General features: G+C 47.9%; 2 protein-coding genes across 2 annotated transcripts; one reads left to right on the top strand and one right to left on the bottom strand.

The window, feature by feature from the left end:
* Window positions 1-1,765: 1,765 nt before the first annotated feature.
* Window positions 1,766-71,340, bottom strand: MRPS27 (mitochondrial ribosomal protein S27). The gene is made up of 10 exons (XM_038765907.1): window positions 71,265-71,340; window positions 58,567-58,637; window positions 55,718-55,776; window positions 14,565-14,679; window positions 12,467-12,545; window positions 9,980-10,095; window positions 8,173-8,275; window positions 6,665-6,807; window positions 4,100-4,273; window positions 1,766-2,752 (listed from the first exon to the last, which is right to left on the bottom strand). Exons 1-10 carry the CDS (start codon window positions 71,266-71,268, stop codon window positions 2,501-2,503), a joined length of 1,116 nt encoding a protein of 371 aa, XP_038621835.1. The 5' UTR covers window positions 71,269-71,340; the 3' UTR covers window positions 1,766-2,500.
* Window positions 71,341-78,596: 7,256 nt separating this feature from the next.
* On the top strand, window positions 78,597-99,950 carry PTCD2 (pentatricopeptide repeat domain 2). The gene is made up of 10 exons (XM_038765806.1): window positions 78,597-78,672; window positions 80,734-80,826; window positions 83,387-83,516; window positions 88,043-88,160; window positions 89,440-89,518; window positions 91,052-91,143; window positions 92,640-92,753; window positions 96,292-96,366; window positions 97,701-97,814; window positions 99,598-99,950. The coding sequence occupies exons 1-10, from the start codon at window positions 78,606-78,608 to the stop codon at window positions 99,820-99,822; spliced, it is 1,107 nt and encodes a 368-aa protein (XP_038621734.1). The 5' UTR covers window positions 78,597-78,605; the 3' UTR covers window positions 99,823-99,950.
* Window positions 99,951-121,896: the final 21,946 nt, after the last annotated feature.

The following is a 121,896-nucleotide window of genomic DNA, read 5'->3' as shown; positions in this document are numbered from 1 at the left end:
AACTGCAACCCAGCCCGCACACTTCGGTCCTCTAACGCCAACCTACTTTCTGTACTTTTGATCTCGTCTATCTGGTCGCTGACTCCCTTTACCCACATCTTTCCTCAGGCCTGGAACTCCCTCCCTCTTCTTATCTGAAAGTCCACCACTCGTCCCACCTTTAAAACCCTCCTAAAATCACATCTCCTCCAGGACCCTATCACAAACTAAGCCCTCATTTCTGCTATCTTCCCTCCACTCTGCGGTCGCCTAAGCACTTGCCTGTGTGTACCCCTTAAGCCCCAGCACTTATGTACATATCCTTACCCTCTATTTCCCGTCCATAGTTTATTTTAGCGTCGGTCTCCCCTGCAGACTGTGGGGTCCTTATAAGCATGGATTGCGTTTAACAACTTTATGGTACTGTACTCTCCCACGTGCTTAGTACAGTACTCTGCACACAGAGTACTCAATAAATTATACTGACTGATTGCAAGAAGGGTGAGGGGATGGGGAAAGAGACGAGAGGGGAGAAAGAAGAGAGGAGAAAGAAAAGTACCTCGTGGCATATTTTTCTGAAGCAGGGTATTTCCATTTCTGCTTGGCAGCATCACCAGCCTAGCTCTGAGGCGGCTACCAACTAGTGTCCAGACTCCCCTGGCTGCTGTCTGACATTTCACTGCCGCCCCCGGGGGCCCAGAAAGGATGCTGGCTGACTCACCTCCCTGCTGGAGAGCAGGCTAGCACCATCAGGGCCCCAAGTTCTCACACCGAAATGTGGCAACACAGTCTGGTCCGCACACAATGGTACCAGAAGAGCAGGCTGGCAGGTGGACCCTGAAGGGGAGAGGTGAAATAGTCATTCATCATCAAACTGCCCTCTTGGGCTTAAGGACTGGGGTGGGGGGGGGGTCGGCCTTGTTCCTCCTGCCCCTTTCCATCTCCCCCTGCCCCACCTCTTCTCCACTCTGGGATCCCGGGGCAGTTCTGGGAAACTCCAGAGCCGGTAGGCAGATGTTGGTGAGGCAGGAGGGGTCCAGACTTCTGAGGACTCACAAGGAAACCTCCCCTCCTCACCACAGTCGAGACCACCTGCCCCCCTCCCCACAGGTTCCCCCCCAGCTGCCCCAGTGTGACTGGGGGATGGGACCCGAGGGTCTCAGACCTCGGAGTGAGGGCTGAGTGAGGGCCGCACACCTACCTGGCTTCTGGTGGTGATGTCGCCTGTCTGCTGGGGGTGGCACCTGGCTCCAACTGGAGCTGGAGGGGGTGCCCATAGACCGGTACCATCCATAGCACGCGGAGGAAGGTGGGCAGGCTTCTCCAGTGCCAAAAGCAGACAGCAGCGTGGGAAGGGAAGGCAAGCAGTGGGCCTGCCCAGGGCCCAGGGCCGACCCCAGGCTGCTCTACACAGGAGCCAGATGCCCTCCCTTGCCAAGCGGCTCAGGGAGGTCTATGCCCATACCTTTCCCCTTCTTGCCTGAGGCCTTAGGGCAAGTCGCTTCACTTCTCTGGGCCTCGGTTACCTCATCTGCACAATGGGAATTAAAACTGTGAGCTGACAGGTACTGTGTCCAACCTGACTGTCTTGTCCAGTGCCTAGGCAGTGCCCGGCACATACAAAGCGCTTAACAAATACCACTGAAAACAAGAAAAAAGTAACCACAGCAGAGAGTGTGTTAGTGCATGTGTGACTGCATTTAAGCTCACCCAAGGCTGCCCCTATCAGACCCCCAGCCTCCAGGCAAACACAACTGGGCTGCAATAAAGACACAGATGGCTGCAGTGAACCCCAAATCTTTATTGTGGGTGACTCCGCACACGCACACCCTCCTCCACCCCTGGCCCACCTACCCGCTTGGGGTGAGACCCGGGAGTTGGGACGGTGGGAACTAGGGGTGGGTCCACGCCCTGGCTGAGGGGACCGTCACAAAGCAATTTTGGGATCTGATACGGTTTCCCCACTACTTGCTTCTCCTAGGAACCCCGAAACATTCCTGGCGCCCGGCTCCACGTTCCCAGAACACGTTATTGACAGATGGGAGGGGAAGGCAGGGGCCGGAGGGGCCGATTCCATCCCCCACAACTCTTTTCTCCCCCTGCTCACCTGGGTGGCCGAGGCAGCGCTGCGGGCCGACCCGGAGCCTCGGAGGGCCAGTGGGCGTCTCCGATTGAGTGCATCCGACCAGACTACCATAAGGAGTCAAAGTCCACCTTCGGGCTTAGAGTCCGAGTGAGCCATTCTCCTGGCTTTACTGTTAATCCTGCAGCCGCAGGCCGGCCTTGCCCTGCTCAACCCCAGCCAGGGCGTCACTCTGGCCCAAACCCCCAGGCTCCAGGAGCCCAAGGGGAGGGGACTGCTCCTAATGCCCCATATCCCACCGGTCACAACTCCCCAAGCAGGCCCCCACCATTCCACAAGCATCCTATAGGAGGTTTGGGAAGGGGCGGAAGGGCACGGGGGTACTGGGAGGGCGCTGCCCGGCCAGGTTCCTCCCAGAGCCTCCGGGGACGGACCCCGCTAAACCGAGGCCTTGGCCGCTTCCCTGGCGGCCCTCCTGGCCTCCTGCTCTCGGCGTGCGATCTCTTTGCTCTCCGCCTCCCTGCGGATGAGGTGCAGCCGCTCCTGCTCCCACTCCTGCAGCTTCTGCTCGTACCGCACCACGTCCTCGGCCTCGCAAGCCGGAAGCTTCTCCTCGACCAGCCTCGCGGTCAGGGCCAGCAGCCCTTCCGGCTCCACCCGGCCCAGCGACTGCAGCTTCTCCAGCGACGCCTGCCCCACGAAAAACGAAAGGAAAGAAGGGGCTGGACCGGTGCTGGGGACCCGGGAAAAGCCCGAGGCCACGGCTAAGCCATGCCAGCAGCCCTCCAGCCTCAAACACCAAGGTGGTGCTGCCCACACACGCCCACCCACTGCTACCCGGGCAAGCCAGCTGCAGGAAAGAGGCCAGCCAGACACCACTATCGGATCCCCCAGCGGCAAAACTGGTGGCGGCCCCGGGCAGACACTTTTCCCTTTTTAACAAGGGAAGAAGAGGAGCCTTGGGCCTCTCCCGCCCCAGCTGGAACTCATTCCAAGGACTACAGTTTCGCCAAACAGTTCCCAAGAGTCCTTGCAGTGACCCTGCTCCCCCTCCCCGAGTAGCAGCCCCTCAGGGCCACTGGTGGCCTGCTGGTAACCCATAAGTTATACATTTAAGAGCTCAGATATGAGTGCTATTTGAGTCTTGGAGGCCTGGAGCTCCACCAACGCAAACTATTCGTTGGTGTGGTCTCCCAGACAGTGTGGGGGTGGGGTGAGGGGAGGTGCCCATTACAGCTCAGAGAGAAGCATACTGGTGAAGCGAGTGGGGCCGGAGAACACGTCCAGGTCTGGAAATGAGCTCGGAGGCCACACTGGGCCTCTAGATCAACCAATCCGGGTCCCCTATCATCTGACTTTTACACCCCTGGGAGGAACTTTCTGAGAGACCAGTGCTCACACTCTCTCGCTGCCCGATTAGGCCGAGGCAGCGGGACAGAGGAGGAACCTGAGGGGGGCTCCGGGTTTTCTTAGGTGCAGCTGCTAACACTGGGGAGGACTCAAGGAGAACCCTGCAAGCCTAAATGCCTTGCAGAGCAGCTTGCACAAGCCTCCCTAACCATCAGAAGAGGGAGGGGGACAGTGGAGAGGGATGAGATGGATAGGCACATTCTGACAAACTCCCCACACCAAGCCCAGCAGGCCACCAAACCAGTCTAGGCCTCGGACTCCTCATCTGTGGGGAAAATACCCTAAGTTTGTTTGCTGGAACTAAAGGCTCATATCAAAGCTGGGTGGAGTTGGAGAAACAACTTCTACCCGCTGCTTCTCCTCTCCGCTCCATAAGCTGCCCCTCCCTTTTCCTAGTGGCTTTTGCCCCAGTGAATAATGAGACTAAAACATTTGCCCCAGGAGAGGGTGGCATCTGCAGAGTACTTAAATACCCAGAGTTTACATTTCATATCCCAGTCAGCCAAAAGGCAACTTGTGTTTTCTGGCTTTGCCTCTGCAAAGGATGTCATTATCTACTGTAAATTGAGCTGGGCTTTACGTTACTGGGTCCGAATCCCCCGAAGGGGAAGAGGGAAGCCCACTCACTTTGTATCGCTCCAGGTATCCGGGCACCTTGACCAGCTCCATTTCCTCGGGGTCCGGTATCTCCGGGAGTCGTCCCAATCCCTGGGCCTCCTCAGACCCTTGGGCAGGATCGGCGGGGGGCTCGGCGGCTTGGGGAGTGGGGGGAGCCTGCAGCACCGCCTCCAGGACATCCAGCTGGGGGATGGAGAGGGCAGAAGTGAACGCCTGTCCCCTGGGCCCCTTGAGGATACCGAGTTTCGGGAGGGACGGAGGACACGGCAGGACAGGGTGATCTGCATGACTGTAAGCTCCTCAAGGGCAGGGGAGAACCCTTTCCGCAGAGCGTCGAGCAGAGTGCTCTGTGCCCACAGCCTCCCTGCTTCGGCTGAGGGCTGTCACTCACCTCTGAGACTGCTCACCCACTGATCAAACAGAGAGGAGAGACCTAGGGTCCCGGGAACTGAGGGAATATTGGAACCAGCCTCTGCAAAATGCATTCAACTCCTCAGTATAATAATAAATAAATAATAATAATGATGGTATTTTTAAAGTGCTTACTATGTGCCAGGCACTGTAAGAATAATAATAATGATGGCATTTATTAAGTGCTTACTATGTGCAAAGTACTGTTCTAAGCACTGGGGAGGTTACAAGGTGATCAGGTTGTCCCACGGGGGGCTCACGGTCTTAATCCCCATTTTTACAGATGAGGTAACTGAGGCACAGAGAAGTTAAGTGACTTGCCCAAAATCACACAGCTGACACGTGGTGGAGCTGGGATTTGAACCCATGACCTCTGACTCCAGAGCCCGGGCTCTTTCCACTGAGGCCTCAGTAACCTCATCTGTAAAATGGGGATTAAGACTGTGAGCCCCACATGGGACAACCTGATCGCCTTGTATCCCCCCAGGGCTTAGAACAGTGCTTTGCACATAGCAAGCGCTTAACAAATACCATCATTATTGTTGTTATTATTATTATCTCGTCCAAACTCAAATTCCCACTGCACATTACAGAAAGCGGTGGCCTCATTAATAGAGCAGCAGCTGATGGCATTTCAAAACCAGTTTGCAAGCTTAAAGCCCCTGCTCTCTGCTCAGAGCTCCCCAATGCCCACTGCGTCTTCACCTGTGGATCAGCAGCTCTCCAGAGCCCCTCAGAAGCCAACAGAGCGCATAAACCTCTAGACTGCAAGCTGGTTATGGGCAGGGAACGTGTCTGTTGTACTCTCCCAAGCCCTCAGTACAGTGCTCTGCACAGAGTAAGTGCTCCATAAATGCCACTGATTGATAAACATCCAAGAGAGAAGAATTAACATAAGAGAAGCAGCATGGCTCAGTGGAAAGAGCATGGGCTTTGGAGTCAGAGGTCAGGGGTTCGAATCCCAGCTCTGCCAACTGTCAGCTGTGTGACTTTGGGCAAGTCACTTCACTTCTCTGGGCCTCAGTTACCTCATCTGGAAAATGGGGATTAAAACTGTGAGGCCCCCGTGGGACAACCTGATCACACTGTAAGCTCCCCAGTGCTTAGAACAGTGCTTTGCACATAGTAAGTGCTTAACAAATACTACTATTATTATTACTATCCAGCGCTCTGAACAGTGCCCAGCGCTTAGAACAATGTTTTGCACATAGTAAGTGCTTAATAAATGCCATCATTATTATCATTATTATCCAGGCTGGCACACAGGGGGCTCGTTGGCCACTTGGAGTCATAAAACACAGGCCCTTGGATCAGAGAGCAAATTCTGGCACCTGAGCAATCTCCCAAACAGCTAGTCTAAGCCCGCTGAGCCACAGTGGCCGAGGAGGTGCGTTCCCCCGCACTTACCGGTAAACACCATCACTCTTTCCGCCCACCTGTAATTTGGTTTTGGGTCTTCCTCTCCCACTAGACTGTGAACTCCCTGAGGACAGGGACTGTGCCCATCTGCTCTACCGAACCCTCCCAAGGGCTGAGTATGGTGCTCTGCACGTTATGGATAGACGGAATGGTGGATAGACAGATGGACAGACGAATGCACTGTGTGCACCTCCAAACCTCTTACGGCAAAGGGCTCAGGGCCCCTGGGGATGTTGGAGTCTTCTCTGGCTCCCAGAAGACTGAGCCTGATCTTTCCCCTCATACTTGCCGGTCAAGAGGGAGGGGAAGTCTAGCTGGGCCGCCTCAGCCATGGCTATGCGGTCACCCAGGGGACCCTGCTGGGTCAGGAGTGGCTTGGGCTCCACGGGCGGGGTGGGTGGGTGGGGAGATGCTAAGAGGACGCTTCCATGAAGAAGCGATCCGACCGCCCCGTCTCCTCAGCCCTCTGCACTTCCAGGAGACCCGCTCGGATCTCCTCGCCGGCAGCAGTGCCCGACTAGGCTGAAAGCGGTTCTGGAAGCTCGTCCCAAGCCGCTGGCGCCAACTTGATCTGTGCTGGGCTTTCTGCCAGCGATAAACCCCAAACAGAGCACTAGTCCGGGCGGTGGTGGAGGGGGAGGGAGCGCAGCCCTTCTGACACGGAGATAAACAATGGAAACGGGAAAACTCTGCCGCCGTGGCCTCTTCCCTGACCGGCCAACGGGACAGCAGGCCTGAACCTACCGCTTCTTTGCAGAGCTTCACGTCCCCAGGGTGGGCGGCTACCTCCTCCATCACCTGCAGTGCCCGGGCCAGGTATCCCGGGATCCAGATCAGCGGCATGTCCTGGTACACGGCCCGTAGCCCCTGCTGCAGTTCCACCTTCCCTGGGCGGGGGAAAAACACGAAGACCGTGATCCCTTGGGGACATACCCATTTGTAATTTATTTTCACATTTGTCTCCTCCTCTAGAGCGTAAGCCCCTTGTGGCAGGGATCGTTTATAAGAGCTGATCGAGTGACTTAAAGCTGATGGTAAAGAGCTTCTCTTGGGCAGGGAATGTATCTACTGACTCCTCAAGGCACCACCGTAAGTCTAATAAATACAGAATCATCAAATTAGCTCCAGTCCTGCTCCCACCTGGGGCCCACGATCTGGGCAGAACAGGAATCTTTGCCCCACTTCAGCCCACTGCTGGGTAGGGACCGTCTCTATGTGTTGCCAACTTGTACTTCCCAAGTGCTTAGAACAGTGCTCTGCACACAGTAAGCGCTCAATAAATACGATTGATTGATTTACAGATGAGGAAATTGAGGCCCAGAGAGATTAAGCCATTTGCCCAAGATCTCTCAGTAGGCCAAGGCAGTGTGGCAGAGAAGGCAGAGTAACAGCATGGCTCAGTGGAAAGAGCACGGGCTTTGGAGTCAGGGTTTCAAATCCAGGCTCTGCCAATTGTCAGCTGTGTAACTTTGGGCAAGTCACTTAACTTCTCTTTGCCTCAGTTACCTCATCTGCAAAATGAGGATTAAGACTGTGAGTGCCGTGGGACAACCTAATCTTCCTGTAACCTCCCCAGCACTTAGAACAGTGCTTTGCACATAGTAAGCGCTTAATAAATGCCATCATCATCATTATTATTGCTATTATTATTATTGTAGAGAACGGGCCTGGGAGCCAGAAGGAGCTGGGTTCTAATCCCAGCTCTGCCACTTGTCTGCTGCGTGACCTTGGGCAAGTCACTTCACTTCTCTGCGCCTCAATTACCTCATCTGGAAATTGGGGATTAAGACTGTGAGCCCCAGGTGGGACAAGGACTACGTCCAAACTGCTAAGCTTGCAGCTACCACAGTGCTTAGTACAGTGCTTGGCACACAGTAAGCACGTAATAGTAAGTACGTAACAAATACCAATATTAGCTGGGACTAGCTCCTGGGTCTTCCAACTCCCAGTCCCGTGCTTTTTCCCAGCCACGTTGCCTCTACAGGGCAAATGCGGGGGAAATGTTCTTCTTGCTGTCTGCTAGGCCGACAGCAAGCCATGGGAGTGACTGGAGAGCTGGAGAAAAACGTGAGGAGCCACCTGGCTCACCTCCTTTTGATGCCGGGGCATGGGCTGGGCCCTGGAGTGTCTCTCCTGAAGGGGAACCAGGTAAGGATGGGTCCTCTGTAGCATGGGTAGTATGTAGCATGTATGTAGTCTGTAATACGTAGTCTGTAGCATGATCCAGTAGCATGGGTCAGAGGGCCACTTACCCAGCAGGGCGTAGCCGTACAGCCGGGAACTCCAGCCCACCGTGTTCTCCTGCTTCAGGCCAGGGAGCAGCAGGGAGGCACCAAAGTTTCTCTCCTCTTCCCACTGCAAGAGTTAGCACCAGATGAGCGTGTCAGATACTTGTGGCCAGGGAATGTGCCCCGTTTCTGTGGTTCTTTCCCAAATGCGTCGGTAGAATGTACTGCATCCGAGTGGGCACGCAATCAGAGGTGCCAAGGTTTCATTTCGAGTACAAGGATGCTGGCGGACAGAAATTTTAGTAGGGCGGGATGCAGAAGGGGACGAGAAGGCTTCAGAGAGCTAACCGAAAGCCACTACTTTGGCCCTTTCCAGCCCTGGACGGAGACCCTCTGACCTTGTCATTCCCATTTTACAGATGAAGTAATGCGGCACCAAGTGAAGTGACTTGTCCAAGGTCACCCGGCAGACAGGTGGAGGAGCCGGAATCAGAACCCAGGTCCTTCTGACTTCATGCTATGCAGTGTACTACGTAGATACAAGATAATCAGATTGGACCCAGTCCCTGTCCCATATAGAAATCAGTCCAAGCTTGCTCTGAACTGCCTCCCCTGCGCCCATGAGACAGGGCGGAACAGAGGGCCGGTGATGGGTTGTTGCAGACCCCGGTTTCAGCCCGCAGTAGAGAGAGGACGGGGCCGGTGGTGGGAAGCTTAAAGGGAAACTCTCTATCTTCTCGAGGAACAGCTTTGGGGTCAGGACGGTACTTTCTCAGGGTGTGCCCAATAAAGGAAACAAGTCAGACCCACCCTGGGAGAAGGCTTCAGATCCCCCACACTGGACATGAATGTGAAATGGCGATGGGGCTCAGTCTCCATGAACACTCGACTGCTCAGCCTTGACAGAGGAGCCTGCTCAAAATCTGAAACCAATTCGATGGGCATGAGAGCGGGGAAAATGAAGGGCAAACGGGGAGAGTGACTAATACACTGGCCACTGCTGCATGCGGTGCTCTTCTCTTCCTTTGCCAAAAGATCCTGCACGACACTAACTTCTGGCCCTGCACAACCAGGGGGAGGTATGATCTGGCGGGGAGGGGACGGGAGATAAGGGTGGAGGAAAAGACTGCTGAGCACCTGGAGATCCCAGGGGCATCGGCTGAATCTGGAATCGGTCTCACGGTTGCCCGGGGAACGCCTCTTTCCCGGCCTTTCTCGGCTGTGCTTCTCTGAGAGATCCACTCATGGCCAAGTGCGTTTCTCGGCCTTCGGGACCCCGAGCACAAGATGCCACTGCCCACCCATTCAAGCGGCTCGGGACCCGGGACCACCCCGACACGCATTGATCTGCTGGGCCCCCGAGCAGTGATCCCAGCACAAGATCCAAGAGCTGGAAGCCAAGCCCCAGGCGCGAGTGGCCCAGCGGGCCAAGGGCCAGCACATCTGGCTCTTGGCAGGTGAAGCCCAAGAACGCAGCCAGCACCTCACCACGGCCGAGGGAGGGCCGACACCATCTCCCGGATAGGCCCCTTCTTCCAGGGTCTGCCAACTGCTCCCCGCTCCCCGGCCCCTCAGCCCATTTTCCGAGCAAAAGAGGCGCAAACTCAGCGTGCCACGGGGTCACGCACGGTCAGACGCCCGTGAAGCAGCTCTGTCCCTGCCCGTCTCTGGTCTGCCGAGCTGCAGGGGTCCCCGTTCTCTGCCAGCTCCCCGGCCATGGAGAGAGATGCCAGGACACCTAAGCACCCCGGAGGATGCGTCTACCACTCTGTTCTACTGCACTCCCCCAAGCTCAGTAAGCGCTCAATAAACACCACTGACTGACTCTTACCTTAAGCTCCGACCGCTTCGCCAGGCACTTGTACAGGATGTAGAGGGACAGAAGCTGGGTGGACACCACATCGAATTCTTCCTGCTGCATGACTTCAGTAACCACGGCCAAAGCACCTGGGAAGAGAGCGCCGTTGATAGAAATTAGCTGCAGTGTGGCCTGGTTGGGAGAACAGAGGACTCTGATTCGAGTCCCGGATTGGCCAACGCCTGCTGGGTGACCTCGGGAGGGTCATTTAACTTTTCTGGCTCTCGGTGTCTTTCTCTGTTAAAAAAGGGCTCTCCCACCCTCTTAAGACTGGGAGCAGGGACTGGGATTGGGTCTGCAGTCTTTGGATCCAGCAAGTCAGTCAGTCAATCGTATTTATGGGGTACTTATTGTGTGTAGGGCACTGTACTAAGCGCCTGGGAGAGTACAAAATATATGAATATAACAGACACATTCCCTGCCCACAGCGAGTTTACAGTCTAGAGGGTGTTCAATAAAGGCCACTGTATAGGCTGAGGCAGTTTTTAATCTACAACTTCCATGAAAAGCACTTCAGTTCACATGAATTAGCAGCTTTTATTGCTTCCTGGATTTAGCTATCTGTAATGCCCCCCTGCTGCGGCACTCGGGGCTCAGAACGTGCAATATGCAGGCAGGAGGTTCCAGGAAAGTGTTTTGGGTGGCAGCATGAAGCTGATCTTCCTGGGGCTGGACTCTGGTAACAAAGGAGCTTGGGCCTGGGAGTTGGAGGATGTGGATTCGAATCCTGGCTCCGCCACTTGTCTTGCTGTGTGACCTTGGGCCACGTCTGTGCTTCAGTCACCTCATCTGTAAAATGGGGATTGAGACTGCGAGCTCCATGTGGGACATGGACAGTGTCCAACCCTGATTATCTTATATTTACTCCCGCACTTAGTACAGTACCTGGCTTATAGTAAGTGCTTAATAAATACCATTAAAAATAATGAACTCCTCCAATTAAGAGCAGGATTGGGGGAGGCACTGTAGCTCTTTCTACAGGGTCTGCACTGTCTAAAAAGATGATTCTGGATGGAAAACACCAAGGCCAAATTCTGCTGCAAAGGCCCCTCTTGCCGGGGTGAGGAAGGAGGGAGAGGGAAAGGCAGGAGAGAAGCACAGGGATGGGCAGAAAATTGATGGGGGTGAAGCGGAGGGTGGCAATGATGGCTTCTAGACTAGGCAGAAGCGCTCCTATGCCTTATAATCATCTCCATCATCATCATCATCATAATTATGGTATTTGTTAAGCCCTTACTATGTGCCAGTCACTGTACTAAGCGCCTGGGTGGATATAAGCAAATCAGTTTGGACACAGTCCCTGTCCCATGTGGGGCACACCATCTCAATCCCCACTTTAAGGATGAGGTAACTGAGGCACAGAGAAGTGAAATGAAGTGCCCAAGGTCACACAGCAGACAAGTGACAGAGTAGGATTAGAACCCACGATCTTCTGAATCTCAGGCCCGAGCTCTATCCACGAGGCCATGCTCCCAGCAGGCTCCCATCCCAATCCGCCAGGATCCAAAACATGTTAAAAGGGACGCAGGAATATCGTGAGGAGAGGGCTCGGAAGCACAATCTATTCTTCTTCTGGCTCGCTCCTAGCTCATTCTCCCATGGCAAACTCCTGACACAACTGCATCCCACGTTCCTGGCCCCCATGACCCCATAACTAACCTCAGAGCCGACCGAGAGGCTAGTCTTTACCTTTGCTCTTTCCCAGTGGGGTACAGGTTAAGCCATCAATTTGATTATTTTTTCTGCTTAATCATGTGAAAACTTCTGTGATTTCCAGAATGGAGTACTTGCGGCCTGATGCAATTTTGTAAAGGGCAGCATTTAAAGGAATCATATTAATGGTAACTTTAACCACTCAAAATGTGCCCAGGATTTCTAAACAGCCAGCTGCTGATCTTGGTGGGAGGGGCGGGTAGGGTACTTGTAGCTTATTTAAGAAATGCCAAGTACATGAATGAAGAAGGCTTGAAAGTGTCCTTCAGAGTACTGATTGAAGATAAAATCTTTCTGCACGATCCAGGACTGCGGGAACCCAAACCGACCACCTCTATAGGGCTGAAAAGAACGCTGCAGAACGTACTAGTGGAAAATCCAGCTTAGCCTAGTGGAAAGAGCACAACCCTGGGTGTCAGAAGGACCAAGTTTCTAATCCTGGTTCTGTCACGCACCTGCAGTGTGATCTTGGCCAAGTCATTTAACTTCTCTGTACCTCAGTTCCCTCATCTGTAAAACGGGGATTAAGACTGTGAGCCCCATGTGGGACATGGATTGTGTCCAACCTGATTAGCCTGTATCTACCCCAGGGCTTAGTACAGTGCCGGGCACATAGTAAGCACTTAACAAATACCATTAAAAAAAAAATCCCAGAAGGAGCAATGGACTTCTTTGGGGCTAGAATTTCAAGCTGCACCAGGTGCCTTGGGACTTACGTGGTAGAGTCCTGGAGTTGGAGTTTCTTACCTTCATAGTTTTCCTTCTTCACAAAAGAATCCATGAGCAAATTAAATGTAAAGTTATCTGGGAAAATTCCATATTGAACCTATTGAGAGAAGGAAAGAACATGAAAAGAACTGAGAAACATCCAATGGAGCCCGATCATTTTGCCCAATTTTAGTCAGTCACGCTGCCAGTGCCAATCGTGCTCCTCGGTGGATGTCTTTCTCGATGTCTGTAACAGGGCCTAAGGTACCAGCTGGACGCCTATTATGGGCAGAATGCCATACTCTGGCCCTTGGGGGTTATGCCACGCTCCCCATCCACTAGTTTGGTGGACAGCCTCTGGAAGTCTGGAGCTAATTAAAAAAAAAATTCACATGCAAACAATGCAGCCAGGTTTAGCAAGGCAGACGCCCAGCCTGGCCACCCCACGGAGATTTTGAACCAAAGCCGACTTGCTCAGCGGGCTCTCCTGCCATTATAGACCCACTCAAAAGGCTGTGCATCAATAGGGGTCGGTGAGGGAGTGTACGACCATCAGTGTACACAGGTCAGTAAGGGGAAATAATAATAATAGTAATAATGATGGCATGTATTAAGTGCTTACTACGTGCAAAACACTGCTCTAAGCGCTGGGGAGGTTACAAAGAGATCAGGTTGTCCCATGGGGGCTCACAGTCTTAATCCCCATTTTACAGATGAGGGAACTGAGGCATAGAGAAGTGACACAGTCACACAGCTAATTGGCAGAGCTGGGGTTCGAATACCCATGACCCCTACTCCAAAGCCTGTGCTTTTTCCACTGAGCCACGCTGCTTTAATAATAATAATGTTGGTATTTGTTAAGCACTTACTATGTGCCAAGCATTGTTCTAAGCACTGGGGGGATACAAGGTTGTCCCATGTGGGGCTCACAGTCTTCATCCCCATTTGACAGATGAGGGAACTGAGGCTCAGAGAAGTGAAGGGACTTGGCCAGAGTCACACAGCTGACAAGTGGCGGAGCCGGGATTCAAACCCATGACCTATGACTCCCAAGCCCGGTCTCTTGCCACTGAGCCACGCTGCTTCTTGGACCTCAGCAGTGCCCTTCTGCTGGCAGATCCAAGATCTGAGCTGCTTGTGCCCGTAGCATTCATTCATTCATTCAATCATATTTACTGAGCGCTTACTGTGTGCAGAGCACTGTACTAAGCGCTTGGGAAGTACAAGTTGGAAACATGGTCTTCCACTTTCTCTGGGAGCACAGGACAGAAGGGGAGCAGAGATCGGGGGCAGGGGGGAAGCGGGGAAGGGTGGATGAGGACTAGAAGGTGGTAAGTTTCAATGAACAGGCCAGGACACCATCACCCCGAATCCCGGCCGAAATTCCCTGGTGTCGTCAGAGAGCTGGGATACGGGAAGCCGCTAAGGGGACCCTCACGTTGGGAGGGCACCTGAGCCACTGATTGCCCTCAGTGAAGAGTACCAATGCTAGGATCTTATGCCAGCTTATATTATAAATTATGTATTTGCATTTATCAATCAATCAGTGGCATCACAGAGCACTTACTATATGCAGAGCATTGTTTTAAGTGCTCGGGAGAGTACGAATACAACAGAACTAGCATGTCTCCCCACCCAGACTGTAAGCTGATCACGGGCAGGGACTGTGTCTACTGTACTGTACTCTCCCAAGTGCTCAATAAAGTGCTCAATAAATACCAGTGATTCATAACTTTGAATCTACTTGAGTGCTTAATAATAATAATAATAATAATGACGGCATTTATTAAGCGCTTACTATGTGCAAAGCACTGTTCTAAGCACTGGGGAGGTTACAAAGTGATCAGGTTGTCCCACGTTGGGCTCACAGTCTTTATCGCCATTTTCCAGATGAGGTAACTGAGGCACAGAGAAGTTAAGTGACTTGCCCAAAGTCACACAGCTGATATTTGGTGGAGCCGGGACCTCTGACTCCCAAGCCCGGGCTCTTCCCACTGATCCACGCTGCTTCTCTACAGTCAGCAGTCAACAGTCTGCAGTCAATGGCCACAGTTAATCAATTAATGATGAACTGAGGAGGGCCTGTCAGTGGGACCCGCGTGGATCGGGTCCTCGTGGGTCGGGCGGGTGGACTGACCTTGTTGACGAGGGTGTACAGGGCTTTGTCCTGGGCGTCGTACTTGAGGCACTGCCGAATCCAGCTGTGAATCGTCCAGTCCCTGAGGTACCAGGAGTTGGGGCTGTGCCGAAACCTAGAGTTCCAGAAGAGAGCAGAGTGGGCCGGTGGCCTTCACCCCCACCGCCCGAGCCCCCACTCAAACTGAGTCTCGGATGGGCTCCGCGCTCAAACCTCACAACTCGATGGGGTTGACGGGCGGCGCCCCTCTCCCCTTTTCCTCCCCCCCAGCAAACCCGCTGAGTGAGGCCCTCAGGGGCCTTGGGAAGAAAACTAGAAAAGGGAGGGCGAAAATAGCCGATGGTTCATTCGGTGAGTCCTTGATCCCCGTGGCAACATCTGGCTTTACTCAAGATCTGCAGACCAGAATTTCAGAAAATACTTTCCTAATATCGGAGCCCCCTGGCTCTGAGATGACGAGAGCACTCCCCCGCTAAGTCTGGGGCAAAGTAGGCGAAGTGAAAGGAGGATAAAGGATAGGCCCAGAGGTCCTGGGGGAAGGTGACTCTGGCCAGCGGGAGGGGTGAGGGGGTGGGGGGGACTCTGGCAGGGCAGCGGAGCCAAGATGACGGCTCCTCACTGAGAACAGGAACTTGGGAGGGAATGTGAGCTCGCTTATTTGGGGAGGGGCCAACTCTCTGTAGCATCAGCCTTATTCTACCAACACCTCTAATTTGCTTTTAGGGTTTGCTATGTGCCACAGTGAGCAGCTGGAGGAGGGGAGGAAGAGACCCTGTTGCTGGGCCCTTCCCTTGAAGGCCACCTGGCTTTGGCCAGCCTTTGGCAGTGGCCGGAAAATGAAGAAACAAACACAAATCTGGCCAGTTTGGTCCCAAGCCAAAGAACTCCAAATGCAGTTTCTGGTCAGAAAGAGCTGTCAGGGCCCTCTTTGGGCTAACAGGGTTTACTATGTGCCACGTGAAGGGCTGAGGAAGGTGATAAAAGATCATTTCATGCCATCCCTGACCTTCCAATATAAGAGTGAGGGACGCTGAGGAAGTTAGCCCCATTTTACAGTTGAGGAAACATTGGCCCAGAGAGGCTAAGCCACTTGCCCAGCGTCACACAGCGGGCTGGTGGCAGAACTGGGACCAGAACGGTGTCTCCTGACTGCCAGTCCCATTCTCTGTCCACCACATCAAGCCGTCACTTTGTTTCTCTATCCGCCACCACGGCTCTGAGGCCCAGCGGGTCGGGGGGATGGTACTGTTGCCCTTTTAAGACAACCCGGCACTTGGAATTGAGTTGGGCACTGAGGTGAGACTGTGGGAGCTCGGAGGGAAGCCAGCCGATCTGTGGTAATAAAATCACGTTGCGGCAAATCAATCAAAAATGAGCCAAAATCAGAATATCCGTTAGAGGTGAAAGAGCAAGCAAAGCTCCTAAAGTGTGTGAGGTGCTGCAATAAAGCCACGCCTCTGGCAAACACCTTGAGGCCCACTGGCCCGGGACGCTGCTGAGGGAAACTGAGGCTGAGGCCACAGGTCTCAGCCGTGGGGCTGCTCGAGCCGGACCTTAACCCCGCTCGCCCCTGCCTTCCTCAACACTGGACAGTTTCTGATCAGGACCGAAAGGATCAAAAATGGAGGCCTGCTAACCTATTAGCTTTCTGTAGCCTCTCCGCTCACAGTGAGCAGCTGGGGCGGACCTGTGGCCCAGGCCCTTTGGCCACTAGCCACCTGGCTTGGGCCAGTCCCTGGCGGCGGCCGGAAAAGGGAGAAGGAAACACAAATCTGGCCGGTTTGGTCCCAAGCCAAAGGACTCCGAATGCAGTTTCTGGTCAGAGAGAGCTGTCAGGACCGTCTCTGGGCTTATGGATAGGGGCTCTGGGGGGCCCCTGAAGCCTCGGGGGAAGGAGACAAGAAGGAATTTCGGGGACTTCCCATTTGGGAAAGTGCTAAGGAAACCCAGCAGGGATGATGGGATTTTTCTGAGAGAAAAGGGGAAAATGGCTTTTCTGAGTGGCCAGGGGAAAAAAAAAAACAAATGCACCCCTCCCAACAAAATCAGAAGGGTGTGGGCTCCCTCCATGATGGTGGGTGGAAGGGGAGTGTCCCTGTCTGTCCATAGTCTGAGGACCTTCGGGGTCTTTGGCCACACCACCCTTAGCTGATATCTGGCCGGCTAAATGGGGCAGCATTGCCTGGATACTGGCTTTGTGTACTCTCATTTGTGTAGCTTTGCATACTTTAGCCCTGATGTGATTTCATCACCCAGGGCACAAGTTAAAAATCTAGCACGCAGGCCAGCACAATTTCTAAAACTGGATCTACTCTTCTCTCCCTCGAAACCCTGAAAATCTCACAGCCGCCTGGAGTACTTTAGTACATATTTACATACTCTACTATTTCAGCATTTACTCAGCCATCCATTTCCATACTCTACTATTTCAGCATTTATTCACCCATCCATTTCCATACTCTACTACTTAAACGTTTATTTACCCTCCATTTCCATACTCTAAGCATTTATTCACCCATCTTCCATTTAAATACTCTCTTTAAGCAATTATTCACCTAGCCATCTTTCTGATTGTTTCTTATTATCTGTAAATAGATCAGTGCCTTAGATCAGCTTTATTCATTCATTCATTCATTTGTATTTATTGAGCACTTACTGTGTGCAGAGCACTTTACTAAGCGCTTGGGAAGTACAATTCAGCAACAAGTAGAGACAATCCCTGCCCACAACGGGCTCACAGTCTAGAAGGGGGAGAGAGACAACAAAACCAAACATGTGGCCAGGGGTCAAGTCAACTTTAAAGCACTCGATCAGCTCCCCCTCTCCCACCTTACCTCGTTGATTTCCAACTACAATCCAATCCAGACATTCCTTCCATCTAATGCCAACCTACTCTCTGCAGGTTGGCATCTTGACTACCCAAGTCGTCCCTCTAGCTTGGGACTCCCTCCCACTTCGTATCGGCCAGACCGCCACTCTCCCCACCTTCAAATCCCTATTAAAATCCCATCTCCTCCAAGAGGCCTTCCCTGACTAAACCCTCATTTCCCCCACTGCCAGCTCTGCACTGATGCACTCATTCCCTTCCCCAACCACTCAGCACACATCTTAAATACTTCATTCCTTAGGCACCAACTTCCTTTTTTCCTTAGGCTCCCTATCTGAAATTTATTTTAGTGCCCGACTCCCCACCCAATTGACTAAGCTCCTCGAGTTCAAGAATCATGTCTAGTATTGTACTCTCCCAAGCGCAAAGTAGGCGCTCAACAGGTCCAGTGGACTGAGTTACCTCTGCAAAGCCCAAAGGACAGAGAACGCAGCGTTTCTGGAGCTCCTTGCAAGGACACACTGAGGGTGCTTTGGGCTTCACCCCACTTCTACACGAGGAGAGAATGAGACATTTCTAAAGTGATGATGATGATGTATTTATTAAGTGCCTACAATGTGCTAGGCACTGTACTAAGCACAGGGGTGGATAAAAACAAATCGGGTTGGACCTAGTCCCTGACTGGCGTGAGGCTCACAGCCTCAACCCCCACTTTACAGATGAGGTAACTGAGGTCCAGGAAGTCAGCTGTGTGACTTTGGGCAAGTCACTTAACTTCTCCGTGCCTCAGTTCCCTCATCTGTAAAATGGGGATGAAAACTGTGAGCCCCCACCGTGGGACAACCTCATCACCTTGTAACCTCCCCAGTGCTTAGAACAGTGCTTGGCACATATTAATAAATACTGATGGCTAAAAATTCATCAATTGATAAAAATTGATGGCTTAATAAATGCCAATCAATCAATCGTATTTATTGAGCGCTTACTGTGTGCAGAGCACTGTACTAAGCGCTTGGGAAGTACAAGTTGGCAACATATAGAGACGGTCCCTACCCAACAGTGGGCTCACAGTCTTATTATTACTATGTGCCAAGCACTGTTCTAAGCACTGGAGTGCCTTGCCCAACATCATTCATTCATTCATTCATTGTCGTATTTATTGAGCACTTGTCTGCAGAGCACTGTACTAAGCTCTTGGGAAGTACAAGTTGGCAACATATAGAGATGGTCCCAACCCAACAGTGGGCTCACAGTCCTATTATTACTAAACATTGATGGCTAAAAATTTATCAATTGATAAAAATTGATGGCTTAATAAATGCCATCAATCAATCATATTTATTGAGCGCTTACTGTGTGCAGAGCACTGTACTAAGCGCTTGGGAAGTACAAGTTGGCAACATATAGAGATGGTCCCTACCCAATAGTGGGCTCACAGTCTAGAAGGGGGATACACACCAGATAAGAGGTGGAGTCAGGATTAGAACCCATGACCTTCTGACTCCAGGCCCGTGCTCTAGCCACTAGGCCATGGAAACCTCCTGCCACTTTCTCCTCCCCTCCTTGGACCCGGGCCCTTCTTCCGAACCCACTACAGCTCCGAGAGCGCTGGGGGCAACTTGGAGAGCGCAGGAGACACGGGAAGCCGACTCGGCGGGCTGACGCTGAAACTGGGCGGCAGACTCGCCCTTTGTTCTTCCTGCTCGGGCCACCGGCCCGACGGACTGCCGGGCCAGCTGGCGAAGCGGCAGCGGCCCACCCGCCTCACCCACTCGCCACCGGCTGTTCCCTCCACCGGGCAGGCAGAAGCCCTGGCGTCGGAAGAGACGGCAGACTGCCCCGGGGAGTCGGGGCCAAAGGAATTACGGGCGCTGGGTGCGAGAGACCAGAGCGAATCACGAGAGGCTTTGGGAACCTGTGGAGCAGAGAGAATGAACAACCTGGCCACCCGCGGGGCATTTTTGGAGGCTGGGGGGCCTGGGAGGAGACGCAACAGCAAGTGGCATGTACAACAGAGCCCTTCTCCGTGCCTCAGTTGAGAAGCAACGTGGCTCAGTGGAAAGAGCCCGGGCTTTGGAGTCAGAGGTCAGGGGTTCAAATCCCGGCTCTGCCAATTGTCAGCTGTGTGCCTTTGGGCAAGTTGTTGGGGCAGTGAGCCCACTGTTGGGTAGGGACCGCCTCTATATGCTGCCAACCTGTACTTCCCAAGCGCTTAGTACAGTGCTCTGCACACAGTAAGCGCTCAATAAATACGACTGAATGAATGAATGAAGTGCCTCAGTTCCCTCATCTGTAACATGGGGATTAAGACTGTGAGGCCCACGTGGGACAACCTGATCACCTTGTATCCCCCCAGCGCTTAGAACAGTGCTTGGCCCATAGTAAGCGCTTAACAGATACCATTATTATTATTATTCTGTTTTATGGCGAAGCTGCTGAGGGAGAGATTTCAACTTCGGTGTGCGTGTCGTACTGAGAATCTCTTGCCCATTTGTACAATCTCCTGACGCAGTTCCACCCTGGGGGTGAGCATCTCTCGGGCACCGGTGATCAAGGAGGAGGAAGGTCAGGCCTACCACCGGCAAGGCGTGCACCTGAGAAGCAGCAGGGCGTAGCAGATAGAGCCCGACTTGTCTGCCGTGTGACCTTGGACAAGTCACTTCACTTCTCTGTGCCCCATCTGTAAAATGGGGATTAGGACAGTGAGTCCCACGTGGGACACGGACTGTGTTCAACCTGATTAGCTTGTACCTATCCCAGTGCTTAGAACAGAGCCTGGCACCTGGTAAACGCTTAACAAGTACCATTTTTTTTTTTTTTTTAAAAAGCCATTCCAGGGTCCTTCTCCTGTGGGAAACAAAATCCTGGCCTGGTTGACCACTGGTCAATGCTTAGCACAGCGCTCTGCACCCAATAAATGCCGCTGATTGGTCATTCCGACCGAGGCCCGGCCCTGCCGGCGGGTCTGAGAGTGGTTCTCCGAAATGAGAGCGGAAACTGCGGGGAAGTGTGCCAGGCGTCGGCTATTGGATTAGCTACAATTTGATTCCTCAATCGGATTAGGCCCCTCCCTATCCTATCCCAAGAGCAGGCTCCGCACTGGAGGGAGGCTTGCCGGAAGCATCAATCCTGAGAGCCCAAATTAAATGAGATTTGGATGAAGCAGTGCCTTAATTGCTACCGGCTTTGGGGGCAGCTGTTTAAAAGGGGTCAGGCGGCAGCACCAGCATTTAATGGGCAAACCACCGCGCTTCAAAGGCTCTTGGATGAAGAGTCCAATCCCTTTCCCGAGGAGATTCACGTTTCTGTCATCCAAGGAGATGGCGAAGACGCCCTTAGATAAATAAAAGGCTCCACGGTCATCCGCCATAACCCCAGCAAGGGCGCAGAGACCAGCGGGAGAGCTGCGCTTCTGGACGCAAGCCATTTCAAGTACTTTCGTATCCATGACTCCCACAAGTACAGTTCGGTGGCCTCTGTAATATTCCCCTCCTTCCGAGAAGAATTGAGCCCGTTGTTGGGTAGGGACCGTCTCTATATGTTGCCAACTTGTACTTCCCAAGCGCTTAGTACAGTGTCCTGCACACAGTAGGCACTCAATAAATACGACTGATTGAAGGAATGAATGAAAAGAGCCGCCTTCAGAAGCAGAAATCTGCTTCTCCCCTTTTTTCCGAGATATGGGGAAATTCAGAAAGGAAGCTCGGGAGAGCCAAGGTACAGATCAGAGGAAGAAAATCAAGGCCCTGGGAGGAGATGCTTAAGGAACCAGGGTCCCTGCATTTGATCTAGACTTCTAGACTGTGAGCCCACTGTTGGGTAGGGACCGTCTCTATATGTTGCCAACTTGTACTTCCCAAGCGCTTAGTACAGTGCTCTGCACACAGTAAGCGCTCAATAAATACAATTGATTGATTGATTAATTTAGAGAAAAAGAGGGGTGGATCATGTAGCACCTTCCTCAAATACCTTGCGCTGCACTCTGTTGGCAGGGAATGCCTGTTTATCCTTCTATTTATTCTCCCGAGCACTCAGTACAGTGCTCTGCACACAGCAGGAGCTCAATATATATGACTGACTGATGAAGAACCTTAGTATAACAGCCGTGGCATTTCTTAAACTTTAACTCTGTGACAAGTACTGTACTATACGCTAGAGAAGATGCAAGATAATCAGGCCCCGAATGGGGCTCACAACCTAAGTACAAGGGAGAACAGGTATTGAACACCCGTTCTATAGATGAGAAAACTGAGGCACAGGGAAGTTACATTACTGGCCCAAGGTGAACCAACAGGCAAACGGAGAAGCCGGAATTAGAACGCGGGCCTCTTCTAGACTGTGAGCCCACTGTTGGGTAGGGACTGTCTTTATATTTTGCCAACTTGTACTTCCCAAGCACTAAATACAGTGCTCTGCACACAGTAAGCGCTCAATAAATACGATTGAAGGAAGGAAGGAAGGGCCTCGGACTCCCAAGTTCGGGCTCTTTGAGAAGCAGCATGGCTAGTGTGTAGAGCACAGGCCTGGGAGTAGGAAGGACCTGGGTTCTAATCCTGACCCGCCACTTGTTTGCTGTGTGACTATGGGCAAGTCACTCAGCTTCTCTGTGCCTCAGTTACTTAGTCTGCAAAATAGGAATTAAGACTGTAAGCCCCATGTGGGGCAGGGACTGGGTCCAACCTGATTGTTTATATCCACCCCAGCACTTAGTACAGTGCCTGGCACATAGTAAGTGCTTAACAGATACCATCACTATTATTATCATTGTTACTATTATTATTAGGGGAAGCAGCGTGGCTCAGTGGAAAGAGCGAGGGCTTGGGAGTCAGAGGTCATGGGTTCGAATTCCGGCTCTGCCACTTGTCAGCTGTGTGACCTTGGGCAAGCCGCTTAACTTCTCCGTGCCTCAGTTACCTCATCTGTAAAATGGGGATTAAGACTGTGAGCCCCAAGTGGGACAACCTGATCACCTTGTAGCCCCCCCAGCGCTTAGAACGGTGCTTTGCACATAGTAAGTGCTTAACAAATACTACCATTATTATTAATAGTAGTTCCACCAGGCCCCATGGCACAGACATGGGTAAATTACAGGAAGGAGGAAGCAACAAAGTGTAAAACCCTGGATATGAGAGTGAGGGGAGGGAGGACATGCCCAAGTGCTTCAGTGAAGCGGACGAGCTCAGGTGGCAAATGGGGGAGTGCAGAAATCAATCGATCGATCCATTGAGTTTAGTGAGGGCTTCCTGTGTGCAAAGCACTACATTAAGCGCTTGGGAAGAGTACGATGCAACAGAGTTGGTAGACATGGTCCCCGCCCACAAGGAGCTCACCGTCTCGGGGGCGGGGGGATGAGAAATTAATTAAGAAATGCTATTAATTAATTAAGAAATGCTAAAGGAGGAGGGGTTTCAAGCATTAAAGTATATGTTGCCAGTTTGTACTTCCCAAGCGCTTAGTACAGTGCTCTGCACATAGTAAGCGCTCAATAAATACGATTGATGATGATGATGATTAAAGGAAAAGGCCTTAGACGAGAGGGAGGTTCCCAAATCGAACTTGGCGGAGGTGAGGTTTAGCAAACTCTGGGAGAGGAGGCCACAGGAAGGGGGGAATGTCAATCTGACTGAAATGCAAAGTTCCCTGACAGTTCTGAATAATTCTGGCCCGTCAATGCCAGGCATCATCCCGATCCGACCTCCACCAGCAGCAGTGGCAGCAAGTTCCCTTTCTGATCCAGCTGAAAACACAAGCCCCGGCTGCCCCCCTGCTCTCCCTCGCCCCACAGTCCAATGCCCTTCTCTCCGTTCTCAGATGGGCCCATGATTTGCACGACAGAGGAATCATACAAAGGGCGGGGCACCCTGCCACCGGGAGGGATAAATAAATGTGTGGCATCACTACTGCAGGCAGGTTTCCCTGCTTCATTCCGGCCTCTACCCTCGGGTGTTTTTATAACCACCTAATCAGAAGCAGCATGGCTCGGTGGCTTTGAAGTCAGAGGTCATGGGTTCAAATCCCCGCTCTGCCAGTTGGCAGCTGGGTGACTTTGGGCAAGTCACTTCGCTTCTCTGGGCCTCAGTTACCACATCTGTAATCAATCAATCATATTTATTGAGCGCTTACTGTGTGCACAGCACTGTACTAAGCGCTTGGGAAGTACAAGTTGGCAACATATAGAGACGGTCCCTACCCAACAGTGGGCTCACAGTCTAGATGGGGGAGATAGAGAACAAAACAAAACATATTAACAGAATAAAATAAATAGAATAGATATGTACAAGTAAAATAAATAGAGTAATAAATACGTACAAACATATATACATATATACAGGTGCTGGGGGGAAGGGAAGGAGGTAAGGCAGGGGGGGATGGAGAGGGGGGCACGGGGGAGAGGAAGGAGGGGGCTCAGACCGTGAGCCCCCCGTGGGACAACCTGATCACCTCGTAACCTCCCCAGCGCTTAGAACAGTGCTTTGCACATAGTAGGTGCTTAATAAATGCTATCATTATTATTCAGCTGCCTAATCAATTTTTTATTCTGATTATACTGGTAAAAATTTTAAGTTCTTTGTGGGCAGGGAACGAGTTGAATGCATCTGTTGTTGCTAACATGACCCTGGAGCTCACATGCTGGTTTCCACATTAGCCTCCTCCCAGACGTCCCTGACTTCAGCCTCTCCCCTCTCCAGTCCATACTTCGCCCTGCTGCCTGGACCACTGTTCTGTCCACAGCTCCACACTCCTCAAAGACTTCCAGTGGTCACCCATTCCTCTCAGCATCAAGCAGAAACTCCTGACCATCGGCTCTAAGGCCCTCCATCAGCTCTCTCCTCAGTACTTACTCTCACTCCTCTCTCACTATGCCTCGACTCACACGCTTCCCTCAACTCAAACCAGCCTCTTCACGGTGCCTCGCTCTCATCTCTCTCCCCACTGACCTCCTGCTCACGTCTTCCATCCTGCCTGGAGTCCCCTCCCCGTCCACGATCGGCAGACTACTGCTCTCCTCACCTTCAAGGACCTTCTGAAATCACATCTCTTCCAGGAGGCCTTCCCTGACTAATCTCTCATCTCCCTATCCAATCCCTCCACCCTTTCAGCATTTCCAGGTCACCTAAGCACTTGGGAACCCCCAACCCCAAACCTAGCCCTTACGTGCATCACTTTATACTTTTACTTCCCCCTAACTGCAATTTATTTTTGTGCATCTCCTCTGACAGACTGATTATAAGATCCCTGAGGGGAGGGATCACATCTACCAATTCTAATGTACCGTGTGACCATGGGCAAGTCACCTAACTACTCTGTGCCTCAGTTCCTTCATCTGCAAAACGGGGATTCAATACTCGTTCTTGCTCCAACTTAAGACTCTGAGCCCCATGTGGGACACAATTATGCTATATATCTACCCCACCAATCAATCAATCGTATTTATTGAGCACTTACTGTGTGCAGAGCACTGTACTAAGCGCTTGGGAAGTACAAGTTGGCAACATATAGAGACAGTCCCTACCCAACAGTGGGCTTACAGTCTAAAAGGGGGAGACAGAGAACAAAACCAAACATACTAACAAAATAAAATGAATAGATATGTACAAGTAAAATAAATAAATAAATAAATAGAATAATACTTATCAAAGTATCTTCCAGAGAGCTGACCAATCATTCATTCATTTAACCAATGGTATTCATTGAGTGCTTACTATCTACAGAGCACTGTACTAAGCACTTGGGAGAGTCCAATAGACAAAAGAGTTAGAAGGCATATTCCCTGCCCACACAAGCTTACAATCTAGAGGGAGCAATGCAGGTATGCCTTGATCCTGAGGGTAGGCCAATTTCAAAACAGTACAAAGATGCTTTCATACTTAACGAGCTTACAGTCTAGGGATTTAACCCTCGGAGGTCAACAGAGGTTTGGGAAGCAGAGAACTGAAGAAAGAATTCGTTATTCTAAAAAAAACAATCACCAACATTACTGCAAAACAAAAAAAAATTTATCCCAGGAGGATGTTATCTGTAGGGACATGGGCTGTCAATAATGGCATCTGCTACTTAATACATAGTAAGCGCTCAACGAATAGCGCAATTATTATTTTTATCTCGGAGTGGGTGGGGGCCTTGGGGCCAATCACTCCTAATTTTCATATTTATGAAGAATAGGGCCATTCCCTTCACCCCTTCAGGCCATTTCTCCACTAATCCTCCCCCTGCTCTGCCTTTCTTCCCTTGTCCCCACTTCCCTCTGAAATCATTTAAAACAATGTTTTCTCTTGTCTGTCACATACAAACACGCAGAGGCAGGTGCCCGGGGGGCCCTCACCCGGCCCACCCTCCATCTTTCTGTCCACAGCCGAAGTCAGGGGTCAGAAGACAGCCGGAGGTTGCTTTGTGATGGGCAGGGGAGAGGAGACAAGGCAGCTGCAGTGCTCTGGGCCTGGGGGAAGGACTGCTTCTTCTCATGGGCTAAAACAAAGGCAGCCTGGCTTGCCCAGCTTAGAGGGGCGGGAGGGTTTCCACAACAGCCGAGTCCCAGAAACCTAGGGGGGCAGAACCGATGCCCGCCTTTGAAATTATTATTATTTTATTTTACTTGTACATATTTACTATTCTATTTATTTTGTTAATGATGTGTATCTAGCTTTATTTTTATTTATTCTGACGACTTGACACCTGTCCACATTATTTATTCTGACAATTTGACATCTGTCCACATGTTTTGTTGTCTGTCTCCCCCTTCTAGACTGTGAGCCCGTTGTTGGGTAGGGACCACCTCTATATGTTGCCAACTTGGGCTTCCCAAGCGCTTAGTACAGTGCTCTGCACACAGTAAGCGCTCAATAAATATGATTGAATGAATGAATGAACAATAAAAACAGTGGTTTTTACTAAACCAGCGCTATGCAAAATAATCAAGCTGGACATACTCCCTGTACCACACAGGGCTTATAGTCTGTAAAGGAGGGTGAACTGATGAATAATAGATTGAATCCCTTTTTTAATCTCCTCCTCCCCAAAGCACCTGTACATATGTTTGTACAGATTTATTACTCTATTTTACTTGTACATATTTACTATTCTATGTATTTTGTTAATGATGTGCGTTTAGCTTTCATTCTATTTGCTCTGACGACTTGACACCTGTCCACATGCTTTGTTTTGTTGTCTGTCTCCCCCTTGTAGACTGTGAGCCCATTGTTGGGTAGGGACCGTCTCTGTATGTTGCCAACTTGTACTTCCCAAGCGCTTAGTACAGTGCTATGCACACAGTAAGTGCTCAATAAATACTACTGAATGAATGAATGATTGATACTGACTCCCCATTTTACAGAGGAGGCACAGAGAAGTTACGTGACTAGCCCAAGGTTACACAGCAGGCAAGTTGCACAGTCATCATCAATCGCATTTATTGAGCGCTTACTATGTGCAGAGCACTGTACTAAGCGCTTGGGAAGTACAAATTGGCAACATATAGAGACAGTCCCTACCCAACGGTGGGCTCACAGTCTAAAAGTCGAGATGAGGAGTTTGATCCTCGGACTGCTGGGTCTCTTTCCACTAGGCCGCTCTTCTTTCGTTCCCAGCGAGAATCGAAGCAAAATTTCCCGGCCAATCTGTCTCTGAGCAAAGGTCATTTAATGCCTGAGGCCGGGGGTAGGTGGGCGATGTTAACCAGTCTCCCCCATCCACCCTCTAATTATAATCTGAGCTACAAAAAGACCCAAACGATACATCAACTGCAAAACACCCCAGGCATTCGTCTCTGCCGCAAGATGTTCTGGCCTCCCCAACCCGGTTGGGAACTAACCCGGAGACAGACCTGTCACCTAGGAACTAAGCAGCAGAAAATTATTTCCTCCTTACAGGTCCGGGGAGAATGGGGAGAGGCTCCCAAGCCAATCCAGAGCGGAGGAACGAGGAGAGGCTACAAAAGGGGTAGGGGGCCGGTCTGTTGAAAGTAGGTTCAAGCCCCCGTGACTCCTCCCCACACGGTTATTCAGGGTCAGGCAAGTAGACAGAAAGCAGGGCCTCGATAGCAGAGTGGCGGGAGAGAGAAGCCAGAGGCCCTGTAATAATAATAATAATAATAATAATAATAATAATAATAATGGCATTTATTAAGCGCTTACTATGTGCAAAGCACTGTTCTAAGCGCTGGGGAGGTTACAAGGTGATCAGGTTGTCCCATGGGGGGCTCACAGTTTTAATCCCCATTTTACAGATGAGGTAACAGAGGCACGGAGAAGTTAAGTGACTTGCCCAAAGTCACACAACTGACAAGTGGGGGAGTCGGCATTTGAACCCATGACCTCTGACTCCAAAGCCCGGGCTCTTTCCACTGAGCCACGCTGTACTCTCTAGTATGTGGACAAAGGCATCTTCTAGACTGTGAGCCCACTGTTGGGTAGGAACCGCCTCTATATGTTGCCAACTTGGACTTCCCAAGTGCTTAGTACAGTGCTCTGCACACAGTAAGCGCTCAGTAAATACGACTGAATGAATGAATCTTCTAGTAAGCCCTTGAGCTTCATCAGTCAGTCAGCCCTAGGCACTCACTGAGCACTGTGACCAGGGCACTGGGGGCGACAAGAGCGATGCCAAAGAGAATCGTCGGCTGCCGCTCAACTTCTAAGTACACGGCGGGCTCGGCCAAGTCCAGGAAGCGGGGGTCCTCCTTCAATCAATCAATCAATCGTATTTATTGAGCGCTTACTGTGTGCAGAGCACTGTACTAAGCGCTTGGGAAGACCAAGTTGGCAACATATAGAGACGGTCCCTACCCAACAGTGGGCTCACAGTCTAGAGGGGGGAGACAGAGAACAAAACAAAACATATTAACAAAATAAAATAAATAGAATAGATATATACAAGTAAAATAAAGAGTAATAAATCCGTACAAACATACATACAGGTGCTGTGGGGAAGGGAAGGAGGTAAGGCGGGGGGTGAGGGGGAGAGGAAGGAGGGGGGTTCCTCCTTAATAATTGTGGTATTTGTTAAGCGCTTATTATGTACTAAGCACTGTTCTGAGCGCTGGGGGAGATACAAGATAATCAGCCCGAAGGACTCACTCCAGGGAGCGACAAGATGAGAGGAGATCAATCAATCAATCAATCAATCGTATTTATTGAGCGCTTACTATGTGTACAGCACTGTACTAAGCGCTAGGGAAGTACAAATTGGCAACACATAGAGACAGTCCCTACCCAACAGTGGGCTCACAGTCTAAAAGGGGGAGACAGAGAACAAAACCAAACATACCAACAAAATAAAATAAATAGGATAGAAATGTGCAAGTAAAATAAATAAATAAATAAATAGAGTAATAAATATGTACAACCATATATACATATATACAGGTGCTGTGGGGAAGGGAAGGAGGTAAGATAGGGGGATGGAGAGGGGGACGAGGAAGGAAGGGGCTCAGTGTGGGAAGGCCTCCTGGAGGAGGTGAGCTCTCAGCAGGGCCTTGAAGGGAGGAAGAGAGGAGATATGTCTGCTGTCCTCCTCCTGGGAGGGGCCCGCACAATCTGCTCTGTCTGACTGGTCCCGGGGATCTCGACTGAGCCACAGGCCCCCAATCTGGCCAGATCTGGCCAGTGTAGAGGCCGGCCCAGAGTAGGGGTGGGACCGCTTAGCAGCAAAATAACGGTCCACTCAGCTGTGGAGGAGCGAGTCCCTTAAATCCTGCCATCCTGCGTGTCCTCGAGAAGCAGCGAGGCTCAGCCTGCTTCTCGAGGAGCAGCGCGGCTCAGTGGAAAGAGCCCGGGCTTGGGAGTCAGAGCTCGTGGGTTCTAATCCCGGCTCCACCACTTGTCTGCTGGGGGACCTTGGGCAGGTCACTTCCCTTCTCTGAGCCTCAGTTCCCTCATCGGTCAAATGGGGATGAAGACTGTGAGCCCCAAGTGGGACAACCTGATCACCTTGTGTCTCCCCCAGAGCTTAGAACGGTGCTTGGCACACAGTAAGCGCTTAACAAATACCATCATTATTATTCTCGTGCCGTGTCTCAGCTAGGATGCGCTCAGGGAACGCCTGTCCGTCAGTCCCCCCCACCCCCCCGCCGCTTCCAGACTGTGAGCCCACTGTTGGGTAGGGTCCGTCTCTATACGTTGCCAACTTGTACTTCCCAAGCGTTTAGTACAGTGCTCTGCACACAGTGAGCGCTCAATAAACACGATTGATTGATTGATTTGGCCAGGTGTGCCGTGTCACTCTTCTAGATTGGGGCGCGAACCCCAGGTATGGACCCCGGGCCACTATGCCAACCCCCAGGTCTGGGCGAACGGGGACTCTGTGCCCCACTGTGCCGGTGGGAGGCTGGGCACTGCCGAAGGGCACCCTGGCAGTATCGCAGCCTCCGGGCCTCCTCCCTTCTCTGGGGCAGATGACGAAGCTCAGAGCAAAGTGGCAGTTCTTCCAGTCTGTCTGATGCTGCCTCTAAGTGGTGAAATTCATTCGCTCCCAGCCCCGACTAGCACTAGCAAACTTATCCTTTTTCCAGTGACAAATTTATCTTGCCCATATTTACTATTCTATTTATTTTGTTAATGATGTGCATCTAGCTTTACTTCTATTTATTCTGATGACTTGACATCTGTCCACATGTTTTGTTTTGTTGTCTGTCTCCTCCCTCTAGACTGTGAGCCTGTTGTTGGGTAGGGAGGGACCGTCTCTATATGTTGCCAACTTGGACTTCCCAAGCGCTTAGTACAGTGGTCTGCACACTGTAAGCGCTCAGTAAATACGACTGAATGAATGAATTCGCTCCCAGCCCCAACTAGCACTAGCAAACTTATCCTTTTTCCAGTGACAAATTTATCTTGCCCATATTTACTATTCCATTTATTTTGTTAATGATGTGCATCTAGCTTTACTTCTATTTATTCTGATGACTTGTCACCTGTCCACGTTTTGTTTCGCTGTCTGTTTCCCCCCCTCTAGACTGTGAGCCCGTTGTTGGGTAGGGACCATCTCTATATGTTGCCAACTTCCCAAGTGCTTAGTACAGTGCTCTGCACACAGTAAGCACTCAATTAATACGATTGAATGAATGAATGAATTCACTCCCAGCCCCAACTAGTACTAGCAAACTTACCCTTTTTCCAGTGACAAATTTATCTTGTACATGTTTACTATTCTATTTATTTTGTTAATGATATGCATCTAGCTTTACTTCTATTTATTCTGATAACTTGACACCTGTCTACATGTTTCATTTTGTTGTCTGTCTCCCCCATCTAGACTGTGAGCCCGCTGCTGGGTAAGGACCGTCTCTATATGTCGCCAACTTAAACTTCCCAAGTGCTTAGTACAGTGCTCTGCACACAGTAAGCGCTCAGTAAATATGAGTGAATGAATGAATGAATCCTTTCCCACATGACATTCAAAGGGATTACAGGCCCTCAGAAATGACCGTGCAAGAGTTAACAGAAATACGGTTGGGGGTAAAGAGAAGAAGAGAGGTAAAGAAGCAGGGTGAAGAGAGGGAACGGGGTGGAGGGGTGGAGATAAGGGGAGAAGAGGATTAATTCATTCAATCGTTGATGAGACTGAGGATGAGAGAAGAGGAGGAAAATGGCATGGAAGCGCGGGTGGGAGGAGGGAACGTGGAGAGAGTGGGGGAAAAGAGGGGGAGAGGGTGGAAAAGGGGGAAGAAGGTGGGGGAATGAGGGGAGGGTGGTGAAAAGAGGGGAGGGAGGGTAAGAGAGAAAGGAAGACTATATACAAAAATAGAGGGCTGCTGGTTTAGTTGGCAACGAATCAGGCTGGCTGCAACTCCAACTGCTACATAAAGGTCTCGAGGCTGGCCGTGGAGCAAGGAATGAACCATCTGAAAAAAAATCTTCATTATCTAGGAAACTGAAGGAGAAAAATCTTCAGGGGCCAGGAAAGGCCTGCCTCACTGTGAGTTCAGGCAATTTTCCAAAACCGCTTGGGTTTTCTAAATACACATCATTTGAGGCGGGGGTAAGGGGAGGCCCCTCTTTGGCACAGACACAATTTTTCCTTTGCTCTCCACTCCTGCTCTCTTATAAAGAAAAGCCTGGATGAAGAATGGAACGATCAGACAGATTCCAGACACTCCCAGCTGTAGAAACTTGAACGCTGAGGGGAAAACGACAGCTAAAAAGTCTCTGTCTGACGTTCGGTGCGGCAGAATGTGGAAGGAATTTTCTTCAGGCTAAAATGACCTGAGCCACTGACTGGACATCGGCTAGCATCGGGGGTGGAGGGGGCTGAGAAGGAAGTCCGAACAGATGAAGACCCTCGGGCTCACCTCTCCTCCGGTCCCTCCACATTTACAAGTGTCCATGGTGAGCTGCCGACCAGGCCCTCAAAGGAGGTATTCAGTCAGTCTGTCATATTTCCTGAGCGCTTACTGTGTGCAGAGCACTGAACTAAGCACTTGGGAGAGAACAATATGACAATGTAACAGATACATTCACTGCCCACAACGAGCTTACGGTCTAGAGGGATGAGCTTAGAGGCTAGAGAGGGAAGCTACACCATGGCAGCAGGCAGTGTGGACGAACAAAGAGAACCCAGGCCTGGGAATCAGGAGACTGAGTTTTCATCTTAGCCCGTGTGATCTGGGGTAAGTCCCTCAACTCTCTGAGCCACAGTGCCGAAGAATCAGAATGGGTTTTGACTCCCATGGCATCAGGGTCATGCCGGAAGCCGGCTGCCTCTCCTGGAGCTAGATGGCCGGGGTAAGGCTGAGCTATAAAAGAAAGAGAGCTGCAGTTCAAGGAGAGGCATGATGTTGCCATGGCAACGGGATGCAGGCCAGGGCTCAGAGAGTGAAAATATGTACGCTAAAGACGACGAGGAAGAAAAAGAAGAAAAAACCCCCCACAAATCACACGGAGCTGGTTAAAAGACCAGAGATACTGACTTGCCATCGGGGGAGGAGGGGAGGTGCTCAGTAGGCGGAGTCATGCTCATCAGCAAGGGTCCTGCTTTGTAAACGTGAATAACGTCAAGTCAAATGGAGCTGTGCCTTCTGCTCTCAGGGATTCACAGCCCCTCCAGCATAATGCAAGAAAGAAAAAGGGGAGACGGGAGCAGGATGATGACCTATGGAGCCAAAGGGGGTTAAGCAAAGCCAGCTGGGGGTTTCTGAAGGGAGCCCCTGGAGGAATAATGCTGGTTGGATCCAGGTCTCTCCTGTGGATTCCTGGGAAGAGTGGGCGGGAAGGGGACAGGAGAGGCCTTGTCCTTCCCCGGAGAAAATCCAGTCCCCGGGGCTCACCTTTCCTCTTCATGTGGCCCTCTTCCCCGCAGCTCAATCTCACCTTCGGCCCACGCAGCTTTTTCCTTCCAAAGTGATCACCTGCTCTATCCCTGCAGACGTTTATACGGGCGGTACCAGGGGAACCCGACGAACACTTCAAATTTGTTATAAGAAATAAGTTCACTGAGGCTCAAAACACACTCAATTCTGCCAGAAGGTGGGCCTCCACCGTGTGCTTTGGATCTAGCGTGTGAGTTGGATGGTCTTCCAGCGCCTGTCTAGATCCAACAGGGCCGCTGCTGCAATGCAGGCAGTAGCGGCTTCTGTGCCTGAGCCCAACCCCTGCATTCCAAGAGAACTGGGCACGTTCCATTTACAGGACACGGTGACCGCTTCCACTTAAACTTAGTCCACATCAAACTTGCTCCAGTCCTTCCTCTGCCTGTCTGCTGCTTCCCGTGCTTAATTAAAACACTCATTTCGACACCTTATTTCCATCCTGCTTCTTGCTGATTTTACTCTTGTGAGCTCCCAAGCACTTGGTATGGTGTTCTGCACAGCTAATGCTCAGTAAATACCACCGACTGATCCCTGGTCACCCATAACTCACTGTCTGCAATTAGCCGCCGGGGCACCCCGGGATCCCGTAGCCGACGACATTCGCTTTTCACCGCTCTCCATTCCCATGTTTTCCAAAGAGCCTCAGGGGCCAAACTCTGGCACTTTTGTCCGCTGGAACTCAGAACACTCTAACTGGATGAGTGGGGCTGGCGGAAAGATCCTGGCCACTGGGAAAGCCAGGTTCTAGTTCCAGTTCCGCCTGCTGGGGTTTTGTCATCATTGGGGAAGGTTTTTGCTCCAAGCGCTTAGTACAGTGCACTGCACACAGTAAGTGCTCAATAAATACGATTGAATGAACGAATGATATTTAGTGAGCATTCCCTGTGTGCAGAGCACTGCACTAAATGCTGAGAGAGTACAATATAGTAGAGTTGGTAGACCCGATCCCTGCCCACAACGAGCTCCCAGTCTAGAGGGGGAGAGACGGACAAGAATATAATTAATCGATAAGTAAGTAAGTAATGTGGGATAAAAATGAAATTCCCAGAGGGCATACAGATGCAAGTGCTGGCTATGCCCAGCTCAAAGACCTCAACTTCTGGCACGTGGGTCTGTTTCGAAGAGGAAACATGTAAATGAAATCTTTGAGAATTATTAAATGGTTCCCTTTTTACTTATTTAAGATCGAGACTGGGCTTTGGTACGAATGGCTAATAATAATCCGAGCCCTGTTCAGAAGGGCTAGGGAAAATGAAGAGACTGATGGGGTGAGCCGTTGCTATGGTGACTCCTAGATCAGAGTCTCTGGTGCTTTCCACACTCTCCATGCAACCATAACAAGGTCTAATTTATAACCAACACTTTCCCTGATTATATTTCCTCCGGCTAGCCTGTCACGGAAAATATACTTTTTTTCTTTTCACAGAACTGTGCCATGCATGCCCGTGAGTGATTTCCAGAGAGCTTGGGTTTTTAGCTTGAAATCACAGGAAACCTCCCCCCTCCTGATCGGACAAAGGTCGACCCAAGACACAGCCTGCACCTCAGCATTACCCACAGGAATTGGCAGTACGCTCCATGATGTCAGAAAAAAAAAACTATTATCCAACGTAATTTCTCCCCGGTCTGGACTAAAAGCAAGTTCCGCTCTACAAGGTCGCAGGAGCTCTGGTGATCCCTCTAGACTGGAAGCCGATAGTCGGTAGGAAATGCGTCAATTTATTGTTATATCGCTCTCTCCCAAGCACTTACTACAGTGCTCTGCACACAGTAAACGCTCAATAAATACAACTGACTACCTGACTCTGGGGATGGATAAACTGTTTAAAAGATAGCCAACGTATTGCCAGCTAGATATACTTTGTAGAGAGTAAATACAATCACAGAGGATAGGAAAATTAGAGTCAAACCATTCTGAATTCATGAAGTGACAGAAAAATCACTTCTAAAATGTCACCTATCAATTAAACAATTAGAGCAATACCAACATCTGCCTTAGTTCAGTCAAACAATGTCAGCTGCCCTCTGCCTTTACTTACCTGCATCATTAATTTTTTACACTGAACTTTACCTGGATACCTGTCGCCTTTGCTCCTTACACTAATTACTCCTATGATTTTCTGCTCATTAGCCTTCCCTTTGTTGTTAAGACTTGATAATGAACCATTATAACGATTTCTACAGCTCACTGAATGTTCAATCATCCCTGTGAGAAATGGTGGCGTGGCTTTCATTATCACCATTTTACAGATGATGAAACTGAGTCATAGGGCCATAACCCTGACTCCACCCTCAGCCCCTTAACACTTCTATCCTTATACTCCGTTGCTTTGCCTATGCACAGCTCATTTCAGTGTCTGTCTCTCCCCCTAGATTAGAAGCTCCTTGAGGGCAGGAGTCATTCATTCATTCATTATTCATTCAGTCGAATTTATTGAGTGCTTTCTATGTGCAGAGCACTATAGTAAGCACTTGGGAGTGTACAATGTATGAGAAGCAGTGTGGCTCGCTGGAAAGAGCAAAGGCTTTGGAGTCAGAAGTCAGGGGTTCAAATCCCACCTCCGCCAACTGTCAGCTGTGTGACTTTGGGCATGTCACTTCACTTTTCTGTGCCTCAGTTACCTCATCTGTAAAATGGGGATTAAGACTGTGAGCCCCCCGTGGGACAACCTGACCATCTAGTAACCTCCCCAGCGCTTAGAACAGTGCTTTGCACATAGTAAGTGCTTTATAAATGCTATCATTATTATTATTACAATATAACATTAAACAGGCACATTCATGTCTACCAACTCTATGGTACTGTGCTCTCCCAAGTGCTTAGTACAGTGCTTTATACACAGGAAGTGCTTAAAAGATACTACTGACTGACGGATTGATTTTTCTCAACCACATTTCTCAGGCCCCTTCCACCCTTATGGCCACTGCCTCAGTTCAAGCTCTCAATGCCCTCTCATCTTCACTACTCCATCAGCCTCCTCACTGGTAACTCCAACCTCTCCTTTCTTTCATCTATACCGCCCTGCAGGTAGAATCACCTTCCTAAAACATTATTCAACTCACACCCCTCCTCAAAAACCTCCACTGTTTAGTACAGTGCCTTGTACCCTAAAAGTTCATTATAAATACTATTACTACTGCTGCCCTGGAAATTCAGTCAACAGATGTACCACAGAATCCCCAAACCCTCCTCTTTACCAATTCCCTACCCCTTTCCCTCCACGTCTTTTACAAAAGCTCAGAACAGCAAAACTGTATGATTCGGGTTTATCCCTTTGGCCCCTTTTCCTCACACTGGTAGAGGAGCAAATAAGCTTCAAAAAGAACAAGAAAGGAAATAGGAGAGAGAAGGAAGACAGCTAGGGGTGGGATGTTCCACAAACTAATTAGGACTTTGCCGCCCACTTCCCAAAGTCCTGACTGTGGGCCCCATGACCGTCCGCTGGCTCTCTCTTTGCTTAAACAGTCTCTCCACCCACTACCCCATAAGTCACATTAGTACAGTGCTCTGCAAAGAGTAAGCGCTCAATAAATACCACTAACTGGTTCTACGCTGCTCCCAAGAGAACTATTTCACTGTCCCTTGCTCTCACCTCTCCCTCCTCCAGCCCCAGGCTCCCACCTTCTCCCAAATCAAATCTGCCCGTCTGCGTTTCTTTCCAGCTTCAAAGACCTTCTGAAATTCCACCCCCTCCTTGAGACCTTCTCTGACAAATTTTCTTCTTTCCAGGCCCCATCCTCCCAACTGCACCCACAACCACCACTGGTGTTCACTCACGCATCCATTTATGTACTCTGCCATATATTATAAAACCTATTTATTCACTTATCCATTTTTCCATTCTCTTATAACCAACTGAATGTCTCTTTTTCCACCTCTCTGTATATAATTTTGTGGAATGTATGAACTCTTTTACCTCTACAGTACTCTCCCGAGAGCTTAGTACAGCGCACACAGTGCTGAGCGCTCCACAGTAGAGGCTTAATAAATTTCACCAATCGATTAATGAGCCCAAAGTTACCCAGGTGTCAGAACTATTCAGAACCTCATATGTCCTTTCCATCTTTCAACTCAAAGTGCACTGCTACATCAAAAGCATACAAGGGCAGCACTGAATTCAGAGAAAGCCATCTTGGAATTTTTTAAACCAACTATGTAGTTTGGGGGGCGAAAAACCCAACCACACAGAGCAAGACTGAGGGGTTTTTTTGGGTAAAGGAAGTGAGGAGGGAGGAAGAAATGATCAACTCTGAACAATTGAGGCCTGGAAGATTTCTCTGCTATACAGCATTTGTTATATGGCAGGAATTAAAATGTATGCTAAAACACTCACTGCATTTGCTCTTCAGTTCCCACTAAGATATCTAACCAATCAATGGTATTTTTACTTCTCTGTGCCTCAGTTCCCTCATCTGTAAAATGGGCATTAAGACTGTGAGCCCTATGTGGGACAGGGACTGTGTCCGACCCAATTATCCTATATCTACCCCAGCGCTTAGAACAGTGCCTGGCACATAGTAATGATGATGGTATTTGTTAAGTGCTTACTATGTGCCAAGCATGAAACACTTAATACTATTATTATTAAGTGAAGCAGCACTATTATTATTCGAGAAGCAGCGTGGCTCAGAGGAAAAGAGCACGGGCTTGGGAGTCAGAGGTCATGGGTTCTAATCCCACCTCCGCCACTTGTCAGCTGTGTGACTTTGGGCGAGTCACTTCACTTCTCTGTGCCTCAGTTCCCTCATCTGTAAAATGGGGATTAAGACTGTGAGCCCCATGTGGGACAACCTGATTGCCTTGTACCTACCCCAGCGTTTAGAACAGTGCTTGGCACATAGTAAGCGCTTAATAAATGTCATTATTATTATTATTGTTATTATTATTATTATTATTAAGAAAATTAATTACATAAGTGTTGTGAGGCTGGGAGAAGGGTGAATATCAAAAAGCTTAAGTGAAAAGTACTAACCAACGTAGAAGCGGGTCAGGGACCAGTGTTTAGTTCAGTGCCTTGTTCCTTATAAGTGCTTTTTAAAAACTATTACTACTACTGTACTGGAAATTAAGTTAATCAACACATTTGGCATTCCAAAACATTCTCCCCAGCCCTACCCATGTCTGAAAACACACAGCTTCCCCACCAGCCGTAGTACAGCACCAGGTTGCGCAGAACGCATTAGGCCGCTTGCACTCACCGGCCAACCCTGAGTCCAAGCAGCTCTCACGGATCCAGATAAAGCAATACTGCAAAGAGGAGACTGGACTTTACCCGCTTCCACTTAGGTTGGGGCTGAGACTCGCCACCACATTAGCCAAGCCTACAAATGACCCGGCAGGACTTGGGGTTCTTGGGCCACTGTCTGACCTGAAACCCTGACTCAGCGGAGCCACAGGTAGCCACAAGAGCCCCTTCTCTGAGCCAAGCTCTGTCTAATTCAGGGCTCTTCTGGGCACATCTGTTTCTGAATCCCCAGAGGCCTTCCCAAACTGAGCCCCCTTTTCCCTCTCCTCCCCACCCCCCCGCCCTACCTCCTTCCCCTCCCCACAGCACCTGTATGTATGTTTGTACAGATTTATTACTCTATTTATTTGACTAGTACATATTTACTATTCTAATTATTTTGTTAATGATGTGCACTTAGCTTTAATTCTATTTGTTCTGACAACTTGACACCTGTCCACGTTTTGTTTTGTTGTCTGCCTCCCCCTTCTAGACTGTGAGCCCCTTGTTGGGTAGGGACTGTCTCTACATGTTGCCGACTTGTACTTCCCAAGCACTTAGTCCAGTGCTCTGCACACAGTAAGCGCTCAATAAATACGACTGAATGAATGAATCCTTCTTCCGACTTTCCCTACAACGTGGCTACTCGGCCGAGAACTCCAAAATCTACCTCTCCAGCCCTGATCTCTCCCCTCCTCTGCAGTCTCGCATTTCCTCCGGCCTTCGGGACATCTCTACTTGGATGTCCAGCTGACACTTTAAACTTGACATGCCCAAAAGGGAACTCTTTGGTTTCCCACACAAACCCAACTTTCCCATTACTGGAGACAACGTGGCCATTCTCCCTGTCCCCCAAGCCCCATAACGTTGGCACGACAACTCATCCTCTAGAGAGTAAACTCACTGTGGACAGGCAATGTGTCTGTTATATTGTACTTAGGCAGTGCTCTGCACACAGTAAGCGCTCAATAAATACTATCGATTGATTGATTTACCTCTTTCACTCAATCCATGTATTGCCAGTCACCAAATCAAGTCAGTTCTACGATCGCAATACCTCTAGGATCCGCCCCTTCCTCTCCAGTAGCTGCCACACTAGTCCAACTAGTTGTGTACTTCGCCTCAATTACTGCATAATAATATCTGTGATATTTGTTAAGTGATTACTGTGTGCCGGCACTGTACTGTGTGATGGAGTAGACACAAGATAATCAGGCCCACTCTAACTGTATTCTCCCAAGCGCAAAGTACAGCACTCCACACACGAGCACTCAAAAAAACCCAGTGACTGATTGATGTTTGCTGCAAAGACACAACCACCAGGAACCACACATACTGATTTCCAATTTTGGCTGTTCATACTGAGACGCACAAACCCTGCTATTTAAGCACTAACTCATGTACATATCCGCTTCTCCTCCTTCCTCCTAACTGTAAATTATTTCAACGTCTGTCTCTCCGGCTAGCTTACAAGCTCCTTGAGGGCAGGGATTGTATTTATTGCACTCTCACAAGAACTAGGACGGTGATTCTGCCCCCAGTAGGCATTCAATAAATACCAATTATTGATCTATGGATTGGCAGTCTTCCAAGCTCCAGGCAAACAGAAGGGAAAACAGGACGGAAGATGTTACTGGGCTCTTGAGATTTTTTAAACCGGGAAATAACCTTATATTAATGAGCGGCACTGTGGTCTAGTGGATACGGCACAGAGCTGGGGGTTAAAAGGACCTGGGTTCTAATCCTGACTCTGCCACGTGTCTGCTGCGTGACCTTGGGCAAGTCACTTGACTTCTTTGTGCCTGTTACCTCATCTGGAAAATGGGGATTAAGACTATCTACCCCAGCTCTTGGAACAATGCCTGGTACATAGTAAACACTTAACAAATACCATTAAAAAAAAGTATGTATGTGTGTATATATGCGTATATATATATACATGTGCGTATATGTGTGTGTATAGATATATATACACACACATAAATATATATATAATATATATTAACCCCGCCCCCATCAAAACAAAAGCCCTAACGTTCAGAAGGAGCAGATAATGAACAAAGAGAGGGATAAGGTGAAGCTTCCACAGAAGGAAATTAAGCAGCAGGCAGCAAACCTATCTCACGTGGCTTGGGAGACGCTGTCACAAATTTGCAGAGCGCTGCAGATAATTATGGAGCTCCTGTCATAAGTGAAATCCTGGGCTGCGTTTCCAGGGTAACAAAGTACAAAATTCCACATCGCATTCAGCAGCAATTAGCCCGATCGTTCCCATCTAAGTGGCACTTTCCACAGGTCTCCGGAAGCTGCTTCGGAAGCCTGGCTGCCGGGCTGAGGGCCGGCCGGCTCTTTCACGGCTCGGTTCGGATCGCCGAACGTGCTGAGGAACCGAAGTGGAAGAGCTCTGAAACCTGACCCGGCCCCATTGCTTCCTCTAGTCTGAAGTTACAAATTTGAGCTGCTTCCACGCTGGCAAAATTACACTTGGAACGGACTAGATTCAATAGGAATAGGAAGACTCAATAAAACCATTTTCCTTTCTAGACCTGACGATAAACATGTTGTCCTCTGAAGTAATCCCTCATGGTCAGTGGTGGTGAAACAGGTGCCCACTCACTCATGCGGGGAAGGGAGCGGTGGTCGTCATGGTTGTCGGACCTGGACCTACAGCCATGCTCAACCCAGCATTCTGATGAGACCTGACAGTTTCCAATCTGAAATGAAAAGACCCAAAATGGTGGTTTCCTGGCCCATTAGCTCTCTGAAGTCTGTCCCCGCTCCCAGGCCCCAAACCAACACCCACCCACCTCAGTGTATTCACACACAAGGGGAACATTCAGCATCGGCTGGCTCATCTTTAAATTCATCTCATACAAACAGACGTGCGCGTAAACACACACACATACAAATCCACAAAACAATTATGTGCAGTTCTTCCAAAGCTAAAATAAAACAGGCGGCTGTACTACTGCGATAACATACCTGATAAGAGTATAAAATAATACATTTCTCTTGGCCTAACTCAAGATAGTCAATAAAACCATCAAGTTCTTTTAAATCAACACTGTTAGAAGACGAGAGGGGGCCAAAGAAAGTGAGGGGCAAAATAAAATTATCCCCTTCCAGCCCTGGTTCGAATAGAAAGGCAGGCTGATAGGTTTTTCTTGCACAAAGGAGGGGCTTAATAGATGCCTTTTGATTATTACATTCCGACCTGCGTGGATGCCATACTATTATTCCTATTTTTTCGGCTTTAAGGCACCCCATCAGCTTTCTCCCTCCTACCAGCATGCTGATTTCCTACTACACAGCAACCCTCACGTTTGCTCCTCCAACGTCAACCTTCTCACTGTACCTCGATCTCATCTTTCGCCCCCTCACCCCTGTCTTCCATCTGGCTTAAAACCCCCTCTTCCTTCATATTTGACAGTGCACCACTCTCCCCACCTTCAAAGCCCTCCTAAAATCCCATCTCCTCCAAAAGGCCTTCCCCAACTAAGCCCTCATTTCCCCTACTCCTTCTTCCCTTCTGCCTCGCCTCTGAAATCGGATTTGTACTCTTCCTTCATCCCACAGCATGTTACATACATAGCTGTAATATAATGTGTCTCCCCCTCTAGACTGTAAGCTCCACGTGGGCAGGGAACATGTCTACCAACTCTTATATCGTACTCCCAAATGCTTAGTACGGTGCTCTGCAAACAGTAAGAACTCAAGAAATACTACTGATTGATTGAGGTGCATGGTCACAGAGCAGAAAAGTGGCAGAGTTGGGAACAGAATCCGGATCCTCTGATTCCCAGGCCCGTGCTCCTTCCACTAGGCCATGCTGCTTCCCAAGTGTTTTGTACAGTGCTCTGCACACAGTAAGCACTCAATAAATACGATTGAATGAATGAATGAATGAATGAAAAAATGCCACTGATCGATCGATAAGACTAAGAGGAAGGTCTGGCCCACTGACCAATCAAGCTGGCCAGGTCGGCTAGGGTCAGGCTCCTTGCTTGCCAGTCCAATTCTCCCAAGAGGTCTCAGGCTCTGTGGCCCAGCTCTCCCATCGGAGGATAGGGCATGCTAATCAAGCCATAAAATCCAGGGAGGGTTTAGGCTCACTTCCTCCCTACAAAAGGGCAGCTTGTTGCCTGATAAAATACAGCTCGAGACGTTGGCCTTCAGTCTCAGCCTCTGGAAGAGAAGAGGCGGTCACTTTTCGGAGGCTGATTAGTCTAGGGGAATATTCTAGTGGAAAGAGTATGGAGCTGGCAGTCAGGAGACCCGGGTTCTAATCCCAGTTCTGCCACTGGCCTGCTGTTTGACCTTGGGCAAGGCACTTAACCTCCCTGCTTCCTCAGCTGTAAAATGGAGATATGACACCCACTCTCCCTAGACTGCAAGCCCACTGAGGGATAAGGACTGTATCCAATCTGATTATTTTGCATTACGTCTCCCCCAAGGTCTTCCCTAAGCCCTCACTTTCTCTTCTCCCACTCCCTTCTGTGTCACCCTGATTTTCTCCCTTTATTCACCCCCCTCTCAACCCCATAGCACTCATGTACAGATCTATAATTTACTTATATTAACTTCTGTCTCCCCCTCTGAGACTGCGCCTACTGACTCTGTAATAGTGTCCTCTCCCATGCGGTTAGTACAGTGTGCTACACATAGTAAGCACTTGATATATACGACTGTCTTTCTGCATTTACTCGTGTTTAGCACAGTGCTTAGTAAACAGCAGGATTTTACTACCAAGACTGTAAACTCCTTATGGGCAGGGAATCTGTCTACCACCTCTGTTGTATCATACTCTCCCAAGGCTTAGTATAGCATTCTGCACATAAGTAAACTCTCAGTGCACACCACTGACTGAATCTGAGTCAACATTTACTGGGGAACTTTCCAATCTCCTTCATGTTGGTCCCGGAAGAGGTGATGTTATTCTTCTCTTTGCACCGCAAGTGTTTTTGTGTAGGAAGTGAAGTGTTTTGCCACCACTGGAAAGGTGATATGAACACACCAGAAATATCAGGCTGTGCTATGCAGCGCTGATACCATCTCTTCTCCGCACTCACAGACGGGGCTTCTTCCCCCTTCCCCACTTTAAGTTCATCATCTCGGATGTTTCAGAAGCTGGCACGCAGTGCTGCAGGGATACTGAGTGGTTTGCACATCACGGCTAGTCTTAGATTTTTTAAATCCTAACTCAGTGGTGGTTCCCCTGAACCTCTCAGGCTGCATAACGGGGAAGCAGCGTGGCTCAGTGGAAAGAGCATGGGCTTTGGAGTCAGAGGTCAGGGGTTCAAATCCCGGCTCCGCCACTGGTCACCTGTGTGACTTTGGGCAAGTCACTTAACTTCTCTGGGCCTCAGTTACCTCATCTGTAAAATGGGGATTAAGACGTGGGACAACCTGATCACCTTGTAACCTCCCCGCGCTTAGAACAGTGCTTTGCACATAGTAAGCACTTACTAAATGCCATCATTATTATTATTACTATTATTTGGGATGTTTCCTCTCCCTCGATCCGCAGAGGTCAGAGTTCAAGGGCCCGGCAGCTGAACTTAATTCTTGTAGCAGAGGAGAAGGGCCCTGGGGGAAGAGTGCAGGGGACTGTCACACAATGACAATCAAAAATAACCAAACCTAAAAAAAAAATCAACCAACAACAACAATGACGACAAAAAACCCCAAACAAAAACAAAAAACCTTTCAAGCCCTGCCCTACTAAAATAACTCATAATATTAAGGGATATATGAAGGAAGGAGGGTAAAAACGGGGCCTTCCCTCCATCAACCACATAAATACCTATTCCATGTTCTTCTTCCCAGCTGCTCCCAGGAGCTGGGCTAAGGGGCAGCACGCTGGTTGACGACGACTATGAGCCCAGCCTTAATTTTCTTTGGGGATTCTGGTTTTAAACTCATACGTGGCCTAGCCCAGAGAAAAGATGAGGTTCCTATTCAAGACATTGAGCGGAAAATGAAAAAGTTCCCATTTTTTTAAGGGTACTCATTCTTTCTTTCAATCGCATTTATGAGCACTTATTGTGTGCAAAGCACCGTACTAAGCGCTTGGGAGAGTACAATATAACAATAAACAGACCCATTCCCTCCCCACGATGAGCTCACAAGATTAAATGCTTACTAAGTGCCAGGCACTGTACTAAGTGCTGGGGTAGATAAAAGTTAATCAGGTTGGACACAGTCCCTGTCCCACCTGGGGTTCACAGTCTTAATCCCCATTTTAGAGATGAGGTAACTGAGGCACAGAGAAGTGAAGTGACTGGCCCAAGGTTATGCAGCAGACAAGTGGCAGAGTTGGGATTACCCATTCAAATCTGTTCATGCGATTAAAAGATGTCAATTTTATATTAGCTACAAGAGAAGAAGAATACTAGAGTAGCAGCGTTGCTCAGTGGAAAGAGCACGGGCTTTGGAGTCAGAGGTCATGGGTTCAAATCCCCGCTCTGCCAATTGTCGGACTATGGGCAAGTCACTTAACTTCTCTGTGCCTCAGTTACCTCATCTGTAAAATGTCTTAATTTTACAGTCTCACAGTCTTAATCCTGTGAGCCCCCTTTGGGACAACCTGATCACCTTGTAACCTCCCCAGCGCTTAGAACAGTGTTTCGCACATAGTAAGTGCTTAATAAATGCCATCATTGTTATTAATATTACAAGCAAAAAGGTAAAGCCTAAGTGGATTGAAAAATAAGCATCGAAGCCCATTTAGTTGGAAAAGATTGGCTGAACCACCCCATTAATAAATGCCATCATTATTATTAATATTACAAGCAAAAAAGGTAACGCCTAAGTGGATTGAAAAATAAGCATCGAAGCCCATTTAGTTGGAAAAGATTGGCTGAACCACCCCATCTGCTATGAGGCTGGGGATGACAATAATAATAATAATAGTAAAGCACTGTTCTAAGCACTGGGGTGGACAGACACAATACCTGTCCTACATGAGGCTCTGGGTCTAAAATAGCTGAAGGTGACAAGTTGCAGAAGGGTGGATCAATAAATCAATTCATCAATCATATTTACTGAGTTCTTACTATGTGCAGAGCACTATACTAAGCACTTGGGAGAGTACACTTTTCCTTTTGAGAAAATAATATTTTCAGTCCAACACTGGAACTAGGTGGGGGATGGTATTTTTTCTGTTTTAAATAAAAGTTTGTAGTCTTGTTTATAACCTTTACTCTGTCTTGATTTACAGAGGTTTTTTTGTTGTTTTTTTGCAAGCTTGAAAAACACTTGTCTGTATTAAATTTCCATATTTAGTTCCAGCCAAAAGATGAGTATTTGGAAGGATGAACTAATTGCTATAAATTCAAAATTACCTGTTCCAACAGGATCATACATAACGAAGGGGTCAAAAAATTAAACGATCATAAAGCTGATTATAGCATGTCGGTCCTCATTTTAGACTGTGAGCCCACTGTTGGGTAGGGACTGTATATGTTGCCATCTTGTACTTCCCAAGCGCTTAGTACAGTGCTCTGCACACAGTAAGCGCTCAATCAATATGATTGATTGATTACACTATAACAGAGTTGGCAGACACGTTCCCTGCCCATAACGAGCTTAAGGATGTGGACTTTCCAAGGTGGATGCTTTGTGCTGCCTTCCCTTAGCGTTCAATGTCAAGACTGCAGATTTCCTCCCAAGATTTAAGTTTACGCTGGCTGCTTCTCAGTTGAATTGGGAATTCTTTCTCCTTTCCTCAGATTCTACGCAAGTTCGATTAACCCTGTGTCAATCAAAGCTAGACTCTCATAGTTACTTGGGGAATAAACTGGTTTATTGTGATTAACTAAGTAACTACTGAGGCTGCTTCAAGAATGTTTTATTTCCTGCCTTGCTGGAGGGAAAAGATGCGAGTCAAGTGGGACTGATTACGAGACTTTCCAACGTGCTATGAGTTAGGTCCCCTGGGAGAAAAGTCAGGGCTCCTGGATTCTAATCACGGCTGTGACTTGGGCCTAGTTGATGAGTCGTTGGGCAAGGGCCCGACCTCCCCAAGATGCCAATTTCCAAAACCACACAATCATTAGAGAAACCGTATGGCTTAGTGGAAACAGCACAGGCCTGGGGGTCGGAGGACTTTTTGTTGTTGTTGCTTTGTTTTTTTAAAATGGTATTTGTTAAGCACTTACTATGCGCCAGGCGCTGTTCTAAGCACTGGGGTACATACAAGATAATCAGGTTGGATGCAGTCCCTGCCCCACATAGGGCTCTCGGCCTTAGTCCCCATTTTACAGATGAGGTAACTGAGGCCCAGAGAGTTAACTGACTTGCCCGCTGTCACACAACAGACATAAGGGAGAGCCAGGGTCAAAACCCAGGTCCTTTGAGTCCCATGCCCATGCTCTTTCCACTAGACCATGCTGGCCCTGGGTTCTAATCCTACCTCTGGCACTTGCCTCCTGAAGCACCTTGGGCAAATGAATCCCAATGTCTCAGTTACCTCATCTGCAAAATGAGGATTCAACACCTATTCTCCCTCCTACTTAGGACTTTGAGCTTGATTGATTGATTCATTCATTCATTCAATCGTATTTACTGAGCACTTACTGTGTGCAGAGCACTGTACTAAGCGCTTGGGAAGTACAAGTCGGCAACATATAGACGGTCCCTAACCAACAACGGGCTCACAGTCTAGAAGGGGGAGACAGACAACAAAACAAAACATGTGGACAGGTGTCAAGTCGTCAGAACAAACAGAATTAAAGTTAAATGCACATCATTAACAAAACAGAGTAGTAGATATGCACAAGTAAAATAAATAGAATAATAAATCTGTACAAACATATATACAGGTGCTGTGGGGAGGGGAAGGAGGTAGGGCGGGGGGGATGGGGAGGAGGAGAGGAAAAAGGGGGCTCAGTCTGATGTGGGCCAGGGGCTATGTACCATCTGATTATATTGTATTTACTCCAGTGCTTAGTACAGTGCTTGGCACACAGTAAGAACTTACCAAATACCATAATTATCATTATTATTATTATTAGATTGGCAGCGACCCACAAGAGGTCATCTGGTCCATCCCTCTGCCTTTACCCGGGTCTACTCTCAGGTCATCCTGGAAAGATAACAATAATTAATAACTACAGTACTTGTTGTGCATTTAACTATGTACCAGGTACTGTACCAAGCGCTGGGGTGGATACAAGCAGATCGGGTTGGACACAGTTCCTGTCCCACCTGGGGGTCATAGTCTCAATCCCCATTTTCCAGATGAGGTAACTGAGGCCCAGAGAAGTAAAATGACTTGCCCGAGTGGCAGAGCCCGGATCAGAACCCAGGCCCGTGCTCTATCCCCTATGCCAGGCTGCTGCTCCATAGCACTCCTTTCTTCACAATCTCCCAGGAACCCAACCCATCCAGCTATTAAATTCTTTCTAATATCCTGCCTCAATTTCTCCCGCTTGCCACTTATGCAAACGACACATCCTCCTTGGCTTGTCCTCCACGGTAGCAGGAACAGCTGCTCAATGCCACCCCCGCACTATCCCTTCCTATATCTGATAAATGGGATTCAATTCCTCTTCAGCCATCTGTCTTCCTAGCTAAATTAGCCAGTTACATTAGTGTTGCCTCAAATTTCAGCCTTCCTTTGGACCCGCTGGAGGTCCCTCTGAAGTTGCCCGTCCAGAACTGGAGACGGCCGGAAAGATGAAGGGAAGTAGGGCACCTCACCCTTATCTGCCTTCCTGTAGGTGGAAGGAAGAGGAGGGTTGTGGAATAATCTGAATATGTATATAAAATGCCACGGAACTCATTCATCATCATCATCATCAATCAATCGTATTTACTGAGCAATTACCGTGTGCAGAGCACTGTACTAAGCGCTTGGGAAGTACAAATTGGCAGCATATAGAGACAGTCCCTACCCAACAGTGGGCTCACAGTCTAAAAGGGGGAGACAGAGAACAAAACCAAACATACTAACAAAATAAAATAAATAGAATAGATATGTACAAGTAAAATAAATAGAGTAATAAATATGTACATAACTCATTAAGTCATTAAGAGAAGCAGCGTGGCTCAGTGGAAAGAGCATGGGCTTTGGAGTCAGAGGTCCTGGGTTCAAACCCCGGCTCCGCCAATTGTCAGCTGGGTGACTCTGGGCAAGACACTTAACTTCTCTGTGCCTCAGTTACCTCATCTGGAAAATGGGGATTACGACTGTGAGCCCCCCGTGGGACAACCTGATCACCCTGTAACCTCCCCAGCGCTTAAAACAGTGTTTTGCACATATTAAGCGCTTTAATAAATGCCATCATTGTTATTATTACTATCTGAGCTCCCACGAGAAGATGAGTCTCTAAACATGAGTTATTTGTGACATCTTTGAAAACAGCTCTACCAAATCACCTCTTTAGCCAGGGTCCCCGCTGAATGGGATTGGGTCAGGCCAGGCAGCGGAGGCAACTGTTTAGACTGTAAATCCTTAGAGAGCAGAGACTGTGACTCTTGCTTGTGGGATTCTCTTTTTTTCACGGTACTTGTTAAGCACTTAAAACTACATGGCACGTGTCCTCCAAGAAGCCTTCCCTGACTAAGCCCCCCTCTCCTCTTTTCCCATTCCCTTCTGCATCTCCCTGACTTGTTCCCTTCATCCTCCCTCCCATCCCCACAGCGCATATGTATATACCTCTTATTTATTTACTTGCTCACATTGATGTCTGTCTCCCCCTCTAGACTGTGAGCTCGTTGTGGGCAGGGAACGTGTCCGTTTGTTGTCTGTTGTGCTAAGCGCTTAGTACAGTGCCTTGCACACAATAAGCACTCCATAAATACAACTCAGTGAAAGAATGAATGCATCAAACACTGTTCTAAGCGCTGGCTAGGTACAAGTTAATTCGGTGGGGGACAATCCCTGTCCCTCATGGGGCTCACAGTTTGAGTAGGAGGGAGAACAGGTATTTAGTCCCCATTTTACATTTCAGAAAACTGAGGCGCAGACAAGCTAAGTGACCTGCCCAAGGTCGCACAAGCAATCGGCAGAGCCGGGATGAGAACCCAGGTCCTCTGACTCTCAAGCCCGTGCTCTTTCCACTGGGCCACGCTACTTCTTTTCCAAGAATTTAGTACAAAGCTCTGCACTCAGTAGGCTCTCAATACCTACCACTGAGGGTGATGGTGGGAGGGGAAATAAGGGAATGTCATACGGGGAGCTGAGGGAAACGCCATCAAACCTTGGTTTTTCTGACCAAGGGCTCTCCGGTCCCTCCTCCTAACCTTCCCGGCTGATGCTTCTCAGTCCCCAACACTGGCTCTTCCTCTGTCTCCACAATTCCTAACTGTGAGGGTCCCTCAAGGCTCTGTTCTGGATTTTCTTCTACACTGCATGCTGCCTGCGGGCTGGGATGGTGTCTTCCAACTCTCCCGTACTGTACTCTCCAAAACACCTAGAACAGCGTTCGGCATGGTAAGCACTCAATCAATACCACTGAATGATTCTTTGGGGAGCTCACCCACTTTCGCAGCTTCAACTACCACCTCTCACCACCCAAATCTGTCTCACCTACCCTAACCTAACTCCTTCTTTGCAATCTTACATTTCCACCTGCCTCCGAAACATCTCCACAAGGATGTCCCACCAGGATCTCAAGATCAATATGTCCAAAACTCAACTCCTCATTTCCCCCCCAAAATCCTTTCCTGCTCCTAAGTTCCCCATCACAGATGACTTTCCCCATCACATTTTCCACCTCGACTCCAAGCCCATTACTGAGATATTACCCTGCTTCACTCCTCTCTCTTTCGACCCCTATCCTCAGTCGGTCACCAGATTCTACTGGTTCTTTCTCCACATTTCCAGGACCTACTCTTCCTCTCCATCCACGCGGCCACCACTCTGATCAAAACACTTCTCATACCCCTGCTGTCTACCGCATCGGCCTGCTGGTTGACCTCCCGGTCTCCAGTCGTTTCCCTCCATTTCCTGGGTTATTTACCTAACACCTCATTCCGCACGGGTTTTCCACTCTTCAAAAAACATCCAATGGTTGGTTGCCCATCCATCTCTACATCACGCAGAAGCTCCTGACCACTGGCTTTAAAGAACTCGATCGGCGCTTACCCACTCTCTCCTTCCACCGCACCCCCAATCTGCACACTCGTTCTTGATCAAGCTAACCTTGTTCTTGCCTCTCCCGCCAAATATCTTGCTCCCTCCCCTGCCTTTGACAACCAGCAGAACACTGCTCATCCCCAGTGGCCCTTCTGAAATCACATATCCTCTATTTTATTCCTCATCTCCCCGCTCTGCTTTCTCCCCAACTGCCATTTCCATGTCCCCTAAGCACCTGGGTTCCCCCTCCCCACCCATGCCCCATAGCACTTATGAACACTTTATTCTCTACCACATGCTCCTCCCTATAATTTATTTTAGTGTTCATCTCTCCAAGTATTTTACAAACTCCTTCCTTTGGTACCCTCCAAACTGCCTAGGCCACGGCTCTGCACACAGTAGGCACTCAATGAATATGACTGATTGATCACAGAGAAGAACAGACACCCTAAGAGATTCAGGGTCCGGAGGGAGCAATACCCAAAGGCCCGTTAAACATCCCCATAAACCAGTAGCAGCGAAGGTTACCATTTCCTTTTATGGCCCTGAAACGTAAACTGTCCGTGCACTTGCTGAAGAGAACCGCTTCTAAGTGTAATGATCCTGCAACGAAAGTGTAATAATGCCGCAACCATCTCACAAACACACACACCCCCCTTCCCCTGGGCCTGTGGTCCGGCCTGGCCCTCCCTTCCTCTTCTTCCAACACGCTGCAGAGGGGCTGGTAGTTGGGTTATCGAGCTATTCTTCTCAGGAATTTGGTGCCTTTTGTCAGGCAGCCCTGCCAGACAAAGGTACAGGTCTGCCCATTTTACAGATGAGGTAACCGAGGCCCAGAGAAGTGACCTGCCCAAGGTCACACAGCAGAAAAGTAGCAGAGCCGGGATTAGAACCCAGGTTCTTCTGACTCCTAGGCCTGTGTTCTAGCCATTAAACCATCTTGCTTCTCACATAGAGCCACATCTTCACTTTCATTCAACTTACAGGTGAAAAATGTGATAATACAAGATGAGCTATCAATTCAGATTACTGACACTTTGCCTCCAAATGGAGCAACTTCAATTTCATGCATCTCTACACGGCCACGGTCCTGAAATGACTGAAGACTGTGCATGAGAATTATGAGGACATCATGCGTAAACGACTTCCGTCGCTTTGCAATCGCGGCCCACGGATGCAGGAATCAGGCAGTAACACCGGGCTTGTCATCCACAGGGAAACGCGGGAAAGGATGGCTTTTGCAGGGGCTTGAATCGATGCCTTCGATTGGGCAAGGATTTATCTCCTGGAATTGAGAAACGAGAACCTGCTGGTGAAGAGGGGCTTTGGGTTTGCTTGTATCAGGAGACCAGCTGGGTGGCAAAAGTTCGGGACACGGAGTCCAGGAGCCCTGGATCCTAGTCCCAGTCCTGCACTTAACCTCCAAGGAGGTAGAGATCATCGGCCATTACTCTTTGGCTGGGGTGTTGTCGAGCTAAACGAGCTCTCAGGAGGCTCGGGGCTCTATAAATCTGAATTATTGGTATTGCAGGATGTGGGCTTTTACTGTTCCTTCAGTTTCTCAAGGGCCTTGTGGACAAAGCATGGGTCTGGGAGTAAGAGGACCTGGGTTTTAATCCTGGCTCTGCCCCTTGTCTGCTGTGTGACCTTGGGTAAGTCACTTCACTGGGCCTCAGGTACCTCACCTGTAAAATGGGGACTAAGACTGTGAGCCCCCGTTAGGACAGGGACTGTGTACAAGCCAATTACCTTATCTCTACCCCAGGAGTTAGAACAGTGCCTGACACAGCGCTTTTTAACAAATACCACTACTATTATTACTGTTATTGTTAGAGGCTAGTATCTCTCGGGTGAAGGGATTCTGTAGGGACTTGGCCCACTAAAAGGACTTCCACCCTGCCACGGGCTGATGCCAAATGTGGAGCGGTACCACCAAATCCAGCGCTTCCTCCTCCTTTGCAGCTTCGTTCCGCTCATCCGCTGCTGTTTGCCAAGGCCGCCCCAGACGTTCGGCAGAGGGGGTGTATTTTGTGGTTGAGGCAAGAAAGGGCCAGGGGAGGTCAACTTGACTGCAGCAAAATGTCCCCATCCAATCTACAGGGACCAGGGGCCTTAAGAGGAGTAGACCCCTCCCACCCCCCCAAGCTCTAGAATAGAGAGCTGAATTTCCAGTTTCCAAGCAGGGTGGGTGGACAGCGGGGCAAGTTCAATGTGTCCTCTTGGTCCCCAGCCCAGCCCTGGCGCTGAGTTGGAATCCCCTCAGAGGGTGGGAGGGCAGTAAGGGAAGGGAGCCTGCCTTAAAGGGGGCAAATACATGGTCACGGCATTGCAAAGCCCACGGAGACAGCCTGGGGTCTAGAAATAGCCCCCGGCTTGGGGAGGAAAAGTGGAGACAGGGGAGGCTAGGCAAGCTCGGCCTCGGGGGGAGGGAGGGCACTTTGCAAAATCTTACCCTCCACCTGGCAGGTGCGTACAGCCATGCTGGTGGCTACGATTTAAAACTGCTGCTAGTTGCTCCCTGCTGCTACTACTAACAAAGTGGTGAAGACAGAATTGGATCCTAAAACACATCTCACTGCTGCCATTATTAAAAGTGCCTCGGTTTATTATGGGTTTCTTTTTTTTTATCATTTTTTAGTCTACTTTGAGAATGAGCACTCTATTTCTCTGAAATACCCACCTAGGGCGCCAATCCTGGCTCTCCACTTCCCGACTGTGTGACCTTGGACAAGTCACTTAATTTTTCTGTGTCTCAGTTTCCTCATTTCTAAAATGGGAATTGAATACCTGTTCTCCTGATTATCTTATGCCTACCCACACACTTTGTACAATGCTTGGCACATAGTGGCACTTAAGTACCACAATTATTGTTATTTTATTATTATTATTATTACTAAACCCACCCACATTAATATCAAACCTGGGCTAATCTGATCCAGAGTAATTTGCCCCAGGCCAAACTCTGCAGTTGCCCATAGCACTTATCTATTTATGCTCATCCTTATCACTTGTCTCAGTTTTGATTGTTGTCTGTCTCTCCCTTCTAGGCTGCGAGCCCGCTGTTGGGTAGGGACCGTCTCTATATGTTGCCACCTTGTACTTCCCAAGCGCTTAGTACAGTGCTCTGCACACAATAAGCGCTCAATAAATACGATTGAATAAATGAATGAATGACTGAACATTCTATTTATTCCACCCCAGTCCACTGCTTCCACTATTTTCATAACTGTCTCCCCCATTAGTATGTAAGTTCCTCAAAGGCAGGGAATGTCTCTCTTGCTTCCTTTGTAATTCCCAACAGTGCACTGTGCCCAGTGGGTGTTCAATAAATACCATTATTACTACTACTACTAGTGCTTTGCATACTTCTCCAAATGTTCATAAAAGAAGAAAACTGATATTTCCTGGAGTTAGAACACCAAAGGGTAAAATGTGAGTGCATAATACCAGTGGCTTCAATTAGAACTGAATTTATGATGGAGTTCTAGGAGTTGGAAAGGATTTTAGACTGTGAGCCCACTGTTGTGTAGGGACTGTCTCTATACGTTGCCAATTTGTACTTCCCAAGCGCTTAGTACAGTGCTCTGCACACAGTAAGTGCTCAATAAATACGATTGATGATGATTTTAAATTATGCAACAGAAAGGGTTGTGGGGGGCTCTCAGGGAAGAGTGTGAGGGCAACAGGCCATCGGCTCTGAGTTTAGAACCAGGGCTGCCCTTGTTCTGGTTGGGGAGGCCGTTCTCGCTTATGGAAAAACCAACAAACCAGAAAATGCTGCTCCTGAGAAACAAGGACAGAAGATCCACTGGCAGGTGTCAGGGGCTTCCAGAAGCTCCACGCTGGAGAACGCCAAGCTCGGACTTGTCAGACTACAGATTTAAAGGCTTGGAAAACGGGGCGGGCTGTCCATCAGCTCTGTCCCTCTTAGGAAGCGGCAGCTCTCTAGACCCACTACTCTTCTGAGCGACTGAATGCCGCTCTCCACTACTCTGCCTCGCCCACCCTCTTCATCAAGCCTGGAACTCCCTCCCAGACCAAATCCACCAGACTGCAGTTTGTCCTGTTTTATAAAATCCCACCTCCTTCCAGAAGCCTTCCCTGCCTCCCACCCGCTTAAATTCCAACAGCCGCCCTTGGCACTTGCCCAATTATTCCCATTCTCCGTACGTTATATTCATATTTAATTGCCCATTCAATGATCTATCCTGATATTTCATTCTGCCATATTGGTTCTGTCTGTCGGATGATTGTTCTTCCTAACTGATCCCACTATTTGTAACTACTATGTCTACTTTCCCCTGTAGACCGAATAATTTTTCAAAAAAAAAAAAGTCCAGTCCATGTCCCTTCAACTCCTCCAGAACCTCCAGTGATTGCCTATCTAACTCTGTGTCGAACAAAAACCACTTACCATCAGCTTTAAGGCAATCAGCTCTCTCCATTCTAACATACCTTGATTTTCTACTACAACCCAAACCACATAGTTTGCTCCTCTAATGCCCACCTATTCAGTGTTCCTCAATCTCGCCTATTTCACTTCCAACCCCTTGCCCCTATGGCCTGAAACTTCATAACTGACAGACCACCACTCTCCCCACCTTCAAAGCCTTACTAAAATCACATCTCCTCCATTCATTCATTCAGTCGCATTTATTGAGTGCTGTGTGCAAGGCACTGTACTAAGCACTTGGGAAGTACAAGTTGGCAACATATAGAGACGGTCCCTACCCAACAGTAGGCTTACAGTCTAGAAGGTCTTCCCTGACTAAGCCCTCATTTTCCCTACTCTCTCTCCCTTCTGCACTGCCTCTGCACGTAGATCTGTACTCCTTAATCAAATGATATTCACCTTACCCTCAGCCCCACCGCACTTATGTGCACATCTGTAATTTATTTATACATATTAATAATGTCTACCTCCCCCTCTAGACTGTAAGCTCGTTTTGGGCATGGAATGGTAACAATGATGGTATTTGTTAAGTGCTTACTAAGTGCCAAGCACTGTTCTAAGCTGTGTCTGTTATACTGTACTCTCCCAAGTGCTTAGTAGCACGCAATAAGCACTCAACAAATATGACTAATTCCGTGGTATTGTTCCCTACGAATCGCTTAATACAGCACTCTGCACACAGCTGGAGCTCAATAAATGCCACCGATTAGACCTTAAACTCTGTGGGCAGGGAATATGTCTATTGTTTCTACTGCACTTTCCCAACTGCTCAGTAATGTGCTTTGCATTCAGTAGGGGATCAATAAATGCCATTACTGTTACTATTACTACCACCACCACCGCTGTTGCTGCTACTACTATAATAAACTAAACTTCTATCACAGCAGAACTGGTTCTTGGGTGAAAAGTGTTCCTTCGAAATGGCAAAATGAAAACAAGGGGCTGCGAGGGTGCTGAATACCTTGGTCATGGATGAAATCATCTTCTTCTGGGTAGGGAGAGGCTTGCTGTTGTTCGTATCCCAAGCTTATGCCCCGGGATTTTGGAATGGCTGGGGATTCCATCTTTACAATTCCCTGCTCGAGGGGACGGAGCAGTTGCGTCCTTTGCTGAGCCACCCCCTGCCACCCTCTTCTGTCCCCAATAAAACGCTCATTAAGTAAACTGGCTGGCGAGGGCTTGCGGCAAAAATACCAGTGGCTTTCGAAGTGCCAAGCCAAGTGCTCAGACGGTTGTGAGGGTCAAAGCAAGAGAAAAGGAAATCTTACTTGTAAAGGTAATACTCGGCATGGTCTATCTCTTCTCGGGAGGAAATATTGTCCACAACCTGGTTAAGAAAAGGCAAACCCTTTATTAAGACAAATCCCGTGGCAGGACAGATTTTGCACTGTAAAGAGAGAAGGAGCGTGGCCTGGTGCACAAAGCCCGGGCCAGGGAATAAGAAAGATCTGGATTCTAATCCTGGCTCTGCCACTTGTCTGCCGTGTGACTTTGGGAAAGTCGCTTCACTTCTCTGTGCCTCAGCTACCTCGTCTGTGAAATACGAATGAAGACTGTGAGTCTCATGTGGGACAGGGACTATGTCTAACCTGATTCCCTTGTATCTATCCCAGTGCTTAGTACAGTGCCTGGCAAAGAGCAAGCACTTAAATACCCCATATTTATACATATGTATATATGTATTTTTTAAGGAGCTTCGGGTAAAACAGAGGGAAACTATGACTACAAGGTTTGTGGCCCAGTGGAAAGAGCCCGGGCTTTGGAGTCAGAGGTCATGGGTTCAAATCCCAGCTCTGCCAACTGTCGGCTGTGTGACTTTGGGCAAGTCACTTAACTTCTCTGTGCCTGAGTTACCTCATCTGTAAAAATGGGGATTAAGACTGTGAGCCCCACCGTGGGACCACCTGATCACCTTGTAACCTCCCCAGAGCTTAGAACAGTGCTTTGCACAAAGTAAGCGCTTAATAAATGCCATTATTATTAGTAGTAGTAGTACAGACTTTTGAAGGAAACCCCCAACTGCCTAATTCCATTTGAATAACATGGTTGTGTAGAAAACTTTTCCCACAGACTTCCATGTGCAAGTGTATTATATAAAGGTCCGGCCACTCCACCGGTTGGTTTTTGAAGCAGCCTGGCTCAGTGGAAAGAGCTTGGCTTGGGAGTCAGAGGTCATGGGTTCGAATCCCGGCTCCGCCACTTGTCAGCTGTGTGACCTTGGGCAAGCCACTTCTCTGTGCCTCAGTTACATCATCTGTAAAATGGGGATTAAGACTGTGAGCCCTACGTGGGACAACCTGATCACCCTGTATCCCCCCCAGAGCTTAGAATAGTGCTCTGCACATAGTAAGTGCTTAACCAATACCATCATTATTATTATTAATAAGCGCTTACTATGTGCCAGGCACTGTTATAAGGGCAGGGGTAGATAAAAACAGTGCGGCGCTGGGCCATGCCTCACCCCTTGTACCTAGGCATATACAGTGCTCTGCACACAGTAAGCGCTCAATAAATACGATTGAATGAATGAATATATTCACCTGTCTCCATGTTTTGTTTTGCTGTCTGTCTCCCCCTTCTAGACTGTGAGCCTGTTGTTGGGGAGGGACCGTCTCCACATGTTGCTGACTTGGACTTCCCAAGCGCTTAGTACAGTGCTCTGCATGCAGTAAGCACTCAATAAATACTATTGAATGAACGAATGAATATTCCCTTTCCTCAACACCTACATAAGAATACAGAGGCAGTAGCCTAACTGGATTTCTTTAGCTGGTCCACCCGTCTCCCATAAGCCCAAATGAGACATGTGATGGCCACCTCGGCCCACAGTAAGCACTCAATAAAAACTACTGTTTGATGGCCCCACGAGCGTTTAGTCCATTGCTCTGCACACAGCATCTACAGAAGTGGTGTGGCCCGGTGAATACAGCACGGGCCCAGAAGCCCAAAGGATCAGGGTTCTAATCCCAGCTCTTCCACTTGTCTGCTGTGTGACCCTGGGTACGACACTTTGCTTCTCTGTGCCTCTGTTACCTCATCTGTCAAATGGGGATTAAGAATGTGAGCCCCACGTGGGACATGGGCTGTGTCCAACCTGATTAGCTTGTATCTACTGTAGTGCTTAGTACAGTGCTTGTCATACAGTAAGCACTTAAATACCGTTAACAAGAAAAAAAAAGACCGATGGCCCTAGAAAGATGCCAGTCAACTGGTGACCAGAGGGCTCAGGAAGGGGATGTAGCAATGCCGGCCACTTCTGTACCAAACCTAAAACCACTTTAAAAATTCTTGTTTCCCTTGCCTGTCATTTTTACCCTTAAAATGGGCTTTTAATGGGCATCTGGCACTCCCATTTGGCTCTAGAGGAACACGGCCCCAGCCCCGGCAGGGCATCTCAGCACGAGTGGCTCGGGAGATTTCACTCACGGATGAACTATTGTTCATACCCAGAACTATTTGTTCTGACGACTGGACACCTGTCCATATGTTTTGTTGTCTGCTCCCCCTTCTAGACAGTGAGCCCGTTGCTGGGTAGGGACCATCTCTATATGTTGCCAGCTTGTACTTCCTAAGCGCTTAGAACAGTGCTCTGAACACAGTAAGCGCTCAATAAATACGACTGAATGAATGAATGATGAACCGAGCCTGGGAGAACTTAACTGAACACTGACTGCCTGAAAGAATCCCCGAGTCCCGTTTCTGTCCCAAAAAGTTGGACTCTCCAGCTTGTGGTCAAACTATGTGCCAGCGTGCCCAGACGTGGGATCAGTTCCTAAGTGCCTTAATAGTAATAATTGTGGTATTTGTTAAGCGCTTACTCTGTGCCAGGCACTGTACTGAGTGCTGGGGGCTGATACAAGATAATCGGGTTGGACACGGCCCTGTCCCACACGGGGCTCACAGCCTCAATTCCCACTTTACAGATGACTTAACTGATGCCCAGAGAAGCGAAGTGACCTCCCCAAGGTTGCGCAGCAAGCCAGCGGCGAGGCCAGGATTAGAACTCAGGTCCTTCTGGCTCCCAGGCGCTTTCCATTAGGCAACACTGCTTCCCTTTTGCACCAGGTGTGTGTGTGTTTGTGTGTGTCGGGGGGGGAGAGAACATGACACTCCTTACCCTGGATATGGTCAGAGAACTGACGGGCAGCTTCTTTTCGTACGTCCTTTCCATCAAGGCAATCAGCTCTGCTGTAAAAAACAATCATCATCATCATCATCATCAATCATATTTATTGAGCGCTTACTGTGTGCAGAGCACTGTACTAAGCGCTTGGGAAGTACAAATTGGCAACATATAGAGCCAGTCCCTACCCAACAGTGGGCTCACAGTCTAAACCAATACAACCAAGTACCCATGATTAATTCAAAGTTACCTTGCTTAGAAAATATATGCAGCACAGCAAGAGGTATTAAAAAAAACAGATATTTTGCACGCTACCCTACAAAAACAGTTCTTGGCTCTCAATCAAAACAGCCCATATTACCCCCATGGTATTTTTATTCTAGGAAAAGAGAAGGAAGGAACACTAGCAAGGAGAGTTTTTCAAAAGATTTTCTTCCCATGTTATTAAAAAAGTCCTGCAATTGGAGAGTCATCTGAATAAAATACCTGGGAGATGTCCTGATGGCTTTCGGCCAGAGCAGGAGGCGAAGATCCGCACCCCCTCCCCCTCTCCCCAGGTCTGCTCCTTTCAAAGTAACATCAGCAGGAGAAACTGGCACCTCTGTGACTATCACCTTTCACCCCAGGATCTGAAAGTGCCTCCCAAGCATCAAATCGCTAATCCTCTCGACCTCCCCGGGGGAGTTGGCTGGTGGCAAATTACACTGGCTTTAGGAGGCAACAACCCAATTCATCTAGCCATTTTTTTCCTACTTCCCCAAATTTACAGCCGCTTCTCCGCGATGACTCCCAGCCTCACTACCCCAAAAGCTAAAGTGGAAAATAAGAAATTCAGCTTTTGAGGGCCATTGGAGGATGGGATTGAAGGCTCTGGGCAGTACCAAAGCTCTCTCCTCAAGTCTTAAGTGTGACACTGTACTGACGGTGTCAAATTCTTTTCACATCAGAGATTCTTGCTTAGTGAGGAGAGTGGGCAATGTCACCCAGCTTTACTAAAGTCATGTACATGAAAGAGATACCCAGGGAACTTAAAAAAAAAACAAAAAACGCTGCCCAAATTGAAATGGTAACTATGCCCTATGACGTGCAATTCTTTTCAAAAGGTCTGAATTAGATAAACGTGATGGTTCTTGGCTGAGTGACTTTCATAACTAAGGTGGCCACTCTGGGCCCTCCAGGATATTGAGCCACGTGTGTCACAGCAGAAAAACACTTGACGTGATGGTGCTTTAGGTTCCATTTTGAGGTGAAACACAGAGTTTGTCTGGACCCAGAGCAAGCCTCGGCAGGACGGGGGGCTACCAAGTTTATCTAACTCAGACCTTAAGAAAAGAACTGCATATGTCATAGGGCATAGTTACCATTTCAATTTGGGCAGCGTTCCTTCCAACTTGCTCCAGAACCACGCACTGCGGTCAGCACTAACACGAGCGCCATATGTGAGTTAAGGAACTCGGGGTCAGGAGGGAGGCAGAGGAGGTCTGAATGCCAAGCTATCCTCCTTGACTTCCCTGCCTCCTATCTCTCCCCACTCCACCCATACTTCACTCTGCTGCCCAGATCGTTTTTCTACAAAAACCATCAGCCCATGTTTCTCCACTCAAGAAACTCCAGTGATTGCCCAGCCACCTCCGCATCAAACAGAAACTCTTTTCCATCGGCTTTAAAGCAGTCAATCACCTTGCCCCCTCCTACCTCACCTTGCTACTCTCCTACAACCCAGCCTACATACTTCTCTCCTCTAAGGCTAACCTCAATCTTGTCTATATCACTGCCGACCTCCCTTTGGCCTGAAACACCCTCCCTCCTCGTATCCAAGGGACAATTACTCTCTTCCCCCTTCACCGCCTTAATGAAGGCATATCTCCTCCAAGAGGCCTTCCCTAAGCACTCTTTTCCTTTTCTCCCATTCCTGCGTCACTCAGCCTTGTTCCCGTTATTCATCCCCACTCCCAGCCCCACAGTACTTATGTACATATCTGTAATTTTATTTATATTAATGTCTGTCTCCCCCTCTAGACTGTAAGCTAGACCCTGTCCTCTCCTGAACTTTCCCGTCACCGCAGACGGCACAACCGTCCTTCCGGTCTCACAAGCCCGTAAACTTGGTGTCATCCTTGACTCCGCTCCCTCATTCAACTCACACATCCAATCCGTCACCAAATCCTGCTGGTCTCACCTTCACAACATCGCCAAGAACCGCCCTTTCCTCTCCATCCAAACCGCTACCACATTAGTACAATCAGTCATCCTATCCCGACTGGATTACTGCAACAGCCTCTTTCTGATCTCCCAACCTCCTGCCTCTCTTCACTTCAGTCCATACTTCTCTCCGCTGCCCCGGATTATCTTCCTACAGAAACATTCAGGGCATGTCACCCCTCTCCTCAAAAATCTCCAGTGGTTGCTTAGCAACCACTCCGTATCAAAGAAAAACTTCTCACTATTGGCTTTAAAGCTCTCCATCACCTTGCCCCTTCTTACCTCACCTCCCTTCTCCCCTTCTACATCCCAGCCCACACATTCCGCTCCTCTGGTGCTAACCTTCTCACTGTACCTCGATCTCTCCTGTCTCGCTGCTGACCCCTGGTCCACGTCCAACCTTTGGCCTGGAATGCCCACCCTCCTCAAATCCGCCAAAAAAATCACTCTTTCCCACTTCAGAGCCCTACTGAAGGCACAACTCCTCCAAGAGGCCTCCCCAGACTAAGCCCCCTCTTCCTCAGTTCCCCCTCCCTTCACCTAGACTCGCTCCCACTGCTCTTTCCGCCCCATAGCACTTAGGTATATATGTATATATCTATAATTCTATGTATTTATATTGATGCCTGTTCACTTGTTTTGACAATTATCTCTCCACCTCTAGACTGTAAGTCCACTGTGGGCAGGGATTGTCTTTCTTTTTGCTGTACTGTACTTTCCAAGCACTTAGTAATAATGATAATAATGATGGTATTTGTTAAGGGCTTACTATGTGCAAAGCACTGTTCTAAGCAATGGGGAGACTACAAGGTGATCAGGTTGTCCCACGGGGGGCTCACACAATTTTAATCCCCATTTTACAGATGAGGTCACTGAGGCCCAGAGAAGTTAGGTGACTTGCCCAGAGTCAACCGCCAGCTGGCAGTTGGCGGAGCCAGGATTTGAACCCATGACCTCTGATTTCAAAGCCCGTGCTCTTTCCACTGAGCCACGCTGCTTAGTGCTCAGTAAATACAGTTGACGGATTGAACGCAAAAATTCCACACATTAAGCCCCTTGGGCTGGATTTGTCCCAAATGGTAACGGAGCAGTTGGAAACCAGACCGACGGTCACCCTACTGGAAGCTTCCACCTGCAAAGCCACCGCCAACAACGGTGGAACAAGGCTGCCCTTTAGCGCGGCACCAATGGTCACACGAGCTTGAGGCAAGCCAGAGAAAGGTTTGCTTCTCAATCGAATGGCAGTACGGAGCCATTCATTCATTCATTCAATCGTAGTTATTGAGCGCTTACTGTGGGCAGAGCACTGTACTAAGCGCTTGGGAAGTACAAGTTGGCAACATCTAGAGACGGTTTAGAGAGGCCTTCTGCGAGCATCGCCCTCCTACTCTGCCCTTCCGGGAGGCCAGTGGCCACTGTGGCACCGACAGCTGTGGCCCGTCTGGACGGGAAAAGTGGGTTAGTTGCTACTCACTGGATTCCTCGGATTCGTGACCCCCCAACCTCGAAAGATCAGAAACGCAAGGACCAAAGAGGAAAATGTAATGTTTTCAATAAAAGCATTTTAAATGTATCTGCCTATAACCACCTTTGACACTTAAAGCCAACTCTACATCAATCAATGGGACTTACTGAGCGCTTACTGTGTGCAGAACACTGTACTAAGTGCCTGAGAGGGTATAATACGACAGAGTTGGTAGACTCGCTCCCTGGCTACAACAAGCTCAGAGGAAATTTCTATGGATAAATTTAAAGTATCATGAGAGAACCTGATACTTTAAATTTATCCATAACGCCTCCGTAATAATAATGATGGCATTTATTAAGCCCTTACTATGTGCAAAGCACTGTTCTAAGCGCTGGGTACTAGATACTGGGTACCTCTAGGCCAGCTCGGTGCTGCTAAGAGAAACCTTTCAGCGTATTTACTATCCTGAAAGCACTAAATACTGTCCCCCCCCCGAAAAAGCTGATGAAATCCAGCAATTAGACAGAATCTTACTCCCTAATTTAAAGATTTGGCTTCTCACCAGCCTACCCAACACTTGCACTGAAAAACAATCCCGATTTAGAGGAATCTTAATTAGAAATAGTGATTTTTCTTTCAGGCGTCGCACTCCGTTTACGGAGAACATTGTGTGGGAGGAGAGATTTCTTGCGGATTCTAGCAGAATACGGACAGGGGCAATGAAGACAGGGTACAGACGGGGGAGGAGGGGGCTTCTGGAGCACACGGGAGTTTGATGAACTCCCAAGATTCCCAGAAAATGAATTCCTGTCATTCATTTAAGCTAAAACAGAAGTCTTAATGTTCTGGACTTCCTGAAACTATATACAGTCCTCTACACTGTAATCTCACTGCCGGCAGGGAACGTGTCTACCAACTCCGTTGTACTGTACTCACCCAAGTACTTAGTGCAGTGTTCTGCACACAGTAAGTGCTCAATAAATACCACTAATTGAGTCAGAGGGACCTGGGTTCTAATCCCAGCTCTGCCAACTGCTTGCTGTGTGACCTTGGGCAAGTCGCTTCACTTCTCTGCGCCTCAGTTTCCTCAACTGTAAAATGTGGATTCACTGTCTGTTCGCCCTCTTACTCAGACTGTGAACTCCATGCGGGGCAGGGACTGTGTCTGGCCTAATTAACTTGTACCCACCCCAGCGCTTACAACAGTGTTTGGCACATAGTAAAAGCACTGAACAAATACCACTAATAAAGAAAAAATACTTTGACGGGAATGAAGAAGCAATAATTCTATTTATTCTGACGATTTTGACACCTGTCTACATGTTTTGTTTTGTTGTCTGTCTCCCCCTTCTAGACTGTGAGCCCGTTGTTGGGTAAGGACCATCTATATATGTTACCAACTTGTACTTCCCAAGTGCTTAGTACAGTGCTCTGCACCCAGGAAGCGCTCAATAAATACGATTGAATGAATGAATGAATGTACTGTACGTGCTTCCTGGCACATCTATCCGTCTGTCAAAAATATTAACTGACCATCGTTAGAGTGCACAGCAAGGGTGCCTCCAAACGCAGGCACAGATTCTGCCCTCAAGAACTTTACAACAGATGAAATCAGGGCCACACACTCATGAGAGATTACAATCTAGGCTTGCGGCTGACGGAAATACAAAATCTCGCAAAACTTTTCAGTTTTCTTCTTTTCCAAATAAAAAACTGGCCAGGATCCGTTTCCCGATCCCAAAGCTTTTCAGTTTTCTTCTTTTCCGAATAAAAACTGGCCAGGATCTGTTTCCCAAAACACTGGCAGACAAAGCAACACGGGCCCAGAGAGAGAGGGAGGGAGCAACTAATACGTAAAGCCAAACTGGAAACACCGGGCTTTGTTTAAGAAGCTTTAAAACCAACACACACACACAAACCCCATGAAGAAAAATTAGGGAGCAGGCGTGTTTCTGGTGAGTAGCGAGCCCCACCCAGGCCCAGGCACCAGAACTACCAGCCTCCGGAACGGTCGGCAGATGGGAGTTGCGAAGCCTTGAGGAGGAACAGATGTCCCGGAGATGCAAATAGCGAACTGACAGAAGTTGGGCAGGCTCCATCCAGCCGCCGCTCCTCAACAGCCCGACTCGAGAAATGAACCCATCCTGGCGGAGAGACTTCACACTAGACGTGGGGCTCAGCTCCCGGCCGACGGCAAGTGTGGCCACGGAGCCAGTGGGCTCCGCTTCACGACCAAATGGAGGAATTGGGACGGGACACCTGTTCCCCGAGACGGGTGGACTCCCCCCAGGGCTACCTGTACCTATCTATTCTATTTATTAGTATGTTTGGTTTTGTTCTCTGTCTCCCCCTTTTAGACTGTGAGCCCACTATTGGGTAGGGACTGTCTCCATATGTTGCCAACTTGGGCTTCCCAAGTGCTTAGAACAGTGCTCTGCACACAGTAAGCGCTCAATAAATACGACTGATTGATCAATTGTTGGTCAGGGTGGCGTGGAGGGGATGGGGAGACGGGGAAGGGCAGGGGACACTGTGGGATGGCGAGGGGTGAGTCCAAACACATTTCCTTCAGGGTGTTGGCATTCTGCGGGAAGGGCACGTTGTGGGAAAGGCAGAGGAGGTAAAGGGGAGGTGGTTTCAGAGGGACGAGAGTAAGTGGGAATGAATGGCTTCCGAGGAAAAGGGGAAAATCTTCTACGAGATGGAAGCTGTTGTCCCCTCCAATAGGACTCCCCCTCTAAGAAGCAGTGTGGCCTACTGGCTGGTGCACAGACCTGAGGGTCAGAAGGACCTGTGTTCTAATCCCAACCCCACCACTTGTCTGCTGTGTGACTTTGGGCAAGTCACTTCATTTCTCTGTGCCTCAGGTTTTTTTTATGGTATTTATTAAGCGCTTACTATATGCAAAGCACTGCTCTAAGCGCTGGGGGATACAAGGTGATGAGGTTGCCCCATGTGGGGCTCACAGTCTTAATCCCCATTTTACAGATGAGGTAACTGAGGCGCAGAGAAGTTAAGTGACTTGCCCAAGGTCACACAGCTGAGAAGTGGCAGAGCCGGCATTTGAACCCATGACCTCTGACTCCCAAGCCTGGGCTCTTTTCACTGAGCCACACTGCTTCTCAGTTCCCTCTAAAATGGGGATTTATACCGTGATACCCATGGGAACAGGGACTGTGTCCAACCCGGTTTGCTTGTATCCACTCCAACGGTTAGTACAGTGCCTGGCGTATAGTAAGCACTTATTCATTCATTCATTCAATCGTGTTTATTGAGCGCTTAATGTATGCAAAACACTGTATTAAGCACTTGGGAGAGTACTCTGTTGTTATTATTATTATGGGCCCTTCAGCATTCACAAACCACTATTCGGGACGTTCTTCAAGCCCTTACGTTCAATGTTCTGCATACAGTAGGAGCTCAATAAACACAACTGATAGGATTCCTATCCTAGATTCCTACCTCTGGCCCGGAATGCCCACCCTCCTCAAATCCATCAAAAGATCACAATTTCCCCCTTCAAAGCCCTACTGAAGGCTCACCTCCTCCAAGAGGCCTTCCCCTCCCATCCGCATCACCTCAACTCACTCCCTTTCCTCTCCCCCCACCCCACAGGCTTATGTATTTATGTATATACGTATAATTCTATTTATTTATATTGATGCCTGTATACTTGTTTCGATAAGCATGTATCTATAATTTTATCTATTTATCTTGAGGCCAGTTTATTTGCCCTTGACTTGTCAGCTGTGTGACTTTGGGCAAGTCACTTCACTTCTCTGTGCCTCAGTTACCTCATCTGAAAATGGGGATTAAGACTGTGAGCCCCACGTGGGACAACCTGATTACCTTGTATCTCCCCCAGCGCTTAGAACAGTGCTTGGCACATAGTAAGTGCCTAACAAATACCAAAACTACTATTAAAATTATTATAGGAACAGAAGACGGGACTCTTAAGTTTTTCTGGCTGAGGGGCTGCGATTTAAATGTGGCCTGCTGGCCAACACCCCGGTGGCTTGTGATGGCCTTCTTGACAACAGAAGGCATCACTCAATTCCTACTGGATTGATTCCCTTCCCTGATGGCGCTGTGCATCGCCCCAGGGGCATCTGTCAGATGGGGCCTGGCCCGGTGGGGCGCGGGGCGGTTAATTCATTCATTCATTCCTTCAATCGTATTTATTGAGCACTTACTGTGTGCACAGCACTGGACTGAGCGCTTGGGAAGTCCAAGTCGGTAACATATAGAGACGGTCCCTACCCAACAACGGGCTCACAGTCTAGAAGGGGGAGACAGACAACACAACAAAACGTGTAGACAGGTGTCAAAATCGTCAGAACAAATAGAATTAAAGCTATATGCACATCATTAACAAAATAAATAGTAAATATGTACAAGCAAAATAGTCATAAATGTGTACAAATAGATATACAGGTGCTGTGGGGAGGGGAAGAAGGTAGGACGGGGGGGGATGGGGTAGGGACCGTCTCTATATGTTGCCGACTTGTACTTCCCAAGCGCTTAGTACAGTGCTCTGCACACAGTAAGCGCTCAATAAATACGATTGAATGAATGGGGAGGAGGAGAGGAAAAAGGGGGCTCAGTCTAGGAAGGCCTCCTGGAGGAGGTGAGGTCTCAGTAGGGCTTTGAGGGGAGGAAGAGATGTGTGGAGGGAGGGCATTCCAGGCCAGGGGAAGGACGTGGGCCGGGGGTCGACGGCGGGACAGGCGAGAACGAGTCTTGGTGAGGAGATTAGAGGCAGAGGAGTGGAGGGGGTGGGCTGGGCTGGAGAAGGACAGAAGGGAGGTGAGGTAGGAGGGGGCGAGGGGATGGACAGCCTTGAAGCCGAGGTGTGAGGTTAATCCGGCCCACTGGCCAGACTGTGAGGGCAAGGCGCGGCAGCCCAAATCAGAACACAGACAGAGCACCTCAGCGGCAAGGCAGGCGGACTGAAAAAACAGATTCCACCCCCACACGCGACAAGCCACCCTGCCCTCTTCCCCCACTCCACTGAGGATGGGGTGAGCGACTGCCTCACCGCTCACCCTCTCCTCGCCACCCAATCGGCGGCGCCTCATCCGGTGCCTCCCGGCTGTCTGGGTGGCAGCACCCAATCGCAGCGTGCCACACGCCGGGCGCATCCCTCCCCTGCAGCCAGGCATCCTCACAAAAGACCTGCGCCAAAAGCGTCCGGCCCGCACCACGGTGGCTACTGCGTGGACCGTACTGCCATCTGCTGTTCCAATAAGCCGGCCGGAATCTGGCCTTCCGGAATTTTCCAAAACCCCGTGGGCTAACCCAAGACCTTGGGATGGACGGGTGCTCCAGAGGGCTTGACCGCCTGCTAAGAGCTGTGTCTACTTTTGATGACTCCAGCGATCCAGCGAAGGGAAGTCACGCCCGTCAAAACTGGAAAACTACGCAGGGCCCAAGGAAACGGTCACTGGGGAAAAACCCCGAACACGCTGCGTTTTGCGCTTTTTTTCTGCTTTCTAGGGAGGATATCCCAGGAGGGGGAAGAAAAAAGGGGGCTCTTTCTTTCATATAAAAGAACTTAATAATGAAATGTAGAGGATTTTGAAGGGAGACGTAGGGCAGTGTTGTCAGGCTGGAGAGTCAGGGGTCAACAGACTACTTGAGGCTAATTGCCAACCCCTCCTCCCCCCCGCCCTCCAGTGTGCAGAAATTTGATAAGATTTACAAAATTCACTTAGCTCCCACTGACCTGTTCCAATTTCCTCCCCCTCTTTCCTCTCCCGCGGCTAATAGCGCCGACTTCTGCTAAACAGAATAGCTTCGAGACTCCTCTCCCGGCTCCCAACGCTCATGTACTCATTATCACAAGAATCAAACAAAAGGGGAAACTAGAAAGGAGAAATAGGACCAACTCAATTTCCTTTTACTTCACTGCCTGATTTTCATTAGGCCTGCTGTCTGGTTCCTCTTAAGAGGCAGAAACCGGGGGGCCACTGCTTATTTTCACGGCCGGGGTTTGCGGCTTTGGCAAGTCTTGCTGCATCAGGTTATATTCCCACCAGAATGAGGACAAAAATCCCTACAGAATGGTGGTAAGTTCCCTCCCGCACTGATACGTGGAAAGGAAGAATAGGACGGTTGCACGATGCCTTTTCCGAACCTGCGGTTGTCAGAGAAAGAGAAAAGCGGTGGGATCTCCCCGTTGAGCTGAGCTCACAAGAGATGCCAGGCTAACTCGCAGTCTCTAACTTGTAGATCCGTCCACTCAATCAATCAATCGTATTTATTGAGCGCTTACTGTGTCAGAGCACTGTACTAAGCGCTTGGGAAGTACAAGTTTCCTAAGATTGGAATCATCACATAAATGAATGTTAATGCCTCAGTGATTTGTCATGTTATTAATAAAAGATTTGATTCTTCAGGAATTTGATCTCCTGCTGGGCAAGAGAACATTACAAGGCCCTGCTGAGAGCTCACCTCCTCCAGGAGGCCTTCCCAGACTGAGCCCCTTCCTTCCTCTCCCCCTTGTCCCCCTTTCCATTCCCCCCATCTTACCTCCTTCCCTTCCCCACAGCACATGTATATATGTATATGTTTGTACATATTTATTACTCTATTTATTTATTTGTACATATCTATCCTATTTATTTTATTTTGTTAGTATGTTTGGTTTTGTTCTCTGTCTCCCCCTTTTAGACTGTGAGCCCACTGTTGGGTAGGGACTGTCTCTATATGTTGCCAATTTGTACTTCCCAAGCGCTTAGTACAGTGCTCTGCACATAGTAAGCGCTCAATAAATACGATTGATGATGATGATGAAGTTGGCAACACATAGAGACAGTCCCTACCCAACAGTGGGCTCACAGTCTAAAAGGGGGAGACAGAGAACAAAACCAAACATACTCCAAAAGGGGCTGGTCTCCACGGTTATCTGAGCCGGACTCCCAACCTTGCCGGCACTCTCACAAGTCCTGAGATTCCAATCGTGGTCAAAAAGACCCAAAATAATACTAATAATACTAATAATAATAATGATGGCATTTATTAAGCGCTTACTATGTGCAAAGCACTGTTCTAAGCACTGAGAAGGTTACAAGGTGATCAGGTTGTCCCTTGGGGGGCTCACAGTCAATCCCCATTTTACAGATGAGGTCACTGAGGCCCAGAGAAGCAAAGTGACTTGCCCAAAGTCACACAGCTGACAACTGGAAGAGCCGGAATTTGAACCCATGACCTCTGACTCCAAAGCCCGGGCTCTTTCCACTGGGCCCCACTGTTGGGTAGGGACTGTCTCTATATGTTGCCAGCTTGTACTTCCCAAGCGCTTAGTACAGGGCTCTGCACACAGTAAGCGCTCAATAAATACGATTGATTGATTGGGCATCTTTCCCAGGGCTTAGATCAGTGCTTGGCACATAGTATGCACTTAAATACCATCATTATTATTATTATTCCCTCCCCCGAGCCTCTCCCCAGGTTAAACAGCGGAACAAAGGCTGACTGGCCCAAAACTCTCAACTCCCGGCTCTGACAACCAACTACCACCCTTGTGGAATTAACACAGAAAGTGCGAGGACTGACTTTATTGGTTTTGGCTGGGAGTAGAGAACACTCAATAGATACGGTCCTGACCCTCAAAGAGCTTAAACTTTCATTAACACAACATGCTAAATGTCGCAAGAAGGATGGGGGAGAGAGAGGAGGAGTCATCTATGCCATCAGAAGCCATCAGAAGCAGTGTGGCTAAATGGAAAGAGCAAGGGCTTTGGAGTCAGAGGCCATGGATTCAAATCCCGGCTCCGCCAATTGTCAGCTGTGTGACTTCTCTGTGCCTCAGTTACCTCATCTGTAAAATGGCGATTAAGGCTGTGAGCCCCCCGTGGGACAACCTGATCACCTTGTAACCTCCCCAGTGCTTAGAACAGTGCTTTGCACATAGTAAGCGTTTAATAAATGCCATTATTATTATTATTATTATGCCAGGATGAATATACACAGAGGTATATCAAACAGTCCAGTCAGATTGAAGTGGATCTATTCTTTCCTCTCAAGCTTAGTACACAGAAGAAATACATTTCAATCAACCAATGGTATCAGTTCCTTCCCCTCCCCATCCCCCCCCCGCCTTACCTCCTTCCCCTCCCCACAGCACCTGTACATATGCATATATGTTTGTACGTATTTATCACTCTATTTATATATTTTATTTGTACAATTTATCCTATTTATTTTATTTTCTTAATATGTTTTGTTCTCTTGTCTGTCTCCCCCTTCTAGACTATGAGCCCACTGTTGGGTAGGGACCGTCTCCATATGTTGCCAACTTGTACTTCCCAAGCGCTCAGTACAGTGCTCTGCACACAGTAAGCGCTCAATAAATACGATTGAATGAATGAATGAATCAGTTGAGCACTTACTGTGGGCAGAACACTGTACTAAGCACTTGAGAAAATACATAAAACAGACTCGGTAACCCTGTAGGACCTGTAGTCGCGGCAGCGGCACAGTAAGTGCTAAATAAATACTGTTCCTAAAGAAATACTATTACTATTATTCCAGCGCTGGGGTAAAGAAATTGAAAATCCTGGAGACAAGGGTTTTCTGCAAGAGCTGGCTCAGCACTAGCTCAATAAATGCTCAGCAGAGGAGGTCACCGAGACACAGTGCGCAACAATTCAATTAATGGCAAATACCAGGTTACAGAGGATGATGCCTCCCAAGAGCTGAAAATATATTTCCTTTAGTAGATGGATGGCAAGGTAGAAAAAGGTCATAAAGGCCACAAAAGACAAAAAGGGGAAAAACAGCATGGGAAAGAAAGCAATTATGAAATAAAATGAGAATCAGGGGAAATACAGAGAAATCAAAAGCACGGCTAAACACGGCTACGTTGGCTAGCAACAAGGATGATTTGAATGCGAAATACTCGTTTATTTGGCTCATGATTTAACCACTGCCACACACGAAAAGTTCACTTGGAGCTATTTTACTGTGCAATCAGCAACAGCTCATCATCAGTCCAGGAAAAAGAAGGATCTTTACCTACCCATATCACAATGCTCCTTTTCTCTAGCCTCCCATTTCTGGCTGTCCACATAAGCTGCAGAGAGTAGGCATCTTTTACCTGAAGAAGAAACAGATTCCAAGTGAGCCCGACTGGTTTACACAAGCGGGGCTGATTGGAAAAGTTTTATTTCACCAACGGTTTTATTTCCACCGATAAAATTAAATGGTACCAAGAACTCTTTTGGTGGATGTTGGGAAACCGTACCATAACCATTCATTTTGTCTACATATGATTTATTACAAGATGGATGGAACAAAAGATGAAATTTCTCCTCTAATAACTCCTGGTCAGAAAGTGATTCATTGGGGCTTCTTCTAAGTGGGCCCAAACATTTATCCTGGGGAAAAAAAACTGAATTACAATAATAATAATAATGGCATTTGTTAAGCTCTTGGAGCATAGGCCTGGAAAGCAGGAGACTTATGTTCTAACTTAGGTTCTGCCACTTGCCTGCTGAGTGACCTTGGGCAAGTCACTTAACTTCTCCATGCCTTAGTTTCCTCATCTGTAAAATGGGGGGGAATGTACTTCCTCCTTAGACACTGGGCCTCATAGGAAACAAGGACTAGGATTGATCTGATTGGATGCTATCTAGTCTAGCACTTAGCACAGTGCTTGCCATAGGGTAAGCACTAAAACATCACAATAATAATAATAATTAATATTATTAACCAGGCAGTCCCTTATGCAACAGGAACTATGTCCACTCGGATACCGTTTTATTTGCTAAAAGGTTTAGAGCAGTGCTTAGCACATAATAAGTTCTTCACAAATACCATCTGGGTTATTAGTTAGCCCACACAGCACTTCCCATAGATGTAAATGAGACATAGGGAGGTTCACAGATTAACCCAAAGCCACGAAGCAACCTAATGACAAAGCTAGAAGTAGTAGCAGCAGCATTTATTGAATGCCCACTTAATGTGGTGCACTGTACTAAGCACTTGGGAAGTACATGTTCCCTGCTCACAAGGAGCTTGCACACTAATGGGGGAGACCAAGACATTAACAATAATGTCAATATCATTAATATTATAATTAATTATATAATTAATTAATAATACATAATAATATATAATATTATTATTAATATTATTACTATGTCGTCAATAATAAATTATATATGTATGTATATGTAGTATATATAAAATATAATATATAATGCATATATTATATATAATTTATATATAGCACTACACATTTACATGTAAATATACAATATAAATATATTTTTATATAACTATATATAGCAGTATATACATTTCTAGGAAATTAATCAGGGAAACCTTGTTGGAAGAGGCAGGATTTGGGGAAGGACTTGAATGTGGGAGGACCTTGGGAGTCAAAGGTCACGGATTCTAATCTCAGCTCCGCCACTTGTCAGCTGTGTCACTTCTCTGGGCCTCAGTTGCCTCCTCTGTAAAATGGGGGTTAAGACTGTGAGCCCCCCATGGGACCGTTTGAAGACCTTGTATCTCCCCTCCGAGCTCCGAACAGTGCTCGGCACATAATAAGCACTTAACAAAACCCATCATCATTATTATGATTATTAAGCAGAGAAGCAGCATGGCTTAGTGGGAAGAGCCCAGGTTTGGGAGTCAAAGGTCATGGGTTCTAATCCCTGCTCTGCCACTTGTCAGCTGTGTGACTTTGGGCAAGCACTTCACTTCTTATTCGTAAAATGGGGGTAAAAAAAAATGGCATTTATTAAGAACTTACTATGTGCAAAGCACTGTTCTAAGTGCTGGGGAGGTTACAAGGTCATCAGGTTGTCCCACGGGGGGGCTCACGGTCTTAATCCTCATTGTACAGATGAGGTAACTGAGGCCCAGAGAAGTGAAGCGACTTGCCCAAAGTCACACAGCTGACAATTGGCGGAGCCGGGATTTGAACCCACGACCTCTGACTCCAAAGCCCACGCTCTTTCCATTGAGCCACGCGGTTAAGACTGTGAGCCCCACGTGTGACAGCCTGAAGACCCTGTATCTCCCCCAGCGCTTAGAACAGTGTTCAGCACATAGTAAGGACTTAACAAATGCCCTTGTTATTATTAAAATGGGGATGAAGACTGTGAGCCCCACGTGGGACAACCTGATCACCTTGTATTCCCTCCCCAGTGCTTAGAACAGTGCTTGGCACAGAGTAAGCGCTTAACAAATGCCATTATTATTATTAATAATCCCCATTTTAATAATGATGGCATTTGTTAATTGCTTACTGTGTCAAGCACTGTTCTAAGCGCTGGGGGTGGGGGGAATACAAGGTGATCAGGTTGTCCCCCGTGGGGCTCACAGTCTTCATCCCCATTTTACAGGTGAGGGAACTGAGGCCCGGAGAAGTAAAGTGACTTGCCCAAGGTCACACAGCTGACAATTGGCAGAGCTGGGATTAGAACCCATGTCCTGTGACTCCCAAACCCGGGCTCTTTCCACTGAGCCATGCTGCTTCCCTTGTAACAACCTGATTACCTTGTATCTCCCCCAGCGCTTAGCACAGTGCTCGGCACATAGTAAGCACTTAACAAATACCATTATTACCATTATTATTTGCCCGGGCGGGGAGAGTCACCCTGAGACAATCTGATAACCTTGTATCTCCCCCGCAGTGCTTAGAACAGTGCTCGGCACATAGCAAGCGCTTAACAAATACCATTATTATTATTATTATCATTATTATTTGCCCCAGTGGGGAGAGCCACCCTGGGACAATCTGATTACCTTGTATCATCCCCTCAGCTCCTAGAACGGTGCTTGGCACATAGTAAGCGCTTAACAAATACCAACATTATCATCATGAATTATTATTATTATTAATAATAAAATGGGGATTAAGACTGTGCGCCCCACGTGGGACCACCTGATTAATGGATCTCTCCCAGCGCTTAGAACAGTGCTCAGCACCTAGTAAGCGCTTAACAAACACCAACATTATTATCATGAAGTATTATTATTAATAAAATGGGAATGAAGCAGCATGGCTCAGTGGAAAGAGCACGGGCTGTGGAGTCAGAGGTCATGGGTTCAAATCCCAGCTCCACCAACTGTCAGCTGTGTTACTCTGGGCAAGTCACTTAACTTCTCTGTGCCTCAGTTACCTCATCTGTAAAATGGAGACTAAGACTGTGAGCCCCCCGTGGGACAACCTGATCACCTTGTAACCTTCCCAGCGCTTAGAACAGTGCTTTGCACATAGTAAGTGCTTAATAAATGCCATTATTATTATTATTAATAATAATAATAATAATTAATGGATCTCCCCCAGTGCTTAGAACAGTGCTTGGCACCTAGTAAGCGCTTAACAAATACCGACGTTATCATGAATTATTATTATTAATAAAGTGGGGATGAAGCCTGTGCGCCCCACGTGGGACCACCTGGTTACGTTGGATCTCGCCCAGCGCTTAGAACAGTGCTCGGCACACAGTAAGCACTTAATACCAACATTATTATCATGAATTATTATTATTAATAAAATGGGGGTGAAGACTGTGTGCCCCACGTGGGACCACCTGGTTACCTTGGATCTCCACCAGTGCTTAACAAATACCAACACTATTATCATGAATTATTATTATTATTATTAATAAAATGGGGATGAAGACTGTGTGCCCCCCCCCCAGCGCTTAGAACTGTGCTCAGCACGTAGTAAGAGCTTAACAAATACCAACATTACTATCATGAATTATTATTAATAAAATGGGGATGAAGACTGTGCGCCCGACGTGGGGCCACCTGATTAATGGATCTCCCCCAGCACTTAGAACAGTTCTCGGCACCTAGTAAGCGCTTAATACCAACATTATTATCATGAATTATTATAATTAATAAAATGGGGATGAAGACTGTGCGCCCCACGTGGGACCACCTGGTTACCTTGGATCTCCCCCAGCACTTAACAAATATCAACATTATTATCATGAATTATTATTGATAAAATGCGGATGAAGACTTTGCGCCCCATGTGGGACCACCTGGTTACCTTGGATCTCCCCCAGCGCTTAGAACAGTGCTCGGCACATAGTAAGCGCTTAATACCAACATTATTATCATGAATTATTATTATTATTAATAAAATGGGGATGAAGCCTGTGTGCCCCACGTGGGCCCACCTGGTTACCTTGGATCTCCCCCAGCGTTTAACAAATACCAACGTTATTATCATCAATCATTATTAATAAAATGGGGATGAAGACTGTGCGCCCCAAGTGGGACCACCTGGTTCCCTTGGATCTCCCCCAGCGCTTAGGACAGTGCTCGGCACATAGTAAGCTCTTAACAAATACCAACATTATTATCATGAATTATTATTATTAATAAAATGGGGATGAAGACTGCGTGCCCCACGTGGGACCACCTGGTTCCCTTGGATCTCCCCCAGAGCTTAGGACAGTCCTCAGCACCTAGTAAGTGCTTAACAAATACCAACATTATCATGTACAAGTTGGCAACACATAGAGACAGTCGCTAACCAACAGTAGACTCCTGTATATATGTTTGTACGTATTTATTACTCTATTTATGTATTTATTTATTTTACTTGTGCATATCTATTCTATTTATTTTATTTTGTTAGTATGTTTGGTTTTGTTCTCTGTCTCCCCCTTTTAGACTGTGAGCCCACCACTGGGTAGGGACTGTCTTTATATGTTGCCAACTTGGACTTCCCAAGCGCTTAGTACAGTGCTCTGCACACAGTAAGCACTCAATAAATACGATTGATGATGATGATGATGAAGAATTATTATTATTATTTAAATGGGGATGAAGACTGTGCACCCCACGTGGGACCACCTGATTAAGGGATCTCCCCCAGCGCTTAGAACAGTGCTCGGCACCTAGTAAGCGCTTAATACCAACAGTATTATTATGAATTATTATTACTAATAAAATGGGGATTAAGACTGTGTGCCCCACGGACCACCTAATTACTTTGTATCCGCCCCCCCCCCCCCCGCCCCCAGTGCTTAGAACGGTGCTCGGCACATAGTAAGAGCTTAACAAATACCAACATTACTATCATAAATTATTATTAATAAAATGGGGGTGAAGACTGTGGGCCCCACGTGGGGCCACCTGATTAATGGATCTCCCCCAGCACTTAGAACAGTGCTCGGCACCTAGTAAGCGCTTAACAAATACCAACATTATCATGAATTATTATTATTAACAAAATGGGGATGAAGACTGTGCGCCCCACGTGGGGCCACCTGATTGCCTTGGATCTCCCCCAGCGCTTAGAACAGTGCTCGGCACATAGTAAGCGCTTAACAAATACCAACATTACTATCATGAATCATTATTATTATTATTAAAACGGGGATGAAGACTGTGCGCCCCACGTGGGACCACCGGGTTACCTTGGATCTCCCCCAGCGCTCAGAACAGTGCTCGGCACATAGTAGGCGCTTAATACCAACATTATTATCATGAATTATTATTATTAATAAAATGGGGATAAAGACTGTGCGCCCCACGTGGGACCACCTGATTAATGGATCTCCCCCAGCGCTTAGAACAGTGCTCGGCACATAGTAAGCGCTTAACAAATAACCACCGGGTTACCTTGGATCTCCCCCAGCGCTCAGAACAGTGCTCGGCACATAGTAAGCGCTTAATACCAACATTATTATCACGAATTATTATAATTCATAAAATGGGGATGAAGGCTGTGCGCCCCACGTGGCACCACCTTTCATTCATTCACTCTTTCAATCGTATTTATTGAGCGCTTACTGTGTGCAGAGCACTGTACTAAGCGCTTGGGAAGTACAAGTTGGCAACATATGGAAACGGTCCCTACCCAACAGTGGGCTCACACTCTAGAAAAGGGAGACAGAGAACAAAACAAAACATATTAACAAAATAAAATAAATAGAATAAAGATGCACAAGTAAAATAAGTGAGCCCACTGTTGGGTAGGGCCCGTCTCTATATGTTGCCAACTTGGACTTCCCAAGCGCTTAGTACAGTGCTCTGCACACAGTAAGCGCTCAATAAATACGACTGAATGAACGAAACAGAGTAGTGCTCAGGGCTTTGCACATAGTAAGCGCTTAACAAATACCATCATTATTATTATTCTAGACTGTGAGCCCACTGTTGGGTAGGGACCGTCTCTATGTGTTGCCAACTTGGACTTCCCAAGGGCTTAGTACAGTGCTCTGCACACAGTAAGTGCTCAATAAATACGATTGATTGATTGATTAGGGACCGTCTCTATGTGTTGCCAACTTGGACTTCCCAAGCGCTTAGTACAGTGCTCTGCACACAGTAAGCACACAATAAATACGATTGCTTGATTGATTAGGGACCGTCTCTATGTGTTGCCAACTTGGACTTCCCAAGCGCTTAGTCCAGTGCTCAGCACACAGTAAGCGCTCCATAAATACGACTGATTGATTCCCAAGCGCTTAGTACAGTGCTCTGCACACAGTAAGCGCTCAATAAATATGATTGATTAGGGACCGTCTCTATGTGTTGCCAACTTGGACTTCCCAAGCGCTTAGTCCAGTGCTCTGCACACAGTAAGCTCTCAATAAATCCGATTGATTCCCAAGCGCTTAGTACAGTGCTCTGCACACAGTAAGCGCTCAATACGACTGATTGATTGATTAGGGATCGTCTCTATGTGTTGCCAACTTGGACTTCCCAAGCGCTTAATACAGTGCTCTGCACACAGTAAGCGCTCAATAAATACGATTGATTCCCAAGCGCTTAGTACAGTGCTCTGCACACAGTAAGCGCTCAATAAATATGAATGAGTTATTATTATACACTGATTCCCTTGGATCTCTCCCAGCGCTTAGAGCAGTGCTTTGCACATAGCCAGCGCGCTTTGCACATAGTAAGGGCTTAATAAATGCCATCATTATTATTAGTGGTATTAATATTATTAATTATTAGTACTCTTATTGTTCGCCCCTTCAGGGAGAGCCACGCACCTGGGCCTCCAAGGCTGGGCCTAGTCAGGCGCCTTCCCAGCCTGGCCAAGGCCAGGGCCGCCATGATGGAATGTACCAAGTCGGCGGGGCCGGAGGGGGGGGAAAAGGGGGTGGTGGAAGGGGCGTGGCCATTGCGGTCACGTGGGAATCCCCCTCTCCGGCGGCGTGCGTTGGTAGGGGCCGGCATGGCCGCTTTGGCGGGACGGAGGGCGAGGCGGCCCCTGGTGGAATGTACCAAGTCGGCGGGGCCGGAGGGGGGAAAGGGGGAGGTGGAAGGGGCGTGGCCATTGCGGGCACGTGGAAATCCCCCTTTTCGGCGGCGCGCGTTGGTAGGGGCCGGCATGGCGGCGGGTTTGGCGGGACGGAGCGCGAGGCGGACGATGCTGCGCCTGTGGGGAGGCGCGAGGCCGTCGCCATGGCAGCGCCTCGGCCTAGCCCCCTGGGAAGGTACCACAGCCCTCGCTCAGCCCTATTTATTAATAAAAATAATCAGAACTCGCTCATCCCTACTCATTATTATTAATAATAACAATAATGCCATTTATCTATTTATTTTATTTTGTTAGTATGTTTGGTTTTGTTCTCTGTCTCCCCCTTCTAGACTGGGAGCCCACGGTTGGGTAGGGACTGTCTCTAGATGTTGCCAATTTGTCCTTCCCAAGCGCCTAGTACAGTGCTCTGCACACAGTAAGCGCTCAATAAATACGATTGATGATGATGATTTATTAACATTACAATGGTAGTGTATTGTAATAATAATAATGGTATTTGTTAAGCGCTTACTACGTGCCAAGCGCTGGGGTAGTTACAATCAATCAATCGTATTTATTGAGCGCTTACTGTGTGCAGAGCACTGTACTAAGCGCTTGGGAAGTCCAAGCTGGCAACATATAGAGACTGTCCCTACCCAACAGTGGGCTCACAGTCTAGAAGGGGGAGACAGAGAACAAAACCAAACATACTAACAAAATAAAATAAATAGAATAGATATGTACAAGTAAAATAAATAAATAGGGTAATAAATATGTACAAACATATATACATATATACAGGTGCTGTGGGGAAGGGAAGGAGGTAAGATGCGGGGGATAGAGGGGGGATGAGGGGGAGAGGAAGGAAGGTAATCAGGTTGTCCCATGTGGGGTTCACAGTCTTAATCCCCATTTTACAGATGAGGTAGCCGAGGCACAGAATCAGTGCTTGCCCAAGGTCACACAGCAGACGAGTGGCAGTTAGGATTAGAACCCACATCCTCTGGCTCCCAAGCCTGTGCCCGTGCCACTAAGCCATGCTGCTTCTCTATTGTACTTCCCGAGCGCTTAGTACAGTGCTCTGCACACAGTAAGCGCTCAATAAATACGATTGAATGAATGAATGAAGTATTGTACTTCCCAAGTGCTTAGTACAGTGCTCTGCACACAGTAAGTGCTCAATAAATACGATTGAATGAATCGTACGTTTGTACATATTTATTACTCTATTTTACTTGTACATATCTATTCTATTTATGTTGTTTTGTTAGTATGTTTGGTTTTGTTCTCTGTCTCCCCCTTTTAGACTGTGAGCCCACTGTTAGGTAGGGACTGTCTCTATATGGTGCCAACTTGGACTTCCCAAGTGCTTAGTACAGTGCTCTGCACACAGTAAGCGCTCAATAAATACGATTGATTGATTAATCCCCATTTTACAGATGAGGTAGCTGAGGCACAGAATCAGTGCTTGCCCAAGGTCACACAGCAGACGAGTGGCAGTCAGGATTAGAACCCACATCCTCTGGCTCCCAAGCCTGTGCCCTGCCACTAAGCCATGCTGCTTCTCTATTGTACTTCCCAAGCGCTTAGTACAGTGCTCTGCACCCAGTAAGCGCTCAATAAATACGATTGAATGAATCGTACATTTGTACATACTTATTACTCTATTTATTTTACTTGTACATATCTATTCTATTTATTTTATTTTGTTAGTATGTTTGGTTTTGTTCTCTGTCTCCCCCTTTTAGACTGTGAGCCCACTGTTGGGTAGGGACTGTCTCTGTATGTTGCCAACTTGGACTTCCCAAGCGCTTAGTACAGTGCTCTGCACACAGTAAGCGCTCAATAAATACGATTGAATAAATGAATGAAGTATTGTACTTCCCAAGTGCTTAGTACAGTGCTCTGCACACAGTAAGCGCTCAATAAATACGATTGAATGAAGTATTGTACTTTCCAAGTGCTCAGTACAGTGTTTTGCACACAGTGAGCGCTCAATAAGTACGATTGAATGAAGGAATTATCTTGTCTCCTGGCACATAGTAAAGGTTTAATAAATACCACTATGATCATTAATCCTACTTCTTCCACCTGGACTGATGCCAGGTGGTTCACAGCGGCAGTCATGCTTAGATAGGGATGAAACAGTCTGATTAGAAAGTAGTTTTCAAGCCTGTTCAGCTGTCCTCTGCAACATGGATGCTAAGTAAGAGCATTGGCATTACAGAATATTTAATTTTCTCTCTGGTACTTTTAGCTAAGCGTTATCTACTGACAGATGATGTTATGAAACTGCAAGAATTTCAGCAGAAGAAGGTGGCTACTTCTTATCGATTTCACGGCAATAAAGGTAATGAGTGGATTTTGCTCATCCCAACCACAGCGCTTGGTGTATTGTGTCCTCAAGCCAGTCAGGCGATATTAATCAGTGGGCGGCATTTCTTATTCACATTTTGCACCCCTTTGACCATCCCACCCCACTGATTCATTTTTACTCCTGGTTGGATGTGGCTTAGCTGTGTGATTTTGTAAGATGTGCTGGGAGTCTGGACTCTCCAAGCGCTTAGTACAGTGCTCTGCACACAGTAAGCGCTCAATAAATACGATTGATGATGATGACTCCTAGATTCTAGCCTCAGATCTGCCACTGTCCTGTTGGGTGAGCTTGGTTAAATCCCTTAACCTCTGTATCCCAGTTTCCTGATTTTTACATTGAGGATAATCATGTCTGTCTCTTCATTCCTCCACGGGAGATAGTATGGAGCAAATTAACTCACTGTTGTGCAATGCTTTGGAAAAATCAAAGAGCCCTGCAAAATTAAGATTTTAAAAAAATCATTGGTATTATTATTATTGTTGTTGTTATTATTATTATTATTATTATTATTATTATTATTATTATTATTACCTGTAGGGGCATTGCTGATAATCATGGAAAACAGACCAATCTTTCCCCAGAACTGCTGTATCACAACAAGTAGTTCTCAAGGATCCAAACAGGAATTTTGGCACAGCTACCAACAAAATAATTGATTAATTGGTGCTTTTCATGGAAAATTTCTTTTTTCATATTTTGTAGCAATGTATTACTGGCCAAGAGGTCTTGAACATCTAAATATGGGTCCTTAATAGCCTAATGTTAATCATCCCCCCCCATCTTACCTCCTTCCCTTCCCCACAGCACCTGTATATACGTATATATGTTTGTACATATTTATTCCTCTATTTATTTATTTATTTATTTATTTATTTTACTTGTACTTATCTATTCTATTTATTTTATTTTGTTAGTATGTTTGGTTTTGTTCTCTGTCTCCCCCTTTTAGACTGTGAGCCCACTGTTGGGTAGGGACTGTCTCTGTATGTTGCCAACTTGGACTTCCCAAGCGCTTAGTACAGTGCTCTGCACACAGTAAGCGCTCAATAAATACGATTGATTGATTGATTAATGTTAAAAGATGTGGCCACAAAAATATGACTGGTTGTAAATAGCAGGCCCAGAAAAATCTTCTTTACAGGCCATTGCTCCAGAACCAACAGCTCACACACAGCCCCACTCAGATACTGAAACTATCTTCCAAAGGGTAATATCAGAAAGGAGAGATTTATTAATTTTCCTGTGTCTTTAAATTTTTCCTGTGTGCATTCACATCTCTGTTAGAGGAGCTGTTTCTTTTGAGTAATTTTGTATAGGGCACTTAATAGTATTTTTGTAAATAATGGGATCCATTTAGCGTTTATCATGGGATAAGCGCTGGTATTGATACAAGATAATCAGGTGGGATAATAATAATGATGATGATGGCATTTATTAAGTGCTTACTATGCACAATGCACTGTTCTAAGCGCTAGGGAGGTTGCAAGGTGATCAGGTTGTCCCACGGGGGGTTCACAGTCTTAATCCCTATTTTATAGATGAGGTAACTGAGGCCCAGAGAAGTTAAGTGACTTGCCCAAAGTCACACAGCTGACAAGTGGCGGAGTCGGGATTTGAACCCCATGACCTTTGACGCCACAGCCCATGCTCTTTCCACTGAGCCGCCCTATCCTGCACAAGACTCACAGTCGAACTGGGAGGGAAAACAGGTATTTCATTCCATTTGGCAGATGAAGGAGCTGAGGCACAGAGAGGTTCAGGGCCTTACCCAAAGACACACAGCAGGCCAGTGGTAGTGGAAGAACTGGAATTAGTACCGGGGTCTTGCCACTGAGCACCCCTTGGTGGTAATTGGTGGTGGTAGTTCTAAAAATCACAGTGCCTTCATTCATTCAGTCATTCAATCGTATTTATTGAGCGCTTACTGCGTGCAGAGCACTGTACTAAGCTCTTGGGATGTACAAGTCGGCAACATATAGAGACGGTCCCTACCCAATAACAGGACGTGGTGCTGTTTGGCTTAGTGGAAAGAGCCCGGGCTTGGGAGTCGGAGGTCATGGGTTCTAGTCCCGGCTCCGCCACTTGTCAGCTGTGTGACTTTGGGCAAGTCGCTTCTCTGGGCCTCAGTTACCTCAATTGTCAAATGGGGACTAAGACTGTGAGTCCCACGTTGGACAACCTGATTACCTTGTATCTACCCCAGCGCTTAGAACAGTGCTTGGCACATAGCGCTTAACAAATACCATCATCATCATCATTGAGGAGGTGGCAGGCGGCATCAAAAGTGCCATTTCTCATTTCATCAGCGTGCACTTCTCAAGTGCCTACCGGGTCCAAGATGCTGGGTGAGGGACTGACCTGCCGGGTGACCTCTTTACCATTCCTCAGTTTCCTCATCTGTAAAATGGAGGGAGTAATTCTGCCCCACCTCTTCTGACAGAACTGTCATGGAATGGATGAGATCAAAGACCTGAAATGTGCTTTGGAAAATAACTGCTCTTTAAATCCCAGGCGTCGTTGTTATTCCTTTCAGAAACTTACTTTAGGAACATAGAAGAAAAACTAACTAAGAAAGGGCTCATCCTGAAGGATGAGTTGAAAGTTCTGCTCCATTTATGTGAGAGTCAAGCAGACGTGGACCTGGCCCGAAATGTCATATATAGGTAAGAGCCAAATCCTCCCCCTCTGGCCCCGCTCTCTCTGGCCTTTTTTCTTCAGAGGAAGAAGAAGAGCCGAAGTGGAGGAGGTGATGGGAAGGGTCCTGGCAGTTGGTTTGGAGATGTGGCCTAGACCCAGATCATGGCCAAGAATGTTTCTGATGGAACCCAGGCCATTTTTCCTCAGAGTCAGAAGACAAGCCAAAGTGGAGGAGGTGATGGGAAGGATCCTGGCAGTTGGTTTGGAGATGAGGCCTAGACCCATGTTATGGCCAAGAATGTTTCTGGTGGAACCCAAGCCACCGCATGGTGTGAGCTCCCCTGCCCCACGGTGGGAAGTCAGACAGGAAATGGGCTCATCTACAGCAGCACCTTCAACCCTCCCCGGGAACCTTCTGCTGTGGACCTACTTCCCTTCACCCTGAATTTCTGGGCTGCTGCCTTATAAGAATAGTTTGTACCGGTCATTTCCTGGTGGGCACAGCCCCGTCCATCCTCAGTCAGTGTGTCAGGAGCAACTCACCCCTGATCTAAAGCATCTCACTTTTCTGGGGTAAAATTTGGGCTTGGGGGCGCTGGCTCGTTTGGAGAATCTGGTCCCTCCTTGGTCTGAATCTTCTGATGCCACTGGAGGATGTTGGGAATGACGAACGGCTTTTGGAAATAGCAATATTATAGTGTCCTGGAAGAGGCTGCTTTTCCTGTGCCAGAATAGGGATGGCTGGAGCAACTTCAGGGTCCCCACCATCCCTGCAATCTAGGGGTGCTAGCTGGGAACGAGCATGCCTCTCTTCTCCAGATCCATGTGCTCCTTGGGACCTGGGGGCTTCCGGAGGTAGAAGGGAAACAGAACTCTCTCCTCCCTCGCTTGTCCTTACTCTCCCCTTTCTTCTTCTCCTCCCTTCCACATTGCTCTCCTTTCTCCCCTCTTCATCTTCTCCCACCCTCTTCCCCTTCCTCCCTCATCCCCTTCAGCCTCTCCTCTCCTTGACACAGGATGACTTTGTGTAGGAAGTTGCATATTCCCCTTCCTGAGGATGGAGAACCTCCTCTCCCCCTACACCCTCAGCTCTGGACATACTTCACCTTAAATGTCTGGACTGCTACTATATAAGAATAGTTAGTACCATTCATTCATTCATTCAATCGTATTTATTGAGTGCATACTGTGTGCAGAGCACTGTACTAAGTGCTTGGAAAGTACAGTTCAGTTACAGATACAGACAGTCCCTACCAGGCTTTTCCTGGTGGGCACAGCCCTCTCCATTCTCAATCATTCATTCAGTCATATTTACTGTTCATTCATTCATTCGATTTTATTGAGCATTTCCTGTGTGCAAAGCACTGTACTAAGTGCTTGAGAGAGTACACTATAACAATAAACAGACACATTTCCTGCCCACAGCACTAACCGTGTGCCAAGCACTGTACAAGAATGCTTAGGAGAGTGCAGTTCAATAGAGTTGGTGACACAATCCCTATCCACAAGGAACTAAAAGTCTACAGGGAAAGACACTAAAATAAATTACAGAAAGGAGAAATAGTAGGCTCTCACCTACCCCTGTGCTCTGAGGGTTTCCCAGATGCTTCTCTTCAAAGCCTGTCCCTGGGGCCCTCACTGCCATATACCAAGCAGCAGAGTAGCAATCTCCAGCTTTACTTTTGGTCTCCCGTAATTAAAGCCAACACTCGATCTGCCAGAGTAGGACACAGAGGCTCTTAGAGACGACAGTCTCCTTCCCGTCCCCAACCCCAGTACTGTTCCCATAACATCCACCCAGGCCGACCACAGACAGAGTGGAGGTAAATTTATGGGAAGGAGATTGCAAAGATTCATTCTTTCCCCCTGTTGGGCTCTCAGGTCTGGGAAACAAATACCACCGGCAGCTTTTAGACAAGAATAATGACATTGAGGATGATAGAAAAAGAGCTCTGATCCCAAATGGGCACTCAAGGGTCATGGGTGGCCCAGGCCCCATCCGTCAGTCAATCAGCAGAATTTACTGAGTGCTTATGAGTATGTGCGCAGTACTGTACTAAGCATCTGGGAGGCTATAGTACAACCAAGTTGGTAGGCGTAGTCCCTGCCCACAAGATGCTTACAGATTCTACGGAAAAATCCATCTCAATTGCCGAGTTTCCGCTTCTGCTCCTGCCTTGTGTTTGACCACAACTAAAAGAGGTAAAAGCTTGCGGATTTGAGTTTTCCCCTCTGTCACCCAGGTCTGCACGTTCTAGGGGGAGGACGGGGTATACGGAAAACTAGCCAAATGGGAGGCAGCAGCAGCAAGAGAAGAGTAAGAAGCAGGGTGGTGGTGGTGTGGAGGAAAAAGCTTGGGGTTGGCAGTCAGGTGACCCGTTTTCCTAGTCCCAGCTCTGCCCCACCGGCCTGTTATGTAATAATAATGATAATACTGATGGTGTTTATTAAGAGCTTACTATGTGTGTCAAGCGCTTTTCTAAGCGCGTGGGTAGATACAAGCAAATCAGGTGGACACAATCCCTGTCCCACATGGGGCTCCCGGTCTTAATCCCCATTTTACAGATGAGGTATTGAGGCCCAGAGAAGTGAAGTGCCTTGCCCAAGGTCACACAGCAGAGAAGTTGCAGAGCCGGGATGAGAACCCAGGTCCTTCTGACTCCCAGGCCTGTGGTTTATCCATTCATTCATTCAGTCGTATTTTTTGAGCATTTACTGTGTGCAGAGCACTGTACTAAGCGCTTGGGAAGTTCAAGTCGGCGTCATATAGAGACGGTCCCTACCCAACAATGGGCTCAAAGCCACATGACCTGGGGCAAGTCTCTTCACCTCTGGGTTTCCCAGTCTGTAGAGTGGAGATAAGATACCTGTTCTCTGGCCCTGTGTGGGTCAGGAAATGTGGCTGATCTGATTATCTTGTATCTTCCCTGGTGCTGGGCACCTAGTAAGCACATAATACAATTTCAAAAGAGGCAAAAACCTAGTTGGTACACAGTTTGGTTCATCATCATCATTAACTATGTGCTACAACTGTACTTAGTACTTCTAGACTGTGAGCCTGTTGTTGGGTAGGGACCATCTCTATGTGTTGCCGACTTGTACTTCCCATACACTTAGTACAGTGCTCTGCACACAGTAAACGCTCAATAAATACGATTGAATGAATGAATGAATGGAAAGTACAGTATAACAGAGTTGGCAGGCACATTCCCTGCTCATAATGAGTTAACAATCTAGGGGAGTTCGTCAGCGCCTGGGAAAGGGAATTGGGGCTGGCTGTTCCCTGGCTTTTACATCCTGGGCCTCCGTTCAGCCTGGCCGCGGAGGCCTGGCAGGGTTGGGAAGCGACAGAGACACGCTGACAGCACTGCGCTATGCTTTGATCAATCAAATCGTATTTATTGAGCTCTCACTATGTGCAGAGCACTGTACTAAGCCCTTGGGAGAGAACAATACAACAGAATTAGCAGAAACGTTCCCTGCCCATAACCAGCTTACAGTCTAGAGGGGGAGACAGACATTAATATGAATAAATAGGTAAAATATAATTTAATGATATGTACGTAAGTGCTTTGGGGTTGAGGGTGGGGCAAATATCAGATGTCCAAAGGTTACAGATCTAAGTGCATAGATGATACAGAAGGGAGAGCAAGTTGGGGAAAAGAGGGCTTAATCAACCTAGGCCCCTTGGAGAAGGTATGAACTTAAAAAAGTTTTGAAGATGAAGAGAGTGGTGGTCTGGCATATATGTGGGGGGGAGGGAGTACCAGGTTAGGGGGAGGATGTGGGAAGGGGGTTGGTGGTGAGATAATAATAATGATAATGATGGCATTTATTAAGCGCTTACTGTGTGCAAAGCACTGTTCTAAGTGCTGATGAGATCAGGGCACGGCAAGTAAGCTGTTGCCAGGGGAGCGGAGAGTGCGGACTGGGATGGAGTACATTAGTCAGGTGAGGTTTCTGTTTGTTGTGGAGGTGGATGGGCGGTCGTTGGAGGTTCTTGAGTGAGGACACACAAACTTAACGTTTTTGTTGCCAAATGATTCATTCAGCAGAGTGAAGAATGGATTGGAGTAGGGACGGACAGGAGGCGAGGAGGTCAGCGAGGAGGTAGATTTAGTAGTCAAGGTGGGATAGGATAGGTGCTTGGATTCATTCATTCATTCATTCAGTTGTATTTATTGAGCGCTTACTGTGTGCAGCGCACTGGACTAAGCGCTTGGGAAGTTCAAGTTGGCAACATATAGAGACGGTCCCTACCCAACAACAGGCTCACAGTCTAGAAGGGGGAGACAGACAACAAAACAAAACATGTTTTGATCAGCGGGGTAGAATTCCAGGTTGAGAGGGAAGCGTGGATTTTAGCGATGTTGTGAAGGTGGAGCCAACAGGATTTGGTGCCAGATTGAATATTGACTGCCAGGGCTCAAACTGGTGAGAGTGCGCAAGGGCTGCCTGCAACAGGGTGGGCAGGGGGCCCCCCCGGAGAGCCTGAGCACCCCCAAATGACCCCCCCTTCGATCTCGACATGACCTGATCTTTTCCGTGCCAGGTACCACGCGGAGAACAAAAATGTGGCTTTCGGCGAGTTCAGGTTCGGGCCCCTGTTCATGAGGCTGTGTTACGAGCTGGATTTGGAGGAACCTGCAGTGCAGCTCATCAAAGACCAGGTCTCCGGTTGGCCCTTGGCCGCGGAAGGTGGGGTGGAGGGAGGCGGGGTGGGCTGTTTCACCCTCTGGGGCCCCTATGGCTGCAGCATCACTGGCCCGAGGAGGCAGCTTGCATGGGCTGGGAGGGCAGCGCTGCTCCGCCAGGGCTCCTTCTTGGGGTTTGGCCCCTCTCAGGCAATCAGTCTTATTTATTGAGCACTTACTGTGCACGGAGCACTGTGCTAAGTGCTTTAAAGAGTACAGTGTAACAACAGACACATTCCCTGCCCACATCGAGCTTACAGTCTAGAGGGAGAGACGAGCGGTAATAGAAATAAATTACAGATATGGATGTAAGGGCTGGGGGGCTGGGAGTGGGATGAATAAAGGGAGTGAGGGCAGTGCAGAAGGGAGAGGGAGAAGAGGAAAGGAGGGCTTAGTCCTCCTCCTTCCCTGGGGACAGGCAAATGAGCCAGAAGGAAAGTTCCCAAGTTCAGAATTCAGCAGGGCGCCTCTCGGCCTTCTTTCTGCATCGTGTTCTGCTAGACAATTTGTCCAGGCCATCGGTGGTATATGTGGAGAGCTTACTGAGTGCAGAACACTGTCCTAAGCATCTGGGTGGGCTCAACAGAAGTAAGACCCTGCCTTCAGAGCTTACAGTCTAATGGGGGACGGAAATGATCCACAAACGGAGGGAGAAGGAGGAAGACCGAGGATAAAGGGTAGTGCTTCTATTTTACCAAAGTGTTCTTACCTCAATTATCTCATTTCATTTTCACAACATTCCTGGGGAATGAAGAGGCAGGGGCAGACATGGGGAAGGAAGAGGCAAGTGCTACAATACCCATTTCACAGAAAAGGAAAACTGATTGGCAGAGAGGTTAAGTGACTTGCCCAAGGACATACGTCAGGCTAATGGTAGAGCCGGGACTTGAACCCAGGTCACCTGAACTTGGAGCTGTGCCTGGCACATAGTAAGCATTTAAAAAATACCTTAAAAAAAAGATAGGTGAGATTGGAGCACTGTGAGCAAGCTAGTGCCAGAGGAGTAAACTGTGTTGGCTGGGCTGTAGTAGGAAATCAGTGAGGTAAGGAAGGTGGGGGCAGGCTGATTGAGCACTTTAAAACCAACGTTTGATGCAGAGTTGGATGGGCAACCACGAGAGGTTCGTGAGGAGCGGAGAGGAATGGACTGAACTGTTGAGAGGCGTCGCCCACAGTCTGAGAAGTGGCAGTGTGTGTAAAAATCACCCTGGCTGGTCCAGCTTTTAAAACCAGCCCTGCTCTTTATCTCCTCTAGCACCTGCGGGGGTTCTTTTCCGACTGCACGTCATTCAACATTCTGATGGACATGTTATTTACCAAGGGCAATTACCAGAGTAAGTACGACGGTTTGTCAGAAGTGAAATTGCGTTTGGAGTGTGGGGTGGGGCCCCGAGGGGACAGGGATTTTCGGGAGGCATATATTAATGGCTGCCTCCCCCTCAGACTGTAGGCTCGTTGTGAGTAGGGAACCTTCCAAGCACTTTGCATGCAGGAAGCACTCAATAAATACAATTGAAGGAATGAATGAGTGGGAGGAGGGTGAGGGGTGGGAGGGGCGGGCATCAAAGAGCTACCGGGTCAGAAAGTCACCGCCATCTGGGTTCTGTTCAACCCTGACTGGAAATAGACCGGTCCTGCCAGCAGCCTGGGACGGGACGGGCTGGGGGGGTCCGGGCGGGACCACCTCGGGTTCGGGGAGCATCGGTCCCTTGGAGCGCGGCCTCTGGGCCATTCGTGTTTCCCACAGTCAGTGGCACGCCTTTGCCCCACAGCCGAGAGAGAAATGATCCAAGAGTGGCGGCAATCGATCGATCAGCGGTATTTGTTGAGTACTTCCTATGTGCAGAACACTGTACTGCACACTTAGGAGAGTACAATATAACGTACACAGTCCCCATGCCTGCATGCTGTCTGTTCCCTAGTCATCCTGAGCCCATTTATCATCATAATAATAATTACATTTATTAAGCGCTTATCATGTGCTGAGTGCCAAGGTAGACAAGGTTGTCAGATAGAACATAGTCCCTGATCCAAGGTTATCATCTAGAGCTTAGTCCATGACCTGCTCAAAGCCCATTTTATAGATGCAGAAGAAACTGAAGCCCAGAGAGGTCTTGCCCAAGGTCACACAGCAGACCGGTGGCAGAGCTAGGGCTAGAGTCTACGTCCGTGACTCTCAGTCTCGCTCCTAGACCTTGTTTCCTCCACTAGGCTGAAATGGGCCGTGGAGGGGGCTGGGTTAGGTCTGTGTTTGTGGCATAATCAGACTGCATAATTTAGACTGTGAGCCCACTGTTGGGTAGGGACTGTCTCTATATGTTGCCAACTTGTACTTCCCAAGCACTTAGTACAGTGCTCTGCACACAGTAAGCGCTCAATAAATACGATTGATGATGATGATCATTTCATTTAAAATACGTTCACCACCCAATCAGCACGCATTGTGCTGCAGCGTAAGCTCGGTGGGGACGGGGAACTTGTCCACCAACTCTGTTGTACTGTATTTTCCTGAGTGTTCTGCACACAGTAAGCCCTCGATAAATACCCCGATGATGCGTGTATTTTTCTTTAGTTGGTGCCAACCCTTTTAGAGCGGTGGAAACAAACAGTAGCTCAAAAAGGCGGGAGTACAGCCTGGTGGTCAGAGCCTGGGATGGAAAGGCAGGAGACCTGGGTTCTAAGCTGTGTGACCTTGGGCAAGGTTCTTAACCTCCCTGGACCTCAGCTGCTTCATCTGAAAAATGGGTATAAAATTCAAGCTCTCCTTCCCTCCTAGTGCAAACCCCGTGGAGGATGGGAACTTTGTCCAATCCAGTTATAATTGTCTGATGGTAATACCCCCGCTGTCCGACTCTATCTTCTGACAGGTGCTTTGGAGGTGTTGATAGAAATGAGAAACCAAGATGTAAAATTCAGTAAAGATACCTACGTCCTTGCCTTTGCAATATGCTTCAAACTGGTAAGAGCAGCGCCCTGAATTCAATCGGCAGGGTATTGTAGAAATAATAAAAATAATAATAATGCATTTGTTCGGCGCCCACTGTGTGCCTGGCACTGTACTAAGCACCGGGGTGGATACAAGCAAATCGGGTTGGATACAGTCCCTTGTCCCACATGGGGCTCGGAGTCTCAATCCTCATTTTACAGATGAGGTAACTGAGGCCCAGAGAAATGAAGTGACTTGCCCAAGATCACACAGCAGACAAGTGGCAGAGCTGGGATTAGAACCCATGACCCTCAGACTTGTACTGAGGCTTTTTACATGTAAAGCTCAATGTGCTTTTAGGTGATTTTTCCATCTGGTTCAGTGTAGAGTAATAGTACTAGAAATAGTAGTAGTAGTTATAGAAAAGCAGTGTGGCCTAGTGGAAAGAGGATGGGGCTAGTAGAGGACCTGGGTTCTAATTCTGGCTGTGCCACTTTTCTGCTGTGTGACCTTGGGCAAGTCCCTTGACGCCTCTGCAAAATGGGGGTTGAGTGTCTGTTCTCCCTCCTACTTAGACTGTGAGTCCATATGGGGCAGGGACTACATTAGCCCTGATTACCTTGTGTATTCCCTAGTGTTTAGAACAGCGCTTGATACATAGTAAGCATTTAACAAATACCACAATTATTAATTATTATGTCACTTAACTTCTCGGAGCCTCAGTTACCTCATCTGTAAAATGGGGATGAAGACTGTGAGCCCCCCGTGGGACAACCTGATCACCTTGTAACCTCCCTAGCGCTTAGAACAGTGCTTTGCACATAGTAAGCACTTAATAAATGCCATCATTATTATTAGTAGTAGTAGTAATAATGGCGTGTGTTGAACCACCACTGGGTGCAGTGCACTGTACTAAGCTCTTGGCAAAATTCAGAAGAAGCCTAAGATATATGTTCCTTGCCCCCAAAGAGCTTACACTCCAGAAGGAGGGAGAGACCTAAAGACACCTACAGGTAGTGGAATCGGAAAACGGAGACAAGATCTGATGGTGGGAATAAATGAATACATTGGTGTAAGAGGTAATAATAATACTAAAGATGATATTTGTTACACGTTTTCGCCATGCCAGGCACTGTACCAAGCACTGAGGTGGATACAAGCAAATCAAGGTGAACACAGTCCCTGTCCCACATGGGGCTCACAGTCCCAATCCCCATTTTACAGATGAGGGAACTGAGGCCCAGAGAAGTGAAGTGGCATGCCCAGGGTCACACAGCAGACAAGCAGCAGAGCATGACCTTATGACTCCAAGGCCTGTGCTCGCTCCACTGCACTGTGCCACTGGAACTCGGGTGTGGGGCCGTGATGCAGTAACAGACTGGCATGCTCAGTTATTGTTGCTGAGAATTGTGTAGGAGCCAGGGCCGTAAGGGAGGTGCTGCCGGCGGGAACCGCTAGCCTGGATTCGGGGCCCACTGCACGGGCTTTGAATCGCCGAGGTCTTTGAGCGGGCTGCCCTCTCCCCACAGAACAGCGCGGAGTCTTTCAGAGTCTGCACCACCTTGCTGGAAGAGGCTGTGCTCAGGGGAGCAACACTGACTAAGAGGGCATACTGTTTTGCCGCAGCTCTTGCCTTGAAGCAGGTAGGGATCTGGGGGGAGGCAGGGAGTGGGTTTGGGAGAAGGCCACGTGGACGGTAAGTCGGAGTCAGGCGACACGGGGGGCTAGTTGTTTTTGTTTGATTCCTCTGCTTTGTAATAATAATAATAACAATGATGATGGCATTTATTAAGCGCTTACTATGTGCAAAGCACTGTTCTAAGCGCTGGGGAGGTTACAAGGTGATCAGGTGGTCCCATGGGGGGCTCACAGTTTTAATCCCCATTTTACAGCTGAGGGAACTGAGGCCCAGAGAAGTGAAGTGACTTGCCCAAAGTCACACAGCTGACAGTTGGCGGAGCCGGGATTTGAACCCCTGACCTCTGACTCCAAAGCCCGGGCTCTTTCCACTGAGCCACGCTGCTTCTAAAATCCCAGCACCTTTTGAAACTGTGACTGGTGCAGTCTGTGCTCGCGGTGCCAAGGGAAGCCATGGGCCTTCTCAGGTCCTCAGCCTAATGGGCAGTGAGAGCCGGAAAGGCTCGCACGGCGTTGACCCCATCGAGGAAGGCGGAGACAACAAAGCTCAAAGCGGAGGTTGCCCCTCGAGGAATCACCAGGGCAGTTCTGGTGGCCACATCTTAAGCAGGGTGTCACCAAGCTGGAAGAAGCAGCAGGATGGGCAGCCTATGAACAGGGGTGCGGGTGGGACAAAATAACTACCGTCAGCGGGGGCTGAGGAGATCGGTCCTCCCTCGGGAGAAACGGCCAAGCCAAATCCCAGCCACGGCCCCATGGGAATCAGTCCAGCAGCACACTCAGCTCAGCTCTCCCCCTCATCCCCCTCTCCATCCCCCCCCCTTACCTCCTTCCCTTCCCCACAGCACCTGTATATATGTACATATGTTTGTACTCGCCTGTCCCGCCATCGACCCCCGGCCCACGTCATCCCCCGGGCCTGGAATGCCCTCCCTCTGCCCATCCGCCAAGCTAGCTCTCTTCCTCCCTTCAAGGCCCTGCTGAGAGCTCACCTCCTCCAGGAGGCCTTCCCAGACTGAGCCCCTTCTTTCCTCTCCCCCTCGTCCCCCTCTCCATCCCCCCGTCTTACCTCCTTCCCTTCCCCACAGCACCTGTATATATGTATATATGGTTGTACATATTTATTACTCTATTTATTTATTTATTTATTTATTTATTTTGCTTGTACATTTCTATCCTACTTATTTTATTTTGTTGGTATGTTTGGTTCTGTTCTCTGTCTCCCCCCTTTTAGACTGTGAGCCCACTGTTGGGTAGGGACTGTCTCTATGTGATGCCAATTTGTACTTCCCAAGCGCTTAGTACAGTGCTCTGCACATAGTAAGCGCTCAATAAATACGATTGATTGATTGATTGATTGATTTATTACTCTGTTTTACTTGTACATCTCTATTCTATTCATTTTATTTTGTTAATATATTTGGTTTTGTTCTCTGTCTCCCCCTTCTAGACTGTGAGCCCACTGTTGGGTAGGGACCGTCTCTACATGTTGCCAACTTGTACTTCCCAAGCGCTTAATACAGTGCTCTGCACACAGTAAGCACTCAATAAATACGATTGATTGATTGAATGATTGGGACCCCCAAGTGAGTTTTTTCTGCTAGCACATTTCTGGGGCCTTCCCGGGAAACTCCCCTCTTCCAGTTGAGACCAGATAGAGCCAGCTCAGAGCCAGTGATGCCCTACCTCTCCCCTGCTTGTGGGCCCGAATCCCTCTGCGCTTTCCCCGTCATGTACTTTGGCAGGGAGGTTGTGCTGTCTGTGGCAGTGGAATGATCATCATCCTCAGTGGTATTTATTGAGCAATTAATGAGTGCAGAACACTATACTAAAGGCTTGGGAGAATATGATAGAGTTGGTGGGCATGCTTCCTGCCCTCCAAGAGTTCAATTAATCAATGATATTTGAGTGCTTACGGTGTGCAGACACTGTACTAAGCACTTGGGAGCATATAACACTTGTGAGAGTATAATAGAGTTGGTAGACACACTCCCTGTCCTCCGAGAGTTCAGTCAATCAATCAGTGATATTTATTGAGCATTTACAGTAGGCAGAGCATTGTACTAAGCACTTGGGGCTGTATACTAGAATTGGTAGACACATTTCCTGCCTTCCAAGAGTTCAGTCAATCGGTGATATTTATTGAGCACTTACTGAGTATAGAGCACCGTATTGAGTGCTTGGGAGAGTATAATAGAGTTGGTAGACAGGCTCTCTGCCCTCCAAGAGTTCGCAATCCATAGAGGTGGACCAACAGATAAAAGTATTAGAGTGGCCATTTGTCTGATTTTTCTATCAGTCAGTCCAGTTTCCAGACAGTCTGGCCCTTGTCCATTACCGATGTGGAAGTGGACGCCTTTTCGCCCCTTTTTAAACATTTTTCCAGGGCCCAGTCTCCAGCTCCCGAGGCTCCTGCTGCCGAGTTTCACGGCTCAGAAGTGGCTCCTTGGTTCCAAGGGCCCTGGAAGGAGAACACAGTGGCTCTGGATCCCTCACAGTCACGCTCTAGGTTTGGACCAACTTGACGTACTTGTGCAAAATGGCAAGTGTGAAATCATCCCGTGTCACTGCATGCCCAGAGTTAAACGTGTGACGCCGCATGTGTCTCGATGTCCAATGTTCTCGAGGACAATCAAGAGGCCGGGCCTCTCCCCCTCCAGTCATTCTTTTTTTTTTTCAATTTTTTTAAGTTTTTTTAAGTTTTTTACTTAAAAAAAGTACTGGAGCACTTAAGTACATCAGTACTTAAAAGTACTTAAAAAAATGACTGGAGGAGGAGGGGCCTGGCAATTTTTTTTTCAATTTTTTTTCAATTTTTTAATTGTTTTTCCAATTTTTTACTTAAAAAAAGTACTGGAGCACTTAAGTACTTCAGTACTTAAAAGTACTTAAAAAAATGACTGGAGGAGGAGGGGCCTGGCAATTTTTTTTTCAATTTTTTTCAGGTTTTTTTTTGCAATTGTTTCCAATTTTTCAATTTTTTTCTATTTTTTTTTCAATTTTTTACTTCAAGAAAAGTACTGGAGTACTTAAGTACTTGGAGGCCTTCCCAGACTGAGCCCCCTCCTTCCTCTCTCCCTCCTCCCCCTCCCCATCCCTCCCGCCTTACCTCCTTCCCCTCCCCACAGCACCTGTATATATGTATAAATGTTTGTATGTATTTATTACTCTATTATTTTATTTGTACATATTTATTCTATTTATTTTATTTTGTTAATATGTTTTGTTTTCTGTCTCCCCCTTCTAGACTGTGAGCCCGCTGTCGGGTAGGGACCTTCTCTCTGTGTTGCCAACTTGTACTTCCCAAGCGCGTAGTACAGTGCTCTGCACACAGTAAGTGCTCAATAAATACAATTGAAAGTGGAAAAAAAAAGCCCCCCCCAGGACCCATTTGGGCTTGGTAAGAAAATCTACAGAATGTTTTGCCACAAGAGATTGAGCCCTTTAGAGTTAGAATTAACAAATCTGGTTACAGCACTTTCATGGAGTACAGGTTTTCACATGGATGACAATGGTGTGATTTTCTTTTTTCCTCTATCCCAGAACCACGTGGCAAAGGCCAGATCCATTTATTCTCGGATCTTGAACCCAGGAAGCAGAGCCTGCAGAAATCTGAATGTGAGTCGCTTCTTTTGACGTGAACTAAACACGATTAAACCAATGCAACATAACGGAGACGCCGGGTAAAGTGTAAAAACACCCAGTCATTCCATTGGTGGCATTTATTGAACACCCACTAGGTGTGGAGGAAAGTACTAAGTGTGTGGGAGAGGACCCCAGAAGTAAAAGGCAACAGGTCCTGCCCTCAGAGGGCTTCCCCGGGGAATGGATTGCTTCCTCACGCTATCTGGACTGGACCCGATCAGGTCTCTAAGCCTCAGTTTCCTCCTCTGTAAAATGGGAATAATGTGGGGAAAGATGCCCTCTGCTGGCTGCACAAGGCTATTGCAAAAATGAATTCATTCAATCGGATTTATTGAGCGCTTACTGCGTGCACAGTGCTGTACTAAGCGCTTAATAATAATGGCATTTATTAAGCGCTTACTATGTGCAGAGCACTGTTCTAAGCACTGGGAAGGTTACAAGGTGATCAGGTCCCCTGGAGGGCTCACGGGCTTAATCCCCATTTTACAGATGAGAGAACTGAGGCCCAGGGAATAATAATAATAATAATAATGCTGGTATTTGTTAGGCGCTTACTATGTGCAAGGCACTGTTCTAAGCGCTGGGGAGGTTACAAGGTGATCAGGTTGTCCCACGGGAGGCTCACAGTTTTAATCCCCATTTTCCAGATGAGGTAACTGAGGCACAGAGGAGTGGAGTGACTTGCCCAAAGTCACACAGCTGACAGTTGGGGGAGCCGGGATTTGAACCGATGACCTCTGACTCCAAAGCCCGGGCTCTTTCCACTGAGCCACACTAATTCACAGTTGTTTTGCGTTCCATATTAATAATACCAATAATAATAATAATAATTGTGGTGTTTGTTAAGCGCTTACTGTGTGCCAAGCACTGTCTAAGTACTGGGGTAGATACACGATAATCAGGTTGGACACAGTCCCTGTCCCACATAGGGCACACAGTCCTAATCCCCGTTTTACGGATGAGGTGACTGAAGCACAGAGAAGTGAAGTGACTTTCATTCATTCATTCATTCATTCGATCGTATTTATTGAGCGCTTACTGTGTGCAGAGCACTGGACTGCCCAAGGTCACACAGCAGATTCGATCGTATTTATTGAGCGCTTACTGTGTGCTGAGCACTGTACTGCCCGAGGTCGTACAGCAGACAAGTAACGGAGCCAAGATCAGAGCCCAGGTCCTTCTGAGCCCCAGGCCCGGGCTCTAACCACTAGGCCACACTGCTTCTTGTTCCCAGACTCCTCTTTTGTAAGATTCCTGGGGTCGGCTCAGGGGCCCCCCTAACAGACCTGGGCCGGTTTTCTCGTCAGATCCTCATCCTCGCGCAGTCCGATTTGCTGGAAAGTCTTCTGCAGGCCCTAGAGGCAGCTCTGGAGCTGAACCCCTCGAGCCTGGTGAAGACCCCCGAGTTCTCGGAGGAAGTGGTGAGTACCTAGTTACTGCAGAAGCTGTGGGAAGTGGAAAGCCTCCGGGGAGATGCTCAGTCTGTTTGCTTCCCTCCCTCCATCAAACCATCCATCCAGGGCGTTTGCTGAGCGCCTGCCGGGTGTAAAACACTTATCTTGAGCATCTGAGAGAAAGCAGATAATAATAATAATGGTATTTGTTGAGCGCTTACTATGTGCCAAGCCCTGGTCTTAGTAATTGTGGTATTTAAGCCCCTACCATGTGCCAGGCGCTGTTCTAATTGCGGGATTAGATATAAAATAATCAGGTTGGACACAGTGCCCCTCCCACAGAGGCCTCACAAGCTTAATCCCCATTTTACAGATGAGGTAACTGAGGTCCAGAGAAGTTAAGTGACTCGCCCGTGGTCACACAGCAGACATCCGGTGCAGCCACGATTAGAACCCAGGTCCTTCTGATTCCCAGGCCAGTGCGCTATCCATTAAGCCACAGTGTTTTCCTAGGGAGAGTACAATAGGCTAGACATGATCCCTGCCCTCAGGGAGCTTACAACCTAGCAGAGGGAGACTCCCTAGAAGAAATTACTGAGAAAAGTGTGCATTCCTGATCAAATACTCCGCCAACTGTGATGTCACTTCCTTCATCCTGCTGATGGGGAAAACACCATGGTGATCTTAGAACAAAGATCAGGGTGGAACCAGATCAGCCCAGCCCTGGCTGGGGAGCAATCAATCAATCAGTGGTATTTACTGAATGCTTCTTCAATGTGCAAAGCACTGTACTAAACGCTTGGGAGAGTATAATAACACAGTCAGAGAAGCAGACGGTATAATGGACAGAGCACGGGCCTGGGAATCGCAAGTTCATCGATTCTGATCCCATTTCCGCCACTTGTCGGCTGTGTGACCTTGGGGAAGTCACTTTACTTCTCTGTGCCTCAGTTACCTCATCTGTAAGTAGGGACCGTCTCTATATGTTGCCAACTTGTACTTCCCAAGCGCTTAGTACAGTGCTCAGCACACAGTAAGCGCTCAATGAATACGATTGAATGAATGAATGACTCTGTGAAATGGGGATTGAGACTGCAAGCCCAACGTGGCACAGGGACTGTGTCCAACCCGATTTACTTGCATTTAGTACAGTGCCTGGCACATGAGCCCACTGTTGGGTAGGGACCGTCTCTATATGTTGCCAACTTGTACTTCCCAAGCGCTTAGTACAGTGCTCTGCACACAGTAAGCGCTCAATAAATACGATTGAATGAATGAATGAAAGTGCTTAACAAATGCCATCATTATTGCTATTATTATTAGTAGTAGTATGCACGTTCCCTGCCTACAGTAAGCTTACAGTCTGAGGGGAGGGGATCCCTGGCATCGCAAGCAGGACAGTTAGCATGTGCTGCCGCGGCCTGGGCGGTGCAGCAAGCTAAAAAGCTGGTCCTCCTCTGTGTGAACCAGCAACACGACCTAGAAAGCAGATTTCAGGAAACAAAACGAATGCCCCTTGGGCTTAATTAAGAAGCGATTGGGTTACAGGGGCTGAATGGGACTCTGCTATCGTAATGACTCTCTTAATCTAATAAGTGCCCCATAATTGGCTTCCAACCCTCGTTCTCTGGCATTGCTCCTCGGGTACCATATGTCGTTCTGAATCCTCCCTTGCCAATCCCGTCTCCAGCTGCCCCCCGTCCGCCTCTTCCCCCCGGCTTCCGGGCGGGCGGGATGACAGGATGAGAGGAAACCAAGTGAGATGAGAGCTCGCAGGGAAGTTCCAACCTGATTTTTCTCTCCTTTCCAGCTGGCAACCGTGAGGGAAAAAGTGGCTACCCAACCAGCCCTGCGAGCCAGGTTTGAGGAGATTTACGATAAGCTGCGGACATCGGGCCAGGTGACCCCAAAGCCTCTGGAGGCCTTGCTCTGCCACGTTCCTCAGGCCAGGAAGCCCCACGTGCTTTCCTTAAACATGAGGCTCAAAAGCCGCCGGACTCTCCAGCCTCTCAGCTCGACTCTGTTGGCCGAGTAAATCTGGGCTCGGATGACGCCCTGACCCGAAGGGAACCCAGAACTGCAGCTGGAACCGCCGCCGGTGGCTTGCCTGCCCTGCGCTCTAGTGGAAACGAGACTCACAATAAAAGAATTATTTTATAATTCTTTTATATTATTATTATTTATATTATTTTATATTTTTATATAATCCCTGCGGGACTGCAGCTGGTCTTGACCAGTGTACCCAGAACCCTTAGGGCCAGGTTTTGCCCATTGCAAGGTTTAATATCACCGTCTGGGAAGTCCTGGGCCTGGGCTGCTTGTTCATCTCGGCAGTAACATGGCAAAAAACGGACTTGGCTGTGAGCTGCAAGTCTGTGCGATCACAAGAGCTGTTCTTTAAGGCAGTCATTGCATCCCAGGTAATAGCGGGAAGATCCTTGGGAAGGCGTCGGAGAGAGGGACTGGTTTATAAACAGTGAGAAGGTGCCAGGCAGTGTAGTATCAGGGCAGGCATTGACGGGCTTGCGGGGTGACACTGGGAAAGCTACCTCATCTCTTTGGCTTTACAGCAGCTGCCCCTGTAAGATGGCACCGATGGGGCTCGGTACGCAGCGGAAGCTGAAAAACGGCTCGCGAGCCGAGAGTACGAGATCGGCATCGAGTCTTCAGGGTCCAGCCAGGATGTGGGCTTTTTTTCTGTTGAGAGCACTGGGGAATTGGGCAAAGTGGTCTGGTCACTCTACCCTGTTTGGATACAACGGGAGGTGGGGTCGGATGAAACTGTTGGGCATATGTGTGGCACGGGGGGACGGTGAGGGCTTCTGGGGGGGAGTTTTCCTGATTGCCAACTTTGACGAGAACCCAGCCCCTGCGTTTTAGGAGACCCGGGGGTGCTGCATCAATAAAATCTGAGGCAAGTAGAATTCTCAGTGAACTCACAAAAAAGCGATAGAATAAAAGCATTTCTCAGAGTTGGTTTCAGTGGAGCAATGCAGGGGGCATCCTAGCTTTTAGATTGTCGCATATGCTTTGTGTGGCACTGAGTCTTGGCTTCTCCCTTTGGAGTACCCACAGCTCACCCATAAGGCAGGTTCCCACTCTGTGCTCTGGCTAGATCACTGTGACCCTTCTAGACTGTGAGCCCACTGTTGGGTAGGGACAGTCTATATGTTGCCAACTTGTACTTCCCAAGCGCTTAATACAGTGCTCTGCACACAGTAAGCCCTCAATAAATGTGATGGAATGAGTGAATGTGATGGAATTAAGTACTGTTCTCCTGAAGCCTCATTTTATGGGCAGTATCGAGTGCTGGGAGACGTACAGACCTGAGCTCATAGGCGACACAGAAGGGTGGGCAAATACTGTGGGGAAATGAGGCATCTTGGAGGAAATACGATTTCAGTGGGGCTTTGAGGATGGAGAGAGTGGTGGTCTTTTGGATTTGAAGGTGGGGGGAAGAAGCTCCAGACCAGAGAGAGGATGTGGGCCAGAAGTTGGCGGTGAGACAGACAAGATTTGGGTACAGTGAGTCGGTTGGTTTTAGAATATTGGAATATTACAGAATAGTAGAATAATAGAATATTCTATTTATTTTATTTTGTTAATTTGTTTTGTTCTCTGTCTCCCCCTTCTAGACTGTGAGCCCACTGTTGGGTGGGGACCGTCTCTATATGTTGCCGACTTGTACTTCCCAAGTGCTTAGTCCAGTGCTCTGCACACAGTAAGCGCTCAATAAATATGATTGAATGAGTGAATCAATGAAAGAAGTGCAGGCTGGGTTATAGGAGTTTAGCGAGGCCAGGGAGAGCTGACTGAGTGACTTAAAAGCCAACGGTAAGGAGTTTCTGTTTGATGTGTCTGTTCCTTGTTTGGGAAGTGGCATGGTCTGGTGGAAAGAGCACTGGCCTGAGAGTCCGAAGATCTCTCAGAAGATCTCGCCTGTCCCGCCGTAGACCTCCGGCCCATGTCATCCCCCGGGCCTGGAATGCCCTCCCTCTGCCCATCCGCCAAACTAGCTCTCTTCCTCCCTTCAAGGCCCTACTGAGAGCTCACCTCCTCCAGTAGGCCTTCCCAGACTGAGCCCCATCCTTCCTCTCCCCCTCGTCCCTCTCTCCATCCCCCCCGCCTTACCTCCTTCCCTTCCCCACAGCACCTGTATATATGTATATATGTTTGTACATATTTATAACTCTATTTTACTTGTACATATCTATTCTATTTATTTTATTTTGTTAGTATGTTTGGTTTTGTTCTCTGTCTCCCCCTTCTAGACTGTGAGCCCACTGTTGGGTAGGGACCGTCTCTATAGGTTGCCAGCTTGTACTTCCCAAGCGCTTAGTATAGTGCTCTGCACACAGTAAGCACTCAATAAATACGATTGATTGATTGATTGATTGATTGATCTCTGTTCTGATCCCAGCTCTGCCACTTGACTGCCATGTGATCCCGAGCAAGTCACTTCACTTCTTTGTGCTTCAGTTTCCCCATCTGTAAAATGGGGATTCAAAACCCGTTCTACCTCCTCCTCAGACTAGGCTCCAGATGGGACAGGGACTGTGCTTGTCACAGGGTAAGCTTTTAACAAATCCTGTAATTATTATTATTTGGAGGTAGATAATAATAATAATAATGATGGCATTTATTAAGGACTTACTATGTGCAAAGCACTGTTCTAAGCGCTGCGGAGGTTACAAGGTGATCAGGTTGTCCCTTGGGGGGGCTCACAGTCTTAATCCCCATTTTCCAGATGAGGTAACTGAGGGCCAGAGAAGTGAAGTGACTTGCCCAAAGTCACACAGCTGACAAGTGGCGGAGCCGGGATTTGAACCCCTAACCTCTGACTCCAGAGCCCGGGCTTTTCCCACTGAGCCACGCTGGTAGATGGGCAACCATTGGAGGTATCTGAGGTGTGCAGAGATGAGGACTGAGTGGTAAGCGCTTAGTACAGTGCTCTGCACACAGTAAGCGCTCAATAAATACAACTGAAAGAATGGTATTGTAGAAAAATGATCTGGGCAGCAGAGTCAAGTATGAGAAATAGGGTACGGGGAGGTCAACAAGGAGGCTGATGCAGTGGTCGTGATGGGATGCGATAAGTATTTGATTCAGTGTGATAGCAGTTTGGATGGAGAGGAAAGGATGGATTCTAGGGATATTATGAAGGTGAAACAGGATTTGGTGACAGATTGAATGTGTGGGTCGAATGAGAGGTGATCCAAGGACAGTGCCAAGGTTACGGGCTCTTAAGACAGAGGGCAGTTGTGTTGTTTACAGTGATGGGAAAGTCTGCAACGAGATAGGGTTTGGGTGGGAAGATGTGTTCTGTTTTGGCCATATTCATACATGCCCTCTTTGATAAGGAGAGCCTGTTGGTTTTTCTAAGTGGGGTTTTTTAATACTGTGGAACGAGAATGAGCTCCCACCAGCGGAAATCAGTTTGAACGATTCCAGTTTGGCTATCTTAGGTTCGTTGTTCATTTAGGATGTATCTGCAATGTAGTAAGGGTGAGAATTACTTTTTGTGGCTGGCAACTGAAAGCCAAAGCGGAACCAAAAAAATATTAGTAGCAGCTCAGTGTAAAAACCATTTTCAATCCCTTCCCAAATTAGGAGGAACCAACACACGCGTGTGCACGCGTGCGCACACAGAGAGAAACACACACCACACATTTGGACAAGACAAGCAGGAGAAAATGGCCTGCAGATTCACCATCCAGTGGTGTTTATTGAGCACTGACCTAGGGCAGAGCACTGTGCTAAGCTTGGGAGCGAACAACAGAAGTAAGAGACGATCCCCAGGGGAGGGGGTTTCCCATCGAGTCAATCCACAGTGGGCTCCCCTGGTTTTCAGCACAGATGCCAGGAACAGGAGTTTCGACCCGGCTGAAGCCTGCGTCAGGAACGACTCGACAGCATAAGACAAGAAGCCCTCCCGGGTTGAGGCTGAGTGTCCGGCCCATCCGGGGGCCGTCCTGCCTCGTGGCTTAAAGCTTCGTAAAAATGACCAGAAGGCTCATCTTTACACATGGGATTCCCAAGCCTGCAACTGCCGTGGATGGGGATTTTGCCGGGAGCAGCGCTTGGGGGATTTCCGCCACACCGTAGCATCGCCGCCGGGCCCTGCCCAGGAGTGAAATTGGGCAGAAGCCCCAATATGAACCATAGCTAATAATCTAGAATGGCAGGCCCACTACTGGAATATGCTCGCCTCCTCTCAAGCGCTTAGTATAGTGGTTTGTCTGTGGCCAACTTCGTTATGTTGTACTTTACCAAGCGCTCAGTTCACAATAAATGTCTCCCCCTTTTAGACTGTGAGCCCACTGTTGGGTAGGGACTGTCTCTATATGTTGCCAACTTGGACTTCCCAAGCGCTTAGTACAGTGCTCTGCACACAGTAAGTGCTCAATAAATGCGATTGATGATGATGAATAAGCACTCAATGATTGATCGATGGATGGTAGATGCTCAATAATTGATTGATTGCCATGCTCTTGGAAATACATATTCTCCCCCTTACCCCAGAAATTCACTCCAGAATCTTCCCCCAACCCAAGTGTCACTTAGAGGGAGGAACCTCCTCTGGAACACCAGGCTGCATGTTCCAAGATCAATTTCTCCCATAACTACGTCTTTGAATTGAAAATATCTAAGAGCAAGTTTGGGGCAGCTCAGCCGACACAAGCCCCTGGTCCTCCTGATGTGAATTTAGCAAGACTCATTCATTCATTCAATCGTATTTATTGAGCGCTTACTGTGTGCAGAGCACTGTACTAAGCACTTGGGAAGTACAATACTTCATTCATTCAATCATATTTATTGAGCGCTTACTGTGTGCAGAGCACTGTACTAAGCGCTTGGGAAGTACAATAGAGAAGCAGCATGGCTTAGTGGCACGGGCACAGGCTTGGGAGCCAGAGGATGTGGGTTCTAATCCTGACTGCCACTCGTCTGCTGTGTGACCTTGGGCAAGCCCTGATTCTGTGACTCAGCTACCTCATCTGTAAAATGGGGATTAAGACTGTGAACCCCACATGGGACAACCTGATTACCTTGTAATTACCCCAGCGCTTAGAACAGCGCTTGGCACGTAGTAAGCGCTTAACAAATACCATTATTATTATTACATTACACTAGCATTGTAATGTTGATAAATGGTTAATAAATGGCATTATTGTTATTAATAATAATAATAAGTAGGGATAAGCGAGTTCTGATTATTTTTATTAATAAATAGGGCTGAGCGAGGACTGTGGGGCTGTGGTACCTTCCCAAGGGGCGAGGCCGAGGCGCAGCCATGGCGCCGGCCTCGCGCCTCCCCAAGATCCCAGCCTGGGTGTCCCTGAGCTAATCAGGAGCGGGTCAAACTCCCTGTTGACAGAATATATCTGGCCTTTCTATCGTAGTTCCCAGGTGCTTGGTACAACACAGTATACTGCGCAGTCCTCCGTGAATCCAATTACTACTACTAACCTGCATTATCCCATCCCATTCTCCTTCTAAATGGGTTTTACCCCTGCTCTAAAGCAGTTCACTCTGAACCACAAAGAGCCTGCTGCTCTTACTGTATTTATAATTGTGAATAATTATTGTATCTGTTAAGCGCTTGCTATGTGCCAGGCTTTGCACTAAGCGCTGGGGGAGATACAAGATAATTGGGTTGGACACAGTCCCCTAATCCCGCATAAGGCTCAGTCTTAACCCCCATTTTACAGATAACAGGACAGAAGTGAAGTGACTTTCCCAGGGTCACTCAGCAGACAGGCAGTGGAGCTGGGATTAGAATCCAGGTCCTTGCCCTCATCCTTTATGCTGTTCACGTGCTTTACGGTTTCCTCAGTCTTTGTGTCAGTCGGCCACCACTCCCCATTATTCAAGTAGATCCCGAGTAAGGGCCAAAGGACTACTGCATCAGCCTTCTCTCTGATCTCCCATCCTTGTGTCTCTCCCCACTTCAATCCATACTTCATGCTGCTGCCCGGATTATCTTTGTCCAGAAACGCTCTGGGCATGTTACTCCCCTCCTCAAAAATCTCCAGTGGCTGCCAATCAACCTGCGCATCAGGCAGAAACTCCTCAGCCTGGGCTTCAAGGCTGTCCATCCCCTCGCCCCCTCCTACCTCACCTCCCTTCTGTCCTTCTCCAGCCCAGCCCGCCCCCTCCGCTCCTCAGCCGCTAATCTCCTCACCGTACCTCGTTCTCGCCTGTCCCGCCATCGACCCCCAGCCCACGTCATCCCCCGGGCCTGGAATGCCCTCCCTCTGCCCATCCGCCAAGCTAGCTCTCTTCCTCCCTTCAAGGCCCTACTGAGAGCTCACCTCCTCCAGGAGGCCTTCCCAGACTGAGCCCCTTCCTTCCTCTCCCCCTCGTCCCCCTCTCCATCCCTCCATCTTACCTCCTTCCCTTCCCCATAGCACCTGTATATATGTATATATGTTTGTACATATTTATTACTCTATTTTACTTGTACATATCTATTCTATTGATTTTATTTTGTTAGTATGTTTGGTTTTGTCTCCCCCTTTTAGACTGTGAGCCCACTGTTGGGTAGGGACTGTCTCTATATGTTGCCAATTTGTACTTCTCAAGCGCTTAGTACAGTGCTCTGCACACAGTAAGCGCTCAATAAATACGATTGATGATGATGATGATGTCTAATTGTCCTGTGAGGCTTTTCTTCCCAGCACCCGGTAGAGTGCTTTGCACACAGTAAGCCCAACTTGTACTTCCCAAGCGCTTAGGACAGTGCTCTGCACACAGTAAGCACTCAATAAATATGATTGATTGATTGATTAAATGCTCACCATTGCTACAGCTCATCTGCTGCAGCCCCAGCTGCAAACAATTCCATGCTAACGCTGAGAATTTCAGCCAGGAAAACCCAGGAAGCTCTGAGTCTTCCAGAACCCAGAAGCTCCCTCCTTACTGAGCAGTGGGTAGCAGAGAAGACTCCACTTCGAATCTGGTTCCGGACGGCATCTCCCAGGTCCCTCCGTCCACGTGCCGCCCCTCTCGGGACGCAGTCACGCAGGTCTGTTTCCATGGAGATGGTTGTCCCGCTTAGAGAAGCAGCATGGCTCAGTGAAAAGAGCCTGGGCTTTGGAGTCAGAGGTCATGGGTTCGAGTCCCGGCTCTGCCACGTGTCTGCTGTGTGACCTTGGGTAAGTCACTTAACTTCTCGGAGCCTCAGTTACCTCATCTGTAAAATGGGGATGATGACTGTAAGCCCCAGGTGGGACAACCTGATCACCTTGTATCCCCCACCCCAGTGCTTAGAACAGTGCTTTGCACATAGTAAGCGCTTAACAAATGCCATCATTATTATTATTATTATTATTATTAACCTGGCGGGACCAGTTCTGGGGGTAGAAAGGACCCTCCCAGGAAGGGATGGGACAGAATATGGGCAGGGAATGTGTCAGTACGATATTGTTGTATCGTACTCTCCCAAGCACTTAGTAATAATAATAATAATGGCATTTATTAAGCGCTTACTATGTGCAAAGCACTGTTCTAAGTGCTGGGAGGGATACAAGGTGATCAGGTTGTCCCACATGGGGCTCACAGCCTTAATCCCCATTTTACAGATGGGGTAACTGAGGCTCAGAGAAGTTAAGTGACTTGCCCAAGGTCACACAGCAGACATGTGGCAGAGGCGGGATTCGAACCCATGACCTCTGACTCCAAAGCCCGTGCTCTTTCCACTGGGCCACACTGCTTCTGTGCTCTGCACATGGTAAGCGCTCAATAAATACAATTGAATGACAAAAGCTGGGCAGCCAGGCCCAGCCCCTTGTGGGGGGCTGGCATTAATAATAACAATGGCATTTATTAAGCACTTACTATGTGCAAAGCACTGTTCTAAGTGCTTGGGGGGGAGGGTACAAGGTGATCAGGTTGTCCCACGGGGGGCTCACAGTCTTAATCCCCGTTTTCCAGATGAGGGAACTGAGGCCCAGAGAAGTGAAGCGGCTTGCCCGAAGTCATACAGCTGACAAGTGGCGGAGCCGGGATTTGAACCCATGACCTCTGACTCGAAAGCCCGGGCTCTTTCCACTGAGGCGCCCTGCCTCCATCCTCACCCAAAGGGAGGCAGAGAGGACAGCAGAGGGCAGCCTGTGACAAGACCTCAGGGAACGTACTGCATGGAGCAAAAATCCTCGTCTTTCTCATTTGGAACCAAATTCCCACAGCTTTTCCGCACCCAAATGGAACTGAGGAAAAAAGGCATTTCCCCAAGGGGACGGACTCACCCATCCACAGGTCCTTTGCTAAGCCCAGAACTTCTCAGTTCTAGGCTCAGTGGAAAAAGCCCGGGCTTTGGAGTCAGAGGTCATGGGTTCGAATCCCAGCTCTGCCACTTTCAATCGTATTGAGCGCTTACTGTGTGTAGAGCACTGTACTAAGCACCGGGGAGGTGACAAGGCGATCAGGTTGTCCCACAGGGGGCTCACAGTTTTTATCCCCATTTTACAGAGGAGGTAACTGAGGCACAGAGAAGTGAAGTGACTTGCCCAAAGTCACACAGCTGACAGTTGGCGGAGCCTGGATTTGAACCCATGACCTCTGACTCCAAAGCCCATGCTCTTTCCACTGAGCCACGCCGCTTCTTGTCAGCTGTGTGACTTTGGGCCAGTCACTTCACTTCTCAGGGCCTCAGTTCCCTCATCTATAAAATGGGGATTAAGATTGTGAGCCCCAAGTGGGACAACCTGATCACCTGTATCCTCCCCAGTGCTTAGAACAGTGCTTTGCACGTAGTAAGTGCTTAACAAATACCAAAATTATTATTATTATTATTACCTTTCTAAAGTGCTTTTCATATTACGTAGCTCACTCGAGAAGCAGTATGGTATAGTGGGAAGAGCGGAGGCCTTCCCAGACTGAGCCCCCTCCTTCCTCTCCCCCTCCTCCTCCTCCCCATCCCCCCCGCCTTACCTCCTTCCCCTCCCCACAGCACCTGTATAGATGTATATATGTTTGTATGTATTTATTTATTACTCATTTATTTTATTTTTACATATTTATTCTATTTATTTTATTTTGTGAATATGTTTTGTTTTGTTGTCTGTCTCCCCCTTCTAGACTGTGAGCCCGCTGTTGGGTAGGGACCGTCTCTATATCTTGCCAACTTGGACTTCCCAAGTGCTTAGTACAGTGCTCTGCACACAGTAAGCATCTGCATAGAGATGGTAGTTGAAACAATGGGGGGTGAATGAGTTCTCTAAGGGTGTGGATGTAGATGGAGAATAATAATAATAATGGTATTTGTTAAGTGCTTACTATGTGCCAGGCACTGTTCTAAGGACTGAGGTGGATAAAAGCAAATCGGATTGGACACAATCCTTCTCCTATATGGGGCTCACAGTCTTAATCCCCATTTTACAGATGAGGTCACTGAGGCACAGAGTAGTTAAGTGACTTGCCCAAGGTCACACATCAGACAAGTGACAGAGCTGGGATTAGAACTCATGACCTTCTGACTCCCAAGCCCGTGCTCTATCCACTTTGTACAGATTTACTACTTCTATTTATTTTTCTTGTACATATTTACTATTCTATCTATTTTGTTAATGATGTGCATATAGCTTTAATTCTTTTTGTTCTGACGATTTTGACACCTGTCTACATGTTTTGTTCTGTTGTCTGTCTCCCCCTTCTAGACTGTGAACCTGCTTTTGGGTAGGGACCATCTCTATATGTTGCCAACTTGTACTGCCCAAGCGCTTAGTACAGTGCTCTGCACACAGTAAGCACTCAATAAATACCATTGAAAGAAAAGAAAGTAAGCGCTCAATAAATACGATTGATTGATTGGACTTCCCAAGTGCTTAGTACAGTGCTCTGCACACAGTAAGCGCTCAATAAATACGATTGACTGAATGAATGACCTGGGTTCTAATCCCGGCTCCACCACCTCTCTGCTGTGTAATAATAACAATAATAATGGCATTTATTAAGCGCTTACTGTGTGCAAAGCACTGTTCTAAGCGCTGGAGAGTTTACAAGGTGATCAGGTTGTCCCACTGGGGGCTGACAGTCTTCATCCCCATTTTACAGATGAGGGAAGTGAGGCCCAGAGAAGTGAAGTGACTTGCCCAAAGTCACACAGCTGACAATTGGCGGAGCTGGGATTTGAACCCATGCCCTCTGACTCCAAAACCCCGGGCTCTTTTCCACCGGGCCACGGTGACCTTGGACTCTCAGTTCCCTCATCTGCAAAATGGAGATTCAATAACTGTTCTTCCTCCTACTTAGACTGTGAGCCCCAGGTCATCATCATCATCATCATGAAGCACAAAGAAGTGAAGTGACTTGCTCTGGATCACATGGCAGTCAAGTGGCAGAGCTGGGATCAGAACAGAGATCAATCAATAAATCAATTGTATTTATTGAGCGCTTACTGTGTGCAGAGCACTGTACTAAGCACTTGGGAAGTACAAGTTGGCAACACATGGAGACAGTCCCTACCCAACAGTGGGCTCACAGTCTAAAAGGGGGAGACAGAGAACAAAACCAAACATACTAACAAAATAAAATAAATAGAATAGATATGTACAAGTAAAATAAATAAGAGTAATAAATATGTACAAACATATATACATATATACAGGTGCTGTCGGGAAGGGAAGGAGGGAAGATGCGGGGGATGGAGAGGGGGGCGAGGGGGAGAGGAAGGAAGGGGCTCAGTGTGGGAAGGCCTCCTGGAGGAGGTGAGCTCTCAGTAGGGCCTTGAAGGGAGGAAGAGAGCGAGCTTGGCGGATGGGCAGAGGGAGGGAGGGCATTCCAGGCCCGGGGGATGACGTGGGCCGGGGGTCGATGGCGGGACAGGCGAGAACGAGGTACGGTGAGGAGATTAGCAGCATTAGAAGCGGAGGGTGCGGGCTGGGCCGGAGAAGGAGAGAAGGGAGGTGAGGGAGGAGGGGGTGAGGGGATGGACACCCTTGAAGCCCAGGGTGAGGAGTTTCTGCTCGTGGAAACGAGCCTCTGTTTTGTTTGGGCAGACTCCTCCACCGCATGTTCTAATAGTTCTAAAAAGGGCACTGATTGAGGGCCCACAGGGGTGTCACGTACTGTACTAAATGCTGGGGAAAGTACAACTTTGGAAAGAGCCCAGGCTTGGGAGTCAGAGGTTGTGGGATCTAATCCCGGCTCCGCCGCTTGTCAGCTGTGTGACTTTGGGCAAGTCAATTCACTTCTCTGGGCCTCAGTTACCTCATCTTGAAAATAGGGATTAAGACTGTGAGCCCCGCGTGGGACAACCTGATTACTTTGTATCTAGCCCAGTGCTTAGAACAGTGCTGGGCATATAGTATTCATTCATTCATTCATTCATTCAATCGTATTTATTGAATTTTTTAGAGAAGCGGCGTGGCTCAGTGGAAAGAACCTGGGCTTTGGAGTCAGAGGTCATGGGTTCAAATCCCGGTTCCGCCACTTGTCAGCTGTGTGACTTTGGGCAAGTCACTTCACTTCTCTGGGCCTCAGTTCCCTCATCTGTAAAATGGGGATTAAGACTGTGAGCCCCCCGTGGGACAAACTCATCACCTTGTAACCTCCCTAGCACTTAGAACAGTGCTTGGCACATAGTATGCGCTTAATAAATGCTATTATTATTATTATTTTTGAACACTTACTATGTGCAGAGCACTGTGCTAAGCGCTTGGGAAGTACAAGTTGGCAACATATAGAGACGGTCCCTACCCAACAGCGGGCTCACCGTCTAGAAGGGGGAGACAGAGAACAACACAAAACATATTAACAAAATAAAATAGAATAAATATGTACAAATAAAATAAATGAGTAATAAATACGTACAAACATATATACATATATACAGGTGCTGTGGGGAGGGGAAGGAGGAAAGGTTGGGGGGATGGAGACGGGGAGGAGGGGGAGAACAAATATCACCATTATTATAAGTAATGGGATATGTACAGAGTTACACTTGAGGGCCTACCTGCTTTCCTACTTCCTCCTATCTCAAAATGCTTTCCCTCCTCATGATTCTTTCTTTTTATATAAATGGTATCTGTTAAATGTTCACTATGTGCCAGGCACTGTACTAAGTGATGAGGGAGGTTTAAGCCTATCAGGTTGGACACAGTCCGTGTCCAACCTGGTGCTGACAGTCTCAACCCCCATTTTCCAGCTGAGGGAACTGAGGTACAGAGAAGTGAAGCAACTCGCCAGTGGTCACCCAGCAGAAAAGTGGCGGAGCCAGGGTTAAGAACTCAGATCATCATCATCATCATCATCATTCGTATTTATTGAGCGCTTACTGTGTACAGAGCACTGTACTAAGCGCTTGGGAAGTACAAGTTGGCAACATATAGAGACAGTCCCTACCCAACAGTGGGCTCACAGTCTAGAAGGGGGAGACAGAGAACAAAACCAAACATACTAACAAAATAAAATAAATAGAATAGATATGTACAAGTAAAATAAATAGAGTAATAAATATGTACAAACATATATATATATGTATATATATACAGGTGCTGTGGGGAAGGGAAGGAGGTAAGATGAGGGGGATGGCCGACTCCAAGGCCCGGGGTCTATCCGGTAGGCCGAGCTGCTTTTCGATGATGAGCTCCTTGAAGGCAGGGGTCATGTTTACCGATAATTGCATTCTCCCAAGAACTTAGTACAGCGCCGGGCACCTGGTAGGTATTCAGTCCATAAAATTGATTGATGATGGATTACAACAGGACGAGGTGGCCCATTCCCTGTCCACCCAGAGCTTACACTTTGGCGTGAACCCACCCCAGCCTTTCCAAGGGAAATGAGCCGGGAGGTCACGATGCCTTACCGGTTCCCCCCGACTGCTCACAGGCACTCATTCTTCTGACCGGAAAATCCAGAAACTTAGGATTTTTCTCCCCCTCGTCTACTTCTCCTTCCTCTTTTGTTTGTCTCTGTTCTTCTCTCATTTCGGCTCTTCCCCAGCATTTTCAAGAGCTTCTCCCTCCGAAAAAGTATTTTTAGGTCCCCTTTCTGGCTCTCGGTGGTTCTCGGTGACGGAGGTCGGCTTCCTGTGTTCTCCCTTTTTCACTCCCTGACTCAGAGTGAGAAGCGGTCCCTGGCCTGACGGCTCATTGTGGCGTTAGTTAGGCGCTTACTACATGCTAACTCCCGGTTATGAATGAATTCAGGCAAACTCCCCGTCCCGCTTGGGGCCCACAATCGATCTTATTCCCATTTTATGGAGAAAACTGAGGCCCAGAAGATAAGGGTTCTACCCAAGGTCACAAAGTAAGCAGAGCTGGGACATAAACTCAGGTCTTTTGCCTCACAATCCCGTGCTCTGTACGCTTGACCACGCTGGTTTGGTCTCAACCCAGAGTTTTTCCCCTTGCTCTGAGCCTTCAAGAGGAAGATATAACTTTTGAGCCTGTTTTCTCATCTGTAAAATGGGGGTGAACTGCCTGCTCTTCCTCCTAGGCCGGGAGCCCAATCGATCTTATTCCCATTTTACGGAGAAAACTGAGGCCCAGAAGATAAGGGTGCGACCCAAGTTCACGAAGTAAGGCAGTGGCAGAGCTGGGACATAAACTCAGGTCTTTTGCCTCACAATCCCGTGCTCTGTATGCTTGACCACGCTGGTTTGGTCTCAACCCAGAGTTTTTCCCCTTGCTCTGAGCCTTCAAGAGGAAGATATAACTTTTGAGCCTGTTTTCTCATCTGTAAAATGGGACTGAACTGCCTGCTCTCCCTCCTAGGCTGGGAGCTCCGTGAGGGGAAGGGAATATGACTGATCTGATTATCCTCTACCTATTCTGGTGCTTAGTGCAGAGTAAGTACTTAATGAATACCATTGCTATTAAAGAAGACATCCATCAAAAGCCTGTTTTGGGGGAGGGAGGAAAAAAGGAAGAGGTCAGAGGAAGAAGCATGGTCTAGTAAAAAGAGCAGGGGCCTGCAAGTCAAGGGACCTGGACATTTTATGAATTTATTTTTATGGTGTTTAAGTGCTTGCTATGTACCAGGCACTGTAATAATCATGATGGCATTTGTTAAGCGCTTACTATAATAATAATAATAATAATGGCATTTATTAAGCGCTTACTATGTGCAAAGCACTGTTCTAAGTGCTGGGGAGGTTACAAGGTGATCAGGTTGTCCCGGGGGGGCTCACAGTACTAATCCCCATTTTCCAGATGAGGAAACTGAGGCCCAGAGAAGTGAAGTGACTTGCCCAAAGAAACACAGCTGACAAGTGGCGGAGCCGGAATTAGAACCCACGACCTATGACTCCCAAGCCTGGGTTCTTTCCACTGAGCCACGCTGCACTGTACTAAGCACGGACGTACATAAAAGCTAATCAGGGTGGACTCAGTCCATGTCCCACATGGGGCTCGCAGCCTTAATCCCCATTTGACATATGAGGTAACTGAGGCACAGAGAAATAAAGTGACTTACCCAAGGTCACACAGCAAGCAAGTGGCCAAACTGTTCCCCCTCCTATTGAACTGTGGTATTTGTTTAGGGTTTACTATGTGCCAAGAAGTGTACTAAGCGCTGGGGTAGATACAAAATAATCAGGTCCCACATGGGGTTCGCAGTCTGTGTAGGAGGGAGAACACGTATTGAATCACCATTTTACAGATAAGGAAACTCAGGCACAAAAAAGTTAAGTCACTTTTCATTCATTCAATCATATTTATTGAGCGCTTGCTGTGTGCAGAGCACTCTACTAAGCACTTGGGAAGTCCAAGTTGGCAACATATAGAGACGGTCCCTACCCAACAGCGGGCTCACAGTCTAGGAGGGGGAGACAGAGAACAAAACAAAACATATTAACAAAATAAAATAGAGTAAATATGTACAAATAAAATAGAGTAAGTGAAGCCCAGAGATAATTGTTGAACACAGTCCATGTCCCACTTGGGGCTCACAGTCTTAATCCTCATTTTACAGATGAGGTAACTGAGGCCCAGAGAAGTTATGTGACTTGCCCAAGGTCACACAACAGACAAGTGGCGGAGCCGGGATTAGAACCCAGAACCTCTGACTCCAAGAGCCGAGCTTTCCACTAGATCATGCTGCTTCTCGCGGAGTTGCAATGTAACCTGGGACTCCCCAACATCCAAACCCCCTTAATGGGTTCCCTTCACCCCTTGTGGGAGAGACTTGGTCTCGGTTGTTGTGGTCTGAGGAGCAAGTGTCACAGCATATGACCCGTCACAGCTTTGACTACTCATTCAATCGTATTTATTGAGCGCTTACTGTGTGCAGAGCACTGGACTAAGTGCTTGGGAAGTCCAAGTTGGCAACACATAGAGACGGTCCCTACCCAACAGTGGGCTCACAGTCTAGCAGGGGGGAGACAGACAACAAAATAAAGCATATTAACAAAATAAAATAAATAGAATAGCAAATATGTACAAGCAAAATAAATAGAGTAGTAAATCTGTACAAACATATATACAGGTGCTGTGTGGAGGGGAAGGAGGTAAGACGGTGGGGATGGAGAGGGGGACGAGGGGGAGAGGAAGGAGGGAGCTCAGTCTGATGTTTCTAATTAAAGTGAAAAGCAGCACGGCCTAGTGGATAGAACACCAGGTCAGAAGGACCTGGGTTCTAATCCCAGTTCTGCCACTTGTCTGCTGTGTGACCTTGGGCAAGTCACATAACTTCTCTGGGCCTCAGTTACCTCATCTGTAAAATGAGGATTAAGACTGTGAGCCCCAAGTAATAATAATAATAATAATAATCATGGCATTTGTTAAGCGCTTACTATGTGCAAAGCACTGTTCTAAGCGCTGGGGGGAAATACAATGTGATCAAGTTGTCCCACGTAGGGCTCGCAGTCTTAATCCCCATTTTTACAGATGGGGTAACTGAGGCTCAGAGAAGTTAAGTGACTTGCCCAAGGTTACACAGCAGACTTGTGGTGGAGTCGGGATTCAAACCCACGACCTCTGACTCCAAAGCCCGGGCTCTTCCCACTGAGCCATGCTGCTTCTCCATGTCCCAAGTGGGACATGGACTGTGTTCAACTTAATTATCTTCTGTCTACCCTTGTGCTTAGTACAGTGCCTGGCACATAGTAAGCACTTAATATCCTTAAAAAAAATGTGAAGCCCTCTTTCCAGCCCTGATGCATTATTCTGACTTCTCAGTATTGAATGGGATACTGATACCCCCCCATCTTACCTCCTTCCCTTTTCCACAGCACCTGTATATATGTTTGTACATATTTATTACTCTATTTGTTTATCCTGTACACATCTATTCTATTTATTTTATTTTGTTAGTATGTTTGGTTTTGTTCTCTGTCCCCCCCCTTCTAGACTGTGAGCCCGCTGTTGGGTAGGGACTGTCTCTATGTGTTGCCGACGTGTACTTCCCAAGCGCTTAGTACAGTGCTCTGCACACAGTAAGCGCTCAATAAATAAGATTGATTGATTGATTGTAACTGTATTGTACTCCCTCAAATGCTTAGTACAGTGCTCTGCACTCAATAAATACCATATTTACTCACAAAATCAGCCCACTTTTTTTGTATAGTTTTTGTACGCCTGAAGTAGGAATGGGGCTATTGCATGGGGAATTAAAATCTAGTTGTAAGGGAAGCAGGAGAAAAAGGAGGAGAAGAAAACAAGGAGAGAAGGAAAGGGAAGGTAAGGGGGTGTCTCTTATTTATATTGCTCTCTCCCAAGTGCGGCGTTCAATAGATGCTCAGTAAATTACGGCAACATCCGCTTCCCTCCCTCTCTTCCTACCTTGGAGTGCACCTGTTTTAAAAAACAAATTCCCCTGTTGCAGGTGTGAGCCTTGGCATTGGCAACCCTTCCCTCTTTCTACCCTAGAACATGCATGTCTGAGAAAAGACCACAGGACGGCCAGTCAGGAATCCCGCGTTCTAGTCCCGGCTCTGCCGCTGGCCCGCTGTGTGATCTCGGGCAAGTCATTTACATTGGAAAACGTTTAGTACATATTTACTATTCTTTCTATTTTGTAAATGATGTGCATCTAGCTTTAATTCTATTTGTTCTGACGATTTTGACACCTGTCTACATGTTTGGTTTTGCTGTCTGTCTCCCCCTCCTAGACTGTGAGCCCGTTGTTGGGTAGAAACCGTCTCTGTATGTTGCCGACTTGTACTTCCCAAGCGCTTAGTACAGTGCTCGGCACACAGTAAGCGCTCAATAAATACGATTGAATGAATGGATAGAGCACAGCTTGGGAATCAGAGGACCTGAGTTCTAATCCTGACTCTGTAACATGTCTGCTGTATGACCTTGGGCAAGTGACTTCACTATGTATATATGTTTGTACATATTTATTACTCTATTTATTTTACTTGTACATATCTATTCTATTTATTTTATTTTGTTAATATGTTTGGTTTTGCTCTCTGTCTCCCCCTTCTAGACTGTGAGCCCGTTGTTGGGTAGGAACCGTCTCTGTATGTTGCCGACTTGTACTTCCCAAGCGCTTAGTACAGTGCTCGGCACACAGTAAGCGCTCAATAAATACGATTGAATGAATGGATAGAGCACAGCCTGGGAATCAGAGGACCTGAGTTCTAATCCTGACTCTGTAACATGTCTGCTGTATGACCTTGGGCAAGTGACTTCACTATGTATATATGTTTGTACATATTTATTACTCTATTTATTTATTTTACTTGTACATATCTATTCTATTTATTTTATTTTGTTAATATGTTTGGTTTTGTTCTCTGTCTCCCCCTTCTAGACTGTGAGCCCGTTGTTGGGTAGGAACCGTCTCTGTATGTTGCCTTGTACTTCCCAAGCGCTTAGTACAGTGCTCTGCACACAGCGCTCAATAAATACGATTGAATGAATGAATAGAGCACAGCCTGGAAGTCAGAGGACCTGAGTTCTAATCCTGACTAATAATAATAATAATAATAATAATAATAATAATAATAATTATGTAACATGTCATGACTCCGTAACATGTCAGCTGTATGACCTTGGGCAAGTGACTTCACTATATATATATGTTTGTGCGTATTTATTACTCTATTTATTTATTTATTTTACTTGTACATATCTATTCTATTTATTTTATTTTGTTAATATGTTTGGTTTTGTTCTCTGTCTCCCCCTTCTAGACTGTGAGCCCACTGTTGGGTAGGGACTGTCTCTATATGTTGCCAACTTGTACTTCCCAAGCACTTAGTACAGTGTTCTGCACGCAGCAAGCGCTCAATAAATACGATTGATTGATTGATTGATTCTCTGGGCCTCAGTTACCTCTTCTGTGAAGTGGGGATTAATAGTGTGAGCCCCATGTAGAACAGTGCCTGGCACAGAGTAAGCACTTAACAAATGCCACCATCATCATTAACTTATATCTACCCCAGCGCCTAGAACAGTTCTTGGCACATTGTACGTGTTTAACAAGTACCAAACATTATTATTATTATTATTATTATTATTATTATTATTATTATTATTGTGTTTTAAAGAAGCAACTCCTCTTTGGAGTAAATACTCTGACCCTTCTGATCTTCCTACCCTAGCAAGCACTGCTATCACTACTGATAATTACTGAGGGGGGGACAAAGAATGATCTTATTTCCTCCAGAAAACTCAGGGTGGGGAAGGGGGAAATTGCCGAGGCAATTATGCGAGTAAATATGGAACTATTGAGTGATCGCTAGATATCCCATCCTGTCTGTACCCACTTGTTTATCAAGCTCTGACCATCCCCAGGTTGGAAATTCAGAGAATTTCAAGAGAGAAGATCAACAAGAAATTGAGATGACTCAACAGAGTCCCTAATAAGGGTGGAATCACCTTAAAGACATTGCAAAGTCTCCACCACGCTCCAGGGGAGGGACTTTTGGGGTGATGGATGGGGTTGGGATGACGTCCAGAATGAAAGGGGATTTCTCCAGGGAGCCTCCGCCGGGGTGGGCATACGCTGCCGGAAGGAGAGCCTTCTGGAAGGATTTCTTTCAAAATCCCTGCCCAAACCCAACTATTCCCAGCTATGACCCTTCCAAATCCCTGCGTTTTCATTCTTTTACTGTTCTTATTATGATTCTTTATCCATAATAATAATAATGGCATTTATTAAGCGCTTACTACATGCAAAGCACTGTTCTAAGCACTGGGGAGGTTACAAGGTGGTCAGGTTGTCCCACGGGGGGCTCACAGTCTTAATCCCCATTTTACAGATGAGGTAACTGAGGCACAGAGAAGTAAAGTGACCTGCCCAAAGTCACACAGCTGACAGTTGGCAGAGCCGGGATTTGAACCCATGAACTCTGACTCCAAAGCCCGGGCTCTTTCCACTGAGCCACGCTGCTTCTCATGTGCTTTGGTTGCTTAGTGGAGAGGCAGTGTAGCCTAATGGAAAGAGCCCAGGGCTAAGGATCAGGGGACCCAGCTCTAGTCCCAGCACTGCCACTAACCTGCTGTGTGACTTCAGGCAAGTCACTCAACTTCTTTCTGCCTCAGTTTCCTCATATAATAACAATAATGGTATTTGTTAAGCGCTTACTCTGAGACAGGGACAGTACGAAGCGCTGGGGCGGATACAAGCAAATCGAGTTGGACCCAGTCCCTTTCCCATGTGGGGCTCACAGTCTCAATCCTCATTTTCCAGAAGGGGTAATTGAGGCACAGAGAAGTGAAGTGACTTGCCCAAGGTCACTGAAGCAGAAAGTGGTGGAGTCAGGATTAGAACCCGTGACCTTCTGCTTCCCAGGCCTGTGCTCTAACCACTACGTCATGCTCCTTGTCATATGAAAAATGGAGATAAAATACCTGCTTTCCCTCCCTCCTAAATTTTGTGTTCTATGTAGGACAGAGCCTGCCTGATATGATTGACTTGAATTCATTCATTCAGTCGTATTTATTGAGCACTTACTGTGTGCAGAGCACTGTACTAAGCGCTTGGGAAGTACAAGTTGAATCAATCCCAGCATTTAGCACAGTGTTTGGCTTCTACAAGCACTTACTAAATACTATCATTATCAGACCCTACAGTTTAGCCTAGTAAATGGATGCAATGTTTTCATCATGCCAGTGTTTCTAATCAGGAATATTTTTGTTTGGTTTGAGTCCCAGTGATATGCACCAGTCATATAATTAATCAACCAGTAGTATTTACTGACTTGTTACTCTGTGCAAAGCACTGTACTAGCACTTGGAAGAGTATAGTAGAATTAGTAGACATGATGCCTGTCTTCAAGAAACCTACACTCTAACAGGGGAGAATCAATTACAGATAAGGGGATAATTAAAATCAATACAGATAATTAATAAATACAGATAATTAAAATCAATTACAGATAAGAGGAAGCAACAGAGTTTAAAGATCATATCCCTAAGAGTGGTAGGCGATCACCCTCCAACCAAGTGAATACAGTACTGCCCTGGGAGCTAGAAGGACCTCGGTTCTAATCCCAGATCTGCCATTTGTCTGCTGTGTGACCTTGGACAAGTCACTTTACTTCTCTGTGCCTCAGTTACCTCATCTGTAAAATGGAGAATAAAACTGTGAGCCCCATGTGAGACATGGACTGCATCCTACCTTATTAGTTTGTACCTATCCTAGCGCTTAGTACAGTGGCTGGCTTATTGTAAGCAATTAACTAATACAATAAAAAAAAATGTTTAGGTGCCCGGGGAAGTAGCTGTAGAAGGGGAAATTGGGTGGGCAGATGAGCAATTTAATCAAGGAAGCCTTCCTGGAGGGGATGTGGGGATGAGTCCAAATGCTTAGATGGCATCCGGAAGAAACTAGAGCCAACTGTAATACTTGCCGCCTGCAAATTTACCAGGGGTTGCACCTAACTATCAATCAGTGGTGTTTAGTGAGCACTTACTGCGTGCAGAGCACTGTCCATAGCGCTTGGAAAAGCACAATTCAATAGAACTAGTAGACATGAGCCCTGACTACATGGAGTTTACGGTCTACAGCGGGAGACAGACACGAAAATAAATTCCAGAAAGAGGACATGGCAAAGTATAAGGCTATGTTCCTAAGTGCTGTGGGGTTGGGTGAGTAATAATAATCATGTTGGTATTTGTTAAGCACTTACTATGTGCCAAGCACTGTTCTAAGCGCTGGGGGGGGGGGGGATACAAGGTAATCAAGGTTGTCCCACGTGGGGCTCACAGTCTTAATCCCCATTTTACAGATGAGGAAACTGAGGCCCAGAGAAGTGAAGTGACTTGCTCAAAGTCACACAGCTGACAAGTGGCGGAGCCGGGATTAGAACCCATGACCTCTGACTCCCAAGCCCGGGCTCTTTCCACTGAGCCACACTGAGTACTTAAGGGGCATACAGCTAGAAGACAATCCCGGTCCTCATGGAGCTTACGATCTAACAGGGGAGATAGACCCCAAATAATTTATAAATAGGAAGAAAAGAGGACAGAAATGTGTGTAAGTGAATAAAAAGGGCTTACATTATGGGTAGAGAATGTGTCTGCTAGTTCTATTGTATTGTGCTCTCCGAAGCACTTAGTACAGTGCTCTGCACACAGTAAGCACTCAATAGATACCACTGATTGACTGATTATAGAGTAGGCATATCAACCAGAGAAGCAGCGTGGCTCAGTGGAAAGAGCCCTGGCTTGGGAGTCAGAGGTCATGGGTTCGAATCCCAGCTCCACCACTTGTCAGCTGTGTGACTTTGGGCAAGTCTCTTCACTTCTCTGGGCCTCAGTGACCTCATCTGTAAAATGGGGATAAAGACTGTGAGCCCCACGTGGGACAACCTGATCACCTTGTATCTCCCCCAGCACTTAGAACAGTGCTTGGCACACAGTAAGCACTTAACAAATACCACCTCCATCATCATCATCATCATCATCATCATCAATCGTATTTATTATTATTATTATTATTATTATTATTATTAAACAATATGTACAAAAGCACCATGGATGGCTGTGCATGCAGAAGGTGTTGAGGTGTGAGTTGAGAAGCTCAATCAATCCATGCTATAAATTGAGCACTTTCTGCCGAGCACTGTACCAAGCACTTGGAAGAGTACAGTACAACAGAGTCAGTAGACACATTTCCTGCTCATAAGGTGCTTACAGTCTAGACAGGATGTGACCTGGAGACTAGAAAATTCATGAGGGAAAGCCACCTTGCGGAGATGGAATTTCAG

This window comes from Tachyglossus aculeatus, chromosome 23, assembly GCF_015852505.1.
Source record: "Tachyglossus aculeatus isolate mTacAcu1 chromosome 23, mTacAcu1.pri, whole genome shotgun sequence".
NCBI classification, from domain to species: domain Eukaryota; kingdom Metazoa; phylum Chordata; class Mammalia; order Monotremata; family Tachyglossidae; genus Tachyglossus; species Tachyglossus aculeatus.
Note: the sequence above shows the minus strand (reverse complement) of the source record. Positions and strands in the feature narration are given on the sequence as shown.

What these genes read in the sequence shown, in the direction of transcription:
- PTCD2 (XM_038765806.1), top strand. Translation starts at nt 78,606, where the DNA reads ATGCTGCGCCTGTGGGGAGGCGCGAGGCCGTCGCCATGGCAGCGCCTC. An exon ending in CGGCCTAGCCCCCTGGGAAG is followed by an intron (nt 78,673 to 80,733) that starts GTACCACAGCCC and finishes TGGTACTTTTAG; the next exon opens with CTAAGCGTTATCTACTGACA. An exon ending in TTGCAATATGCTTCAAACTG is followed by an intron (nt 91,144 to 92,639) that starts GTAAGAGCAGCG and finishes CTCTCCCCACAG; the next exon opens with AACAGCGCGGAGTCTTTCAG.
- MRPS27 (XM_038765907.1), bottom strand. An exon ending in GCCGAGTATTACCTTTACAA is followed by an intron (nt 14,680 to 55,717) that starts GTAAGATTTCCT and finishes CTGGAACTCTAG; the next exon opens with GTTTCGGCACAGCCCCAACT. An exon ending in GAAGAAGGAAAACTATGAAG is followed by an intron (nt 10,096 to 12,466) that starts GTAAGAAACTCC and finishes CTCTCTTCCCAG; the next exon opens with GTGCTTTGGCCGTGGTTACT.